We start from the raw sequence: 144179 nt of genomic DNA, 5'->3' as shown, positions 1-144179 counted from the left end.
ATAAGAATGCGATAAATAGATAGTCAATTCGTCCCTAAAATTACTTCTAATTCTTGCAAAGGTAAACAGATGAGGTTTACCTTGAACTAACGCCCTTCAACCACCACTGTACATCTACACACAATGTAGATGTCTTAACCAACCCCGAAGTGGGAGTAAATACAACCAAATCATACTGTAGCTCTCTCATAACCAACCCAAATTCCTCAACATAAGCCTCGGACACAAAAGAGTGTGTCGCTCTAGAATCAAACAACACACAACAACTCCTACCATGCAACAAACAACTTCCGATGATAAGATTACCTGAACTGGCTGCCTCTGACCCCGATAATGCATACACGCGACCTGAAGCCTACGGTCTGGCACCGCCCCTCGGATGAGCTCTCCCAGCCTGATGAGTATGTTGACCTGTCCTCTTGACGGTAGGACAGTCCCTGGCATAATGCCCGTCACCTCTGCAAATGTTACACCTCCTATAACCAGCCATTTGAGGACAAACTAACTGAAAATGAAACCCTCCACAAGAGTAACACTTCACACTCCCAGAATGGCTGGACTACCCAGACGACACTGAAGTCTGAGAGGAGGAACCCCTAGACCCATAAGAAGGAGGCTTATAATAAGGAGTACTCCTAGAACTGAAGCTACTTCTAGATCCAGATGGTCCTTCCACTCTCACCGGCTGATTCTTCTAACTCTCAACTTCCATCTTTGTCTTCTCCAACACTCTTGCCATTTCCACCAAAGCAGGGAATTCTTTAATGCAAAGACCTTTAACCAACAGCTTCATGTCACCCCTCAGACCATTCTCAAGCTTCATGCACTACCACTCTTCACTCATGGACAATATATGGAACCTGATAAGATGCTTGAATTGGTCAGCATATTTAGAGACTGACATATTCCCCTGAACCAACTAAAGGAACTCAATCTCCTTGGCAAATCGGACACTGTCAGGAAAATACTTAGTGTATAACTTCTTCTTGAACAACTCCCAAGTGATAAGAGTGCCACTACCCTTTAGTAGCATCCTCATGCAACTCCACCAATGACTAGCTTCCCCAGATAGTAAGTACTCCGTGAAGGCCAATATATTCTCGTCTGAACATTTTTTGGCAATAAAGATACGCTTCATATCTCTGAACAACCAGTCTACTTCATCCGGGCTAACCTTGCCATTAAACTTGGTTAGACGGTGCTACAAGAAACTCTTCAGACTCCACTCTTGAGGCGGAGTGAAAGTAGAAGATGATGGTCCAACTGTAGCCTTGCCACTACTCATCAGGTCCAAAAACTGTCGCTGAGAGGCCTCTACTGACACCTTTGCAGCATCCAACTGTTGCAACGCCACCGTATTCTGCTAAACCAATGCATTATTCTGTTGTTGCATCGAATTAATTACTGATTCCATCATCCTCATCATCTCAGGTGCATCAGCATTAGTAGGTGGAGGAGTAAGAGGCCTAGGTGCCATCTTCTACTTACACATAGAGAAAAGCCATCAATCTAACTAAAAGAGACAAGGATAACCACTAGACATAACTAAGAGTACACAAGAACAAGCAAGGCACACTCAAAACCTACAGGATTCCTAAGGAAAGAACTTCTCTGATACCATTAATGTAACATCCCAAAAATATAGTATAAACTATATAGAAGAGTCATCACAAACATGATAAGATAGAACAGTTATCCAACTATAATATAAAGTATTATCTTTATAGTCATCCAAAATAACCATAGAATTTAAAATTGTATATATACAATAGGCTAATAAAAAAATCTACAAGGTTAAATTATAACTAACTACTCAGCGGCGTCTTCGTCGTCCAAAGCTTGCTCCACAGAAACCTCCTCTACCTCTGCTCACACCCATCGGATGATCATTGCAAAGGGAAAACATCGCAATACAAACACAAGCACACAACAGGGTAAACTAGTTTAAACAAAGAGCAATCATATGTCTATTAACTAAGTTTCACATAATCATACATATTTATTCACATCACAACAATCCTTTATACTTGACACTACACTGACTTTGACCGTCCGAACTTAGAATGATTGTCGAACTATGGCGGGTTATGCACTCGTGGTGGCTTATACTGCTTTGCGAAGCCATTGCCAATGGGTTTCACCCTACCACACTCACGAGGTTAGTCTGTACCACGCCTTGGACCATACTAGAAGCCTCCAAGACTAAGACCTCCTACTACTCCTCACAACATGGATCAGTCCTCTTCCCTTGAGAATGAAAGACCATTGGAGTTTTAGGATAACCCCCAAGACTAAACCTTCCTACCATCAATCTAGAGTGTTTATAAACCAATTCCTACTTCAAAACCTTTAAAATCACAACTTATAGACCCAAAACGGAATCTACCACTTTGGCACATTTTTAACTAACTTAAGACCTCAAACAAATCACTGTTGACTTACCAAAGCTACCCCAACAGACCAATTGAACTTTTGACCACACAATTCCAATTTCACTACTCTACTACCTCTAAATTAACTATAAAACCAATATAACTCTCTTCAATTCATCCAAATACTTCCCCACAACAGATTGATAACAATTCAAACACACAAACACAGATTTATACCATTCCAAAATTATTCAAAGTCTCATCCCAATAATTCACACTAAAAAAATACTTAAAATTATACATTTCTATCTACTATAAACATTATTTCAGTGCAACCAGTTCAAAAATCATACAACCACAAAATATACAACTAAGTTATCAATTCAAAGCATATCTAACTTCCCTTACCTTAACTTAACAGCTCAAGATTCCCCTAAATTCTCTATCGATTACTTGCACTACAAGGAACTCCTAGAAAACCTACAATTTACCGATTGACAGTTGAAGATAATTCTTAGAATCACCAACAGACCAGGAATTTAAGAAGATGAACTCTTCATTCATGCAAAAACAGAATTGTTCTACAAATTTTAAGAACCCTAAAAGACAAGAAAGAGGGCTTTTCACTTACTTTCCCAAATCAAGAAATTGATCGGTGAAAGAGGTAGCTCTCGACTCAAGGATTGTTTAGACACTTCCTACTTCCTGATCGTTGAATAGATGATTGAAGTGTAAGAAATTGTAGAGAGGAGTGAGAGAAAGGAAAGAGAACAACGTTTTAGAGAGATAGAGGTAATTTAGATAATGAACTATAAAACACACAACAAATTGATAACAATTCAAACACACAAACACAGATTTATACCATTCCAAAATTATTCAAAGTCTCATCCCAATAATTCACACTAAAAAAATACTTAAAATTATACATTTCTATCTACTATAAACATTATTTCAGTGCAACCAGTTCAAAAATCATACAACCACAAAATATACAACTAAGTTATCAATTCAAAGCATATCTAGCTTCCCTTACCTTAACTTAACAGCTCAAGATTCCCCTAAATTCTCTATCGATTACTTGCACTACAAGGAACTCTTAGAAAGCCTACAATTTACCGATTGACAGTTGAAGATAACTCTTAGAATCACCAACAGACCAGAAATTTAAGAAGATGAACTCTTCATTCATGAAAAAACAGAATTGTTCTACAAATTTTAAGAACCCTAAAAGACATGAAAGAGGGTTTTTCACTTACTTTCCCAAATCAAGAAATTGATCGGTGAAAGAGGTAGCTCTCGACTCAAGGATTGTTTAGACACTTCCTACTTCCTGATCGTTGAATAGATGATTGAAGTGTAAGAAATTGTAGAGAGGAGTGAGAGAAAGGAAAGAGAACAACGTTTTAGAGAGATAGAGGTAATTTAGATAATGAACTATAAAACACACAACAAATTGATAACAATTCAAACACACAAACACAGATTTATACCATTCCAAAATTATTCAAAGTCTCATCCCAATAATTCACACTAAAAAAATACTTAAAATTATACATTTCTATCTACTATAAACATTATTTCAGTGCAACCAGTTCAAAAATCATACAACCACAAAATATACAACTAAGTTATCAATTCAAAGCATATCTAGCTTCCCTTACCTTAACTTAACAGCTCAAGATTCCCCTAAATTCTCTATCGATTACTTGCACTACAAGGAACTCTTAGAAAGCCTACAATTTACCGATTGACAGTTGAAGATAACTCTTAGAATCACCAACAGACCAGAAATTTAAGAAGATGAACTCTTCATTCATGCAAAAACAGAATTGTTCTACAAATTTTAAGAACCCTAAAAGACAAGAAAGAGGGTTTTTCACTTACTTTCCCAAATCAAGAAATTGATCGGTGAAAGAGGTAGCTCTCGACTCAAGGATTGTTTAGACACTTCCTACTTCCTGATCGTTGAATAGATGATTGAAGTGTAAGAAATTATAGAGAGGAGTGAGAGAAAGGAAAGAGAACAACGTTTTAGAGAGATAGAGGTAATTTAGATAATGAACTGAGTTTTAAAAAATTCTATTTATATTATAAGATTATCTTAAAATAAAATACTGAGTCTCATTATTTTAATACACCTATATACTTAATCCTCTATTTTCTAGGTTCTTACATATTAAAATAAATAATATTTTTATTTATTTATAAATTAATCTTATCTTATCTTAAAAAATTTAATCACTCTTATTTTTATTAACTTTTATTAAAATAAATTTATTTTAAATAAATACTAATTTAATATTATTAATTATGAGTTTTTTTTCTTGTAAAATAAAATTAAAAAATAATTAAGATTATATAGAAATATGAAATTATATTTAGATTTAAATATACTTTTAATTCATGTTATTTTATAAATCTTATTAATAAAAATCTAAATATTATTTTGAGTTTTACAAATTAATTATTTCATAATTATTCGCTTTTCATATCATATCAATTAAATTAAATCTGTTAAAAACTTTTTTATTATTTTTTTCTTCTTTACTTTTTCATTTAAATATTTTTTTAATTTCTAATATTCTTCTTTTTTTCACTCATTAAAATCATCCTACTACAATCGGGCTGGACAAAAAAACACTTGTAAAACCGATCGAATCCAAGAAAATTAAAAGAAAATGTGAACATTGAATAATATTGAATAAATAAAATAGAATAAAATAAATAATTACAATCGAAGTACGATTCAACTTAAATTTATATTTTAATATTTTTTAATTCGTAATTATATTTTTAATTTTTAATTTTATTTTTAATATGATATTATTTTTTGAAAATTTAGTAATAAGTTATATAAAATTATAATCAATTCGTTATTAAAATTATTATATTTTTTACGTTATTTATTTAAATAATAATAATTTTTTTATTAAAATTATTTAATTTAATATAAATTTACAATTAAAAAATTTGATCAAATTAATCCACAATCCAATATAAATCCAATTAAATCAATAAATTAAATAATCAAATATAAATTTTAAAATATTAAATTTAAATTATGCTAAATTGATCTTGAATCGGAATCTGAACCAAAAATCAAGCCTAATTACAAGAGAATCAATACTAACTGTCTTTTTCTCTAAATGGAAGGTCACATTCGGTTGAACACTCCATGTTATATTAAATTCATCTCAATAATATAATTTTGGTACCTTGTTATCAATAATTGTCAACTACCCCACCTTCTAAAATAAATATATATTGTCTTCTATCAATTTTTTTATTTATTATTTTAATTATTTAGTTTTATTACAATAAAACAATAAAGGCATACTCAATCGTATCTATCATATAACTGATTATTTTATAAATATTATACATATATTTTTTAATTTTTGTACTTTCTAATTCTTTTTATATTTTTTTGCCTGTTAAATTTTCACGTTTGGAAACAAACATGGCTTTATATTCTTCAAGAGCAAAATATCTTCATGCACGATAAAATGATCCATAGTTGTTGTTTGTCGTTTTCAATATGCTAAAATAAGTTCCTATGTTATGGCCCTCATAATTAGGACAGCCAAAAAGTCCTAACTTGTCTTTATCACCTTTTTAAAATTATATATATATATATATATATATATATATATATATATATATATATATATATATATATATATATATATATATATATATATATATATATATATATATATATATATATTACATTTAATTGTATAAATAATTTTAAGTTTTTAACTAATTAATTAATATTCCAAATAAAATAAATTAAAATAATTATTTTTATATTTTAAATTTTTTCAAAATTATTAGAAAATATTTATAATTTAATTAGGTTTAATAGCTTTTTTTGTCCTTAGTTTCACTCTAGTGTGTTAAGTTGGTCCAACCTTTTAAAAAAGTGTCAGTTAAATATGCGACTATCATTGACGTGATCCTTTATATAAACATGTGAATTAGTGCTCATAGTTTCTCTAAATCATAATGAGTTAATGATTAAACAAATTAAAATATATTGGATCTTATTCCTATTTTTTGGTATTTTTTTTAACTCTCTCCTTCTCTAATGTATAAATTATTAAAAATTTAAAATATACATAAGAATAAGATTAATAAAAATAATAAATATGATTTCAACTGTGAAAAAAATCTTCAAAAATTTAAGTTTGTGTATCGTATATAATTAAGGGTTAACTAGATTTTTTATTCCTAAACAATTTTTAAAAATTGTATTTTGTTTTTAAAATATATTTATTTGTATTGAAGGAAAGTTATGTAAAAGTAATTTTTAATAAAATATATGTTTAAGTTATATTACACTACAATGTAAAGTTCTATTATTTTGCCTTATTTTTATAAAGTAAAAAAACCATAAATTTATAAATTTATTTTAAGGATGAAACACATTCTTAAAAACAATTTAATAAAAAAAACATATTTAATCTTATAATTAATGACTAAATAATATAGATATACACCTAATATAACAGTAATATTTACTCAATAAAAAAAAGCTCTATCTTGAAAACATAAGTTTTGTCATTAAACTAAATTAAAGGAATGGAGTGTGTATGAACCTTGTAAGAATCCTTATATTAGAGTAAAAGTTGCTAACCAATAATCTTAAAAGTGATATGAAATAGTAAAATTCACAGTAATAAGCTTATTTAATGTATTTTTAGTGGATTTTATTGTGCCACATCAATTTTAATATATTTTTTTACTACTTTTTGTGTAATGCAGCAGTTTCATTAGACTATTATTTTTCTAATTAATATTTTATTTTGTTGTTGAAAAAGATATATGCTCTCGTTAGGAAGGAATTGTTTTTTATTCTTATAATTCAACGTTTTTCAACTTTTAAATTTTGTTATCACTTTTATTACAGTAAAATAATCTTATAAAACTCATTTTTTTAATTAATGTTTTATGGGTTAAATATATTTTCTATTTTCAAATTATTATAAAATATTATGTTGGTTTATAAACTAAATTATAAATTATTATGTTTTTACAATTTATGAAAGTAATATAAAATATATTTTTACAATAAATAAATATATATATATATATATATATATATATTATGTGTATTTTCTTTTTAAGTTTCAACCTTTAAAAAGAAAACATAACAAGTCTCTAATATTAAATTGATAAAATTCTGAAATAACAAAAGTGTATATAATTACTTCACAAAATGATTTATGCGTCAGGAAATAAACCATACCATTGATAAAAAGCTGACAAAAGCTACTGCGTTGCAGAGGAATAGAAGAAAGAGAAAGAAAAACTAACGTCGTTTCCACATATTTAACGGAAGGGACTTGATTGAGGCAAATTTTATCAATTATTGGACGAAATTGACACTTTTTTAAAAGATTAGACCAACTTGACACACTAGAGCGAAACTAAGGACAAAGAAGGCTATTAAACCTTTAATTTATAATACTATTATACTTTTTAATATTTAATATAATATAAGAATTATAATTCTTTAAATTTGTAACACAAGAATTATCTATTAATTCAAAATGTTTTATATGTGATATTAAACAAAAAGTTTAATCATTTCGGAGGTTTTTATTTGTGCGTATTCGTCTCAAATAAGGTATTCATATTTTTTTTATCCCAATTAGGTCCATTTTTCTGTAAAATTGACCCAATTTGACCTTGGTGTTAATTGGACTAGACAACGTTGAAATTTCTGTGTTGGCTTGTTGACTGCGCAATTTTTAGTGACGCTACATAGTGTGGGTTGAAATTTATTTTATTTTAAGTTTTAAATAAAACATAAACCTGCCAACTCCGGCTACTCTTCACCGCGCTTCAGGGAGATCACCTTTGGCTTGTAGAGAACCGTTCTTCTTTCTTTTTCTTGGTACTATTGCGGCTCCGCAGGAAGGGGAAAGCACATTTCTTCTATCTTTACTTTGTGGTTTGGGTTCGATGATGTCTTCATGGTGGTGCGATTTGGCATGAACGATGGTGGATTCACGGGGTTCTACTACTCGTGTTTTATGTTGTGTTTCTTGCACGTTGAGTCGCAAGAAGAAGATCCTGATGGTTGTCGCGTTTTTGGAATTTGGGGATTAAGGTTTTCGGAATTGGGAATTTGAGAATTTTGGAGGTTTTGAAATTTGTTATTTCAAATTAGGGTTTTTCGTTCTTGCTATATGATTCTTGCGTTCTGATCTTGAAAATTGGGGATTAGGGTTTCTGAATTTGGGATTTTTCCTTTGGAGTTTTTGTTCTTGATTTTTCAAATGTTGCGATTAGAGGAGTTGGGATTTTCATTTTCAAATTAGATTTTGGGGTGGTTTCGTGTCCATGCGTTTTTTTTTTTTTTGGAATTTGGAAATAGGGTTCCTACATTTTGGGTTCCTAATTCTCGCATTTTGGGTTCTCCGTGGTGGTTGATGGTGGTAGCGTAAGTTTGTGGCAATGGAGGAGCGGATGGGTCCAATGGAAGAGGTGATGGTGGTGGCATAAGTCTCTTGGTCATCCTAGGGCGGCGGATTCTCGAAGTCGACTTCAGCTTGTAGAGAACCATTCTTCTTTCTTTTTCTTGGTACTGTTGCGGCACCACAGGAAGGGGAAAGCACTTTTCTTCTATCTTTACTCTGTGGTTTGGGTTCAATGATGTCTTCATGTTGGTGCGATCTGGCATGAATGATGGTGGATTCACGTGGTTCTACTGCTCATGTTTTATGTTGTGTTTCTTGCACATTGAGTCGCAAAGAAGAAGATCCTGATGGTTGTCGCGTTTTGGGAATTTGGGGATTAAGGTTTTCGAAATTTGGGTTCCTAATTCTCGCGTTTGGGTTCTTCGTGGTGGTTGATGGTTGTGGTGTAAGTTTGTAGCAATGGAGGAGTTGATGGTGGTTGTGTAAGTGTACTGGTCGTCCCAGGACGGCGGATTCTCGAAGTCGATCTCCTTGGAGCGTGGCGAGGAGTCACCAGAGTCAGCAGGTGTATGTTTTATTTAAAACTTAAAATAAAATAAATTTCACCCCACATTGTGCCACGTCATTAAAAATTATGCAGTCACCAAGCCAACGTACACATCAATTTTAATATAACGTTGTCCAGTCCAATTAAGGGCAACGTCAAAATTGAGTAAATTTAACAGAAAAAGGGACCTAATTGGAATCAGACCAAATACGAGGATCTATTTGAGACGAATATGCACAAATAAGGACCTCCGAAATTATTAAACCTAAACAAAATTATGATTCAAATTGTTAGAATACATCCTCTCACTAGTAAAAAAAGTGCAATCTAACGCGCCATATACGCTTCGGTTATGTAAAACCCGAAGCGTAAAAGACTATATACCTCGGTTATATCTTGACCCGAGGCAGAATGGTGATATTGCCTCGGTTAAAAGAAGACCCGAAACCTATACCTGCACACTTTTTCTCTGAAAAGACCCTATTGCCTCGGGTTGTCACACGACCGTTGCCTATACACACGTTCATTCTGATTTTTTAATCTGCACATTTGTACATTTGCACAGCCAGAAACTGCTTCTTTCTCGTGCTCTCCCTCTTCCCCTCCGCACTCTCCCTCTTCCCCTCCGCGCTCTCCCATTCTTATCCTCTCTCGCTGTTGTAGCCTCCGCCGCTGTAGCCTCCGCCACTGCTGCCTCCGCCGCTGCTGCCGCCGCTGCCTCCTCCAGATCCACCGCTTCAGATCCGCTTCAGATCCGCTCCAGATCCGCTCCACAACGTCACCGTCGCTTCCTCCCCACTGCGTCCACAACGTCACCACCGCTGCCTTCCCGCTGCGTCCACAACGTCACTGCCACTACCGCCATCGTCGCGTGGTCTTCCTGCTGCCGCTGCCTCCCCGCTGGGTTCTTGCTGCACCGTCGTGGCGCGTTGTCTCTGTTGCCGCAGTCGCTCCCATGCTCCCACGGTCCTGGTCATTGCGGCAGTGGTCATCGCGGCAGTGGTCCTCCGTGGCTTGGTAAGTGAAATTTTTTTGGATCTTGTCTTGGTCTTCTTTTTGGATTTTGTTTTGACATTGAAAACACCATTTTCAAATAAAACCCTCCACTGTCAATCTCATTCTTGATCTTCTAACATGCATATTTTTGTTGTTCAATTTTTCAGTTATGGACTCGTGGACCACAAAGAGGGGAACACAGATTCATCATCCAGCTTTGACCCTGTTCTGAATTGAACAAAATCGTGGGTTTTTGGTCTCTTTGCAGATGAAACATGTTACAAAAATAATGAGAATTCTGTTTATGCTTCTGTGATTTGTTTCGAAACGGTGCGAGAGTGTAGCAGGATTAATAAAAAAAACAAAACCTTACAACATCGGTTACAATGAAACGAGGCGTAATTGTATCCTTTACGTCGCGGTTGTTCATAACCGAGGCATAAAATGTACGCCTTTTTACCTCGTTTGCATATGCACCGGTTGTAGAACCGGTGCCTATAAACAAAAGCAACCGGTGCCATTTACTCTTCCTGCACTAGTGTCTACATATTAGTAAGTGTAAGTCTTTCAAAAACAATTCCAAATACTACGTAACAAAAACTAAGGAATTATTTATAATATAAAACCAATTTTTGAAACGTTGTTTTTCTCTTTACTCTATTTTCGAACACTTTTACTATTAGGTGTTCCAGCCTTTTACTATTAGATATTCCAGCCGTGATATTATATTCTCATGAACAATCACGACAATAAAAAAAACACAAAAAAAAGTAAGTTAAAAGATTCATTTAAAATTTATAAATTTGGTTTAAACCCTCCCTTGGTTCTCATTTTTGTATGAAAATCTCAGTTTGGTCATCATTTTTTCATCTGTCTCAATTGGGTCATATTTTTTGTAAAAATGAACACATTTTACCCTAACCGTTAAATTGTAACAAACGACGTTAGTTGGTGCTGACGTGTTGCATAGTTAATACGCTGATGTCAAAATATTTTATTACGTGGAATTTTTATTTAATTTGAGAAATTATGACATGACAACCTTTATGACGTGATGATGTTTTGACTAGAACCAGATCTTCTCCTCCCTCCCCCATTGTTGCTCCACCGGCGCCACCCACCATCTACAACACAATCACAGACCAAAAAAATTCTGTGGATAATGCCATGAATAGTTGCGCTTTTTTTTTTACGGCAGTCAACTTATGTTAGAAAAACACTAGCAAAAACACAGAAATTTAATTTTAGTACTTCAGAGTAGTAATTTCAAACCCCATATCAGGCAATAGATGTCAAATGCCCTACCCCATAAAACTAAAACAATATAATGCCATGAATACAAGGTCAAGAACTAAACCCATTGAATGCTCTTGTGCACATTATCTTCACTGTAAGATTTGATGACAAAAAATTTGGCATCCTTGTAATCTATGGAAAAATCTGACCGATTGAGTGACTCATTTTGAAACTTGGCAGTAGATGCATTATTTTTACCATTATCCACAGAATTTTTTTTAGACAAAATTTGATTTTTCAGCTTTGAGGCCCTTGGACCTCGGTTCTGCTCACTAAGGATATCAAGAGTACCGTTACAATTGCAAAGAGATACAGATGGCCGCCCTTGCCTCCTGCTATTTTGAAGAGAAGTACAACTCCTATCATTAAGTACATAAAAGAACAAAGTCACTCCATTCAATAAAATTTATCTAAAATCTTACACTTTTGCAAACTCAAACTGATTATTAACATAATTTAAAATTAACACATCTATGGACTTTTAAATTTGTGTGCCATGAAATGTTCATAAGATGGATAACAATGACAGGAAAGTGAAAGTGAAATTGAGAAACCTTAATAGTATATCAGTAATGCAAGAAAAATGTTGAATAGGTTGCAAAAAGGATAAAAAACTCGGGCGAGTCTTGCAATACTATCATGTGTTTCAAAATGATAGTACCATTTCAGTAATTTATTTCTTAATCTAATGGATAAAAGTGAGTTACGTATTAACCATTTAGACTAAAATAAAAGGTTAGAATGAGGAGTGACTTGATCCCTTCCCTGTATATTTTTATCTATCAGGGGCATATCTAGTGAAATGACTTATTTTTGTATGAGTTTAGAGAACTACTACCTGCTCCTTCATGTTATCTGGTTCGGCTGGTATCTCTTCTGCATGCATGATCTATATGCTCAGTGACAGTATGAACTTAAAAACACAAGTAGTAGCAGTACAAATTATTGACCAAGCAAAGCTAAATTTGGAGAGAGCAAAACCTGAATTAATAACTACATACACACAAATCCACACATGCAAACCAAAGAGTGTGAATACACTTTGGAATGGAAACAGGCAAGTGGGCGCAGTAAAACAGTATTGCTAGAAAGAAATGGTAGTATAAATGAAGTGTAATAGATCACATACAAAAATAAAGTAATCATCCTTCAGACCTAAGTCTCTCGGTGCCGTTGATAATTGAAGCCATAATTACGAAATTCGTAACACAGAATGTCTGACTTAAAGCGTGATAATTCATTTCTTGTAACCCCCCACCCCCAACAAAATCCACTTCAATGCATGAGTTATTTACTAAGACCACGATGATCCCATTAGGGATTACAGCGAAAATCCACAATTCTTTGTTGTCTGATAACACCAAGGATGGTGTCATTCATGACACAGAGAATTAAGATACCGAGATCAACATCACTTACGATTGTCGTACCCAGATGCAAGGTTTAAGGCTGAACAGAAAAGAAAGTAATGGACATCGAACGTTAACTACAACCAAAATAATATTTCTTTTCTTGAATTCATAAACATTAATAAGAAATTCTCAATCGATTATTTACTTCGTCGAAAGGAAAATTTTTACCATTATCCACAGAATTTTTTTGGTCTGTGATTGTGTTGTAGATGGTGGGTGGCGCTGGTGGAGCAACAATGGGGGAGGAAGCAGAGGGGGAGGGGGGAGGAAGCAGAGGGGGAGGGAGGAGAAGATCTGGTTCTAGTCAAAACATCACCACGTCATAAAGGTTGCCATGTCATAATTTCTCAAATTAAATAAAAATTCCACGTAATAAAATATTTTGACATCAGCGTATTAACTATGCAACACGTCAGCACCAACTAACGCCGTTTGTTACAATTTAACGGTTAGGGTAAAATGTGTTCATTTTTACAAAAAATATGACCCAATTGAGACAGATGAAAAAATGATGACCAAACTGAGATTTTCATACAAAAATGAGGACCAAGGGAGGGTTTAAACCTATAAATTTTAAATAAAAAATGGTTTAAACCCTCGGATCATCCTCATATTTATTGGGAAATCTCAAGTGGATCCTCGTTATTTCAACCGTCTCAATTGGGTCTATATATTTGAAAAATTGAGCCAATTAAGCCCTGTCCGTTAAGTTTTCACAGACGATGTTAACAGATTCTGACGCGGTGCACACATAATATGCTTATGTATATGTCTTATATTACGTGGATTTTTTATTTCATTTGTTATTAAGTCTTGTATAAGTTTTACATGACGTGTTATATTATTTAATTGTTCAGATTAGGGATTTCTTCAGATTAGGAATGAAATAGGGTTAAAGAAAGGGAATTATTCATTTGGTCAGTGTGAGAAGACGAATTCGAATCCTAGAGAGCATTCTCTTCAACTCCGATGAACCACTCATTTGCACCGGACATGACCCAAGTAGAGGAAGGAGCATTGGATGACCAACAAGGTCGCAATCTATGGCGCGTCGCGGCCGGAACGGACAATCCCTCTCCTTCCAAACGCGTTGTTTCTCTTTGTCCCTCGAATCCACGCTTCTCTCACTTCGATCGAGAAACAAAGCCACCAAACCACTAAAATCTAGCGAGGAAAAACAAAAACAAAAGCACATAATCATTTAACTATGGCTTTCCAAGACCATCTCCAGCACGAAATAACGTTCCAACGTTTCACGAAGGAGCAAGAGCTGAGCGAGGGAAGAGATATGCAGTAAAGGCTCCCAACGACATGGCTCAACAGCATCAACGCTGCGCAGCAGCGACAGCAGAATTTCCTCGACGCCACCGCCGAGAAAATCGTGGATCGGAACTGGGGTGAGAGCAATTGCGAGTCGGAGGATTTAAGGGAATGCAAAGCGGACATTCTTGGACACCCTCTCTACGATCAACTATTATCAACGGACGTGGCGTGCCTCAGGATTGCAATGCTGATGAGTGCATATTTATGCCCACATTTATGTTTTGAAATTCAAATTTTTGATGAGATTCTTGTGTTTAAATGATTTATTTTTAAAATAACATCTGTGATGATTGGTTTTATCGGGTTTGGGAATTAAAGAGACTTAAAAATGTGATTTCAGTTGCATAAATTATTTTTGATAGTCTAATGTTTATTGATGCAGCTAGAATTAATGTTTGAATTGCAATTCTGAAAAGAAAGAAAAGGCTAAAGTGCAATTAGAGGAAATTTCTGGACTTCAGTGCAATTTTGAATAAAATAAAAAGGGTTGAAATGTAATTATTGGCAAGCTTATTTTAAAATATAATTTGGAGAAAACATATCTTAAGATATTTTATTTGATATTGTTAAATATTCTCAAAAATAATTAAATATTTTTGAATTATTATCAAACATTATCAAAAATTGATTAAATTTGTTGAATATTTGAAAGATATTAAATATAAGATAAAAGATCTTAAGCATATATAAAGAGACTTAGGGGAGGCATAACTCATTCATTCTCAAACTCTCCACTCGAAGCAAGCATCCACCACCCCTCTCACTCTTATTTTGCCATGTATTCTACTTCATCCATGGAGGGTTAAGCTTCTAGGGCTATTCCACTGTAATTTCGTTATGGATTCTGAGGTTAAGTTGAATTAATGCAATTGTTTCTTTAGATTATTGATTTAAGTTTCATTCTTTCTATGTCTTTCATCTCTCAATCATATTTAAATCAATGATTTTTGCATCATAAGGTGTTTGAATCTACATGCAAATTAATCATATGAGTTCAAGGGTTTCTAGGTTTGATTGAGAATCTACTTTGATTAAATTTAGGAACTTTCATACGATTAAACGGGATTTTGCTATCAATTGAGAATGTACTTTGATTGGTGGTAATAATTTCAACTATAACTAATTGAGAATTTACTTTGATTAATTAACTTTTAATTTGATTGAGAATGCACTTTGGTTAAATTCATTGTGAATAATCTAGAAAGGTCTTGCATTTGATTGAGAATCTACTTTGGTTAACTACATGATCACCCTCAAATTAATTAAGAATGTACTTTAATTAATTTGAAACATGAACAATTATCAATTGAACAATGATATGTGGATAACCAATGATGAATCTATCTTGAAAAAGCAGCGGAATTAGTCTATTTCATCATAATTGTTTCTAAGTTTCCTAATTGTTCTTCAAACATTCTTCTAACATTAATTCCATTAGCATAGTTTCTCACTTTCATTCTTGAGTATTGCATAGCATTCATAGGATTCAAATATTAAAAAGCAATTCCGTATTCGTTGGGAGATGACTCAGGGTTACTTTAACCCTATCTACTTTCTTGACTACTGACTTGGCAATACTAAAGTTGTCTTGAAAAATAGTATTAATTTGATAGTTTCAACGATAGCGTATCAAACGCCCATCGACCAGCTTCCCAAGATCGACACGCAGCTTCAGCAGTTGCAGCGTGTGGTGGAAAATTAGAAACATGCTTTCTTTCTCCTTATTAAATTAGCAAACTTGTTGTCTTCTTTGTACTTTGTCAGTGCCCCCAGTTTTAGAATTTGAAATAGTGTTTTCGTAAAGTGGAGGTTTGATAGGTCTCCGCCTAAAAGAAGATTGGGGAATTGGGGAATTGGAAGGATGAGTTCAGAGGTTGAATCTAATGGATTTGAAGGTTTTGATAGATAATAGGAAAGGGTTCTTCTTATAAACCCTTTCATTTCTTTCTTTTTGCTTCACTTCCACTTGTCATGTTTCTTCTTTTGACTCCTTTCCTGCAGCCTAGTTTCCTCTCTTTTCTCTCTTTTTCCAAATTTATTTTTGTACAGTAGCCTCCCCCTTTAAATTCCAGACTCTTTCTTCCTTTCATGGCTAAAGCACCGAAAAGGAACAAGAAAAGATAAAAGAACTATAGTAACAAAGTTTTTATTACTATCTTTTTTTATGTTCCAACGAGTCCTGCTCAACCCGCTCAATTTGAATTGAATGTGTTCGTCTCCTATGTTCGTCTTTTCTCATGTGTGTTCAACTCTTGTGCTCACTGATCAAATCCCTAATTCCCTTTCTTTAACCCTATTTACTTAAAACATTTCTAATCCCAAGAAATTCTTAACTTTACTAGTTCAATTTTGTGCCACGTCAAAAACTATTAATTTAAATAAAAAAATTCCATGTAATATAAATGTTTTACATTAGCAGATAAAGTGTGCACCACGTCATCATCTATTAACACCGTCTGTGAAAACTTGCACCACGTCATCATCTATTAACACCGTCTGTAAAAACTTAATGGACAGAGCTTAATTGGCTCAATTTTTCAAATATTTGAGCTTAATTGGCTCAATTTTTCAAATATATAGACCCAATTGAGATAGTTGAAAATACGAGGACCCACTTGAGATTTCCCAACAAATATGAGGGCGATTCGAGGGTTTAAACCTAAAAATATATATATATATATTTTACACAAACATTCAAAATCAAGATTATATAACTCTGCAATCAATCTAGTCAAATAGATTAACATTTTTTGTTTACTAATTTATTCAGTTCACTACTTAGCCAAATCATTACCATAACATTTCTCAAACAACAATTATAAAGCTAGCTAGTTTTACATGGATTAGACAATCTTCAATAGTAGTTAAACATTTAGATTTAAAGAAAGTGTTGAATGGAAAATTTATTGAAACACAAAGGTAGAAAAACACACTTTGATTTTATACTGGTTCATTAAAACTAAGTTAGTTTTTCTTTAAAAACCTTTTAAGAAGTTTCACTAAAAATGACCACTCAAGATTTACAAACTAACCAAAATGGTTATACGAGTTTCACCACTCCTGGTATCAATACTAGACCAATTGTCTACAATGTTTAACTCCATTAAGTTAAACTTTACAAGTTTTTTAATTCACTTATGAATATAAAACAACAAAGTGTTTTGAAATCTTACAAGATAGAAGATAACTCTCTAAGAGAGGACAAAATCAATACAATGAACTTCTAAAAACTTTTCAAAAAATCTTCTTAAAGATAAGACTAAAGAGATTAGAAAAAGACCAAAGAGTGTAGCAATATTCTTGATCGATAACAAAAGTTTTTCTCTTCTCTTCATGCAAAATCCTTTATGTAGAATTCTTCAAAAAAGATCTATTACTCAGAGACTTTGACTTTCTTCAAGGGATGTAGCCTTTAAGATAGAATTAGAAACTATGTCGTGTCCTAGTAGAGCAACTGTGTTGAGCGTACAAAAAGAGCAGGCTAAAGCGTGTAAGAGACATTCCTTGAATATCTTCCTATCTCTTAACGTCATTCTAATTCTAAGCACACATAACAGACAAAGGAGTAATTTTTTGTTTTGTAAAATTGCTGAAAAAAATCATGAACAAAGAAGTTCTGAGGCGTGTAGATCATTGTCCTTAAGGACTTATACGTAGTGTATTGCGGAAGTCTCTCAAGAAAACAAGAACTTATTAGAAAATTTTGAAGATCTCAGAACTAGCAAGGAACTCTAAAGAAATTAAAACAAATAAACCCCGAATATAAAGAAGATAAGAAAAGAAAGGAAGAAAAAACTTAGACGAGAGCTTGAGGAATAAAGTTTCCTTTTGAGAGGAGAATAGAAAGATTGATTTGGTGTGTTTTTTGGAATGCAGGAAATGCTCTATTTATAGAGCATAAACTTGGTCAAACTCGTTGTCACGGTTATGAATAATAAAATTTGATTGTTGGCACTTATGAACTTTAATGAGAGAAAAAGAAATTTGCACTTATGAATGTCAATGTGAAAATAAAAATTGTTGGCTACCATTTAAAACTAATGTTTCTTTTGCAATTATTATTATTTTATAACATTTTTTTAGAAAAGAAAAGGAGAAGGATGAAACTAAGAGGAAGGCGAATGAGAGAAAATGTTGTGTATTTAGGAATGAAGGAAATGCTTTATTTATAAAGCAGAAACTTAGTCAAAATCGTTGTCACAACAATGAATAATAAAAGTTGACTGTTGGCACTTAAGAACTTTAATGAGAGAAAACCAATTGTGATTATGAACGTTAATGATAAAAACTATTGGCCAAAATTTAAAACTAATGTTTCTTTTGAAATTATTATTATTTTATAACACTTTGAACGTACATGCATTAAAAAGTTAGACGACCTAAGCGTTTAAGGATGACACTAGTACTAATGTTTAGCGTTTAGAAAATAACGTTTAGTGAGGTTATATATATCCTAGATGGTCTAACTTTCTTTTAGACGCTTTTGTGAGTAGACGTTTTGTTATGAACTCTATAGTGTTTAGTGCTTATCAGGCATGCTTTAGGCACTTTAGAGTAGCATTTATTGCTTCTAACATATTGACAATTAAGCAATATTTCATTTTAGACGTTATATTAAACTTCAAAAACAAATTCTCATATGATCTTGTCTTAACCGTGCTAAATTTGACCTGCCGCAAAGCTTGGGAAGAAGAGGACTATGCAATGGAGAAAATGAAAATGCCTGCTCTAGGGCACAATCTAATTGTTCAAAATCTTATCAAAACCTTTAAATGGACTTAACTAAAGACATGGTAATTGATTTTACATAAGTGAAAAGTCGCTTCTTCATTGACATGATAGGAATGGGTGATAGGTCATCTTTATGATTCACAATCACACAAGACTAAGGAAAAGGTATAGTACAAAAATATGATTGCATTCTTAATATTAGTCTATTAATGAACACTATGACACCATGCCACAAACAATGCTATGCTTTATTAACATTTTCAGAAGTTCTAAACAGAAGGAAGAATAGGTTCTAAATCAGACATATTATCATGTGTGCATAACTCTATAATAAATGAAAATGAAGTGGAATCAGAATTAAAGGTTGATAAGCAAATGAGGAATACCAGTAGGATGGCAATGGATCGGATCAGGCACGGATAGTGCCTACCGCAACCCGACCCGTCGGATAAAACTGTACCAACTATCCGACCCGCTACCCGTGCGGGTACCCCTTTAGAAAATACTCGCGGATATTTTAAAATTTGCAGGTACCCGCGGGTACTCACAAAAAAAAATATTTTATACATTTTTAAAATAAAATTTAAATAAAATTACAAAAAAAATATAATATAATATAAATTAAATTAAATTTTAATTTTAATTTTAATTAAATTTAACCTAATAAAATATTATTTTATTTTATTTTTAATTAAATTTAATTAAAAATATATAAATTAATTTTATTTTTATTTTTTGCGGGTAACGGATACCCGCGGGTCGAGTAGTATACGATCCCCACCCAACCCGTTTAGAAGCAGGTATTAAAATACTCGCTACCCGTTACCCGTTACTCGCTGGTAGTAAATATCCGTGGATAGTAACTATCTGTCACGGATTTTACTTGCAGATACCCGTGCCCGCGGATTTTTTTGTCATCCCTAAATACTAGACATGTGCACATGATCCTTAAGAGACCTGGAAGAAGCACATGTGTGAAGTTTCCTAGCTCAAAAATGTGTGGGTTTAGGTGTTGACAAATAGGGTACAAATATTCTGTTAGAGGAAAGAGAAAAAGGGAAGAAAAGGAGACGATTACTCTTCTCTCTAGGAACATTCTTCTCTGTGAAAACTATCTTTCAGTGTTTGCAATACCTTTTTAATGTATGGTCATCATTATTCATATATCATGGAGGAATAGTGGAACCTTGGCCATTAATAATATCATTGATTGATGACTCATTATGTTGCTCTGTTACTTAATACATGCTTTGTTTCTTTTATCTATAAGATTTGGTGCTCTTGTGTACGCATGTGGCTTACAATACGCGTCTCAAACACCTAGCAAATGACGTAAAAAAGATTTTGGAGTTGATAGAATCTCGCAATGCTAACTACAACTTACATTTTCACACTCTCGAAATGAGTATAAACGAATTGGTTAAGAACATCGTTGATACATCATTGGGTTCGACCATGAAGACACCTCTGTTTTAAGAGGTAGTTCCATGGTATCAAATGATGTCTCAAACTAATCCCTTGGTGTCATGGTTTGTCTTTACCAAAACTCTTGAGCTTGAATTCGGCCATTCACCGTATTAATGTCCTAGGTCTGATTTTTTAAGTTGATGAAAAGTGAGTTCATTCAGGATTATTATGCCCAGTTTAATGCTTTAGCTAATCGAGTACAAGATGTTACCACAGAGGCTTTGCCTGATTGCTTTATCGGGGCTTAAAACCTAAAATTCGTCGAGATGTTGTGGCCCAAAGTCCCACTACATTAATGAGATCAACGTCATTAGCGAAGTTGTATCAAGAAAAATATTCATACAAATCTAAACTATATAGTCCTTTGTCTACTTCTAAAATACACACCACCATTACATGCCCTCCTTTGTCCCAAACAGTGAAGTTTACAAGCCTTCCTCCACTCCTTTCGACACCAACACATTTGACCTTCAAACCAATCAACATGAAGAAATTGTCACAAATTGAGATTCAACTCCGTAGAAAGAAGGGATTGTGTTTTACTTGTGATGAGAAACATTCACCTGCTTATAAATGCCTCAATAACCAACACTTATGTTTGCAAATTGTTGGAGATGAGAATATAAGTCTTGAACTTAAGCAACTAGACCATAATAAATAGTTGGATACAATAAACACTCTTGAGCACCATTTGTCTTTTAATGCTTTAAAATGATTTTCTGGTGTGAGCACGATGAGATTTAAAAGATTTATCAATGGTATGATTATACAAATGATAGACAAACAAGGTAGCGTTAATTGTTCAAAGGAAAATACTTTTACAAATGAAAATTTTCTAGCTTAAAGTCCAAAAAAATAATGTATACTCAAATTAATGTACACTTAAATTGTCTAACTAAAATGAACAAACTCTGATTCAAGCATGTGAGAACAGGAAAAAAAAACATTTCGCATTTTCAAATTCTGCACAATAGCTCTCACAACATACAAAGAAAAACACAACAAAAAGTAAATATTTCTCATCCAAATCCAATATACCCGAATTCAAAATCAAACACAAAAACACATTTAAATTTTAAAAAACACCAAAAAAGATACCATCTTCTCTTTTTAAAAACGAAACATAGAATCCCAACAATCTAAACTGTCAAAAATCGATTAAAAGAAAACCCAAATAAAATAACATATGTGTGGATTATAACTGTTAATGAAAGAGACGACGACAACAACATGAATGAAAGATATTAGTTTGGATAAAGGAGATAATTGTGTGAACAAAATGAGTTATATGAAAGAAATGAGGGTAGATGAGAAAATCTCAGTAAATTTGATTAGTATGAAAAATTTATATAAAAAGTGAAAGAAAAAAAATTATGAAAGAGAAAATTTGTTATCTAAATTTTTAGATTAAAAATAATTTACGATTCATATTATATATAAATTAGTATGAGCTTACAACTTACACTAATATAAATAAATATTGAAAATATATGATATTAAAGTTGACTTAATATGTACTAGTTTAATTAAATAAAAAAATAAATTGATATTAACTTAAATAAATATTAAAATTAAATAACATGTTTAATCTTATATATTTTTAATATTTGTTTTAATTAGAATCATTTAGTCATTAGAAAATTTAAATCTAGTTATAATCACAAAGGTGGTTAAATCAATTCTATTAACATTAGTTAAACATATTAATCTCACACTAACATAAATATTTATTTATTAAAAAAATAAAAAATAGCTTCACTTAGAATCGACTAAATTGGTTTTATTAATTGTTCAATAATTTGCAAATAATTTTACTTTCTTTTACTTTATTTTTTGAATTAACATTTTTTTTTGTTATGTTGAGATAGCAAAGTCTGGTAATATCACAATTTAGTTATTTGATAGATATTTCTTCTAGCAACCCATTTTTTCTTTGCATCCCCTAAAATCATATATTTCCATTTTATCCTTATAAATTTGTAATAAAACATGACCTTTTTGTTGAATTACTGTTACTAAACCTCCGTTTCTTCACATTCTTCCGGTAGGGGTAGGGGTGGGTGGATTGTGCATTTGAGAACGTGTTACCATATCTGAAAACATGTTTAAGATTAAATATTTTCAAACAACTTTGTAAATATACATTCTGGATTTAACGATTCTTAAATATAATTCCAAATCCAGTGAGATATAGTCGAAAATAAAGATATTTTTTGGAATATATATATACAGATCCGTTAACATATTCCGGAATGCTTAATTCAGAAAAAATTATTATTTTCCGGAACGTGTAATCCAGAGAGTGAATTGACAAAGAACAAACTTGCTTTCAAATATTCCACACGAAAATTTCCATACTAGGCTCAATTCATGTTTAGTATTTGTAAATTTTAGGCTTCAGTTCGAGAACTTCAAAATGGAGCATCATCTGAGAAAGAGAGGAAAGAGATCGATTTCCAGATTCTGAAGAGACCCATGTTGGAGTTCCAAAGTGAGAACATTGAAATAGTGAGAAGCTATGCATGCGAGCCTACACGTCAAGTGAGACTATTCAATGGTGTCTTGCTATTAAAGAAACATATTCGGAGTTAATTTACGTAAACATTAAAGATAGAAAGAAAATAACAGAAGAAAAGTAACTTTTATATATACATGTATTTTATTCAGTTGATACATAGTGAAAAGTTGTGTATCCAGTGACAGCATTTAAGTAACATAAAGCCAAAACTTTTAGTTGGTTTCAGTTATATCCAACAGCACCATCATTAATCAAAGCAGAGACGTGTAAAGTGTATTTGATTGATAAAGAAACATGAAGTGGGTTTAGCAGAAGATGAATTTGGTGGTTTGATTTTGAGGGTCCATCTGCAACACAACTGACCTAAAACCTTATCTGTCATACTATGAATGTGTTAGGTCGTTTGCATACAAGAACACTTTATTGGAGTTGGTTTTACTTACAAAATATGCAAGTACACCAGCAAAGAATCAATGTTTACAACATTATAAACTTGGATTCTTAATTTTTCATTTAATTCAATTCAGTTTAATTAAGATATTCTTGAACAATTCTAATCGTGATGTTATCAAATCCATCAACATCACCAACTACTCAAAATGACTTCAAGGTTTACAAACATATCTTTAAGTTAGCACCTTTTGGGGTTTATATTGCTAAGCTTATTAAGCTTTTTAAAATTTCTAATGCTATGAGAGACACAAGGATGAAGGAAGAGGAGGATGTTTAGTAAGAGAAGAACTCAATATCCATGACAATTTGTTTTTCACAGTTTTGAAATCACCAGCAGGTTTATACTTGTTAACAGCTAAAAAAAAGAAATTATATATTGACTGTTTGAAAAAAAATATATTTTAATTTTCCTTTTACGTTGAAGTAATTTCCAAAGTGAATCACTTTTAAATATGAAAAGATCAAATTGGATATTTTAAATGAAAGTAGATTAAATTGATTACAAACACTAAATTAAAAGACTACAAGTAAAAATCCAGACATAAATATATCATATTCTTAATTATTTCTAAAAAAAAAAGTTGCTATAAATCTTAAAAATTTTCAGTTCTCCATTAATAAATTTCATGATTCTACAAATTTTAATAAATTTTATCTGATAGATAATGCGTTAGATAAAAAAAAATACTTCATTTGTAATTCATGTTAGAAATATTACTTCTAGACAAATAAGTTAGCCTCCAACCAGCATTTTTTATTATAGTTCATATACTCGGTTTAAATATAAAGAAATGCTAACCAAATTTATAACTTTATTTCTTTAATGTTATTATTTCAAAAAAATATTCTTATATTTGAATTTAATTATAATTCTCAATAAATATGACTAAGAACAATTAAGGAAATGTATTTCATTTAATTATAATAGATATAAATAAACTTAGTTAATATTTTTAACAAGTAAAAAATCAGATATTTTCATTTTAGTCAAGTATACTAGGGATCGTTAAGTAAAAATAATATCACATGAAAAAGACATAAAACTAGGTTTTAATTTTAACTGGTTAATAATTATATACAGAAACCTAGTACTATTCCCTAAAGTCATAAAGTGCAACCATATGTCTTCCTTCAAAATAACGATATAGATTATACAGCATAAAAAGTAATTCACCTATGTTCTGCGAGTAGATTTTGTGGTATTATATCTCAATACTAGAGAAAACATATCCTTCATTGATTTTCATAACAGTTATGCACTTTATAGATGCTTATAATTAACTAAGGTACACATCAAACAAGAGGAACTTTGAACTTGTGACTTTTCCATCTTTTGAACTAGATCCTACTCTGTGGACAACCTTAACTGCAGCAAAGCCATTAGCATCATAGTACTTCCCAGTGCCTCCAATAACAGCAACATGTGACTCAAACACATCACTCTTGTGCACTCCAAAAAGTCTCAGTCCATCCTCATACCCACTCTTCAAGAAACTTGCTGTGATAGCCACCATGTGGCTACTTCCATCCTCAGAGCTAACAACATACACTCCTTCTGCTTTTCCAACATTTTGCAGTTCATTTCCATCACTTTCAACCAGTTCCTCATCTATTGATGTTACTGATCCATACTCCAGCTCTTCAAGTGTTGCTCTGGTGGGAAAAGAGAAGCCAATAGCAGACAGATCTAGGGTTTGAGAAGGTGCATTATTCACTGGAATTTTTGGAGTGGATTGGGGTATTTTATCACTCACATTACTACTTGTTGGTTTCTCTGAATATTGTGTGCTACTACCATTCAGCACATCCCTCATTAAAAATGTTATCTTTTGATGGCCATGGTTATGGTTAGAGGATGGAATATTGGCAAGAGTTCTTCTTGCTGAACAAAACTCACTCATGAACAAAAGTAACATGAATACCACCACAAGAGAAGGAATTAGTCTACCCATTGTTGCATAGCTTTCTTTTCACAATACTTTGCATTTTCATGCTTGATTCATATATATATATATATATATATATATATATATATATATATATATATATATAGGCTTCAACTAAGTGTGGTAGTTAGATCGTTTGACTTAGAACAAGCAAAATTAGACAGTGGATTAAACTCATCCAACATTTAATTTTTCACTTGTAATTGTAGAATTTTGATTCTCTACTGAATTTTTAATTCAATCTCTTGTGAATATATTTATGGAAATTGATTTTGACGATTTAAAATATATTTTAAAAAATAATACATCAATATGAGTATATTAATAGTGTTGCCATGGTGCCATAAATTTGATCATTGAGTGACAGATTCTACATACTAAGCATTAGGTCGTTTCATGAAAATCTCTCTCAGTGTGACGTTTCATCGTTTGTCACTTGCCATGTCGTGGACCAACTCCACATGTTGTTATCTCTCATTTCTGAATGCTGAAAACTTCAATTGGAGTGGTTCCTCTAATAAAAAAAAAACTTTTAAAAAATTTATACAAATAGACAAAAAAAAATTATGTGCATAATTATAAATTTTGGATTTATTTAACAAGTTGAACTATATTTATCGAATTTCACAAATACCAATTATTCCCCACCTCTCACTCCGGGGTTTAAATTTTTCTTTAATAAACTTTTTCTACTTCTAATTAATTATTTAAAATAAAGAAATATATAAGTTATAATGTTAATAAAAAATATTATCACTTCAATATAAACTAGATAAAAAGTTGTTCTATCTTATACCTTTATCTTTATCCCATACACACAACCTAAACAATGAAAAGTTGTCTTGTTACTACATAAAAATGACATTTATCTTCAATTCATCGTAAATTTTTTCAGTTTTGCGAGTGGTACAAAAAGTAAGTATCTCACGAATCTTCTCAATTTCGTCATTACAAATCGACAAAAGTAAACAGTTTTATCATTTTATTTCATCGCTCACAAACTCATATGAACAATAGAATGTGTTTAAGTGAACACAGGTTTTAAAGATAAAAAGAAAATAAGAGAAGAAAAATAACGGTTATATTATAGTGAAAAGTTGTGTATGAGTGAGTGCATTTAAGTTACATAAAGCCAAAGGTTTTTGGTGGTTTTAGTTATATCCAACAGCACCATCGTGAAATCAAAGCAGAGACGTGTAAAGTGCATAGATGATTGATGAAGAAAAATATTTTTTTCAAATGGGCAGATATGTGATATCATCTCTCTAGATTAAAAAGCTAAGGAGTGGGTTAGATTCGCTTTTGCAGAACATGAATTTGGTTGTTTGATTTTGAGGGTCCACCTGCTTCAACACAACTGACATAAAGCATCATCCATCATAGTATCCATGTGTTATCATCATCTTTCTTTTTTTCGACAGACTATTTTATTAGGAGAATTCAATTTACAATCTTTTTTCTATCTTTCAAATTTACTAAATCAATTTTATAACTTGTTGCTATTTCCCTTCAATGCACCTTTGCATGAAGCTGCAGACCCATCAACTTAATGCCATACAGGCCAGAAATATTGGAAAGAAAATAAACATAAAATTTTGTTCTATAATTTAGAGGAATTGTTATAATTAACCAAATTCTGTGAGTCTAAACTTTACTTTTGGATAGAAATAAAAGAGTAAAATAATATATAAAAATGAAAATTCATTAATTTATTAATTAATTCATTGTTTTAAAGTTTTTGAATAAAAATAACGTTAATATAGATTAGACTTAGGTCTTATTAATATTAATGTTGTATCGAAATATATATAAAGTAATAAGATTTAGGACTTTGCCAAAAATAATGAGGAGGAATATGAAACTACAATATACGAAGGTAATATGCTCTGTTTTTGTCAATTGTATGACGAGAATGGAGAACATTTCGTGTTTTCTTAATTATCGTTTCTCAAAAAGTTGTTTTGGATATTCAATAAATCATAGAAGATGACAGTAAAATATATTTTATGCAACATCGTCATACCCACGAGACACAAAAGCTACCCCACTTATTAAAAGGGTTATGAACACATGACCAATTTTGTGGATTGTTATTATGGGAGGGGTTACGCAGTTATTATAACAACTATAACATATTTCATTTTTAATATAATAAAAATACAAAATCATAATTTTAATAAAAAAATTTAATTTCACTAATTTTGTTTGTACTGTAGTAATGATTAAGGCAATTGAATACATATTTGTTCTTCAGTTACATTTTTATTAAATAAAAAACATTAATGCACAATCTACTTTAAAGGGACCACTCAGAATTTTAAATTTCTAAAATAAAAAGGGAAAGTTCCTTCAAGGTTAGGTTAATTACATATTAATATTATTTTTCAATAAACACAAAGGACAATTATTAAAGACCAAATAATATTCAATTAACTTAATCATTGAAATTCAAACAAAATTAACGTAATTAAATTGTGTTTTAAGATTGTTATTTTTTGGATTTACTAAAAGTAAAATACGACAATATTTGTTGTAGTGACTCGATCTATTTACCCTATTAGAGGAGAGACCCCAAATAATAATAAAAACTTTGAACTTGTCACCTTTTCTTTTCTTGAACTAGGTCCTACTTTGTCAACAATCTTAATTACAACATAGCCATTAGCACCAAGTATTTCCCAATGCCTTCGGTAACTACAACAAGGAACTCAAACACATTAATAATGTGCAATAAAAAAATTAAGGCTTTGTTTTTGTAGGGATTTGAGAGAGATGATTTGGGGGAGATGATTTGAATGGATTTGAGTTGATTTGAGGGTAATTTTTTGTTGTTTTTTTGAGTGGATTTGTGGGTAATTGAGAGTGGATTTAGAAGTAAAGTTTGTGAGAATTAGTGTAGGATTTGATTGATGTGACAGATTTAAAAAATTAGTTTAATTGGTAGAAATTAAAGATTACCAAAATACCCTTAGTAATAAAATTAATATAAAATTGTAATTGTTAATATTATATAGGGTTAAATATGTTTTTGATCCCTTAACTTTCACTGAAAGTTGGAATTAGTCTCTCTTCAAAACTTTGGACTAATTTAGTCCCCAAACTTTAGAAATGTGTGAATTTAGTCCTTTTAACCAAATTTTGTTAACTTTATTTGATGTTTCGAACGCATTTCTTAGTTAACATTGAAGCAAAATTGTGTCAAACGGTATAAAAAACTCAAATACTATCATGAAACGCACTTGAAACATCAAATAAACCTAACAAAATTTAGTTAAAAGGACTAAATTCACATATTTCTAAAGTTTGGGAACTAAATTAGGTCAAAGTTTTGAAGAGGGACTAATTCCAATTTTCACACATGGCTTACATCACTTGCTTACTTGGATGCTCCCGCTAGAGACATTCATAAGTTGTGATTGGGTGAATATCAGCTAAATCCATGAAAGCAGGGGTAATATGGGGTAACATGGACATTTGATCATGAATCATTTCAAATCCGCGCATATCATCAAAGATTGAAAAATTCACTTATCTCGCTTTTCTTCGCTTTCAATCGCTCGCTAATCATTTCAAACGAACATGAAATCAGTTTATCCGTCATCACAAATACATGTTAACAGTACAATACCTGAAAACGAACACAGCCTAAAGGATTGAGTAGGTGCATTAAGTGGAAGTCTTAGAGATGAGTGGAGTATTTGACCATTGACCTTAGTAATGGTTGGTTTATTTGAATATTGTGTACTACTACCATTGAACATACCAATCATTAGAAATGTTATCTTTTAATAGTACTGGTGAAAAATTTACTTTAATATAAACTAAATGTGATGCAAGAAATAATTCATTTTACGTATGTATAACCGTAGACATAAAGAGTGGACATTTTTATATCAATGTAGTGAGGAACTGGTGCAAGTGCTATATTTTTCATGTTAGACAATTTTGATTATGTAAAAATCACCTTTATCATATCATTATTATTTAGGTGTTCTCAAGTACAAAAAGTGATGGTTTAACCATTAGAGAGATTTAGAAATCAACCAAGAGGCGATGATAGCACAATCATCATGGTATTCTCCCTAACATTGTGTTCTTTTACATGAATTTAATATTCAAAGAGAATATGAAGCGCGGATTTGCAATCTTATTTATGTTTGTTTGGACATATTTAAAGGTAATAGGGAGAGCAAATTTGGGAGATTGGAGCCATTATATAGTTTCGGGTATTTGAAAAGATTTAAGAATGAAATAAGTTATTTTACATAAATAAATTCGTTTTTTTGCAAAATATATCACATGGTCCAACATTGTTATTTTCACAAAGCTACTACATTTCTTTGGAGTAGTTTGAGGTGCTCGAGGTTCCCTTATGAGATTCGAGTGTTCCTCCCTACACCTCACTTGTTTCAACCTGCACATCCCAATTGACAGTTATACCCTTCATTTAATAAAATCTAAAAAGTGTAATGATGATTTAATTATTTTTCAAACACCAACAATCCTTATTTATGTACTATTGTAACGTAACTCTTGCGTGTACTTTAAATCTCATTTTTTTGTTAATTTTTTGTTATTAAATGATTTTGTTATTTTGTATTTATTATATACATTTTTTAAGTGTTAATTATTTTAACTTTTAATTTAATTTATAAAATGTTTCTATTTATATAATATGTTATATGTTGTTTTTAAATCTTTCTCTAAGAAGATCTCGTCCCAGCAGCTTTGAGAATGAATTCACGGAAGAAAGCACACCTCGATGCATTCTAATGCTTTAGCCTTCCAAATTCAGAAAACAATAATAAAGCAAATGAAAAAGAAGGAAAAGCTTGATCGTAGTTCAAGCTGCGACAAAGTGTGAAACCGCATTTCCAAGTGTGGCAACCGCATTTCCAATTGTGGCGCGATATGAACCGCACTTCCAATTGCGGTTAGATCGCATTTCAAATTGTTTCTCAACCACACTTCTAAGTGCGGAAAACTCTACAATCCTTCTTCCGGAGAGCTCTGCAACTCCTCTTCCAACTTGTGTGGTCACAGCATCGACTTTCAACTCATCCAGTCCAAAAATGCATGTAAACAGCAACAAGTGAGGGAGGAGGGGAGGATGGGAGGAGCACTCTATGCAAGAAGAGAGAAGAAAGGGGTGTATGCGACAGGAAAGTAAAGTTCTGACAGGGGCATAGTTGGAATAATAAAAAATAGGGAGGTGCAGGACAAGACTGGTGAGGTGTAGGGAGAATCACTCATGAGATTCTTCAACTATACGGGAGAGATTCCTGAGTTCAGAGGTGATCATTCATAACTTATCTTTTAATTTTGTTGACCATGCATAGGTGAATGTCTTCAATGAGTCAATAAATTGTTGGTAGGTGTAGTTTATTGATTAAGTAGTGGTAGGAAAGCTATGTTGTGCATTTGTCCTCGATGCTAGAGAAAGTGTGGTGTGTTTCTACTCGAAACCATTTTAGGTAAGTTCCAAGATGATATGTGTTATGTGATGAGTGTGGCAACTGTACATGGTTCATGGTCAAGAACCCATAGCAGGGGTTGGGTTGTGGTTCATGGTTCATAGTTTGTGTGACCTCATGAATGGCATGATGCATGCCACCATGGAGTTTGTAGTGTTTGGGGAACTGATTCTTTTGTTTTAACTGGTTCTTGAGTGGTTGAAGGACATGGAATCAGTTTTGGGAATCAGTTTTTTTGTGGTTGGAACTAGTTCCAATGGTTTTGAAAGTTCTCAAAATTTTGCTTTGTGTTGCAATAAGTAATGGAGTGGTTCAAGGAGGTGTTTCAAGGGTTGAGCGACGAAGACGTGTAGTGGTCATTAGTGGAGGTAATGTCACAGTGATTGATGGTGGAGGTGATGTCATGGTGATCGATGGTGGAGATGACTTCGGCATTAACCATTAGAGGTGGTTCAATGGTTCATTTTGGGTGGGTTTTTTTTGTGGTGTGTAGTTAGGGGAGTTGGTGTTGTGTGCTCGTCATGGAGGTGATGACGTTGGCATGTGTTTTGCTTTATGAAAAATTTTCATATTACTTTGATTTGAATCTCATTAAAACCCCCACATTTTGTTGTAGGTGATATATCCTGAAAGGAGGTGTTATGTGGCTTTGGTTTCATGATGTAATATGAGTTATTGATCAATTTGGTTTTTAAACTTATGTAGACTTCTTATAAAGGTACGATATACAAGTTTTATGCATTGTATGTCACAAATAATGTATTAATCTGAAATTATATTTTTTTTTAATGAAATATTGTAAATATTGTAAATATCTGTTCTAAGTATATTGAATATATATTTAAGTTCTAAGTATGTACGTTGTGTAGTATGAGTGAGAAAAAATTTGAAAATATTGTAAATATCTGTTCTAAGTATTTTATTTATTAAAAAATTTGAATCAGTTTGATAAGAAATTTATCTAATTTTATTCTCGTATAAAAAATCTATATTTATGACTTCTTCTTTATTTATAAGTAACATACTTATATTTTTTTTTTATATGTAATTTAGATGGAAGAGGAATTAGATGTGTCATTTTCCATGTTGAAGATGTAGTAGATGATGTTATTGATGTCAACTTTAATATAGTTACACACTTACACCGACAATTACAATTGTGCACAATAGTGATCGTACTAACAATGTTATGCATGAATATATTGAATATATATTTAAGTTCAAGAAATAGTGTTTAAGATTTTGTCCTAGAGAGAAAGCGTTATAGAGAGTAATTAATGTCTTACCTAGTGCATACAAATCGATGTCATGACAATATTCAGATGGGATCAAAGACATTTATTGACCTATGTTAGCTAGTAAGGGCAATTGGGTTAGTGAAGGATGTCGTATAGTACATATTGGAGGAACAAGTTGCTAAATTTCTACACATCGTTGGACACAATGTGAAGAATCATAGTGTGTCACTTTTCCTCTATCATTATGGGTCGACTGTAAGCAAACATTTTCATAGTGTGTTGGATGCAATTTTAACTTTGGAGTCAGAGTTTTTAATTCAATCGACGACGATAGAGGTATATCAACATGTCCTCAACAATAGTTGATTTTACTCATACTTTAAGGTAACAATGACCATAATTTTATTTCTATTTTTGCAAAGTACATGAATGAAACAATTTTCATTTACACTTTTAATTTGTTTGAATTAGGATTGTCTAGGGGTCATGGATGGAACTCATGTTCGAGTAAAGGTTCCAAGATCTTAGGCTTTCAACTATCGAGGAAGGAAGGACTGACTAACTCAAAGTGTCTTTGTGAGTGTGATATGAAATTCACATACATGTTGGTCGGATGGAAAGTGACAAAATTTGATTCAAGAATTTTGAAAGATGTCTTAACGATTTTTATTTTGATTTTGTGTTATATGTCTTCAACTCAGATGGAGGGCTTACATGACGAAGAAAATCATCTTAAAAGATTAATCTACCATTAACACCAAATTTCAGTTATTGAAAAATTAATCCTTGCAAGAAAAAAACTCCTTCAAATTAATCCTTACAAAAACACATCCTAAATAATGCGAAATAATAATGAGATTGTGGAATGTGTTGCATAAACAATTGTATAGTATCAACATATATTGTGGTATAATTATATGGCAAAGAAGATGTCGAAAAAACATGTTGGTATATAGAAAAGAAAATAAACATGAAAAGAGTTTTCAACATCAATTATAGTTAAATATACATCAAAACAAATTTGATCAAATATAACTAATGTAAAGAATTTTCTTAAATTTTAATTTAATATAATGTTTATTTTTTAAGTCGACTTTTTGGCAAACTAACATTAAAAAAAAGTTATGTTAACGATGTTTTTTTGTTCACGATTGAAGCCTAATTATATACACGAAGCATACAAATATAAATTATTGTCAAAAGAAAGGGATGCAACAACAATAACAATGACTAGACTAATTCCTTCTCTTATGGTGATATTAATGTTAGTTTTGTTAGTGGCTATGTTTACTTGAGCGGGAACTCTCGCCAATATTCCATGCTCTGACCATGGCCAATTGTGGTGCTTAGATTAACTCGTGGAATGCTAAATAAGTAGCCTTATTAATTAGACTGATTGACTTCGAACAAGTAAGATTAGGTACTGAATAAATGAAACAATTAATTAAACTCTCCCAATAATTAAGTTAATTTTTCACTTGTGACAGTAATGCTGCCACGAAAATTCCATCGTAAATGCTGCCATAAATTTGATAGCTTGATTTTGAGGGTCCACCTTCTGCAATGCAATCCTGATCCGACATGCCACGCATTACGTCTTTTTTTGGCATACATATCGATGTATATAATTCAATTCAATTTATGCAACGTTTTATTATTTATAACCTCTTATTCTGTGATCAACTCCATTTCTTGTTGCCTCTTATTTCTTCTGAATCTAAAAAAGAAAAAATTTAAATAATTTATGCAAATAGACAAAAAGAATTCGATGTGTATAATTATAAAATTTGGATCCATCGACAAGTTGAACGATTTTTACTTAATTTTTCTAATACCAATTATTCCGCAGGTCTCTCTCAAGTTTTAACCTTTTTTACAAAAATTTACCAATTTCTTTTATATTTAAAATCAAACTTACACCTTATAATGTTAATAAAAAAATCAAGCACTTTAATAGACAAAAGTCTGTTGATTCATATACAAATTACTAATATTGTGTCAATCTTGGGAATATAAAAGTAAATATACTTTTATTTTAATCATGTTAATATAATTACTGTTTTTGAGTTAACCCATTAGAAAATTACAGTTGTTTCGCTTCAAGCACGAACTAGTAAAAGTAAAAGTAATTAATTTTTCCCTAAAACGAGGATGTAATTAATTTTTATAGAGAGGGATACGTGGAGATTTTACGCTGTGTTCCTTTGGAGGGATGACACTGTTGACGCTAATTAGTGCGGACGGATTTCGAAATGAAAGGTCGTTCGTTTAAGTGGATATGCGCGGATTTGAGGAGACGGATTACCGCTGATTTGCGGGATTCTACTGTGCAGCTCATCTCGTAAAGGTGAGAGGATTTGCGATGATTTAGGATACAAAGACGCATATACCCTGTACGACATAGCAGCTTTTCCCAGCACTTCCATACATCAGCGAACGTTAGAAGTTATTCGATTCTGAAGCATTAGTAACCGATTCCAACGCTTCTTGATAAATTAAAAATGGTACACTGTGGTTTCACGAGAAAGCACTACTGTGGTTTGAAGAGTAAAGTGGACTGGGTGCCCATGTGATGAGCAGTTTTGACTGTATGTTGCCTACCACTTGTTTAATTTGGTAAATGCTTTTGCAGCCCAATACAGTGTCGAGATTCCGTGTTTGAGTGACTGTTTGACTAAACCATTCGCTGCCATCAACTGCAAAGGAGAGAATCTCTGCCATTGCTTGCTGGAAACATGTTTGAGTTTCAAAAGAATAAGCATCTTCACCATTAAGAAGGTCGTGCTTGGTGGATTACTTGACTTGGGTGACACAGCGAACTTTGAAGAGGACCGAACTTTGAAGACGACCATTGTGGGAGTGTGTGTGCTGAACTTCTTGCAAAGAGTAACCAGTTGTGGAGGAGAGGTATACTTTCTTTCCGTGTTGATGTGGTTGTTGCAGGTACAACCATGGTGACGAAGTTGAGGACGAAGGCAGGAGGACGACGAACGTTGTTGATGATGATGACAGAGTGGATGAAGGTGATCGAACGTCGAAGCAGTGCTTGAAGAAATTAGATTCATCACGGCTGTACCTCGGTGGAAGAAGAAGAGGGTATTGGGTTGGAGAGCTTGCAGGCGTACTCGGTTACAACACACCGTAACCGGTTATCGTTGTCCATGCGCATATCCGATTACAGGACCCATAACCGGTTACAGTGGAAATTTTTGTTCAAGGCTTAATCGGTTACAGAATATTGTAACCGGTTAGAGGTCGTCCAGAATTTTTTTACAGGCGCTCGTGTTCCAGGCGTGGTGTGCATGAGTTCATCCTTTTGGGCAGGTTGTGGTGTGTGAAGTTAGTTTCCATAAACATAGGTGCATGCCTTGCTCCATCCTTGGTTAGGTGTTGTGTGTTAAGGTTGATGCATGGAAGCGCTGGCAGCGTTGGGGTTGTAGAGAACACAGCACATGATGGAGGGTGGTTTGGTACCACTACCCTTCGAGGCACACAAGGACTTACCGTAAACATGAAGAAGGGGATGCGGGAGGGGAGGGTGATGTCTTGCATGGAGAAGAAGATCTGCATGGGGATGGAGGTGGAGAGGAGGAGGACGACGGTGGTGGGAAGGATTTACGAGCGTAGTTTTTTCACTAACAAATTCAGGATAAGCCTGACAGTGAGGTGCAGTTGAAATTTAAGCAAGATGCTAACCATTTCTGTGTGTTGCAGGTTCATGTTTTGAAGCTGAGAGGTGCATTCCAAAGCTGCTGGTAAGCTAGGGAGGTCCATAGCATTTATCAGGTACGAGAAGAAACACCTTTATTTATGTGTCCAGTTTTAATGCACACCGTTTTAACATTTTCATGCTTGTTTATTGATGTGTTCTGTAATAAATTGTGCAGATTGGCTTGACAAATTCAGCCGTCCGTGTTGCAATTATATTATTCACTGTAATTTTCAATCTGTGGACGAAAGTGTTTTGGACCAAAGTCTTTTGAATGTAGATTGATCTTCTTACTGAACTTCAATATTGACAAGGAACACTGGTTACTGATAACCAATTTCACAGTACTCAAATAATAGAAAAATTGCTTATGATGAAGATTTTACATCTATGCTGAGAGGCGATCCATCTTAGAGGACCATATATATATGCAAGTGTATTAAACATACCTTTTGACCGTTACGTCCTTAAGCTTACTAAGTTGCTCTGTTCATTCACTGGGTAGAGTGAGCAAAAGGTACATATTTATATGATGTTTTATGGGGTTGTTTTTACAAATGATATAAGATATTGATGTTCTTATTTGCACAGGTTTGTTTTGGAAGTGTCATTCATTTCATCAGAATTGAAGCCAGTAACTTATTCCGATCTTGGTGTGAGTGCAAATTGAATCTTGGGTGAAGTCTTAATTTTTGCTGAAACACTTGCTTGAAAGCTTAATAAGTTTCTTCAAGAGGTATGTTTGAAATCACTTTATTATATTAATATGGTTGAATGTGGTTGGTTTAGTTAATAAATGTAATGTATGTTGGTTAATTAAGTTATGAATGGTAGAATATTGTTAAATAGGATATGAGGACATGAGTATGTGAATTTAATTATGTAGTTCTAATTTAGTTTTATGTTTGTATAAAGTGGTTAATGAGTATGTATGTTGTTAAGTTAATATAGATGGAAGGAGAATTAGATTTCTCATATTTGGACCGTGAAGATATAGATGATGATGTGGTCGGTGTAGACTTCAACATTATCGCATTGATACGTCAACAATTACAAATTACCACTTCATTGGCTGCAGTAACAATGTTATGCATTGTTGCACACGCGTTGAGTATCTTGAATATGTACTCTAGTGATTCCAGTAGTGTAAGCAATTACCTACCAGACAGAGACCGTCGTAGAGAGCAATTAATGTCATATCTTGTGCATACGGTTCGGTGTCGTGACATCATTAGGATGGGACCAGAGGCATTTATTAAGCTATGCGAGAGACTAAGATCAATGGGGTTAGTTAAGGACGCCATTCGTTCAACAGTGGAGCAACAAGTTGCTCAATTTCTTCATATAATTGGCCATAATGTTAAGAATCGAAGTGTGGCATTTTTTTTCCATCGTTCTGGTTCGACGGTTAGCAGACACTTTCACAATGTCTTGGATGCTATCTTGACTTTGGAATCGGAATTTCTAATCCAACCCTCAGGAAGTGAGGTGCATCCATATGTCTTCAACAACAATCGATTTTACCCGTACTTTAAGGTACGCATATGAACATATTTGTAGACGTTCTTTGATGAAAGTATGATAACAATGATTTTTGGTTTATGATCACTTCTTATTTTTATTATTAGGATTGTTTAGGGGCCGTAGACGGTACTTATGTACGTGTAAAGGTGCCAAGTCGTGAAGCTGTCAGATTTCGAGGAAGAAAAGATTGGCCAACTCAAAATGTCTTTGCTGCATGTGATTTTGACATGAAATTCACATATGTTCTTGCTGGGTGGGAAGGCACTGCATCTGATTCAAGAATTTTAAAAAATGCTCTTGAAAGAGATGATCCGTTGGTTATTCCCCAAGGTCAGTGTGTACATTGCGATGTTGAAGATTTTATTTAGCAGTGACTAATTATCTGTTTGTGGGAAACATTGTAGAAAAATACTACCTCGGTGATGCTGGATTTATGTTGAAAAGCACAATTTTGACTCCATATAGAGGCGTCAGATATCACCTTAAAGAATATACACGTAGAGGACCACAAAATGCAAGGGAGTTGTTTAATCATAGACATTCATCCTTGCGAAATGTCATCGAAAGAACCTTTGGTGTTTTGAAGAAACGATTCCCTATCATTGCAAGTGGCACTGAACCGCACTATGGATTGGAGACAATGACAGACATTATATTAGCTTGTTGTATCTTACACAACTTCCTTCGTGGCGTGGACAACGATGAAGCATTGCTTGATGAAGTTGATCATGAGTTGAATGAAAGGGATGACCATAATGTTTCATCATCTCAAGTTAGAGAAGAGGACCATAGGATTGGAAGTAGTATTAGGGATTCTATAGCAGATCATATGTGGCGAGATTATCAAAACTCGTAGTTATTGTATTATATTATTGTTGTATTTAGATTGACTATTTCATGTTATGGGTATGACAAAAACATAATATTAACGATGTTTAAAGTTAACCTTTGACCACTTTTTTTATGAATTAGGTTTTAAATGAGCAGAGGTAAGACAATCGCCATTGAGTCCTCTGGTCCAACTAGAGAGTTTATGAAGTGGACAGAGGCACGACTTCTTCACTGTATGATTGAGGAATCACGAATCGGTAATAGGGTTGACGGCAGCTGGACATCCCAAGCTTATAGTAATATAGTTGATCATCTTCATAGCTGTGGGTATGTCGCAATTACCAAAAATAATGTAAAAAATCGTCAGAAAGTATTGAAAGATAAATGGCGCGAGGTGCATGACCTGTTCTCTGGGTTGAGTGGATTTGCGTGGAACCCGGTTAGTATGACCTTTAATGCTGAGGACGAAGTGTGGATGGACTTGATTCAGGTATTTATCTATATTCTCACATATTCTCACTGTCAATTATACATGATATGAAACAATGTGTTTGTTTTATTTGTTGTTTCAGTCGAGGCCAACGGCGGCAAAGTGGAGAGTTAATAGTATAAAACACTACGATTTGATGGTCGAGCTATGGGCAGCTGATCGAGCTACTGGAAGTGGTGTTCGGACTGCACGTCAAGCACGTCGGCAACGTGTTGGGCCTCGCGTCACTGTTGATTTGAATGAAAATGTTGAGTACATTCCAGAACAGCCTGATTGGAATCGGTATAGAGACCCAACTCCACCATCGCCTCCTCCATCTGTTGATGAATATAGTCCGGGACAGACTCAATCTGTGCCTTCCGTCCCATCTGGTGGCACTTCATCGTCACGTGGTTCGAAAAGGAAGGCACCCATGGTCGATTGTATTGATTCTCAATTTGATAAGTTGACGACTAGTCTGGATGGGTTTGCAAATGTCTTAAGCTCATCAAATGTTCATTTTGGTGTCATCTCTGATGCAGCCGTGCGTCAAGTGTCAGCAATGGAAGATAGAAATAAAATACTCCGTCGCAACCCGAATTACACATATACAGAGGCGGACATTTATGAAATGTTGACTTCTATGAACATTGCTGACGAGAATTTATTGGACCAATGTTATGATTTCTTATGTGGAAACCCCACATGTACAAAGAGGTTGATGGGACTGCCACCACATAAGCGGTGGAATAAATTATGTAAAATGATATCGGGCGGTGACTTTTAGCGTACTTCATATCAGACTTACTTCTATTAGTATTAAATGAAATTGTGTATCAGTAATTTAGTTATGAATGTTTATATTTGTATGGTAGATGTCATTTTGTAGTTCTGTTAATGTATACGATGTATGACATTTGTTCTTATGTTTTGTTCTGCATTGTTAATATTAAATATAAGTAATATCTTATGATGTACTTTCTTATTTTAATGAAATGATTTGTTGAAGAAATTATCAGATGGCCTCATCATCAACAAAAAGGCCAAGAAAAAGTCGTAAGGGTAAACAAACTCTCACTGAGGCAGAAGATGCACCCCTTCTAAGACCATCTGTAGAGGAGCAATTAGATCAGCGTCATTTTTTCACACACAGTCATCAAATGGAAAACTATGCAGCTGAATACTGTACAAGGACTATAGTTCCTCCCAAGATAATGAATTTTGACTCATTTACCGGTTCAGGGTTATTTTTCCAGCAGCATCTTCTATTTCAAGGGTTGAGGCAATTTCTTACATTACAGGGACCCTACTATCCGGATTTAATCAAGGTATTTTATTCCAATCTGAAGATATCATCAAATGGATATATGCTCAGTGAGGTAAACAAGAGAAAAATTAGATTCAAACCTGCTGATTGGTTGAATGTAGTGAACTTGAAGTACGACGGTCCGAAATTGTGTTATTCAAATATCCCACATGACTTTCCATATGACCGCGACATGGCATTAGCTACTATGATCATACCAGATTTGCAGGGTGGTCAAGGTGTTTTAACGGTTGGTTGTTTGAATATCAATGATAGGCTTCTGCATTATATTATTGTGCATATGTTGACTCCACGACCAGGGAATTTTGCTAGGTTATTGCATGAAGATATTTTTATGATATGGGTGCTTAAAAATAATATAGCAATCAATTGGCCTCATCACATCATGCAGCATATGGTTAAATGCAAGGCCAGTGACACACCCCTCCCATACGGTGTCCTTATCACACATATCATGCAATATTGTGGAGTTCACGTCGATGCCGATGCTTGCACTCATATAGGGTCCCGACATCACTTTTCTATCAATTCTTTGAAGAGGATGAAAATTATTAATGTCAACGGTGTTTGGCAACACGATCTGGATGATTATCAAGAAGAAGACCAAGCAGACCCTCATCACCACACTATGCAGCCTCCTCCACCTCTATCTAATGCTAACATGATCACTCAAATGTGGGAAGGAGTACAAGACTTGAGAAACAGAATGCAGGGTATGGAACAAATGTAGGTGCGGGTTCAACGTATTGAAGATAACTTGGCAAACCTTTCCCTAGACATGAACCGCCAATTTGCTCACCTCAATCAAAATGTGAACTCAATTCTTCACCATTTAGATGATTAAGTTCATTATATTTCCGTATATGTATTACATGACTTTAATATATATAAGTTTCTTTGTATGTGACTTATATTTGTATGTCGATTATTTTGCATTTATTTTTAGTTCATGTAATATTATAACTTGCTACTTAATTGTGGTTGTTTGATTAATATTAATCATTCTCACTTCAATGACTTACAAATTCACATCATGGTATACTAAATTATATTACAATTTAAATTTACATTTAAAAATATATTCATTTAACTAAATTATAACTCATATAATTTTTAAACATTAATTTAAACAATTAATAATTATTTGTTCCTATTCATAAACATATTTACAATTAAATATAACATTACAAAATTACATTTTATAATACTTTTATAACTAGGGGCAATTTGGTCATCTTCATTTTCTACCAATTAAACTAATTTTTAAAATCTATCACATCAATCAAATTCTACACTAATTCTCATAAATTTTACTTCCAAATCCACTCTCAATTACCCACAAATCCACTCAAAAAAACAACTAAAAAATTACCCTCAAATCCACTCAAATCCATTCAAATCATCTCCCCCAAATCATCACCCACAAATCATACCAAAAGAACACACCCTTAATGTTGTTTTTGTAGGATAGAAAATACATTTTACTATGTGGTGTCCCATCAGAAATCGACGTCAAAAGGTGCAACAAAATACCACAGTTTGGTGCAGGCTATGATAAGGTAGCTGCTGCAAACTGCGAAGAGGGTTATTGAAGGTAGACAGAGAGATATTTTGAACGTTGTGCTTTTTTTTTTCTCCTTTCCTTTTTGTATCTTTTTCTCTAATTTGATTCTCATCTGCTATGTCTGATGTCAAAAGCAAACCACAGCCAAATCACACACTGGCAACGAAATTTCCACTACTATAACGAATGAAAGTCACACTCAAATTTTGGGACTACCTCATTTTGCATTGGTCCATACCCAACACTACAGATTCACCCAAGTTTAACCGTAAGATTAAAGGGATTGCTTTGGATTCGCTACCAAACTTCTTAGTATTATTCTACACAGGTTTAATCGTAATTAGGTTTGTAAATTAACCACCTGTGACTACCAGACCCCACTGTATCCTTAAATTACTCACAGATTCTCATTTCCATACGTGAGTTAATTGCTCTGTGTCTCTGACAACCCAGCCTTCAGCTTTTGATTCCTTTTAAGTCCAACAACTCACCATGCCCCACTTCCTATAAATTGCCCTTTATGCACCACAAATTCATCCCAATACAAAAGATTAAAACTTCCATCATATATTCTCTCAGGGCAACTCCTACCTGTTCATTATGTATGTCATAAATGTAAAAACTTGTACTAATTTAACCGTTAGTCTTAGTTTGAGTATGTAGTTGTGTTAATTAGCCAGACAAAAATTGTTGCTAGCATATGTAGTCTTGTGGCAGATTCATATTTGTGAAACCAAAAGTACATGGCTAGAATAGGAGCTATATATATAAACGTGAAATTATAGGTAAAAAAGAGTGTATAGTCCAATGTTCTCTGCAATCTGGAACCTGTTTTGCACTTTGCTTTTGTTGTGTTTCATAAGGACCATGCATCTCTGTGGAAAGAGTTGAGCTGGGAATCAGGCAGCAAAACGGTCCCCAGTTCAGATAACAACCACCAAAACAAAATTTCACCCTTTCATTTTCCTTATCCCATCACCCCAAAAGAAAAAGCTAGGGATTCTCCAATTCAGCCCCTTCTTCCGTGTCCTTCACTATTCCCAATCCTCACACACATAACCCAAAAATCACCCACCCCCACACAACCCCATCAAGATTTCAGCACAAAGTCTAAAACTTTTCACAAAATTGAAGAGACCCGGTTGATTTTTTTTCTGTTCGGGGTGAGCCATCGATCAATCATGACGCAGCGGCGGTTTCTGGACACGGAGCTGAGCATGCCACCGTCGTACGGCAACAACACGCGCGACACGTTCATCAGCGACGCCAACTTCGACACCAACATGGTGATCATTCTGGCGGCTCTACTGTGCGCTCTGATATGCGCGCTGGGGCTGAACTCCATCGCGCGGTGTGCGCTGCGGTGCGGGCGGCGCTTCGGCGACGAGACGGAGGAGCAGGCGGCGGCCCGCCTTGCCGGAACCGGGCTGAAGCGGCGTGAGCTCAGCCGCATCCCGGTGGCGGTGTATGGTGCCTCCGGCGAGACTATCCCGGCGACAGAGTGCCCCATATGCCTCGGGGAGTTCGAGAAAGGGGACAGGGTTCGAATGCTGCCCAAGTGCAACCACGGATTCCACGTGCACTGCATTGACACGTGGCTCCTCTCCCACTCCTCCTGTCCCAACTGCCGCCACTCCCTCCTCGAGAAACCCGCAGCGCCGGAAAGTGGGTCCCGCCGTAGGAGCGACGTCGTGGTGTTGGTGGAGCCGCCGAGTTGAAAGACAATAATATCGTGAAAAAGTTTTGGTGAATGGAGGTTGAGAAATTTAATGTTAGTTGTTAGAGTAGATATTAGTTGGTTATTAATAAATTTGAAGTGATCATCCTTACACACGTTTATTTTTATTTATTTTTTAAAATTAAAACATATGTTAATGTTTGTGCTGTGTATACTAGTACGTTGGATTGGATACAAAAAAACAAATCTTGAAAATGTGCATAATCTTAGTGGTTTTTTATTTTATTCGTGAGCACTACTATGCCATTGATAGATTATATGCTAAAGTCATTTGAGTAATTATTAGGGTTGATCTAGTGTTGGATTTGAAGAGTTTATACACCAAGTTTTATAAATTAAAGCTATTTAGAGTGCATTAGTTGTGTGGATCAATAGAAAGGAGTTGAATAAAGATGAATAAAGAGTCTTTCATGAAGGGCTTTAGAAGGTGTTCCAAAAATGAAATGGAAGAAGATATATGCAAGAGTAAGACTATTAGTCTTCATATCAATGTTCTTTTTCTTCTTTTTAGGGTTACTTGTAGACAGGTTTTGGTCTTAGTTATTGCTTTTTTCCTTATAGTTTGGTTTATGAATGATTTTCATCTATAAATTGTTTTTACTAATTTTGTGTATTTTCAAGAACTATGCAAAAAGAAAAAATCGATGTTCTTATAAATCCTTCAAATTCTCATTTCCCTTCCCTAAAAATCTTCTAACTTGGGTGGATTGAACTATTTTAATCAAAACATCAACTTTTATCCAAAATTAAATATTTAAAAAATCTACCCTGCCTAAATCATACACCCTATAAAATTCTTCATTTTTTCAAAATTTTCTAAATATTTAATTTTTTAACTCTTAAAATCATTTTATATTCTAAAATCATCACAAACATTTCAATAGAAAAAGATAACTTTAGCGTTTTAGACAGAAGGAAACTAATAAAATTATCAACTTTTAATTTTAATCAAATAGAAAGACTTAATCTGTTAAAAAAAAACTTCATAAACACAATTTGTACATAGATCAATCTAAAAATTCAAATAAAATTTGTGTTTAAGATTATTAGTTGGTTTGAAGGTACTATTTTTACGAAAATTATTCTGACTTTATTTAGTGTAAGACAATACAAAATGGTTCTAGTTAGGAGTGGGAATTAATGAATAAGGATGGAGTATAATTTAAGTTTGATTCGAGAAAATGAAAAAAACAACCTTTAAGTTTAATTAATTTGTTTGGAAAAGAAAACTTTATTATTTAAGTTTAACTTATCTAAATAAAATATTTTTCTTAAATCTTATCCATAATTTGATTACTCATATAACCAATAATGTCTTGAATTATGTTCAAATGTATTAGTTTAATTCAAGTGAACAAAACTGTTAAATGACAAAGAAAAAGCAGGAGGAAATCATGTAATAGTTAAGTAAGAATTATTTTAAGATAAAACAACATTTACTTAGTGTTACTCCTTTTCCTTATCTAAAATTTACATTTTTACTATAACTAGCATAAAATCGAGTAATAGCTACCCTCTGATAGTTAAGTTTATAAAACTCGAATTGGACCCATATATTTAATCAAAATAAATTTCATATTTAAAACTATTTATTTACATAAACTAAATATCTCTTATACCCAACAATTGATAAATTTATTTAAAATAATTTACTTATAATTCCAGACATTTACATAGCAATTATAAAGTACTAGTAGCTAGAAGATTGCATTGAAAATGAATTGAAGTAGCAATTTTCAATTTAGCTATACATAGCTATCACGTGAACCAAAATGATGTCGCTACATGTTATCTTTGCTGGGGCCAACTTCATGATATCTCAGTATGGTTTTTTGCTTGGAGTTTTCGGACAAGTTATTTCTTAAATTAATATTAACATAGTCAAAGTGCCGTAGATAAATGTGTCTCTAGAATGTTGGAAATCATAAATTGAGGAAAAATTAAGAATAAAATAGTATTTAATTGGTGCTTGGAAGTGAAAAAAATCATATTTGCAAGAAAAGAGTGTAGTGTGAAAATGGATAATCTTTATTGAAATATTTGGATCCGATTGGATAGGATGGATATAAAAACATGAATTGGTGAATAAACAAAACCTTGGGTGTTAGTAAATGTCGTGTTGGATTGTGGAATGCACATGGAAGTGTCATACATTTACCCATAAACTAGCCATATTAGGTATCATATCAACACTTCCACCTTGCAATTATTTCCTACTATATGTCAATTTACTTCACCCAACTCTTTTCTCATGCCCACCTAAGTTTGCATCAACCTAATACTTTAAACCTATTCAATAAAATATTAGCTCCCTATATCTAAAGATCTTATACTAATTTAAAATAGAGAACAAACAAAACTTATAAATGTTTTTTTTTTTAGTTTATTGAGTTAATGAATTAATTTTAATTCTCTTTTTTTTTAGTTTGAACACTCAGGAAATGCAAAATGCAAAGAGAATATTGTATTCATTATAATGGTTGACGTGTTATAAAAATAGAAACAAATATAAAGTAAAGGTATAAAACCAAAATTTGTAAACCATTCCCTACTTCACTTTTTCTAGCTTACATATACCACCATTCTCAAAGCCACTAATTCATTATTCATGTCTCCCAATCATGTCATCAAAATTATCCTATAAAGCCATGTGTTTTAATTTCTATGTTGTTTCTCTTTTAGGTAGCATAGAAAAAAAAATTTATGGTTTTTGGTCCATCATAAGATATATATATATATATATATATATATATATATATATATATATATATATATATATATATTCAAATGTAAAAACATGTTGAGCAAAAATAAACCGCAATGTCTCGTGATAGAATATTTTAATTTTTTCATTCAAGGTTTTTCTTCCACCACCCTTATTATTACTAACTTCACCCCTTCGTTAACAAAAAAAAATTAAAATATTTTTTCTCAGTCACTGCAGAAAAATCTCATTTACTCCATGAAGCATTTCAAATGTTTTGAAAATTTTATTTCGAAACATTCGTTACGAGAAACTCGTTATAAATTGTATAAATTATATTCTGAAAAATGTGTTTTGAAAATTTTATTCTAAGAAAGCTTATTATAAAATGTATTTTATATATGTTCTATTAAAATTGTTTAAAACATTTTGTTTCAGAAATTCTATTCTAAAAATTCTGTTCTGAAAATTTTATTCCAAAACTTTCAAAAACTTGTTTTAAAACATTTTCAAAATAAATAATTTAAACATCACTTTAAAAAATAAAATACTCGTGTCAAAATTATGGAATGTAACTTAAAATTATCCGAGTGCCAAAAAAAAATCATTTATTCCTTGTAATCCTAATTCCTCACTCATTTGAAACCTGAAAGCCACCAACGGCTCCTTGGAAACCAAACATAGGGCTACTGTTTCTCTGTTACAGTACTTTCTTTCCACTGTGGTTGGGAATGCTATCAGAGAGACAACAACAGCAGCAACAATCATGGAGACTCCAAGTCACTGCCAAAGCCAACAACTTCAACTTCTGATTCAGATTCGCCGCTGCAACTTCCAAACCCACTTGGAATTTCTCCTTCTTCCGCCTCTCCATTCTCCTCAAGTTTCCTAAATTCGCCTTAAAATTCGCTTCACACCCCACACAACCACCACACCGACCAGGATTCTTCGCTACCAAATTCATGAAAATTGTCCACAAACTTCGACCCAGATTGCCCGGAAAGAAGGAATCAAATGTTTCATATCCAAAGGTTAATCGTGTAACTTATCAGGTATATTAATACACTATTAGAGATCGTGTACTGATATTACAAAGTAAAATATATAAAAGACAATCTTTATGGTTAAACTCTAATTTTATGGCTGAATTAGTACATGCCTAAACACTAATCTATATTGATAGCAAGGTTGAATTTTTCTTTTCAATTTCACTACCTCGTGATAAGGATTAGGACTAATTCTGTTGAGTTCGCTATGCTTGCAGGACCTACATCGTGTTGGCTTTTGGGTTATGGGGATTCTAGCATGTGTGGCTGGATCTATCAGCAAGAGTGGTGAGAGGGGAGTGTTGATGCTTGGTTCTGTGTGGTATTTGTTGCTTCTGTTCTGGAAAATGAAGATAGTGAATTTAGTAGCATTCTTAGTGGTGGTGGGAACGATATTTTATTACTTGTTTTTTAATTTTGATTGTAATTATTGTTATTGGGAGTACATGGCAAGGTCATGGAATAAAATGGTTAATCTCTGGTAGATATGTTTCGTGTTCATGAGGAAGCTTTTAAGGTTGCCTTAACAGATATGATGTTCTTTTTACAGAATATGGAATTCAAACTATCTCTTTTCCTTGCAATTTCAAGCTTTTAAGGCATGTATTGTGCTTGGTGTATCTGTTCATTCTAAACCTATGTAATCTTGTGCTCTCTCAAATATATTTTGTTTTGATACAAAGTCCATGCAGTTACCATTCGAATTCGAAGTATTGTCTGTTTTAAGGTTTGTCTCTTACAGTTTTATCTTGTTTTATCTTTAAAAGACATATAAGAAAGTAAAGAAGAGAAGAATATTTAAATTATCTAAAACTTCTTCCACTTATGTGATACTTTCTCATTTTTCATGAATGTGATTTATTTTTAATGTCAATTCAGTTCATTTTAGTGAATAGATCATATCTGCTTCCATTAATATTTTCAAGGTTGAGTCACTTTTCTTTTCCCACAGATTTTTACTGTATCTGCATCTTCCATTTTATCAGCACTAATCTGTGTGAAACTGTGTTTGTGCAGCTTCCCAAGCTTTGCTGATACTGCTACATAAGTGTTTGTGGGTTATAATTGTTAGTTTATTGAAAATTTCGTTTCATAGTAAGAGAGTTAATATGTTAATAAATTTATTAGATTATTGAAATAACAAGTGAAAGTTGAAATTTTTTTCATGAATGCTATGATTTTTCAGGGAAGAGAATTTCAGCTGCAGAGGATCCAAATTCCATGTAATTATTTTGTTTTATTTAGGTGAACAGTGTATGTTCATAGCATGGAATCTCTTTTAGAAAGGACGTTTGACGTGGTAAATCACATCACGCAGTAGTTATAGTTTGTGTTTTTTATTGATTTGACTGAATTTTCAGCGTAAAATTCATTTTTTTATAAAAATAATTTATAATGAAAAAGTAAATAATTCCATGGTCATAATAAAGGTATTCTTTTCCTTTTCTTTTTCAGAAAGATAACAAATCAAATGTTTACATATTTATTGTATATATTCTAATTTTATTATTTTTTTACAATATTTATTTTTACTATTTTTTTCATTTATCTTTTTTCTTTGATCAACCTTCTTTATATATATATATATATATATATATAATTAAATTATTTGTTTCATGTTCAATATTTATCAATAGGTTTTCATGTGTTGTTTTAGTAGAAATAATTGAATTTAAGTTGTTAGCGAGATTTATATACGAAGCTGATGATGAGGTGTATGTTGAAAAATAATATATTAAGAGAATAAATTGTTAATATATTTATCCAAATATGCTATCAAGAATGTTAATATTATATTATTGAGTTTTGTTTACCGATATCTTAGAATATTAGTTAAATAGTTTTATAAAGGTTTAATACGTATTTTGGTCCCTCTTTTCGTAGGGTCTGTTCAAATTGGTCCTACTTTTTTTCAAAAGTTCACTAAGATCCCACTTTTCGCAAAAACGATGCACGTTAGTCCTTTTTTAGGTTTAATACGTATTTTGGTCCCTCTTTTCGTAGGGTCTGTTCAAATTGGTCCTACTTTTTTTCAAAAGTTCCCTATTTTGATCCCTATTTTGATCCCTCTTAGTGAACTTTTCGTATTTTGGTGAGCTGTACATTTTGATCCCTCAAAAGTTCACCTCAACGAAAAATGTACAACTCACCAAAATACGAAAAGTTCACTAAGAGGGATCAAAATAGGGATCAAAATAGGGAACTTTTGAAAAAAAGTAGGACCAATTTGAACAGACCCTACGAAAAGAGGGACCAAAATACGTATTAAACCTAAAAAAGGACTAACGTGCATCGTTTTTGCGAAAAGTGGGATCTTAGTGAACTTTTGAAAAAAAGTATGACCAATTTGAACAGACCCTACGAAAAGAGGGACCAAAATACGTATTAAACCTTTTATAAAAAACTTTTGAAAAATCAAGTATGTATCAGACATTGCGGTACAAAAGTAATTGATAATATTTTTAATAAAAAAAATTAATTGTTTACTCTTTAACGAATTAAAGTTGTGAGTATCTTTAGTTTTTTTATAGTATAACTTTATTATTATTATTATTATTATTACACATATTTTTAAATAATGTCTAGTTGTGGTTCAAGATCTTTAACATGTAGATATTTCAAGATCTGCATATAGTAAAGGCAGAGAAAACTTATGGGTAATTTATACTTTTAATCATGTATTATATATATCTAAAAAAAAGTTATTGATATATTTTGTTTTTGCATGTCACCTTAGGTATATGTGATTCCTTCAGGAAGATTTCTTATCGAATTCTTTTACTTCAACTCCTATAGAAAACAAAATAAATGTCAAAATAAGTTTGTGTTACAGTGCCATCAACACATAAAAAAATGCTAATAATAAGTATATGATTTACATAAGATAAAATAATAATAAGTTAACGTATATTTACATTTAGTCAACACATTAAAAAAAATAAGAAAAAGTAATAAAAAGTTTTTGAGTAAAAGAATAATTTTTCCATGTTGTGGGAGATATTTTTGTTAATATAAATAAGATTAACCCAAGAAGGTTTGCATAGCAATAAGGGGTGGCAAAAGCACAGTCTTATACTTGGCATGATGTGAGTATTTCATTGTAGCTGAATATAGTTTGCTTTTTGGATGCCTAACATGATTTTATTTTGAGTGATGCTCCCTCCACCACTCCATTTTTTTCTTACATCTCTCCATTTTTTTTTAATTCCAAATTTATCTTTTTTACTTTTTATTTTTACCAATTTTACTTTTTTTATTTTTTAAAACTCTAATCTCAATCCCCTCTCACTTCCATTTTCCCACCCTTCCCCCCCCCCCTCCCCCTCCCCCCATTGTCACTTTCTCTCTTTTTCTTAATTTCCATTTCCATTAACACAACATCTTTAATTTTCACTTCCGTTAACACATCATTTTCCATTTTCGTTTCTTCTTTCTTTCTTCTTTTCGTTGGTGCATGATGTGTCGTTCTGCTATGCATTCAACAAAATACTTCTTATTTGCATCCTCATAATTGTTTAATTGCACGTGATATTGTACAATGAAACATCAACCATCATCAGAGTCACAAACATTGAAACACTATTATAATAATAATATTAACGTGAGTGATTACAAGAAACTAGCTAATAGCAGCATGGTTGTGTTCCCCATTTTAAGGGATCACATGGAGGCCCATGTAAGGGAGGAATTTAGACTTTAGCAAACACAACCAGTGAAAACTCAACTAAGAGGATATTTGTTTTTATAGCTTAATTAACAGATTGTTGATTATTGAGATGATTTGAAAAAGAAATAATAAGTTATGTGGGGAGAAGAAAGAAAGAAGAAGAGAAAGTGATACTGGGAGGTGAGGGCTTGCTGCTGAGAATGAAAGAGAAAGTTAGAGTGAGAGAAGATTGAGATTAGGTTTTAAAAAATAAAAAGTAAAATTGGTAAAAGTAAAAAATAAAAAAGATACATTTGGAATTTAAAAAAATTGGAGAGGTGTAAGGAGAAGATGGGGTGGTGGAGGTCTTTTATTTTTTCTTTCATTTTCCTTAACTTTGTTTGAAAACAAAAATAAAAAGGATCAATATTGCCACGTTTTCTTCTAACACTTCCATAACTACTAATTGCACCTCCATAGCATCCAAGGGATTAAAATACCTTCCATAATGCACCATAGTATCTCTGCAGCTGCTAGGTCACCAACTACACCTTCATCTTCCATAATTATTGCATTCTTTGAGAGGAGGAAAAGGATAATTTTGTTCTAAAAAGCTCGTTAAAAAAACATTTCATATATTCAGAAAAATTTATTCCAAAAATCTTGTTATGAAATATATTTCATATGTTCTACAAAGTATTTTCCGAAAACTTATTTTAGAAAACTCGTTTTAGGAGGTGTTATAACATTAACTACTTTAATTGATCAAACTTAGGCTGACTTTAGCATAAAAACCTAAGCTGATCAATTAAAGCAGTTAATGTTTATTTTATGTTTTTTTTTTATTAAAGTTACCTAATTACGTCAAAATCTTTTTAAACCTTATTATTGACATGTTTATGCTAATTAAAAGTTTAATTGATTTTAATCGTAACTGATCGATTTTCTCCATGCCTCAAGCGATAGGTTGCACTATTGTGGTTAGTACGTACCGATGAATACATACAGTACATAAGTCCCCAAGCCTTGAGCATGGGTGGAGACTAAAAGCCAAAAGGGTTTGTTGTCACTCTCACTACTCCTTTAAAAATATAATTGGTGGTGATGGGTGAGTGTGTCGGCTCGTAACACTAGTGCAAAAACAGCGTATAACGTCACACATTCAACGTCTAACCACTCAATAGCCAACGTTAAAAATGACCGGCGGCAATTTTGTAAATAAATGTAATTATTAAACGTCGTTTAGAATTATAATTCGACGTAAAAGGATATAAAACGTTGAATGTCTCAGCGTTAGACGTCAAAAGGTTAGTGAATTCAATAAAAATTTGAGTAGGAGATTAAAAATTCATTCTCTTTATCTTAGCGCGCGAGACCCTCTTCTCTGTTCAAACTTTTCTCGAACGAAGTTTGACGACCATCACATGTAATCTTTCTTTCATTTGATATAAATGCATGTTAATAAACTACTTTAGGTATGATTTTCCACTAGTGCAGAATTGGCTTTTAACGTCCCCCCATAAACGTCCGTCTACAAAAGCACCAACGTACATAATTGACCGATGGCATATCTGTAAATAAGTGAAACTGTAGACGTCCGTTGTGGCGGGGGACGGACGTCTATAATATTATAGACGTCCGGGCCCCTCCCACGGACGTCTAAGAGGCTGGAACAATCACCTCTTCAACTCCCTGTTAGCCCCTTAAACGTCCGTTGTGGAGGGGGCCAGACGTCTATAATATTATAGACGTCCGGCCCCCCACAACGGACGTTTAGGGGGCTGACAGGGTAGTTGAAGAATTAATTGTCTTCAGCCCCTTAAACGTCCGTTGTCGAAGGGGCATGACGTCTATAATATTATAGACGTCTGTCCCCCGCCACAACGGACATTTAAGGGGCTGACAGGGAAGTTGAAGAGTTCATTTTGTTCAGCCTCTTAAACGTCCATATTGGGGGGGGGGGGGGACGGACGTCTATAATATTATAGACGTCCGGGCCCCTTCCACGGACGTCTAAAACCCCTCGCGGATATCAATTTTTAAATCCGAAAGACGTGATATTAGTGATGGTCCCGACGTCTATAGTATTATAAACGTCGGGGCCCCCAAGTACCGGACGTCTAATGATATTTATACTAAAACGCAAACCCGCGAGGAGTTACGCTCATTGTTCATCGTCTTCCCCGTGAATTCTCTCTGCGGCATTGCATTTCCAGGTGTTTTTTCTCTCTTTTGGACCGTTTAAATTTACTTTTAATCCGATTAAATTACTCTGTGATGAAATATCTTTGATTTGAACCGATTAAAAATCGTTTTCGGTGCGTTTTGGTGCAGTTTCTTACGTGTTCTTGGGCGGCGTTTTTGACTATTTTTGGCCTACGTTTTAGGCCGTGCCCTCCTCGATTTCCCTCCGTTGCATTTGGAATCTGCTTTTCAAGTTAGCTTGTTCGTGGATAAGGTTTTTTGTATGCATGTTATTGGGTTTTGTGTATGCATGTTTTTGACTCTAAGGTATGCATGTGTTATTGGCTTTTGAATATGCATGTATTAGTTGTGTTATTATAATTGTGATGTTAGAATATAAGTATCACATCATTGAGTGACACTTAGTTCCCGTTTGAAATTTAACACAAACGATTAATCTTTTAATCGTTTGTGTTAAATTTTGAATTGTCCGATTGGACAGTTTGAGAAAATTAATTTTCATAATTTGCAATAACATGTCAATTGAAGTTTATGGATAAGATTGATAAAATTTCGGTTCAATATTTGTGTTGTTCTCCGGATGCATATTTGATTGTGGTCATCGTTGACTACTCTCATTTCGTGTATTTCGGAGACCAATGCGAAATGCTGCCGAAATCTTATCAATTTTATGATGTAGACTTCTTTGCACGTGTCTTAGCAAATTATGAAAATTAATTTTTTTGAATGGGTAGGGCCTAACCTTGTGAGAGTTAAAAAACTTATACTGATGATTTTACGAACATAGTATGGATCGAAGCTGGATGAATGAACGTCGCATCAGTGAAGAATATGATAAGGGTGTTTCGGAGTTCTTGCAATACGTTGAACAAAATGCTAAGTATGTGAACGAGACATATTTTTGTCCTTGTGTTCGTTATCTTAATAAAATACGGCAAGACTTAGGCAATGTGCGTGACCATCTATTCATGTACGGCATAATGAGGACTTATACCGTTTGGACTTGGCATGGAGAAGTACTGGACCAGCCTACCACGTCACGAGGAACGAATTATGTGGAAGAATGGATGAGTGACCATTTAGAGGACATGATACGTGATGTCGGTGAAGATAATTTTGGAATAGCTAATTTGTATGATTCTCTTATTAATGATTCAAAGCAACCGTTGTTCCCAGGATGCTCGAACTTTACACGTCTGTCTGCAACTTTAAAGTTGTTTAGTTTAAAAGCAATGAATGGATGGACAGATAAAAGTTTCACCGAGTTGTTGGAGTTGTTGAAGGAGATGGAGTTAGGAATAGTTTTATTTGTTGTTGAACATTGCTTAGTTTTAGTTTAAGTTTAATCTTCATAGTTTTGGTAGTGGATTATTTTTTACATTAAGTAGAACTTTCTTTATGTGAAACGCATATATATATATATATATATATATATATATATATATTATACTATATTGTTCTGGGACAATTTTCTGCTTTTCAGGTGTGGTTTTATTGCAAAAATAAATAAATTTTAAAAAAAAATGCCCAGTAGACGTCTGTTAGTGCACTGTCGGACGTCTGTAGACGTCTGGTAGTGCACACACCGACGTCCAACCCAACCCCTAGCACAAAACTATTCAGGCATATGGTCGTCGGGGGATACACCTCGGACGTCTGTATAGACATCGGGGAGAGGAGGCATCGAACGTCTGTGTGGACGTCCGAGGGGTGCACATTGGACGTCGATGTGGACGTCCGAGATCACACATTGGACGTCAATATCCGACTAACGTTTCTAAAATTTTTTTTTTTATTTAAATTTTAATAATTATTTAATTTAATTTAATATTTTGATATAATTTAATATATTTAAATATATTAAATGTGATTTTTAATATAATTTTTATTTTTATTATTTTTAATCTTATTTTAGTTATTATTACTTTTATTTTTTAATAAAAATATTATAAAAATATAAATCATATTTTAATAATTATTAAAATATAAAAATATAATAAATAATGCTATAATTTTAATTAAATTAAATATTGATTAAATTTTAAATAAAAAACAAAACTGATTTTTGATAACAAGTTTTTAAAAAATTTTGTTTTTATTTTCAATTTAATAATTGTTTAATTTATTTTAATATTTTAATATAATTTAATATATTTGAATATATTAAGTCAAATTTTATATTATTATTATTATTATTATTTTATTTTTATTTTTATTTTAATTATTTTATTTTTATTTTTATTTTTTTAATATAGCTATTATTATAATATAAATCATATTTTAATAATTATTAAAATATAAAATTATATTAAATAATATTTAAATTTTAAATTAAATTAGAATTAATTTTAAGGTGGTGTAGAATGTCTTTAATAAGAAAGAGAAGAAAATAAAAAAATAGTTATTAAAATGTCTTGAATAAGAAAGAGAAGAAATGAAATTTTTAAAAAAGTTGGAGGTGCAGAATGTCAGAAGGTTAAAAATTGAATTTTTGAAGATGCAGATGAGATGTTGGAGGTGTAGGATGAAACACTCATAATGATTAAACCTATGATTAAAAATAGGAAAACTAAAGTTGGGCCTATCCATGGACTCATGTTGTAAGCAGTTAGGGTGATTGTCATCATAGTGTTTAAATTTTTAATATTGTTAAACTTATTTACCAATATTGTATGTTTAAAATATTTACTTCAATTATTGATTTTTAGATTGTATAAATTCTTTGCAATGTCATAATATTATGAACTTTTATGATAAATTTCAATGTCTAAGACTGCGTAAGCTTGGTAGAAAAAAAAAACCACTATTATCAAAGCTAACAAATATATTACCTATGAATTTTTCTGTAGACACATCTGGATAATTTTGTAGATAAATTAGATATAGACAAATTTGTAGGTAATGTTAGATACAACTGATTTACCTACAAATTTTTTTCTATAGCTAAATTATAAGTAAAATTGTTTTACTTATAGATTTATTGACTTACCTACGAAGTTTTACAATAGGTCATGGTAATTTTTCTTTAGTGAAAATGTTTTGATTGTAGGATGGAGCGTTCACTTAAAACAATTTTTTAGTTTTCGCACTCCGATATTGTCCTCTTCATGCTAAGGTAATTTGATCCTCAACCAATCAGAAATACATGCTAAAGGAACTATGATGCTAAAGTTAGCTTAGATTCGATCGATTAAAGCAGTTAATGCTATAATAAAAACGTAATTAATGTTTAAACAACTATACATTTATCTTATATTTATAGTTTTCTTATGAACTTTTAATTAAATCGGTTTAATTTTCTTTAGGCCTATTTGTTAACATGTTTATACTAATTAAATAATTAATTTATTTTAATAGTAACCAATCTATTTTCTCATTGCATTATTATCATTTATACATATAACACAATTTTAATCCAAATCAAGACGTGCTTGTAAAAAATGACCTAGTTTGGTTTTATTTATGTCCTATCACTATTACAATATAAACACCATACATCGGTTTTATATGAATAACATTCTCTTTTTATTATTCTCACACTTTCTTAGTTTTTATGCATATAACGACCCCAAGTAATTGTTTTTAACAAAAAAAACTCTTAAAAAACCTGAGTTGGTATGTAAGATATAAAAGTTATATTTAAATGATATTGATTGACTATTTTTTGTTATTTGCATTATTTTTATTATTTTAAATTAAATTTATATGTTATATTTAAAATTAAAATAAATGATATTTAACTTTTACAAGTTAAATATTTTCATTGGAACTCATTAATTTGTTTTATTTATTATTTTCCTTTTAAGGTGGTCAAACGTTGGTCCATTTTCCCGATAACACGAAACAACAAAAGGCTAGTTGTTGAGTTGAGCACTTGAGCGTCCGAGTGGGACCCACATCTCTATTTGATAATTGAAATGAATCAGAAAATCGATGCCACGCGTACTTGGCGCGTGGAAAGACAAACATGTTGATGTCAGGTGGGACCCAGGGGACCTTCTCCACCGTTGCTCCGTGTGCTGCGTTCGAATCGGACGGCCAAAATACGGAGTCAAAGACCTATCATGATGGCTCTCTTTGACCAACACATGCCCTTTTTAAATTATTGTTAGAAAATGAAATTTAAAAATTTCGCTACTTTGACCGGGCTGTCACCCTCAATCAAGATGAACTTCGTTGAAAGTCGTGGAGCACTCCGAAAGTACGAAATTGCCCATGGGCCCACCTTTTTTATTTATTTTTTGTTTCAACTTTTTTCGTTAGGGTTTGAAAATGGAAAAACCCAGCAGATCCCTTGGTCCACCACAAAGATTATTCTTTCGCAAAATAAGAACTTTAATTACTGTGAAGAAAAAAACAACATAATTTTCATGATTGTATTTCTCAAACAACGAGTTTGTAATTACATAAAATGTTTTGAATTAAATTATTTATAATATTAATTAAATGCTATATATATATATATATATATATATATATATATATATAGGTTTTTCATAAATATATTTTAGTGTGTTTGAAATATGGTCAAACATTACATAATGAAATTTAATTATTTACTTTTTCTAAGTTTAACTTTAATGGTCTTAAACTCAAATAAATGGTTGAGTGAAAACTTAAATAGATGGAGATACCAAAAATTGAATTCATGGTTCAGTTAAAACTAAATAACTGGACCTAAAACTTTAAAATGTTTGTTAAAGACAAAAAATAGTTAGATTTTTTAGTTGAAATCAGGACCTTTAGAAAAGGAAAATATATGTTTAGCATTTTAATAGAAGAAACTTTCATTTTGTAGAAGTTGAATAAATGGAGATTAAAAAAATGATACAATTTAATTTGATGAATAATATTAGTGATGAAATTAAAGTTGTATACTGAAAATGAAAGTTAAACTTGCGTTGTTTGGTAGAATTAATAGTTTATACGAAAAGGAAACTTCCCTTTAAAGTGGCTACATTGAAAGGAAGAAGTTATGGAAACATATTTTTTAATATGTCTATAAATGCATCGTTAGAACCTATCAAAAATGGGCGGTCAAAGCAAGAATTGTTAAAAAAGTCGAATTAATCAAAGTTCAAACCAAAATTCAAAACCATCTAATGGTAGTTTGCAAGGAAGGGACATAAAAGGTAATTTCGGAGGGCAAAAAATAGAAGGAATTAAAAATTGAAGAAAAAAAAAGAGAGTGGCAAAGTTGGAAAAAAAGGGAAAAAGGAAAAACACATCTTTTGTTTGTGTTTAATGAAAATATTATTTTAATGAGTTAATTAAATCTGGTTTTGGTTAGGTTTGACCACTGCTCATTGGGTTCCAATTTTTCTATCTTTTTCTCTCTCTACAATTCTAAATATTCCTCTAATCTCTTTCTCTCTCCTCTACTTTTCCCTCTCTCTCTACAATCTTCACTTCTCAGCTTTTCCAATCTGCTTTCTTTGACTGGACAAGGGGGTTTTCGTCGACGAATCAAAACCACAAAAAGTTCCGATTTTTACCCATTTCGCTGCCCCTGGATCGCTTCACTCTGAGTTGCATGAGCTGCCATTTCTCGCAAAGGTTCGTTGAATTTTCATTCTTTGGTATCGATTCGAGTAATTTCGCCGTTTTCTGATGAAACTTTGCTTCGGAGTTTCATTTTTTGCTGTTTTTTATATCTGGGTTTTTTTTGTACTTTGATTTATACGTTAGTTTGTTGTTCATTTTCTTCTTGATTTTTCTATTTTTGTTTTATTTGGAAAATTTGTTGGAGGAGATCAAACTTAGCGGCTTGGATTTTTTTTACCTTGATATTGTGGAAAGAAATGGGATAAATGGGTTTGTCTGATTCTTTTTTTTTGTGTGTTATGGATCTGAATTGCTTTTCACTTAGTTAAATAGATGGAGCTTGTTAGTATTTTGCAATTGGGTAGTTCTGTTTATTTAATGGAGCATTTGGTCTATTTACATTTTTGTTTCTTCAGCACTTCTGAAAATTGGGGAGTGAGATGGGGGAAAATTTAAGTAATTTTACCATATACTATTTTATGGAAATGTGATGGACACAAGTTAGATGTAAGGCTTATAAGGTGAGTGGTTAACAGATTGGTGATTAATTGTAGTGTTTCGCTTTCAATTTATGGTGGTTGGTGCGTATGTGATTGTGGTAGTCTTAAGAATAGGTGACTCTTAGGAGTAGGGAATGAAAAGAGAAATGAAAATGAAAATCAGGAGTAAAGTTAAAGCATGTTTTATTGTCTTAAGATGTTATCACTGGAAAAATAGAATTCAGAAAATTTAAACAGTGAATAGCTATTTTGGTGCATTAATGATTCTCAATGTGTATATATCTCTGAAGTATCCGATCCGGTCCCCTGACCAAAGATCGCCATTCTAGGACCAAATTGATGTTTCCAAATTTTTTTGAGGGTCAAATTTGATGTGAAACGTTGATACACAGATATTAGTAGTAATGGTAGTTGGAATCGCTTGAGTTGTGATTCGATCATGGTAGTTGGAATCACGTGAGCTGTGTTTCAATACGAGTCCTCACTTCATTGATACAGATCACATGGACTTTCCTTATGTTACTGAAATTTCCTACCAATTGCTGGAACGATAGGACTATCAAATTTTCTGTGTTTTCAATGGTGTGAATCTCTAAGGGACATGGCGCCATGAGTTTCCTTATGTTACTGGATGAAGGTATGGTGTGTGGGTGGGACCAGATTCTCGTCGGTGCAGAGGCTTGCGAGATGTCTTCCAAAGTAGCTCTCAGTCATGCTCAGATGCAAGGGTGCAGTGGACCAATGATCAGAGGGTATGGGCCCTGTGGGTGATCCATTGATGACAAATCTCTGATGGGAGAATGCTTTCACATTGACAATTTGGGTGGGGGAGTGGATTAGATATGAATAATACAAAGTATCTGAGGACAGAGAGTCAGAGTACTTTCTGAAAATAAATTATTGTTTGTAATGCAGTTAGCCATATTCTAGCAATTAATGTTGATGGAGATAGAATTATGAAACGAATCCTATAATTAATGTACATAGAAAATGAATACAAATATTGATAGTTTTATTATGTGATAATGTTTTTTGTTATTTTTTAATTATTAGAATATGATGATTATTCATGAACCTTACGATCATGACAGGTTCTGTTTCATGATTTGAATGGTTAGGCATAAATTAGGAGAAAAATATGACAAACAAATGCTTCATCATTTTCCCTTTCTTGTTTCCTTCCAAACGTAACTCTACCAAGGGTTCTATATCAATGAGAATTCAAACTCATACTATGTTTTGAAACACCCCATTCTTTTTTATTTTTGTTTTTGCAGGCATAAAGAGTTCTCTACAACAACCAAGTTCTGTAAAAAGAATGGGGTGTTTCACTGTATTGAAGAGCAAGAAGAAAAAGTCTGATCCGATTACATATGTTAAACGTGTAAGCCATAATGAGCATGTGCCTACAGTGCTGCCTGAACCTCAAACTCGTACTCGCTCACTCCAGTCTGCTCCTCCTAGTTTTAAGACCAGAGTGAAACCCATTCAACCCATTAGTAAAGTCAATAGCAACAGAACAAGAACATTATCTGCCCCATCAACTCTTGATGCCGCAGAACAAGATGCTTTGGTCTCAATTGAGTATGAGGAACAAGAAGAGTCTAAACACCGAGCTGGATCAATGAAGGAGCGTTCATCTAGCCCACAACCCTTACCACTCCCATCCCCACAGGGTGGTGCTGTATTGAAGGCTATTGGCAGCTTTAAGTCAGTTACAGCTAGTGGTCCTCTATCTGCTTCTGGACCTTTGCCACTTCCACCTACCGGGTCACTTCGGAATTTTCTGTATGATGAAATTGCCACTGCATGTCACAATTTCTCTTCTGATAGATGCATGTCAGAATGTCTTTCATCCACCATATATAAGGCTTCTTTTGGTGATGATGTTTCAAGTTCGAAGAAGTTTGAAGCCACTGTCACACGACTTCACCCATCATCTCAGGTACTTTTCTCCACACTACGGTACTTAAGTTTCATCATTTAAATTATGTGTGGTGATTGCTGATTGGGTCATATTAATATCGGACACTTCTATCACCTAATATACAGAAATAATGCCTTGTTATCTTAGAATGGACAAAATCCAATGCTTAATGTATTTGAGATATGCTGTAAGCCTTGTATTGTGATCAGTTGAATTTAACCCATACACACGTCAGAGGAATTAGTATGGACATAAGAGTGATTTCAATAACCTTTTCAATATTCTTTTCCGTTTAACTTGTTATTAAACAGGGTCTCATCATAGTTCATCTTGTTATCCTCCTCTTATGTCTCCATACATAAGAGAGTGCTTAACCATAACAAATCAAAGCTTGAAATTGTTATGAATTACGTATTAAATATCTGCTGATTGAAACTTACTTATCACTTATTGGTAGCATTGTGTTATTTTTGTCTCTCATTTATGGACATTAAAGAATTTTAGTAACCTGAACATTCTAAAGTGGTCTAAAAGTATCTGTCTTCTTTCAGGGCTTGAAGGAATTCATAAATGAAGTTAACACTCTTGCATCCTTGCAACATCCGAACCTCTGTAAATTGCTAGGATTTCATGCTCGAGAGAGTTCAGAACATAGAATGTTGGTTTATGAGAGGCTATACCATGGAAGCTTGGATCGCTTGTTGTATGGGAGATCTGATGGGCCATTAATAGATTGGAATACAAGAATGAAAATTGCTATATGTGCTGCACAAGGTTTAACTTTCTTGCATGAAGAAGGGCCATTTCAGGTACAAAAACAATAATAATAGTCTTATCCTACTAGGCAAGGTTGAATATGTGTGTGTGTGTGTGTGTGTGTGTTATATACATTGTCATTGGATTCCACTAAACCAAATTCTTAGGAATATTATTCATTCAGGTTTCTTTTAATAGTTTCTTACGATATGCAATATGTTGTACGAGTGTCTCTAGTGTCTTTTTGTGTGTCTCCAAACAATCTTAACTGAATTTCTGTTTTCTTTTTGTCAATATGTGCAGTACAACTATTTTCTTGTATATAATAATTCCACATCTATGCTCTTATTACATGCATCCATCTTGGCATACTACTACTACAACACTTTTTTTGTCCGTTAGAAGTCTAGAATTATCAACATCATAGGCTATAGTTGGTTATATGACATTAAAATAAAACTTCAATTTGGATCATATGTATGTCTTTCCCATTTGCGTGTGGAGTTTAGATTTCATCAAGCTTTTGTTTTTCATAATTTGGAGTAAATGATTTCAAGGATGCTATTATTATTATTATTACAGTTAAGTATACACCAGTTTTTTAATCTTCGCTGACATACTTCTTTCTGTCTGCAGGCAATGTATAATGAATTCTCAACAGCCAACATACAGATTGACAAAGATTTCAGTGCAAAGCTTTCAGGATATGGTTGTGTTGGACATATTCCGGAGGAAGAGATTTCAAGCAGTTCATCTGTAAGTTCTTCAAGTCATGAGTGTTTTGTGTTGTTCTAACCATCAGAGTTGATTATATTTTTCCATCGTTCTCTACTCATTTTTTTGTGAATATCTGTTGTCATTCGTGATATTCATGAATTTATTTGTTATTATCCAGGCTGTTGGAAACCTATCAATGGAGACACTGGAGAAAGGAATGCTCACCCCAAAGAGCAACGTATGGAGCTTTGGAATATTTCTTCTGGAGCTACTTACAGGAAGAAAGAATCTTGATAGCCGTCACCCAAAGGAAGAGAGGAATTTAGTGAAGTGGAGCCGGCCCTTCCTAGCCGACAACTACCGTCTGTCGTTGATCATGGATCCTCAACTCAAGGGTCGATTTCCTTCTAAAGCAGCAAGAACAATAGCTGACATTGCACAAAGATGCCTTCAAAAGGAGCCATCAGAGAGACCTACCATGAGAACTGTTGTTGAGCATCTAAAGATGATACAGGATTTGAAATACTCATGCAGGTTCCCTCTGCAAGAGCCAGCATCGAACTCTGGAAAACATATGTCAAGATCACCAAGTCTGAATGGCATCATCTGCCCAGTACCAAGGTTGAATTTCTCACCATCACCACCATCTGGGGTTCCAGCAATAGCTGTTTCACCTCCAAGATGGTCTGGTGGAGTGCCCCTTCTACCACCTCGTGCATGTTCTTCCAGTCTCTCTCTGGAGGAGCTTGATAGGCAGGAAAGCCGCAAGTCATCATCCTCAGCCTCTAGAAGGGCTAGTGTTGAAGGATTTTGATTGTGTATAATGTTCATTTTTTATTTATTATTTTTTTTGGTGTGATTCAACACAAATTTATAGGAGATAAAGATGTGGTTCCTCCACCTTTTAATCCCTCAGTGTGATGCCGAGAGGATGTTCTTTTGTAGATAGTGCAAAGGTTGGTTAAGTGGGTTCAATTAGTTACCCCCATTTATATGAAAAATTATATGCTCTTTTACCATATTTCTCCTCTCTCTGCAACCCCAGTACAAAATCTATGGCTATGGTGGCATCGGAGAAACTACTTCTGTCAATATGCTTATACATCAACATACAATCATATTTGGTCATGTAGAAAAACAAGAATCATGACATACTATCAATTTTTCAACCACAATGTGTGAATTTTCTATCACTTGGTTTTCGAAAAGTATTTTATAACATTACAGAACCCTAATACTAATTTATGGAATGTCATAAATTAATAACATTCTAGAATTTAGTTTCTAAAATAATTAAAATTTATTGCATTTCAAAATTTAACTTTTGGAAGTTTATAAAATCTGAATAAAATTGAGAATACAATTAATTTAGGCTTTTATTGTTCGATAAATAATATATGATTAACATTACTTTATAAATAAAATAGGATTATCAAATACTAACTACAATTCTATATAAAACAATTCATAAAATAATATAAATAATTACATCAGTTAATTTTAATTAAAAATAGTATAAATTAAACCGTATATTATATATATAGTATAATTTATAAAATTAAAACTTAGCATTTACATTCATTTATAGACACTATAACTTAATTATATTTTTAGTCACTATTTCAACAAATTTGTTTAGAGAAAAATAAGACTTTCTCGGTTTTTATCACATATTTCCCCATATTAATTAATTTTTACTCCTCTAAAATAATATGAATAACTAATTACCCACTGCAATATTAGTTATAACTACACTGAAATTCATTAATTTATATCTAATTTTTATTCATTTATATTATTCTTCTGCCCGTCTAATATAGTTTAAGTTTAATTCTCTTTTACTAATTTGTTTTGGAAATTAATAGAGGTTGAAAAATATTTCTAAACCCGAAAGTTGGAAACAGATCACAGGCTATTACTAGTTAGGTGTCTCAAAACTCTTGTATTTTGCACAAAAAGAATGAAAAATATTCATAATAGTTGTAGAATAGAATATAAATATTATAAATAAATATATTTTATTAAAAGTTTTAATTATTTAAAATAAACATTTATTATACGGTTTGCAAGATTGAAATTGGTAACTAAAAGGAATAATTTAAATTTAGAAAAAACGAAAAAATCTTGTAAAATTGAATTTAAAAGAAAATAATAAAAAAAAATATGTTTTTAAATTTTGTTGGAAACACGTAAATTGAGCCAAAGTGGTGTTCAGGTGGCGAAACAGAAGAAAGTCTCTTATCTTCTTTGTAAGAACAACACCAAGAAAGAAGCATTTACAGTTTGGAGCAACAATGGTGGCGGGAATCGCAAACTTGAAGCTTAACCTTTCGGCATTTTCCTCTTCAATGTCGAGTTTCACAGCTTCCTCCTCCTCCTCTTCGTTCCCCTCTCTTCTTCCAATGCGAACCCCTTCTTCTTCTAAACCCCGATTTTTCAGTGAGTCACCTCGTTCCTTTCCACGCTTTCTCTGACCATGTTCCACTCTTTGCTGACGTGTGCCCTTTCTTTCAGGAATTTACGCCTTGACCAGCAACGACATCAAGGTGGGCACCAACCTCGAAGTCGATGGTGCTCCTTGGCGCGTGATAGGTATTTTTTTTTTGCCGCACTTGTGAACGGTGGTTTTGGCTCTGGATTGTGACGGTTCTTGACTTGGCTTGCGTTGCACGCTTTAGAATTTCTCCATGTTAAGCCTGGAAAAGGTGCGGCGTTTGTGAGGACCAAGTTGAAGAATTATATCACGGGGAACACGGTGGAGAAAACATTTAGAGCTGGAAGCTCGGTAATGAACATAAAATTGCAATGCTTCTGCTTAATCACTGCGTTTGATTTTATTTATAGGTTCAATAGATGACTGTTTGGGTTCTGTCTTTAGTTTTGGGGATTGAGGGAGATAAGTTTTGTTTTTTGTTGGAAAGTCCGTTTAATTGTCATCACCCATGGCTCTCCTTAATTGCGACCTGTGGCAGTGGTTGGTTGTCAATGACTCAGAGGATTACCTCTGGAGTGTTGACTGGAACGGTTGATTGAATTGTTATAGTGCATGTTTGGATATCCACCACTGTATTTAATTTGTGTTCCGATCTTAAGTTGGTATTATGTTAGACTCATGGCGTTTGAGCTATTTTTAACTTTGGCTTTTGTGGGCATTCGTGGGCATTTGTGGTTGTCCTTAAAAGTTGTTTTAGTGAGTCAAGAAAAGATGTTTATAAACTATCCTTGAACTTGATTCTTAAGCAATACGAGGTTGTTTTGAGGGATGGAATAATTTGATTTCTAGATTCAAAGGAAGATCAATTGAGTAGTGTCTTTTGGGGCTAGAGATGGAAGGAGATAGGATTATCCCTGGTAAGTCAGCTTAAGAGTTACCACCTTCGCTTCGCCTTAACTGTGGCTTATAAAGTTTGTTGTCAGTGTCTCAAAAATAACTATGTATGAAAAAGTTGACTACAAATGTGAAGTGAAACATCTTAGTGTGCAAGAGTAATTACTCTCAAGGATTGAGATCCCGTGTCAAGTAGAGAGATGATATCACCAATGTAGCTGTTGTCTTTATGAAACATGGGTTGTCCTTACTTTAAATCACCAATGTAGAGGAGTTTCTCTACTGAAAAAAAGTTCTAGATTTCCAGTATGAAAGATCTTAAAAACACTTTTACTTTGTATCCAAATAGTCCCGAAGCTGACATTCCAAGACTTATGCTTTTTGTTACCTTTCTCCATTAAAAAATAAAGATGGGTGAGACTATTTTTCAGGTAGTTGCTAAAAATTTGGATTTTTGGGTTTACCTTTTCTCATTTCATTTGTTCCCTTTTCTGACAGATTGACCTAGCAGATGTATACAAGGAAACAAAGCAGTTCACGTATAAAGATGGTGCTCAATTTGTCTTCATGGACTTGGTATTATCTGCGACGCATGATTATATAAACTAACAAATTATAGATATGTACATTTTGCTGTTTCTGACTAAATATAATCTCTACCTATGGGTTACGAACTCAAGACTATTGTGAAGATTTATAAAATAATTCAATTAGGTTTATTCTCTCTTTTCCAATAGTTCTTTTTCATTTATTACTTGCAATTAGTTAACTAACGAATAATGTACTTAGTTTTGCCATTGCCTCTGTTTAATTTGCTTGTTTTAATTTTCGCAGAGTACATACGAGGAGTTTCGTCTGGGTGAAAAGGAAATCGGAGACAGAACAAAGTGGCTAAAAGAAGGAATGGACTGCAATTTGCTGTTATGGAATGGAAAAGTAACAATGTCCTCTCATAATATATTATGCCTTGCAGTGTCTCAGACTTTTAATTTTCCAGACCACTTATGATAAAAGTTATAGGACAAGAAGTGGCCTGGTTCTCAAATTTTTATTTATTTAAATATCTTTAAATTTGTTGGTTGCAACTTTTATCCACTTTAATGGTGTTTCACTTTTATAGAAGGGCTGCATTTTTTTTTCCTGAAAGCTTGAATGATCTTGGTCTGCAGTGGTACATACATGTTATGGAGTTATATATTTTTATATAATTATACTCTTGAATTTTTGTTTCTCCCAAATGCTGTTTTGTCCAGGCTGCTGAGATTAAACTTAATTGTTTTTTTCACGCTTGATCGGTTCAAAGTGTGCTCTAATAGTTATTAGTGGTTTTAGATGTGCTTTGCATGGTAACTAAGATTCTTGCTTATGCATAGATTAGGAGGTACAAGGCTTCTCTAACATGACTTTATTTTTTCTGTCCAGAGTGAGTAGTGTGGTTTTAGTATACGTCCTTGATCTGATTTAAAGTATACTGTGATCTTAACCTACTATCGTCTAAGAGTAGAGACACCTTTGCATGATCACTTCAGTGACAAAATCACGCTAGAGGAGCATTTTCTGATTAGCAGTATTGCATTTAAAAATAAAAAGATATGTGCAGTTGCTGCAACTGTTCTTGTTTAACAGGTTGTCACTTGATATTTTTTCAGGTTATTGATGTTGATCTCCCTATCACAGTTAAGCTTACTGTAGTTGACGTGGACCCAGGACTTAAGGGTGACACAGCCCAAGGTGATATACCATTTTGTTTATACTGCAAACTTCTACTATTATGACCAATTTATATTGCAAACATTGTAAACCATATTTGTAGCCAAAAAAAATTGCTACAATAAAATGAAAATATTGTCTCTCATCAGCTAGAAGATGATCCTTATAATGGTCTTTATGGATCTGTCAAGCGATGAGTTCCTCTAAATGCATAATTCACAATTTGGCATCAGAAATCCATTAAGAAAAAGCAGTTTGAATAGTTTTATTGTTGGTCTTATAAAAGCTAAGATGTATTGAATAGTGGTCAGGATAGGCTTATTAATCAAACCTGTTATCAAAGGGAACACGGTGTGATACCCCATTATGATATTTACTGTTTGTTTCCCTCCATTGTCCTGTATAAATTTTCTTCTTACCTTTCCTTGTAGAACTTACTAAGTCTCTGATGACAAAATTTGATTGACAGGTGGAACAAAACCGGCCACACTCGACACTGGCGCTGTTGTCAATGTCCCACTTTTTGTAAATGTCGGTGATGAAATATTAGTTGATTCAAGAACTGGACAGTACATGAGCCGTGCTTAAGATTTCGCATCAAATTTTGTAATCCAAATCCCGAGAATTCTTGTTCATTTTGTTCTTTTAACTTTTTAGGAAATAATTTACCAATGAAGATGGATTACGTTCATTAACATTAGCAAACTGGCAGTCTTCTATAACATTGAGTTAAAATTGTGTTGTAATATATTTGCGATACTCAAGTTCTTACAGTGATTCGGCTATAATTATGGTACATAACGTTCTTACAGAAAAAACCCAGGCATAGTAACCTTGAAATTGTTCCGTGCAATGAAAAAGAAAATCAGCTTATACGATATGTACATTGTTTTCATTTTTTTATTGGAACTAGTTAAAAGTTGACAACATTTTCGATAAACACTTCCATAAAAATAAACGAAATGAATTTTTTTCATAAATTAAAAAGATCTAATATATATGTTAGTGTATAGAAGTTTTCTCCTGCAACTTAAAAAAAAATTATTTTAAACTTGTACGTGAATTAATTTTAGTTTGCGGAAAATTTCTTCTTTTCCTAAATGTTTTTATTGGAGAAACTTGTCTAAAGATGCATATGGTTGTCATCTAATTTAACATGATAATTTAAAGAAAAGTGTGTAATCATATGGCAATAAGTTCAGGTTTATTTGTGTAGTTTGTGCCCATAACTTGTAGTATCGAGTATTTTAGATAGTCATGACACCTTATAATCTCAGTTCAAACGACGAACTTTATCTGTACACATGAGATATCGATAACCAACTTATTAAATGTCTAACTCACCATAGCTTTGTCACAAGCCAACGGCAAACCCCTTATGATCTAAACACAACAATAATGGTATTGCATCTACACCTCTTCTCCACTCAGAGCAGAAGTAGCACTTCTCTTTCCACAACTCGGTTCATCTAAATCTCTTGTAATTGCAACTCTTTTTGTGAACGTCAGTAACATCATTGCATCTTAACAGAGGAATTGAACTTAACTTGTAGCTTTGCCCTCCAATACTCATAACATGACTTGCCTGCTTTCGTCCCATTCACAAACTCTGTTGCCCTTTACAGGAAATTCCTCATCCACTTGTTAGTATGTTGCAACTAAATTTCCAAGTCAGCGTCTTTAATCTACATTAACCTGAATAACTAACTCAACCTAGTCACTTGCAGTTCCTCCCACCCGATTACATTTAGCCTAGGTTCCCTAGTAGGGAAAACACCTAGCTTCAGGGCAGAACCAAACAAATTACAAGCACAAAACAGTCTGCCCTCTTCATTCAGTTCTTTGATCAGCACATCATAAGAAATTTTACTGGGAATTCCCCCACTTGCATGCAAAAGGACCAAAGTTGACACTGCATCATCCACTCTTCCTCCTGCACAAAGCCCTAGAATCACTTTGTCAAAGGTAATTGCCTCCGGAGAATATCCTAATTCAACCATCTCATTCACAGTTGCAAAAGCATGATCAAATCTCTTCCCCACACACAGTGCCTGGATCATCACCTCAAATGTCCGCTGGTCAACCACTGGACCCCTCTCTTTCATTTTCTCAAACACATCATATGCATCCTGAAGAAGACTGTTTTTCCTCCTTGACCTCTTACACAAACGCCTCACCAGAGTCCCCATCAACCTCACATCCACCTCCAACCCAAGCCCCACCATTTTCTTGTACACCCCAAGGGCTGCTAGAACTTCATTCCACTTCAACAACCCATGTAGCACAGTGTTGTAACTAACACAATCAGGAATACACTCATGCTCCTTCATCAGCTCCAGCACGGCGGCACCCTCCACTGGTCTCCCCTCTCTAGAATACCCTTGAATTAAGGTGTTAAACATGACCACACTGGGCTCCAATCCCATTCCAACAACTTCATCGAGCAACTCCATTGCTTCACCTGACCTCCCCACTTTGCACAATCCATCCATCACAGCAGTGAAAGAATAAATATCTGGCTCCAATGAGGTTCCCTTCATACCCATCAACATCTCAAGTGCTTCATCCACCTTCCCCACATAGGACAAACCCTTGAGCAAGCAATTCTTTGCCTGAACACCGGCCTTATAACCCTTTCTTCCCATGGCCTCAAAAGCCTCCCTTGCCTTGTTCACTCTCCCCCTTTTGCAAAGGGAGCTTATGAGAACGGTGAAGGTTGCAGCATCCGGTCGAAATCCTTTTTCCAGAGCAGTGTCCAATGCCCTCTTGGCTTCATCCATGTCGTTTTTCTCACAGTGGCACCTTATCATGATGGAGTGGGTACAACAATCTGGCACAAGTTGGAAAGAGGGGAGCTTTGCGAAGAGACTGAGACAAATATCAAGCTCTTGTGCAATTACCAGGGCCATGAGAAGGAGATTGAAATCTGATATGGTTTGGAATTCAGGGTCTTTCTCTAGGATTTGTAGCATTTGGATTTTGTTGTTGGAGGATGACAAGGTTGTGATCCTGTGGACAAGACCTTTGATTCGAAACCTAGTGGCTCTGTCCTCAAAATTGAGGTCATTTATTGTTGTATGTGTGATGGGTGAAGGGTAAGTGGCAGAGAGCGAGAGGGATATCTTTCGTGCTCGGATACTACGGGTGGAAATGTTGATTTTCGTAGCAATATCTGTGAAAAGAGGGGTATTTAGAATACAAGATTGTAAAACATGGTAGCACGTTGGAATTGAAGAAGGCATGACCATTAACTTTGAAGGAGGAAGCGTTGTTGTGTGTGTCTCTCTCTCTGTCTTTGATATTTATCTTCTCTTCCTTTCGGGATAAATGAAACCTTTTCTTTTCTGACACAAACCTTTTTGTCTTTTTCATTTGGTTTTAGTCTTCCGTTTAAAATAACATCAGAATAGAAAACAAAGACAAAACAAAATATAAAAGGTATCTAATTGAGCATAAAATATACAATGAATTTTATATGAAATGTACATGATTGTAAATTAAAAGTGTCCTGAACAAAACATTTCATTTATTGAAAAGAATAAAACTCTCAGTATATCACCATATGCATAAGCTGCCTTCCATTTTTGTGCATTCAGTTGGGAGCTTCTTGATGAACAGTGAAGAACTTTACATTCAGCGTAGGGTAATCCCCTAAAACAAAAGCATTCTGGGATCAAAACCATGTTTCTGATGCAGGAACAGAAACCAGTTCCATATGTCTGAAACTAAATGTTGTGGAGACATATAGCAGTAATGCATTATGCACAATAATATATATATATATATATATATATATATATATATATATAGACGGTAATAATAAAAATGATGATCATAATGAAAACTTTGGTAGCATATAGTACTAGATATCAGAAGCGCAGTGATTTGCTAAAGGCCTTGAAAGACAGCAAATCCTTATCAACGGAGGCTTGTTTTCTTCCCTCTCTCTTCCTACCGATAAATGGTTTCAGCAGTTTCTTCAACACCTTGTGAAACCCTGATCCACCTCCACCACCACGATGACGTGGCGCTTGCATCAGCACTTGATTCACCAGAGGTATCGGAGCAGCGCTGATGAGTCGCGGGTGTGACTTCTGCAACTTTGGTTCTGAGAGGCTGCGACCCAACATCACCCTGCTGAGCTGTGCCGCGTGTGCCTCAAACGACAGCCTCTCGAACTCGTCCAACAAACTGCTCTGTCGGTCGCCAAACCTCGTTCCGACCACTTCCATTTTCCGCGCTGTGGTTCCGACCAACACTTGTTCTCACTTGTTTATAAGTGAAATTTGACGGTTGCAGGCTTAAAGGGTTTGCATGTTTTTACTTGATGTGTGTGTGGAGTGAGTGAGTGAGTCTCTTTCTTCTTCCTTTTCTGCTTTTGTTAGGTTAAAGATTGGTTGGAAGAGTCGTCCTTGTCTAAACAAAGTATCAGATTCACCATTCTCGCCATTTTTCAAAACCACCATTTTCAGTGTTTTCATTCAAGTCATAACTTCCAAAATCAATTTTCGCACCAAAACACACGTCTTTTCACTATAATTCAATTTTTCGATTCTCCAACAATTCAAACCTGTCAAATACTTTCTTAAGGTTTTATATTTGCATGTTCTTTATTTAGTATAAATATTTAATTTTACAGTAATGCAGGATAAAAATATTATTTATTTTTAGTCGCAAATTATTTATTTAGTTTCTAATAGATGTCTCTTTATTTATCACTAACTTTTTGATCCAAAATATAGTAAAAAATTGATGATGAAGCACACTATCAAAAATAAGACATTTGGTAATGTAATGTATGAAGATCAAATTTTTTTTTAAAAATAAATAAAAACTCAAAAAAATTAAGCTTTTCTGTCTTAAATGTGTATTAATATTAATATATATAACACAAGTTAAAAAGTACTTTAAACTAGTTTGGATTGGAAAAGATATATATAATACAAGTTGTAGTTAGGTTGAGTTTGAATTAAAAATATATAATTAATGAAACCAATCTAAACTAAATTCATTGGTTTGATTTGAATTATAGGTCCAAATCTGATAAACACGAAATAATTAAAGTATAATTTTAATTAGGTTTAATTGCTTCCTTTGTCCCCAGTTTGGTTGAATTGTGTCAAATTCATCCTCATTTTTAAAAAAGTTTCATTGTCGTCCTCACGTGGTATAAAAGTGTCAATTGAATCCAAACATAGAAAAAATCTGTGTCAAAGTAGTCATTTTTCCTATATCTCTGTGTCTTCCTTTCATATGTCACTTCTCTGGAGCTATGAAAAGCCTTAAATTGGATAAGGTAAAATGAATATCTGTACTTGATTGTATGAAAGGAAGACACAGAGATATAGAAAAAATGACTACTTTGACACAAATTTTTTCTATGTTTGGATTCAATTGACACTTTTACACCACGTGAGGACGACAATGAAACTTTTACACCACGTGAGGACGATAATGAAACTTTTTTAAAAATGAGGATGAATTTGACACAATTCAACCAAACTGGGGACAAAGGAAGCAATTAAACCTTTTAATTAAGTTAAACAGTTTACAACTAATATTATTGAAATCGATTTTAAGTAACTTTTTGAAAACAGATCAGTGATGATTCATATTCAGTTGAATCAAGTATAATCACTAATAGAATTTTGTTAGCGGTAATCTTAAGGACAACACTTAAATAATTAAAAGTATAAAATTTATTAAAAAGTATAAAATTTGATAATATGAATTTCGTAATTTCTATTTATTTATCTATTTATAATACTTGATGATATGAATTTCGTAATTTCAATTTCTTTCATTTTGCTTGTTGCTGAGTTTAAATTAATTAAACAAAAAAAACATTATTGAGTGTATGTTAGGGATCTTAACTTCGTATTCGAGAAGCTATATAATTATATGCAACACTTTATTCTTTCTTGCCTCAAAGAAAATATGTTTCATCTTTTCTATTCTTTTTGGAAGATTATGTGCCAAAGAAGCTGCACCAAAAAGGATATGTATTAGTTTTATTTACAGATTTTGTTCTGTATAAAAAGTTAGATTTATAAAATTAAATTCATACTTCATTTAAAAAAATATATACCACTAAATTTTATATAAAAATATTTATGAACATAATAACTTATTAGTTATTAATTAAATACAAAACAAATTGTAACATTCCAAAAATATAGCTGCAAAAATATAGCTGCAAACCATATTCCAGAGTACTTATATTTACAATAAAAATAGAACAATTACAGGAAATAAAGTTTAACTTACAGTTATCCTAAAATAACCCTAAATTAAAAACTTTACAGAAACCTACACTGATACAACCCAAAGGACAGACTGATCGGTCATACAAGAAGTGTATTAACCAAACGGTCCTATACTAAATACCAAACAAAGTCAAGACCGAATGGTCTTACTCTCAGCGGAGACCATCCTTTTCTGCCAGCGCCTGCTCCAGAGAAGCTTCTGCGCCTTCTGCTCACACCCACAAAGTGATCATCACAAAGACAAGGACGACCGAACGGACAACATGACAAGACAAGAAAATAAGGGTAAGCTAGTGTAATTTAATTAACTATGTAAACAGATAACTCACATAAATCTGATATAAATCAATAAGTCCCTCATGCAACAAACAATCATACATTTCCAACCATAATCATACAACAATGCATGCATTGATTGTTCACTTTACTCTGATTGTCCAGACTGTATGAATTATGTAGCTACGGCGTTCTTGCACTCGTGGAAAGGTAATCTGAAAAATCATCAGAATTACCACAGTTGGAAACTCAAGCCGCCACACGAGGTTAGCCCTTCATCCCTCACTGTAGCTGGAAACCCAAGTCTAAACATGAGTTTAGTTTGATAGCTGGAACCCCAAGCTATATGTAACCAGGCCTCCTGCTATTCTCACCACATGCGCCACCATTCTTTACTTGAGACTTGGTGACCATTAGAATGTCAGGATGAACGACAGCTTAGTCTGACCATATTCATACTTTACAATTCCATAACCATTTTTGAGATATTCCTCCTTGGAACACTCATTCATATCCATATAATACAAATCACATCATACTTCTTCATATCCATACTATTCAATTCATATCACATTTAAGTATAATCAAATTGATCAGTAAAACAACCAACATTCTTGAATACGACGGAACGGGAGAAACTTTCCCTACATAATAACATAACCGAACGGTCATTTAAGAGCAAGACTTAAGCATGAGCCTAACACAATTTTAAGACCGAATACTAGAACAATCGAAAACTAGAGTTAAACCGAACGTTTTTACCTTATGCCGAACACTATCGGCTTAGACCGAACACTTTGTGACTGGTGGAGACCGATTACTCACTTCCCAAAGGACAGGACCGAACGATTCATAACAGATAAGACTAAAGAAGTGGTTGTACACTATTTAGGACCGACCACTAAGAGAGACCAAAAGATCGTTAACAGGTAAGGCACATCAGAGGCCGAACGTAGTTAAGACCGAACACAAATACCAAATCGAGTACTAGTGCAAGACCGAGCACTATCTAGACCAAGTGCTAGTACAAGACCGAGCACTACCAAGATCAAGCACTTACCAAGAACGAGCGCTAGTACAAGATTGAGCACTACCAAGACAGTACATGACCGAGCGCTATCACTAGCATAACGGTTAGTACAAGACCGAGTGCTTAGTGCATCACCGAGCACTACTAAGACCGAGTGCTGGCATATGACTGAGCACTACCGAGACCGAGCGGTAGTACAAAACAAGCACTACCGAGACCGAGCGCTACTAAGGCCGAACGATCATGAACTGGGAGGACTTCAAAGAAACCGAACCCAATTAATAACCGAACGTAGAAGAAGGACGAACGGTCAACACTAACCATTTCAGCATTCTGCATAATTCTGCAGAACTTCTGCAGAATTATGAACAACACCCAACATGACCATTTGTAAACACTTTGGCTAACTTCAAATCCTCACAACTTGAATCATATATCGATACACACCTAATTGGATATACTTAAACTTCAATAACACTAATCTAAAGAGTTTTATGACAAATTTCTCCTTAAAATACATAGAAATAAGAACCCAAGAACCCAAAGTCAGATTTCTCACTTCCCATACCCTACCGAAGAACTTAAAGACTCTAACCAATCTAACTAAACATGCTCAGACACAATTCATTACCAAATTTCATTTTTAGGTTCAACTTCTCAATTCCTCTCATTTACTTTCTGCAACCAAGTACCAACCGAACACCATTTCAGCAAAAAAAAAACGAACAGTTCACAGGACCTCGATCATACATATAAATCAACACAATCTTTCAATCATACATGCATACATTTAAACAACCAATTCCAATACAGAAAACGTTAATTAAATTACTAACTTCCCTTACCTCAAACAGACCGAACAACTTCTATCCTCTAGAAATTTGTGCCTAATTTCAAAAATTCTATAAACACCTAAAGCTCACCGATTGATGAGAAGAGTTCAACCAAAGGACCAAAAATGTGATCAGAATTGGGAAAAGAACACTGATGAACACATGCAACCAGAAACTTGGCTTGCATGTGTTTAAAAGTTACAGAATCTAACAATAATTTAAGAAAACAAGATTTACCAACTCTAAACCAGACTTTGATCGATGGAGATTGAAGATCTTGACTCCCAAATTGCTTAGACGGTGGTTGTTTGAGGAAAAGATGAAAGGAGATGAAGAATTTCTAGAGAGAAGAAGGAGAAAAGGTAGAGGTTTGAGTTTTTAGAGAGATGTAGATTTATGAGAAAATGAGATGAGCTGTGGTTTGGGAAATTCTATAAAATATTAAATCTCTTTTGATTGAGACATCTATCCCTCCCTTCGAGGTGTCATTTTCAGGGTTTTACGCAAATCAAGTCTCTTTTCATGTAACTAAAATTTACATAAGTTAATCATCAATTACTTGGTCCTACAATATTCACAAATTTTTAGTAAAAATAATATGCAATTAATTTTTTTATGAGAAATTTTATTAACTGTGTCACAAAACTCTATTAAAATAAAATAAACTGTGTTACTTTGTAAATTATGTTCTAGTGGATAGTCTCGTTGAAGATGTTTTTGTTTTTCAAAATTAAATTATTATATACTTTAAATAGTTTACTTCAAGGCCAAAATCACATAATCTTAAAAACAATAACAAATTTAAAACTAAAAAACAAAGAGAACATGGTAGCGAAAAATATGTTAGAATATTCAAATTGTCAATCTTTTATAGTGTGTAATTGATAAAAGTTAATAAATATCAAATTAGCACACAAGAAAAAAATTAATAAAATAATAATTGTAAATACAATTACATGTAGCTTTTTGTTATTTTGCAGCGTTTTTCATTTTTTTCTTTAGTGGTTATGGAAGTGACAGCCGTAACAGCGGTAGTATGTAGTATGGTACGGTGAGAAAGAGTATTTTAGTCTTTTTAATAATGTGGGATGCAATTAGTAATTAGGGGGTTGTAGAAAGTAATAGCCGGCAGAACAACGGGCATTCTCACCAGCCAGACCCATTTCCAACACGAATCCAGCCCATAATGGGGTATACGCGTTCTTCGCCTCGTTTCAATGTCTCTCCTGAGAGAGTATCCATGATGAAGTAGACTGCGTCAAGTCTTCCATTTTTTCTTTTCCTAATTCTCACTTCACCATTTCTGGTTACAATCTCAACCCCAATCTCTATTTCCTCAGTTTTTCTTCTTCCTTCTCTTTCAGATTCCATTCCAAAGGGCTTCTTTATTGATTTTAATTTTTAGTTTTCCATCCGTTTTTCCACTACCACGCCACCCTCTGATTTCAATCTGAAAAGGGTTTCCTCTGATTCCTCTTCCTGTATTCACGTTCCTCCCTATTTTTCCATCGAAGGTGTGTGTTTGAGAGTGTTGCAGCTCGATCACAATGAGAACACACGCTTTGCTGTTACTTTTATTGTTGCCTATGGTTATATCTGATGTTTCTGACGCCTCCTTTGTTCTGAAACTCCGAAGGTTGATTGCTGCTGATCCTAACGATGCCAAAACAAAGGTTAGTTTCTTTCTTATGCTTCCGTGCTTTGAATAGTTTCCATTTATTTTAAACTTTTTTATTTTTCTTACGATGGTTGAATAAAGTTTTCGCCTTTAGGATCCAAACCCTGTTGGTGGAACCAACACGGTCAATAGGGATAGTCCTGTTTCCCCTGTTCCACAACCACAACCACAACCTTTACCCACAGTGGGTAATGCAAATGATGGACAAAAGAATGCAGTTCCTCCTCCGAATGTACCTCCTCCACCGAAAAAGGATGGTGATGGCGGTCATAAGGATCAGAAACAAGGGAAGGTGGAAAATAAGGGCAAACTTTCACATTCTACCACCACTGAGACTTGTGAGGATTTGAACAAGTGCACAGATGGTGGCGACTTGCTTGCTTGCGTTTTAAAAACTGGTACTTACTGTTCAGCATTGCTTTTGGTTATTTCATTAAGTCTCATCGTTAAATAGTTTGTTTCTTTATTTGTGAGTGTGTATTTAATGTTTTGGTCCACGTGTTATTGGTTGTTATTTGTGTTTATGTGCTCATAATTGGAGGACATTCACTGTGCACATGCTCATAATTTATTTTCTATGTTCAGAATGACTATATTAAACGGTTAGTCTTTCGATGGTATGGAATTCTAGTTAGATTCTGTTTACCAAATTGATAATGTTTGATAACTGAATGCTCATGCATTTGATAGAACATTGTGAATGGTGCTGGCAGTTATGTATTTCATTTCAAAGCACTTGATACTCAGGCAATTTTCCTGCACTTTCACTATAAGAAAATGGAAATAAATTCATCCTCTGTATCTGCCATTCATAGGATAGCTTCTTTTTTTTAGAAAAGAACAACTTCGATTCAAAGAACGCAAATGAAGCTTGTTTTATTGAATTAACTTGATTTCAAATTTATCACTGATCCAAAAATTTTCTTTCCTAATCAAAGTGGAAAAGGCTATTGTTGTTGTTCTTAGATTTTAGGTTTCAATTTGATTCCTGGCTTTGTGAAATGAATTTGTATGAGTAATTTAGATTCTCAAGAAGTGTTTAACAAATTTTAAAGTTAGCTTCAAATCAATGTGAAATAGAATCCCTTCTTAAGTATTATTAGTTCTTGCTTGCATAAAGTTTGATTTCATATTTTTTAGTTTATGGAGAAGTTTATTTCATAATTTTTTCTAGTTATTCATACTTTAAAGTCCCTCCAACGTCCCCTCCCCCAGCCTTTGGTAACCCTGATTGCTCATAGTTCATCAGTTACTAGTTGTAACAATTTCAAATTTTCAATAACGAATTAGTGTCGCTGAAAGAAAATCAATGTGAAATAGAATCCCTTCTTAAGTATTATTAGTTCTTGCTTGCCTAATGTTTGATTTTGAACTAGTTTAGTGACAATTTACAAGTTTTTTATTACCTATTTTTATATATAAATTTTAAATAAAATAAAAAAAAGGGAAAGAGAATTAAGGGAACTTGTGCTATTTCATTTGAACTGCTTTTGCACAAGTTAATTTGTATGAACTACCTTCTATAAATTTTTATTTTTAACCCTTACATTAACTAATTTTAGTTTATGAAATCCCTCCAACCTCCCCTCCCCCAGCCTTTGGTAACCCTGATTGCTCATAGTTCACAGTTACTAGTTGTAACAATTTCAAATTTTCAATAATGATTTAGTGTCGCTGAAAGGAAATTTCTAGAAGTTAGAAATTTGTTGTTGTACACTTTGAGAGAAATTAACCTGTCAGCAGTAAATGAGTGATCACTGCTTAGTTAATCAAGTGTGTGCTTCGTTGTGCAAGTAATCTGTTTTTATATTGTTCTGCTTCTTCTGCTACACCATATATATTTATGGCATGGTGGATTCTTGTGGTAGTCCTGTGGCAGTAGTCATTATCATGGAAACACAGATTCGGAAAATGGTTATGGCAGAAAGTTCCCTCCTAAAAAGGACCACTACGATACAATCTGATACATTTTCATGGGTATGTCCTCGACCAGTGAAACCCTAATGATGAATCGTCAATGTTGATATCTTATCATTTTCAGCACACTTGGATCTCGTTTTTTTTTTCTTTCCTCTCCCTGCTGACAAAACTTCACCTATGGTGACATGCGTTTTCAAGTGAACAACCCCACCTTTTCTTCTCTTCCCCTATTTTCCTCATTTTCCAGTTACCTTCTCTGGCCACTTGGTCATTTGTGGGGTCTAGTGAACAACTTTTATTTTGCATTCGCCCATATGAAACTGTGTTTTAGCTTTAAAGATCAGTGTATTTGCATACTGTTATATTTTTATTTTTGCTGCCTTGGTTCTGCAATAACCTTCAATGCCATCCACCATAACCTTTTTGGCCTTTTCGGTTTTGCTTGGACCCATGAATTGTCTCCCTCTATTAACAAACACCGAATAGAATTCTTTGTTAGGCTATTTTTTAGTCTTGAGTTTGATAACTAGTTTGATTGGTTTTGGAAGCCAAATACATTACCGGTTTTGGTGGAGTGTAGGGCCTTGTTTGTTAACTAATTTCAAAAATTGTTTTCTGTTTTTTAAACTCGTGTCCCCCAAAGCACATTTGGAAGTGTTTTTTCCCTGGGCAGGTTTCTATTTTCTAATTTTTTAAAAGTTTGTTCCTTGAATCAGATATCACTTAACAAAACAGAAGAGGATGAGAAAACATCTCCCAGCTGTTTCTGTTTTTTGGTTTCTAAAACACTTCTTGTGGAATCAGTTTTCAAAACCTAATAGATTTTGGATGAGAAATTGATTGGTGAGTGGTGTAAAATTGTTTAATAAATGAGTTATTAAAAAAAAGCGAGAAAAGAATGAGACTCTAATTCTCTCATTTCTTTGGGATGAGGTAAGCCACTGCCTTCTGTGAGATCAAGTGTTTGGTTTTCAGTGTAAAGCACGCAGGGTGCCTTTTACCAAAATACCGAGGGATTGGGTACCTTTCCTACATTGACAACTTTTTACCATTTCTTCTTTACTGGGTAAATAGTCAGCTCACTGCAACAAGTATTTGACATATTTTGTTTACAGTACAATAAAAAAAGAACTACAGTCTTATTACAAAAAAATTAATTCTGTTAATATTGTTTGAACTCTCAATAGTTAAGGTTATTGAATACATGTTTTATCTTAGTAATTGTTACCTTTTTTATTAAAGTGAAAATTAGTGTTAATATGCAATTAACTTTGAAGAAATCACTAAGGATTTTTAATTTACAAAACAAAAAGTAAAGGTTACTTCAAGGTTAATTGCATATTAACATTTAATTGTATATTAATGTTAATATTCTCTTTAATACTTTAATAAACGCATGTTACTATTATTTACCTTAACCATTACCAGTTGAAACAAAATTAATAGAATTAAAGTTTTTGTATTAGGATTGATTTTCTTCTTCTTATTGTTCTAAACACAAAATATGTCAATACTTGATGTTCTGATTCGACTATTTGCCCTTCTTTCTTTTATCTTTAAACTCTTATTGAATATTTATCATATATACCCATTGTGTTATCCTTCCCTTTGTGTAAATAAATATTTTATAAAAAGGCTAGGTCATTGTTGCTAAACTAGTAATAATTTATTACGGCCTAAATTTGCTTTTAGTCACCCAAAGAGTTTTTTTCAGTCCTTTGGAATTCTTTTTGTTAGTTTTGGTCCTCATAAGTTTATTCTTTTTGCTATACTATGTATTACTATTTACAGACTGTTTGTTTCAAACCATGGCAATGCGTGTATTTACTGTGCAAAGAGAAATAAGACGAGATAGAATAATTGTGAAAAACACACACACACATATGAGAAAAAGTTGAATTGATTTATTTTTTATGAACAGATATATAAAGTCAAAAACTAACATTTTTTTTAAGAACTAAAACCAACATTTTGTAATATTTATAGGATCAAAAAACATATAACCCTTTGTTCAACTGTTGGAAAACTTATATGTTTTTAGTGTTTGTACTTTTGGTGAAACTGGGTTTTAGTCCCTATAATTTCAAATTGATGAATTGGTCCCAAAACTTTGATAAACATGTGAACTTAGTTACTCGTCCTAATTTTTAGCATTCAAAAACCGACCCCTAAATGTTAAATTTAAGCGTAAAGAAAGAATAATTTCATATATGTTAAGAGTTGGATGACTAATTCATAAATTTAAAAGTAGAAGGAGTAAACTTAGTTTGACAAAATAATATAGGGACTAAAAACGTAGTTTTCCTTTTAATTTTTAACCAATCATTCCTTGTGGTGGTGGAGCTAGTTTTTAAACTGGGCTTAATCCTTTTCCTAAAAGACTGGAAACGGATTAGTTAATTACTATAATCATATTTGCTTTCATTTAAGAATTGATTGCTTGTAAGACGCAAAGTAAACTTCTATATTCATCAGCTTTTGTTTAACCTGTTCAACCAGTCAGTCTGATCGAGCTTGTTTTGAGAATTTTGACTGTTAGGTGTGTGTGGACTTTAAGCCTTTGGTCCTTTATCATGTATAGAAACAGTGCATGCAAGCAATATTGCTGCATGCACCTCTCTATTTTAAATGATGTTTATAATAGGAGATTCCTCCAGTACCCTTTGTTTTTGAGGCTGGTTCCTTTGTATTTATATTTTTAAGTGGAACAATGGGAGAAATACTAACTACTAATTATTGAGGTGTACTAAAGCATGATACTTGTGTTGAAACTATAGGTCAATTTTTTAACTAATGTAGTATTGTTTTCATGAAAGTCAAAATTATGAACTTATTTTGTATTCGTATTCTTTGTAAACTACAACCAGATCCCAAATACTCGGTTGTTCTTCTTCAAAACAAAGGAGATGGCATCATCCACGTGAAGCTTCGTAATGATTTTGAAAATATTCTTGGAGATATAGAAGTTGACAAAAGTAAAACGGAAAAGGTATTAATCATATTATCTTAAACTGATCTTTCTTTCTTAATTCATGTTTTTATTTGTGTATGAAGTTACTATTTTACTGTGTCTATCCCTTGTTCTTCAAACTGAAGCAAGAGGCCTGAGATATACTGCTTCCTGACCACTGTCTCAATTTATTGTTTATTGTGAGACAAATTGAACACATAAGTATTATTTTGGACAGACAAAATGTCTTTTGTTAAAAAATACCAATGAACATTTGACAAAGGGTTTTGGGTAAATTGAATCAATTTTATTATTTTTCAGGACTCACTGAGCAATGAAATTTCAGAATCTGTGTTCGTTTGACTTTATGTAACAGTTACCAAGTTATGAAGTAGAATGGAAAGGACACTAATGACTGTTCATTTATGCTAGGGTAAGGGAGAATGAAAATTGCAACAGGAATGAAGGGAAAGAGATTTTAAATATTTTTTACTTCAAAATTTTAATAGTATTTAAAACCCATCTTATTTTAGGAAGGAAAGTCTGAACTTTCATTAAATCTCATTCAAATTAATTCTCTTAAACCAATGGAATGTTGGCTGAAAGTGTCGTGTTCCTAGGAGCACACCATTCCATATGATTTTCTCTTTCCACTGCTGTAATGCTTTCCCACAAGGGGTTAGCTGTTCCCTTATTTTCCATTTCAGTTCATTTTGTTCAACTCGTCCAAACTTAATACTCTGGAAATATTGAAGTTAATTGAATTCGGATTATAATGTTTGTGTATATCTACTTACCTTAAGAAAGTAATTCTTTTACAAACATTCATAATTTAAATTGTGCAATTTGCAAATCCAGTCAACTACTATTCCACCTCTTGCCGTTACACTACCATCACTTCATTGCTCATATTTCTTGCTCTTCCTTATGCATCTGTCTAAGAAGAACAGGGTGATCTTTCATGTGTAAAGCTCTTATTTGTTGGGTTTTGTACTTGCTGTCTCAATATCATCTGTTCGAGCTTGTGTGTTATGTATATTGTTTTAGATGTTTTTCATGAGAAATAAAATGGATGACCAAAACTTCTTCCTTTACTCAATTACATTTCGTTTCTAAAGTTCCCATCTTACTGCTTCTGGACTCTCTTTTTTCAGATCAACATCACACGAAGTAGCAGTGAAAGTACCCAATTGACTTTGTATGCTGGAAAAGAGGATTGTGTGCTTCACCTGTTTCATAAACCTGAAAATAACTTTTTTCTGCGTCTTCCTTCTTATGACAAAGTTTTAACTCCAGTAAATGGTGCCTATTTCCTCATATTGATGGTCCTAATGATTGGAGCAACATGGGTTTGCTGCGCTTTTAGGAAGAAACGTCAGAATGAGATTCCATATCAAGAGCTTGAAATGGCCCTGCCTGAGTCTGCTGCAGCTGCCCATATGGAATCTGCTGAAGGTTGGGATCAGGATTGGGATGATGATTGGGACGACAACGTGGCAGTGAAGTCACCGGCAGCACTTGCAGCAAGCATTTCGGCAAACGGCCTTACTTCTAGATCATCAAACAAAGATGGATGGGAGAATAACTGGGATGATTAGTTATCAGCAGGCAAAAGATAAGGGAATTGGTATAATGTTTAACCTCAAAGTAGAAAAGGAAGAAATGGAAGCAGAAAGCAGGGTGAAGCACAAGAGTCGGGGATGTGACCAATGTGGCTTTGCTGGGGCTTAATTTTGATGCATGTCCATGGAAGGGACACATAAAGGAAAGAGGAAGTGTAATAGTCATAACACATTGAATTTTTGTATTGAACATGTAATAGTGAGAGCCTTAGCCAAAACGAGAGACTAAAGAAACTGTAAATGAAAATATAGGAGGTAAAGTATATTTTGGTTTTGTCAGATTTATTAGACATACTATTCTTGTGATCTCAAAAATAAAAACTTTTGTAGGCTTCTTTGAGGCTAGTTTTTCTTCAAAAGGTATGGTTGAATCTGATTTCTGAAATGTCTTGTTCGGTTGGAAGTCCTTTTCTATTACCAAGTAGCAAGTAATAGTTATATATTTCATTGCTCTATTTGACAGTGTATTTTGAAATATACATAATTTTTTCATATTCTCTAACCTTACAATGTAAATAAGTGCAAAATATAGAGATATTATTTTGAGATAAAATCGCATTCCCTTCAAAATTGTCAATATTAAAATCCACGATAGATTTCCCACTCCCACCCTTTCACACATCGACCTCAAACAAATCAAACAATTATCGTTTATCAAAGCAAATCTAATAAAAAATCTTCTATGGACAAAATGTAACCTTGTTGCTACTTTTGAAAAAAAAAGGAGGAAGTTGGTGATGCATAAGAGGAAGTGGAAGTAGGATTAACAAAAAGATTTGTATCAAAATTCGTAGTAGATACTAAATGAGTACTTTTAATGGATAAATAACAGTTATAAACATTTGACCTACCCACTTTGTTTAGAATCAAATTATCAAAGAAAATTTATAAACATGATGCTTGAATAATTGTTTGTAATATGATTTTATAGATTTAAACTTTTTATTAACACTTATAGAATTAAATTTATTTTTGAAATAGACTAATTTTATTTAAACAGACGAATTTTACTTAAACTTATAGTTTACTATGAAACGTATTTTAATTTATCTTTCAGAAATACTAATTTTAATTATACTAGTATTTTATTATGTAATTTTATATAAATTATACTTTCTGATCAATTTTTTATTTGAATTTATATTTTAAAAATATTTTTTAAAATAATCATATTTAAAATTTAAAAAAAAATCAAAGAATACTGGCGAGTTTAATAATACGCCCATTGTGATCCCTAATTTAGAACTTGTGGTAGGTGGAAAGGAAGAAGTGAAGTTGATAAAAGGGAATGCTTTTGTCATCAACGAAATTAAGGTAAATCTAATGTGAATACACAACACAACGCGAATCTAAGACAACCAAAGTAAAACAATCATGAGTGAAAGAGAGAAACTAAAAGAAATATTGTAAATAAGTTTTAAAAAGACTTTCTAAATTGGTTATTTGTAGAACCAAACTAAGGATTTTATTTTAATTACAATGGTCACTAAATTAGTTTTTAAATAACTTCTTTTTTTATTTTATTTTAAAAGTTTTTATTAAATTTATTTTTGTTCACTAAGAAAGCTATTTTGGTCATAAACTCAGTATTCAAAAGCAACTTTAAACTTTGACTATTTCAAGTCAAACGCTTTAGGTTGACGTAAGAGGAAAAAGAAACTCTCAAAACCTAATGTTATTTGGTGACTTCAATGAGCCTTTTTCTTGAACAAAAAGGCTAATTTAAGTTGGTGGGGATAAGGGTCACCAGTTTTTAAAAGAAACCATAAGTACAATTTAATTTTTCACAAAAAAATATATATTTCTAGCTTAATAATTTATATACTAACTTTGAATATTTATTTTCAAATTACTTTCTCACATTCTACGTGACTTCTTTCAAACCAAACATCCCATATTTGAATCTGATCCATTGAATATTGCAGAGCATCATCATAAATGAAAAATATGACACATATCAGACTCTTCTTGGGTTCTTTTGTTCTTATGCAAAAGTGATGTACACTAAGTAATTATTGTGGTTCCATAATATGCTGTTCTTGACGGTGAAGAATAGTTTTGTTTAAAATTTGATGCACAAGTTCTGCTACACAATTATCTAGCCCTCTACATGCTCATTCAGTTCATGGATTGTGTGTCATTTTGTCTCCACAAAGTAAACCAAAAGGTGCACATCCATGGATGCCAACATGCTTTCAAAGTTTATTTTAATCGACCACTTTCACTTCCTACTCATTTCAAACTTCATCAAACTTCATCTTAATCATTTCTTTCTTACACCACCACTTCATGTTTCAAAGTTTATTTTAATGAAGTCATATATTACAAAAACTAAAATATCAGCAAATGATGAACTGTTTGAGAATGTTTTTTGCTTGAAGCAAAAAACACAGCATTGTTATAAGTAGGTTAATTGTAATTATCATCCAACCATTCATGATCAGTGATGGTATAATGATCTGCAGAGACATCTGCACATTGCTTTTGTTTACTGTTTCTCACGTAGACACAATCATCTTTGTACATGGTAGCGTGAACGTAAATCAATGAGCTACATGGAACATAATTTCTGATGATTAAAGTGTGCAATATTTTTTTTATTCTTCTTTCAAGACAGAAACAGTTCACAAGTTGGAACATGGCATGATTGCCATGCACTGCACCAAATGTTGCCATTTGAAAAAGCTAGTGAGTTGGTGGTGCTTTTAAGGACATCCTGTGCCTGTGCTTTCATGATGTCGAACCAACAAAGCCTATTTGATAAGGTTGTGTTGTTTGTGTGCCACTTCTCCAACAATCTTTTTTATATAAGCAATGCCATTTTTTTTTTCACTTCATGTCCAAGCTTTAATTATTAAATTTACTACCACCAACAATTACTATCATCAACTGCCACTCTTCTACTAAAGAGAATTAAAAAAATATTAGAGTTGGGTTTGAAAGTGTGAATAAAGCAAATGATGCTTTTTCTTCGGTGCATTATTTCTGGCTGCTTCCAATTATTCTTTCTGAGTGTTTGTTTCTGTCTGTTCCCCTTTCCTTTTAATTTTTCTAAATCTCATCTTTGTTTTCATACAGAAAGAGGAAATGGAAAAGCAAGCTATATATACAACGTTTTTCAACCAAAACATACACATTAGTAACATAACTTTTTTCTTTTTTTTCAAGTGATGATTTTCTCATATCATATTGCTTCTAATAGTAAAAGTCATGTTCTTTACACCATTTTTAATCCAAAACAGTTTATAATATTTTTTTCTTACATGGTATTGAAGATTATTCTCAACCATAAATAAAGATTTTCAATGGATTAGACAAGAATTTTATTTACTGTGGGATCAACAAAAGTTACATTATCACAGACAAAAATGAAAATAATAGTAGTATATGTGTGTGCATAATAGAACACAAGTTAATAACATCTTCTATTGTGTAGTCTCTATAGACCAAACTTTGGGTTTATCTCCATTTGTCTTTGACGTGTTCCATAGTAAAGTCTGTCTAAAGTGCAGCAGAGTTTGGCCTCTGTGTATTCGTGTGAACCATCTTTTCACAGTCATTAAAGTTCAGTGTCATTTAGCAGTGTACCATATACGAGGTGGGGTACTTGATAGCAACTACCAACATGAATAACGCACAACTTGTCCCAGCATGAGGAAACCATAAAATTGAAACAGGTAAAAGTTCAGAAAATGCATTTCATTCTTTGGAGGGAAATGTGTGATTAAGGGATATATGATATATGATATATTATCCTTGTATCAGTCGTCTAACTGGTGAAGAAAAATCCAGTAATACATTAAGAGATGAACAAAATTTAAGAGAGCAAAAGAAGAAAACTTCAACTTGAACAAACAAAAGTTGGTGACTGAATGATATTCTTTGAATGTGTAGAGCTTTTTAACCGGATTGTTCTTCACCAGGTACTGCAATATATGCTGTTTCTCAAAGACTGCAACATAAGTCATTCTAATTCCTGTAGTCCTTCTGAAGGGCATTGGATTAACTCTAGTATGTTGACTACCTCAGCCATATCTGGACGGTTTGATGGCACTTGTGATGCACAAATCAACCCCAATTTTATCACAGGAATTGCTTCCTCTGCAGCAAAGTTACCGAGGAGCCTTCCATCAACACATTGCTCCACCTTGCCTTCTTCCAATGCACCCCTAACCATGTCACAGAGAACCACCACATCATCCTCCATGTATTCCACAGGTCTTTTTCCTGTCACCACCTCCAGCACCAGGATCCCAAAACCATATATGTCACACTTCTCGGTGATCTTAACCGTCCGGCAAGCGAATTCTGGCGCCATGTACCCTAGTGCACTTTGAATTTTGCTGCTCAAAACACAATGGTCTAGCATTGGCAGTAGTTTCACCAAGCCGAAATCTCCAACCTTTGGCTCACCAGAACAATCAATGAGAACATTGGTTGATTTGAGATTGTAGTGGATTATGTTCATTTGATGCAAATGGGCCAACCCTTTTGCCATGCCATGAATAATCTTGAACCTTTGTGGCCATGAGAAGACGTTTTCGCTGTTGTCATCATGCAGAAGTTTATGCAAACTCCCAGTTGAGAGGTACTCATAAATAAGGAGTTGCAAGGAGGATGTCCAATAATAACCTTCAAGTGCCAAAAGATTGGAGTGCCTGATCTTTCCAAGCTTTTTAATTTCTCTTTCAAAGTCTTCCTGGGACTTGATCAAACTGGAGACTGTAAGCTTCTTGATTGCAACTGCGTGCCCATCGCGAAGAAAAGTTCGATAAACAACTCCAAATCCACCACGGCCTATTTCACTTTCCTTATTGAGAAGGTTATGTGCTCCATCAGCAAAATCTGCATCACCAGAAAACATGACAAGCTTGCCATAGTTTGGATCATTTGCAGGCGAACCACTATAGTCCTCTCCCCCAGACAATGCAAATGTAGCAGGCATACGCTCCATTGAGGAACGCACGTGGATATTTAGGACAGTAATAGCCACCACACCAATGGCGATAAAAGCAGCTGCTCCAATAGCAATAAGAGCAGAGATACTTAGTATGATTTTATGCCGATGGGTCTGTGAGGAAATGCTGGAGTTGGAACCTGAAGAATTGGGGTTCAGGACAATAGGTTTAGGATGAACAGACGGACAAGAGTGGTTGACAACAGAACCGCACAGCAATGGGTTATCGGAGACTGATGAGGAGGAGATGGTGTTGAAGAAGCCACCCACAGGTAGTTCACCTTCAAGGTGGTTGTTGGATACATTGAATGAGAAAAGATGAGAAAGATTTGTTAACTCCTTGGGTAAACTTCCAGAGAGTTCATTCCATGACAAATCTACATATTGAAGATTGGTGAGGTTTGCAATGGTTGCAGGGATTGAACCAGTAAGCTTGTTGTGAGAAAGAATCCTGCACAACTCAATGTAAAAGCATACACAGAAAACAATTAGACAAAACATTGTAGGTATGTTAACTCACAGAACAAGTCAATTTTTCTCAACAATCTTTTACAGAAGCATACACACACAAAAAAAAGGCCTTCTCAATTTGTAAACACAAATCAGTCAGATTAAGTAACAAAGAACAAAACATTTGTGCAACTACGATGTTAAGAAAACTTACAAAAATGTTAGAGACGAACACTTGTCAATTTGGGCTGGAATTCTCCCACCTAGGAAGTTCTTTTGCAGCCTTAGCTCCCTGAGTGAAATTGCCCCTTCTACTTCGGAAGGAATGCTTCCATGAAGCTTGTTGTCACTTAGGTCAATAATGTACAAAGACTTAAGTTCACCTATACCCACAGGAATAGGACCAGAGATATTGTTAGCAGAGATATTGAAGACTTGTAGGCTACTAAGTCCTCCAATGCCAGATGGAAGCACACCAGAGAATGCATTGAATGACAAATCCAGAACCTCAAGACCATGATAAGATGTAGGTGTAGACGTAAGTGCAGGATAACTGCCCTTGCTGAAGCCATTCTCAGAAAGAGATATGCTTTGCACACCCATCTTAAAAATCCATGAAGGAACATGGCCTGCCAAGTGATTGTGGCTGATGTCAAAAGCCAAAAGCTTGTTGCAGTTCAGCATAGAATCAGGCAGGTTTCCTGTCAACTGATTCCTGGACAAATTCAATCTATGCAAAGAGTCAAGATTTCCTAATGACTTAGGAATCCAACCAGAAAATGAATTGGCAGAAAGGTCCAGCATGTCTAGGTTCTTCAATTCCCCAATCCAGTCAGGAATGACCCCTGTGAATGAATTTCCCTGCAAACTAAGTGATGTGCAAGAAGTGAGTCTCTGCATTGACTGAGGGAGTTCCCCAGAGAGAAAATTACCACTCAAATCAAGTGATTTTAGAAGTAAGCAGCCTCCAATATCCGCAGGAAGCTTTCCCCTAAACCTGTTCCTCTGGAGACTCAACTCCCTCATATCATACAGATTCTGAATGCCTTCAGGAATTTCTCCCTCCAGCATGTTGTCCGACAGATCAAGTGACTGTAGCCCCCTCAAGAACCACACTCCATTAGGCAATTCCCCGTGGAGCTGATTAGAGGAGAAGTTAACAGTTGCCAAATTGGAGCAGGAACTCAAGGACTCGGGAATTTTACCTGTGAGGTTGTTCTTGGCAAATGAAACTGTCCTGAGAGAGCCACATTGTTGGAAAAACCCTTCTGGGATCTCCCCAGAGAGGTTATTGTCACTTAAGTCCACAGTTTGTAAACTCCCAAGGCCAGGAAGATCAGGGTTTATAGGCCCTGTGAAGTTGTTCCTTGAAAGGGAGAGAATTTGAAGGAACTGCAACCTCAATAAGCCCCTATCAACATGCCCAGAAAGAGAGAACCCGTCAAGAACAAGAGCAGTGACCCTATTGGATGAAGGATCACACTTCACACCTTCCCAATTGCAAGGACTGTTATCATCCTCATTCCAAGAAGAGAGTTTCCTTTTGGGATCTTCCAAACCAGCCTTGAACACGATCAAACCCAAAACATCATCATTGAAACCAGTGTCCGCAGAAACCACCAACATAAGCGGTGCAAGAAGAACCAGAAACAACACACACACGCTGAATTGCATCATATTTATAGATTGATGCTATGAAGAGAAATGTTCAAATTTCAACAAAATTCTACCCCTTGACAAAAACAACTCTGTTATCATTAGGTTGCATAACCGGCAGAAAAGGTCGGTAGGTCCTAACAAAGCCCAACATATGCACCACCAAACCTCACCTCACCTCACAAACAGAAGGAGAAGTTTCTTCTTAGAACAGTGGCACGGTTGCTTAGAAAAGGACACAAAATGGAAACAGAAGTTGCAAGTATCCAAAACTCAATGAATATAAACAAAAAGGAAGGAGTAGAAACAAACAAACGGGGAAATATATAAATAAATAAATAAATAAAAGGATTAGACAATAAAAGCCATGTGAAGATGAAAAAGAGAAAAACAAATTAAAGCAAATTCAGGAAATTCCCTTTTGGCCTTTTCTTTTTTCCTGTTCAGAATTTCAAAATCACTCCCTTCAAGAAGAGCACTCACTTCACACTAACGAATTTAACAAGAAAATAAAAGGGTGAAAAAAAATGACTTTTTTTTAAGAGGGTGTGAAACGAAATTTGAAAAGGAGGAAACTTTGATAGTATTCGATTTTGATTCCCAGGGAAAGCGGCGAAAGGGACGCAGAGCTATAATAAAGAAGGCCTCGAGGTAAGAGAAGCCATTAATGGAAGAGGGAGAGAGACAGAGGAAATGAGAATTGCGTTGAAGATTGAAGAATGGAAAGTGTGAGAGAGAGAAAAGTATAAATTAGTGCTTGTGCTGTGAAGTTTGGTTTGTTCTATTCTTAAGTCTTCTATGCCTTCTGGGTAGTGTCAGAGAGAGTAAAGTGAAGCATTGAAAGCTTCTAACGTCAAAGACAGAGAAAGAGAGAGAAAGAGAGTATTTTTCTACTGTATGTGTCATGTGTTTATAGCAGAAAAGCTTTATTTATGGTATGTTGCTTCCTGTACTCTTCTTTTTTTAACTATTATTATTTAAATCTAACTCAATGCATTGTATAATAGTATTAAAAATAAAATGAAATAAGAATTAAAACAATAAATACTATATTAAATAATCCACAATATAAAATTTCTATGGTCGGATAGGACTACGTTGGATGGTCAAACCAATATCCAATGTGATCCAGGTGGCCTTTTCTGGTAACAAATTTGGCCTTTTGTCGAGTTTAAGGTAATTTTTTAAATTATTTATTAAATATATTTATTACTTTCATATGATATATGCCATCGAATAGACTATTGTCTTTATTTTTCATTTATAATCTTTTAGCTATTTTTTTTCGTAAAAGAACTTTTCGACCATTAACAAATTTAAGAGTTTTCTTTTAACTTTCTAAAATTAGCGTAAACTATTCAACTTCTTCAAGTGGCTGAAACGGCGTATATAATTTATAAATATTATAAATGAGAAAATAAATATTTTAGTAACTAATAAGTATAAACCATGAAAATGAAAAATCATTATCAACCGAAGTTGTACAGCACAACGTCATTTAAACACGACCATTCATAATTTCAAATATATACAATCATTCAAATTTAACATGAAAGCATGCTTCTCTAATCATGATCAACAATTTCTTCATTGCAAAAAGAATTATAGAATTTGAGAAAAAATGCATTACTATCAGATTTTCCACCTATTATTCTTCTGTCACGTTGTATTATGATTACAGTTTGCATTATTTGATTTTTTTTAATCTGGCAAAATTATTATAATTGGTGTTGAAAGGTAGTACAAGAATTGATAATTTGACAGAATATAATAATAGAATAAAAGATGGTCCTCCCTCACTGAATCGTGCAGTGAAATTGAAAACTTGATCAGAGTTAGATGAAAGCACATTGATGCCTGTGGAAACAATTAATTGCAGAAGGAGACAAGGATCTGTTTGGAAGAATAAAAAGGAACCAACCAAATTATGTTTTCACAAACGTTGCTGCAATGAGAGTCAAAACTCCACTTTCTCAATTTCATTCATTTTCAAATAGTTCTAGGCTTTACTAAACTCCAACTTTTTCCAACAATCCTAATTTAACATGTTAACTTGCTACATTTAATTTTCTTTTTTCAAAATATTTACTTTGTTTGGTTTAAACCTTTAAGCCCTGTTCTTTTGAGTGGATTTGAGAGGATGGATTTGAGGGGATTTGAGAGGATTTGAAGATAATTTTTTTTGTCGTTTATTTGAGTGAATTTGAAGGTAAATAAAAGTGAATTTGGAAATAATTTTTTTTAATTTGTCATGTCAATACAATTCTATACTAATTCTCACAAATTTTATTTCCAAATTCACTCTCATTTACCTCCAAATTCACTCAAATAAACGACAAAAAAAATTATCTTCAAATCCCCTCAAATTCATCCTCTCAAATCCACTCAAAAGAACAGAGCCTTAAGGAAAAGATTAAAACTAAAATTATGAAATTATTTTTATTTAGATTAGTAATATCATAAATTTCAATTTGAAGATATCAACTACAGTTAAAACACTTTATAAATATAAATATATAAAAAATTATGTAATTTGAAAGCATTTGGATCAATGGAAGGCAATTTTATTTCACAAAGAGTTTATGAATTTGTTTTTTCTTCTTTAGATGATATGCAAAAGGTTTTGACTATTGAAACTTGGAATTTATCTCTTAACACTCTTTGTGTTCTTTCTTTGACAATATTTTGTCCTAACTTTTCTTAAACTCATGTAAACTCAATATCGGGTTAGCATTCATGACATTCCTTTAAGTATTGGCAGCCAAAAGCGATTTTTTCAATAACACGCAGAATTGGTACACCTTTATCTTTAAATGATTATATCAATAATTAGTCTCGAGATTTATTTGCACATGTCTTGGTTGATGTTGATTTGTCATTTTATTTTCCTAATCAAATTTTGAGGAAATACTATGATTTGTGTTTATTGTTGATGTGAAGTATGAGAAGTTTTTCCTATTTTGTTCAAATTGTAAAATGATTGGTCATGATCTATCTAATTGTAGATCGCTACAACATATGTCAATGTTATTTCTGGCAAAGAGAAAACAAATGGTACAAAAATACAACAATATTATCGTCTAAAGGTGGTTGATACATAAGATAGGACCAGGGATTCTTTAGCTCAAGTAGTAGTGATAGAGTCTATGATGGAGTTTGTGGTGGAGTATATGATGGAACCTATGGTGAAACCTATATGGACTTGTGACGACGCCTGTAGTAGAGATACCACTTGTTGCTCAATCACCGTCTAAGTTAATCATGGAGGACCAGGGACTCTTTAGCTCAAGTAGTAGTGATAGAGTCTATGATGGAGTTTATGGTGGAGTCTATGATGGAACCTATGGTGAAACCTATATGGACCTATGACGACACCTGTAGCAGAGATACCACTTGTTGCTCAATCACCGTCTAAGTCAATCATGGATAATCATAATAATATTTGTGTTTAGATTTTTTTTAAGAATCTAGATGGTAGCATGCAATTAAATTTTGATTCCTTGACTGATATGTCTTCTTTGGAGGATGTCACTCTAATTGTGAATAGTTTGCATGGTTTATTACAATTAGATTCAATTTATGATAGTTCAACAGAAGTTTTTGATCCCTTAACATCTAAAGAGAATCATTTTTTAGATAAATTAAAAATAGCTTGTGAATATAATTAATATGAACTATGAGAGAAAAGATTCTAATATTAAAAAGGACAACGAACCCATTTAAATTAAATAAAAACCTAATAGGGATAAGCTAAAGGAGATTAATATTAAATCTTCTAGAAATTAAGGACTTTTTTAAATGCGAAAAAAATTGACTAATATTAATTTTTTAATATGGTAAGGAATATGTATTTATATTTATATGAGTTTAATGTATGAAATTTTTTTCGTAAAAGAAATCATAGATACTTTTCATAATAAATATTTATTTTAGTTGTATATGTAATTTAATTTTATTATAAGTTTAATATGGTTTTTACATTATTTTTAGTAAAATCTTCATATATTATTTTTTAATAAAATCTTCATGACAACAAGCCTAACATAAATTTATTTGAAGATATTATACTGGTATTATAAAAATTGAAAAGTTAGAAAATGATAAAACTTGTGTTGAAGGTAAATAAGTAAATTAATGTAGAAAAACAAATTAAGAATAAAATAAGTAAACCGCAATATAAGGAAAAGTAAATAAATAAATGTAAATGGCAAAGAGATTACTAAAAAAGAAAAAATTATAAAATTTCGTGACGAAAAATATGATTTGTCATTTGTTTATCTTTCATTTAGCTAATAAAACAATTTACTAAAGACAATAAATAAAAAAGTAATTTATAAAAAGAAAAAAAAATATTATATATATATATATATAAGTTTTTTAATCCAAAATAATAATACTATTTTATTTTTTAAAATAAAAAATATAATTACTAAGAAAATATTATATAAGAATTATTTTTAATTTTTTATTTTTTTAAATACTAATAAGTTATAAAAAAAAGAAAAGAATGTGTTTTGTCTTTTTCTATACCAATAAAAGCAAGTATCAAAATGACTTTTTTTAAGAAAATGTTTTTTTTTTCTTTGTTATATAAATAAAAGCAATTAAAAATGAATTTGATTTTATGTGAAACTTTTCTCTTTAATTTTACTCACTCGGAGATTTTGATTAAAATAATTAAATCTTCACTCATGATGTTTATTTTTTAATAGGTAATGGAAGGATCGATCATATATAATCAAATTGGTGTTAACTATTTTTATTATATAAGTTATGTTTTCATTGGTGTGAATATTTTGTATATTAACACTTGTTTCTTTTACTACATCTTATGTGGTTCTATCTAAAAGACATGATTCTACTATGCAAGTTCATAATACACAATAATCGTTTATTGCTTATGCCTTTGATTTTGGATAACTTCCTTATACTTAGGTAGTTATATCATGTATTCAACTTTTGTAATAAACAAAACTACAACGTTCTACATCTTCGTTATTGTCTTCAACCATGCATATGAATAGTAGCGGAATGTTATCATCAACTGAGCTCTTATATCACTCTTACTCACCAAAGTAATAACATAATAATAACTAACAGCTAAACTAAAAGATGAAAAAAAATAACAAAATTTATACTTTTATTATGATATATCAGTCTCTAAAACAAAGAAGAAAATAATAACAATCTTGCTCATAAAAACAAAATCTTAAATGAAAAACTACTTTTTCTCTCCAGCACTACAACAGTAAAAAAAATAATATTATATGTCTTACTAAGAAAACATTTATCCCTTTTATAAAAAAAAATGCAAACATTAAAATAAAATTTCTTATATCTTCTCAAAATTTACAATTACAATTTTACTCGTATGAACCACATTAAGTGTGTTTGTTGGTCCCTATCATTTCTTAAATGACACATTTAATATGTAGCTTTTTACTTTCCATATCTTCGTATAAAGACTTTATCAATCAATAATTCAATCAACTTCTCTTTTTAAATATGTTTTTTAATATTTTTTTAACTATTAACACATATGTATAATACATTATCTTAATATCTTTAGTACTTCACCATAGTTCTTCATAAAACAATTCTTTAATTTTTTTATAAAATTCATATTAATATATTTACCTAAGTTCACTAATTTACACTTTCAATAGATTAATTTGTCTCTCTCTTGGATTTTCTATAAATAACCATATCAAAAATAAAAATTATTACATTAATTCATTAAATTTTGTTAAAAAAGAATGACTCAATTTCTCACACTTAGAGGGGGTGAATTGGTAAAGTATAAAATTTAAAACTTTCAAAAAAAATTCACCAATTAATAGAATGCGTAAAAAGTATAATCAATTGAATGTAACAAAGTAGGGATAAGAAAGATCAAACGCTAAGTTTTTATACTGGTTCGACCAAGCCTACATCTAATATCCTTCCAACCACAGGAAATCAATACACTATAATGATCAAGGATTTTATAACAAGGTTTTTATAGAAACCTCACGTCAAAAATATAAAATACCTCTCTAACCCTCTAATCAAAATATAGGCAATATACAAACAAAATAGCAACAAGAATCCCCTCTTCTACAGTCCAACCCCTTTGAGGCACCCTCAAAGTCAAGAACGCAACACGTCCTTCTTCTTGTAATCACAACAGGGAACTCAACTCAATCTTCAGCAGATTGTAGAACCTGATCTTGCAATAGACACCCAAATGTGCATATAGATCATACTTTAGAAACTCAACAATCTTGCTCTTCAAGAAATCACACCTAGTTGATCACCACGGTCAAACTAGTTTCTTAGAGCTCTTTCTCTTTCTGTAAGCTTTGCACTTTTCTGCAAAAGAATATGAAAATGTTAGAATCACAAAAGTCTCTACAGAAATCGAATTTGCATCAATTTATAGTATATCACATCTTTGACGCATTTTAATCGACTAAGCTACTAATGCAGTCGAATACACTAATTCAGTTATAATAGATAGTAGCAGTCAAAGCACTTAATTGAATTCACATTTAATGCAATCGAATAACATTTAATGCTTGGTCAACATATTTAAAAATATAGCCGTTGTAACAGTTATTTCAAGCATTAACAAATTTCAAAACAGTAACAAACTTAATCGAATACATATCGCATGCAATCGATTATGCAACAATGTTATGCAAAGTTGTGAAAACTTTTCTCTTTGAAAAACTCTCACAGCACACTTGAAAAGTTTGTGTAAAAACACGAGTTTTAATCGATTCACCCCATAATGTAATCGATTTCAAACTTGTTGTTTTGCCACACATTTTAAAGTTCAACATTAGTGTTTGTGGTTTTTCATCCAAAAACATGTGTCATGCATTCATGTATAAAATCACATATAACTCATTGAAATGCAATGAACAACATAGCAATCAACACAATCATGTTCTCATATACTCATATAACATGTAAGCATAGAACATGTAACACAAAATACACATGTGTTATTAATTATGTGTTCTCATCATAAAAAACTCAAATATTACTGAGATTGTGGGTTCAGCTAAACCAGTGTTCCCCTATCAACAATCTCAACAAATTTCTTAACTAAAATTTAAGACAGTATGATACATTACAATGTGATATGCTAACTTGAAATTATTAGGTGAAGAATTTAAAATTATCTTTTTAATATATATACATACAGTAACATCTCAAAACATAACATAAAACTATATAATAGTTATTACATAATTAAAATAAAAGAACAGTTAGAGAAAGAATTATAAAGTATTATTTACCGCCATTTCAAAATAACTATAAATTTAAAACTTTATATATGAGTTAACCAAAACTATTTACAAAAGCTAATATCAAGAACAACTAAGCAACATCTCTTCCATCTAGTGTCTACTCCAGGAAAACCTCATATCCCTTTGTTCACACCCACAGAATGATCATAGCAAGAAAAAAGAACAGAAAAACATACAAATACAAGCACAAATAAAAGGGTAAGCTAGATTACAAATAAGGAATGATATTTATATAGAAACTCATTGAAACATTTTACATACAACAAACATATCACCACACCATCATCAAACACTTTATGCATGACACTATTATGAATGGACTATTCGGATTTAGAATGAATGTCGAGCTATGGCGGGTTGTGCACTTGTGGTGGCTTCTACTACTTTACAAAGCCATTGTTAATGAGTTTCACCCTACCACACACAAGGTTAGTCCGTTCCACGCCTTGGGTCATACTGGAAGCACCCAAGACTAAGACCTCTTGTTACTCTCACCACATGTATCAATCCTCTCTATATGAGAATGACTAAGCTCCCTGCATTCAAACTGATGATACTTGAAACTACACCAAGAATTCCACCTTGGAGCTCACTTTCAACAATTTGAAAACCTTTGAAACCATGTACATACATCTTTTTACTTTTACATTGCACACTTACATTTATAACCTTTCAACATACTTTACAATACATCATTGGAAAACACTTAAAACATACCTAACAATGCATCACACTTCACTTAAAATATAAGTATAAAAGTATCCAAGGTGGCGCTCAGGTGCCTAGAAACTGGCGCTCAACGCCCTAGCTTTAGTTTTTTAACACTCAATGCCAGAAATCTGGCGCTCAGCATCCTAACCCCTGGAATGAGGCGCTTAATGCCCTGGCCCCTAGGATAGGGCGCTCAACACCTTGTTTGGGCGCTTAGGCGCTATCAGCAGAATTCCACTCTTTTAGATTGTTTCTCCCACTTACCACACAACTTCTAAAGACCCCTAAGACCCTTTAAACCTTGAGAAAACTTAGAAAATACTATTGTAACTCAATTTGATACTTTAAAACCCAAATTCACTCCTACAAGCTACCCAATTTCAATTCTACACTTTTAAACCCTCATATCATTTTACAAACTACATAAAAAAGTCTAGATACACTAGCACCCTTTAATACCTCAGTTTCATCCTAGCAATCCTACTCTTTATTTCCAACACCTAAAACCTCCAAAGTGCCTAAGAAACTCAACCTTTTAGACAATTGTCACTTTCATGACAGATTTTTCCCTCTAAACAAGTTCTAATTGGTTTCCTAATATACTCCAAACTCTCCAAAACATTCTATACCACTTACCTCAAAATCTCTCTTTTTACACCAAAAACACTTGAAAACTCCAACCATGAACCACCTCATTGCTACATATTAGTTTTCAATCATCTAACACTTCTAATAAGTCCTAATTAACCTCCTAACAATACTAAATTAGCTACCATCTCACTCCCATACATATTCCTCAATTTTACTTATCAAACCCCCCTCTTTTTAAGCCTGAAACACAAGTAACTTAACCAATGTTTTCACAAATACTTGAATTTAATTTCAAACACTAAAACATCATTATCACACACAATTATAACATTATCAAGCATCACCATTTTACCACACCAATTATACTCAACACCATATTATCAAAAACATCAATTTAACATACATAGTATTTACCCAATCACACTAATTTCACAAAAACAACTATAAATCATAGAAATATCAAATGTATACTACAAACACAAACTAAGACAATGTCTAGCTTCCCTTACCTCACAAGACAACTACTCAACTCAAGAAACGTTCTGCTGATTGTTTGAAACGCAAGAAGTCTCTAAACGAACCTACAAAACACCAAATTGGAAATGGACATAGTCCTTAGAACTCTAGATGAACTAAGAATGAGTAGGAGAAGCATGATTACACATGCAAAGACACTAGATTTTTTTAAAAACAGATTAAGAATGAAGGAGGAAAAAGAAGTAAAAACTTACTTACTCTATGTCAGAAATTGATAAACTAGAATTGTAGACCTTGATCGTCAAATATATGACTTAGGAGTAAGAACTCTTAGAGAGATGTGAAAGGAAACAAAGAGAAAGAGTTTTATATATAGACAGTATTTTAAGTAATGAGACGAATTTAGAAAATTCTATTTATATTAATTAATTATTTTAAAATAAAATAATCAATCTCATTATTTTAAAACACTTATCAACTCTAATATCTATTTTCTTGATTATTTATATATATATATATTCCACACAAGTAACTACTACTAGTTATATACACTCTTGGAAACACTTGCATTTTGATAAAACATGATACCATAAAGAGTTAGGATAAGATTATTTAAATGAAAAATATTTCTTCTAATATTTAACAAAACAATTGTTAAAAAAAAAGTATGAGATAACACCTAAATATTAAAGCAAAAAGTATTAATTAAATGATGATAATTTGGGGTAGCGAACCGTATTAGAAATTATAGTTATATTTTGTGAATGCTGTGCAGCATTTACGGAGCCATCCAGACACACGTCTCGATCAGAGGAGTTCTAAGAACATTTAAAGGCACGAAGTCAATGGTATCAACATAGTCAGCAATCTTGTTATGGTAATTTTTGTTTTCTAATGTTTGTCTTCCAACTTCATCCTTCAAACACCACATACACCTACCCTTACTTTCCTATTTTATTCCTCCAACTTGTTTTAGGTTTTCCTTTTGACTTTTTATTTATTTAAATCCTTTTGCTATTTGCCTTAGAAGGCACGATTATGTAAGGCATTTTTCTTTCATTATTTTAGAGTTAAGGGTTCTGAATTTTTGATGTATAATAAATGTGAAAATATCGTTGAAGTTCTTCAAAGTACATCCAATGGAAGATGCATAGCACGTGTAATTACGGTGTTCTTCGTCGGTCCTTTTCTTTCTGCAACTCCTTATTACTAACTATACACCCTTATTAAAAAGATTAAACTACCCCTCTGTTTTATGTCACCACTGTTGTTATTGTTATCCTTGCACTGTCAATACTAACTACACTTACATTCTCCAGTACAGAGGAAGAAAAATAAGAGTGAGAATTCGATTCAGAAAATTTATTTTTAAATACATTTTATACATCTTGGACGAAAATCTTATTCTATAAATTCTGTTTCAGAATTTCTTTTACAAAAATTATATTTTTTAAATTTCAAAAAACTTATTCCAAAAAACACTTGTAAATTGAAAATTACTGAAGTATAGTTAAAAATTATGAAATCTATGAAGTAAAAGTCTCTTCGTCGTTGTCTTGGTTCCTCCCCAAGCTTTTCCCATGCTCCATGTATTGTTGTCACGTGTGACTCGTTCAAACTACAAAGTTGCTTAAATTATTATTGACAAAGCACAAAATTCAACAAAAAAGTTATATTATTAAATTCTAATATACATTCAATTTCACAAACTATAATAAAAAAGTTTAGAGAAAAATATCTATGATGCATATATTTAATGAATTAAATAATAATAATAAAATTATTATTATTTTCATATTTAATTAACATTGACATTACATTATTTATCTGGCCAAATAGACATATTAAAAAATATTTTTTTATTTATCTAGCCTAACAGACATATTAAAAAAATTACAGTTGGATTACAGTTCAACAAAATTCAATAAACTTTATCCTTGAAATAATTTAAAATATATCTATTGAACAAATATTCATATATTAACAATAGTCATGATAAATCTTATAAGTTAGATTATATTATAATATTCTTATTATAATGTATTGTATCACATTATTATTATTTATTTGAGAAATATATTTATTTTACTGATATTATTTGATATCATATTACATATTTTCTGAAATGGACCTAAGATCTAAAAGTCTTACAAATACATTTGGTATTCTTTAGAGAATAGTAAATCTTGATTTGTTTTCCGATCATCACTAGTACATGTTAATATTCCTCTAGACACTCATATTTTGTACATGTCCAAAGGTCTTCCATCAAGATCCTAATAAGAATACTCTTTAGTTATTTATGATAATTTAATAAAAACAACTCAATGTATAAAAACACTGTTAGCAAAAATCAAAGATGAAGTTTTGATGATGAACAGATTTGTACAAGTCAAGATCCATAAAGACAGATTGAAGATCTCTGTATTTTATAAAGCTTTTATAATAATCAAAGTTGATGTAATAATGCTCAAATATGTATTAGGGTTGATTCTTGTAATTTATATTTGATTTATTTACTGTTGAGAATCATCCACAAGCTGTTTTAATCGATTAAACCCAGTTTTAATCGATTAAAACGAGGCTGGCACTGAAAACCCAATTGCCCCTGTAATAATCGATTAAAGCTAATAATAATCGATTAGTTAATCGATTATTCCTGAGAATAATCGATTAACACTAGCCGTTGGGGGTTTCAGATTTGAAAAACTAGCCGTTGTACTCATTTTAATCGATTAATACTTGTGTTAATCGATTAAATGCGTTAGATGACCCGTTTTCGAAGAATGGAAGGGTATTAGGCTGAGTCTATAAGATGGCTCACTCTTTATCTCAAAAACAACTCTTTCCTTGTGCTAAAAACCTCTGAACTCTTTGAGAACTCTGTGAGATTGTTGAAGCTAAGGAAACTCTTGTCTGCAAAGTCCTGAAGTGTTATTGTGGTGACAGAGGAATAGCTTGTTCATCCTTGGTGTATCCGAGGAAGTGCCTGGAAGAGAATCATCTTTCGTGAAGCATTCGAAGCAGGTGGTCATCCTTTGTGAAGATTCAAAGGAAGTGTAAGTTCGTCTCTTGTGGTTTCAAGAGAGGTGGTAATTCTAAACTCTTACAAATTGTTTTTCTTTGTGATTAATATTTGTAACTGTTTTGTGTTAGTGAAAAAGGTTTATCTTGTTTGAGATAAGCGACTGGACGTAGGATCCGAGTGATCTGAACCAGGATAAAATCACCTGTGCAATTTTTCTCTTTCCCTTACTTTGTCATTTATATTTAATTATTTGCTCAGTAAGAAAAATTAAGAGAAAAATAATAAAAGGCACAATAAAAGTATATAACCAATTCACCCCCTCCTCTTGGGTTGTTCCACGCTAATAATTCCGTTGCAGCGATTTTAACAATTGGTATCAGAGCTTGCTTTGATAGTCATTCAAATGGCAGGATCACATCAAACCTTTGCAGAGGGTGCATCAATCAATAGACCCCCACTATTCACAGGTGAGAACTATGCATTCTGGAAGGTAAGAATGCAAATATTTATTGAATCTATTGATTGTGAAATTTGGGATGTTATTGCGTCTGGCTCTTCTGTTCCTACTAACAATACACAGGAACCAAAGCCCCGTGGTCAATGGACCATTGAAGAAAAGAAAAGATTTCAGAATGACGTAAAAGCCCGGAATATTATTGCATCAGCGTTGACTGTTGATGAGTTCTACAGGGTCTCTGTCTACAAAACTGCTCAAGAAATGTGGGACGTACTCAGAGTGACGCATGAAGGAACAGATGATGTAAAGAGGGCAAGGAAGAACTCCTTAATCCAAGAGTATGAAATGTTCCAGATGAAGCAAGGAGAAACAATTTCAGACGTTCAAAAACGCTTCACCAACATTGTCAATCATCTCATTGGACTGGGTAAGTCATTTGATACCGATGAACTTAACATTAAAATCTTGAAGTCTTTAGACAGGTCGTGGCAACCAAAGGTGACTGCAATCTCGGAGTCACAAAACCTCAACACCATGACTATGGCGACACTCTTTGGAAAGTTGAGGGAACATGAACTAGATCTTGGAAGACCTGATGAAGAAGAAGCAAAAGCCAAAAACAACAAGAAGAGTTTGGCATTAAAGTCGGAGGTTGAAAGAAGCAAAGGTAAATCGGAAGATGAAGACTCAGACGAAGAAGAAAATTTAAGCCTTGTGATCAAAAGATTAAACAGGTGCATGAAATCTAAAGGTAAAGGAAGATTTAGATACGAAAAGAAAGATAATCAAGTATCTTCCTCAAATTACCGATGCTACGGCTGTGGAGAAAAGGGGCATCTAAAAGCAGACTGCCCAAATCAAAAGAAGGGTGAAGATAAAAAGGAGAAAAGATTCTTCAAGAAAAAGAAGGCCTACATTGCATGGGAAGACGACAATGAGACTATTTCAGATTCAAGCGACTCAGATGAAGAAGCAAACATCTGTTTGATGGCCGATGATGATAATGTAAGCCAAGTAAGTAATTCACACTATTCTGATAATGATAGTCACATTGATGAAGATGAATTGCATGAAACATATGCTGCATTATTAATTGAATCTGAAAAATTAAATATTTCTCATAAAAAGCTGAAAAAGGATTTTAAAAATTTAAAATCTGAATTTGACAACCTTCTTGAAGAAAATGAAAATTTGAAGTTTACTTCTGAAAATCTCTCTAAAATAAATGATGCTTTGAAAACTGAATTTACAAATTTGTCTGAAGAAAACAGAAGTTTGAAAAATAAATTTTTATATCAAGCAGAAGAAATCAGAAATTTGAAAAGTAAAGAAAAATATATTGCTAATAATGAATGTGAATCTTGCATAAAATTCAAATATTTTTCTGAAAATACAACCACTTGAGAATGTAGTAAAATCTCTGAAAATAAAGCTGCTAGGAAATTTGCTCCTAAAAATAAATATAGAACCAGCAAAGCATGGGTAGAAAAAGGAACGATTAACAGAAACACAAATGATGTATCCTGTTTTTACTGCATGAGAAAAGGCCATACCTCAAACAAATGCAGAATTAAACGTTTTGGTGTTTCTAGTGGAAGGTATGTTTGGGTTGCTAAGTAATTTGAATCTAACCCAAAAGGACCCATACAAAGAAGTTGGGTACCTAAATTAGCTTGTTTGTTCCTTTTTTTTGCAGGTATTACAGAAATCAAGAAAAGTCATGTGGTGTCTCGATAGTGGTTACTCAAAACACATGACAGGAGACAAGACGAAGTTCACAAATTTTAAAGAAAAGGAACAAGGCTTTGTTACCTATGGTGACAACAACAAAGGAAGAATTCTTGGAAAAGGGGATATAGGAAGCAAAGACACCTTGATGATCAAAGACGTGCTATATGTAGAAGGACTAAGGCATAACTTAATTAGCATAAGTCAACTGTGCGACAAAGGATTCAAGGTAACCTTTGAGAAGAATTCTTGCACTATTTTTAAGAATGATTCTTCTGAAATTGCATTAAAAGGAGTTAGACATAATAATATTTATTTAATTGATTTAGAAAATGCATCAAATAAAAATATTTCATGTTTAGTTGTTAAAGAGGAAAACCCATGGTTATGGCATAGGCGTGCTGCTCATATACATATGCAACAATTAAACAAACTTATATCTAGAGATCTAGTAATTGGTTTACCTAAATTAAAGTTTGTAAAAGATAAATTGTGTGATGCATGTCAAAAGGGTAAACAAGTTAAAAATTCCTTTCATTCAAAAAATATTGTTTCTACTTTAAAACCTTTGGAACTTTTACATATGGATTTATTTGGTCCTTCAAGGATAAAAAGTTTTGGTGGAAACTATTATGCTTTGGTTATTGTTGATGATTTTTCAAGATACACTTGGACTTTCTTTCTCACTCTTAAAAGTGAAGCTTTTAAAGAATTTAAAAAGTTTGTTGTTTTAGTTCAAAATGAAAAGGATCTAAGAATAAAAGCTATTAGAAGTGACCATGGTGGTGAATTTCAAAATGAATTATTTGAAAGTTTTTATGAAGAACATGGTATTTCTCATAAATTTTCCTCACCTAGAACTTCCCAACAAAATGGAGTTGTAGAAAGAAAGAATAGAACCTTAGAGGAACTTGCTCGTACTATGTTAAATGAAAATAATGTTCCTAAACAATTTTGGGCCGATGCTGTGAGTACTGCTTGCTATGTTTTAAATAGAATGATAATTCGACCTACTTTAAAACGTACTCCTTACGAGCTTTTCAAAAATAGAAAACCAAATGTTTCCCATTTAAAAATTTTTGGATGCAAATGCTATGTTTTAAACAATGGAAAACTAAATTTGGGAAAATTTGATTCAAAAGTTGATGAAGGAATTTTTCTTGGTTATTCTTTAACAAGCAAAGCATATAGAATTTTTAATAGGAAAATGTTCACAATAGAGGAATCCATACATGTTACTTTTGATGAAATTGTGGACCTTGAGGCAAAACCTCTTGAGTCAAAAGAATCTGATGCAGGAACAAGTGAAGATTCATCAAAGGAGACAAATGAAGAGAAGAATCATGACAATCCACAAGATGAAGATTTAAATAAAATATGGCGACAACCTAGAGGATTATCTTTGGACAACATAATTGGCGATATCACACAAGGGGTAAACACAAGAAGTAATATTGTAAATTATTGTATGAATGTTGCTTTTGTGTCACAAATTGAACCAAAGAATATTAAAGAAGCCCTTCAAGATGAAAAATGGTGTATTGCAATGCAAGAAGAACTCAACCAGTTTGAAAGAAATCAAGTGTGGGAATTAATTCCCAGAAAAGACACTCATCAAGTAATTAGAACAAAGTGGGTGTTCAGAAACAAACTGGATGAAGAAGGAAACATCACCAAGAATAAAGCTAGGCTTGTGGCAAAAGGATATAGTCAAGAAGAAGGTATAGATTATGCTGAGACATACGCTCTAGTTGCCAGTCCATGCAGGGAGAATTTGAGATGTCAATGATGGGAGAACTTACTTTCTTCCTCGGACTTCAAATCAAACAAATGGAGAAAGGAACATTTATATCTCAAACCAAGTATTGCAGGGAAATCCTTAAAAAGTTTGAGATGGACAATGCTAAAGAAGCATCAACTCCCATGGGAACATCCTGCTACTTAGACAAAGATGAGACAGGTAAAGAGGTAAGTCAGACCAAATACAGAGGTATGATTGGCTCTCTATTATATCTTACTGCTAGTATACCTGATATCATGCAAAGTGTATGTGTGTGTGCTAGGTATCAGTCAAGCCCTAGAGAGTCTCATCTTACTGCAGTAAAATGCATTTTTAAATACCTTAAGGGGACAACATCCTTTGGTTTATGGTATCCTTCAGGAGCTGAGCCTAGTCTTGTAGGATTTTCTGATGCTGATTATGGAGGTTGTAAGATAGATAGGAAAAGCACTAGTTGAACCTGTCACTTTTTAGGTAGTTCCTTAGTCTCTTGGCACTCTAAGAAACAAGCCTGTGTAGCCTTATCAACCACTGAAGCTGAATACATTGCTGCGGGTAGTTGTTGTGCACAAATCTTATGGATGAAACAACAATTAGAAGACTATGATATTCATTTAGATCATATTCCGCTTAAGTGTGATAACACAAGTGCTATAAAACTTACCAAAAATCCTATCATGCATTCTAGAACCAAGCATATAGAAATTCGGCATCACTTCATTAGAGACCATGTCCAAAAAGGCGATTGTGAAATGGAATTCATAGATTCTAAGCATCAATTAGCGGACATTTTCACCAAAGCATTGCCTAAGGATAGATTTTTTGAGCTTAGGAGAGATCTAGGCATATTAGAAAGTAATGATTTCTAGATCCTCTTTGTTTGTTTTGTTGTTTATCTTCATGATTGTATGCATCTTCTTTTTAAAATTCAATAAAAAGTTGTTCATTTCTTTTTCTTCTATGCATAATTTATTTTTATTAAGGGGGAGGACATATTTTTTTCTTATGATCAAAAAGGGGGAGAAGATAGTTTAAACTCCTTATTTCTTTATTTTTTCTATTAATCTCTCCGTGAGTTGTGGTTGTTTCAGATTATTAAAAAGCTTTAAACTCAGGAGAATTTTTGATCATCATCAAAAAGGGGGAGAATGTTAGCAAAAATCAAAGATGAAGTTTTGATGATGAACAGATTTGCACAAGTCAAGATCCATAAAGACAGATTGAAGATCTCTGTATTTTATAAAGCTTTTATAATAATCAAAGTTGATGTAATAGTGCTCAAATATGTATTAGGGTTGATTCTTGTAATTTATATTTGATTTATTTACTGTTGAGAATCATCCACAAGCTGTTTTAATCGATTAAACCCAGTTTTAATCGATTAAAACGAGGCTGGCACTGAAAACCCAATTGCCCCTGTAATAATTGATTAAAGCTAATAATAATCGATTAGTTAATCGATTATTCCTGAGAATAATCGATTAACACTAGCCGTTGGGGGTTTCAGATTTGAAAAACTAGCCGTTGTACTCATTTTAATCGATTAATACTTGTGTTAATCGATTAAATGCGTTAGATGACCCGTTTTTGAAGAATGGAAGGGTATTAGGCTGAGTCTATAAGATGGCTCACTCTTTATCTCAAAAACAACTATTTCCTTGTGCTAAAAACCTCTGAACTCTTTGAGAACTCTTTGAGATTGTTGAAGCTAAGGAAACTCTTGTCTGCAAAGTCCTGAAGTGCTATTGCGGTGACAGAGGAATAGCTTGTTCATCCTTGGTGTATCCAAGGAAGTGCTTGGAAGAGAATCATCCTTCGTGAAGCATTCGAAGGGGTGGTCATCCTTTGTGAAGATTCAAAGGAAGTGTAAGTTCGTCTCTTGTGGTTTCAAGAGAGGTGGTAATTCTAAACTCTTACAAATTGTTTTTCTTTGTGATTAATATTTGTAACTGTTTTGTGTTAGTGAAAAAGGTTTATCTTGTTTGAGATAAGCGACTGGACGTAGGATCCGAGTGATTTGAACCAGGATAAAATCACCTGTGCAATTTTTCTCTTTCCCTTACTCTGTCATTTATATTTAATTATCTGCTCAGTAAGAAAAATTAAGAGAAAAATAATAAAAGGCACAATAAAAGTATACAACCAATTTACCCCCCTCTTGGATTGTTCCACGCTAATAATTCCGTTGCAGCGATTTTAACAAACACAAGTTAATAAAAAAATAAGAATATTTATAGATGCTTAAAATGATGATTTAGACTCGTTTACACTTAGAAAAAGAAAATATTAAATTGAAAAAAGAAATATTAAATTAATTAGGTGTGAAAAATGAGTCCATCCATCTATTTTGTCCCCAAAACAATAGTCAATTTGACTTATTTTGGTCTATAAAAAACAGAGTGGATCAAGTTGACTCGTTATAAAAAAATAGATTAAAAATTCCAACCCATCCTATCACAAAAAAGGCCGACACATACTGTCACATTTTTTTTATATGAATAAATATTTAATTATATAAATATTTTCTAAATGTTTAATTGATTAATTAATATTTTTAATTAAATAATTATTACATTTACATATAAATTACTCTTACTCTTTTGTAACTAATAATTAAAATTTAACTTTTAAGTTTTAATGATTTAAATTATAATAATTTTACATATTTACAAAAATATAATATAAAAAATTAATATTTTTAATTATTTATATTATAATTTTAATTTTAAAAAATAAAATAAAACAGACTAGCCTGCCTTTGACTCGTCAATTTGACAAGTTAAACAAGCCAAACCAAAACGACTTGCGAATTGAAAACTCCAACCCAATCCAGCGTTGTGATGGGTTGAAGGAGTGGCCCGTTGACACAGCCCATTTTAACACCTCTAATATATAAGAGGAGAGAAATAGAAACATAGAATTATTTTTTTCAATAGAAGGTATGTGAAAGAGATGGTGGTGGAATTTAGTGCGAGTGTCACATCATGGATGAAAATGGTCAGTTTCCTCGTTCTGTCTTGCCCTGTTTCTAATTTAAAGACCCCACAGGTGTCACTAAGATGGAGTCATGCATACAAAGCAAACGTTGAAAAATGTTATTTTAAGTCCTTCACACGTTGTCCCTGTTGAACATATTTCAGGAACGACTGTATGATATTTAAAGTTCTTTCATGGTTAGTAGGATCCATAAAATTCTTTTAATACTGATATTTTTAGATAGATAATGATTATTCTTATCAATAATCCATTGATCATGATCATGATAATGCGCATGCTTGGTTTATGAGATAAGAAATCAACACATTGCATAGTAACTTCACCTGCATGATGTTCGTACTATCATAATGTAGTCCTACAAACCAGTAGTCAATCCTGAGTTTGTTTACAATTTGAGGAATTTATCTTATAACATAAACAAAGTAGTTCAATTAAGAAAGGGGAGAAAGGAACACCTAATCTTTGTTCTGCCCGTCTTTGTCAATCTTGGGAAGAGAGTGAGGGTTTCAAAAGATTCAGATATAGCAACCTCGTTACAACATGTTTGTTCTTCTTCAATCTTTACATAACATGGTCACAAATTACAAATTACAACTTACATAATCATAATAAATTAGAAATAACCATAGAAATGAATAGAAATATCAGAAAATGAATAATGAGTACCATTCAAATTTGGTGAAAGCCGATTGCACTACAGAATTTTAGTGGTTGATTCTGTCTGTAGTGAGAGTACTGTTACCACCCAACTTTAACGGCCTTTTGGATTCATGATCTGGGAGAACACAGCACTTGGGGTTAACCCATCAGAGTCTTCACTAGCCAAGCTTCTACCTCCAATGCTCATTGAAATGCCACTGCTTCTGGAGTCAGTCACATTACCATCATAAGCCCCCATCGCATCAGAGTCTTTCTTTCCTTTAGAATCTGTATACGTGGGCTCCTCTTCATTGTGAATGTCGCCAAAGCCGTTGTCACTTTCCTCTGCGCTTTCTTGCAGCTGCAAAGCAAATTCAAGGTTCCACAAGACATCACCCATGGATGGCCTTTCAATACCCTGGTCAGCCACGCACTTCATCGCAGTCTCGGCAAATTTCTTGAAGCATTCTGGAGCTATCTTGCCTTTTAGATAGGGATCAATGATTTGGTCAAGAATGCCTTTAAGGTAGCAATGAGCTGCCCACTCAGCCAGACTCACTTGCTCCTTAGCAAGGGCTGGGTTCAAAGCTGGACGAGCACATAATATCTCAAAGAGAACCACCCCAAATGAGTAAACATCAGATTTGTCAGTTAGTTGCTGCCTCCTGAAGTATTCTGGATCCAAGTACCCAAAGCTACCCTTTACCACAGTACTTACATGGGTATTATCCAATGTTGGACCTGTTTTTGACAATCCAAAATCAGAAACCTTGGCCACCCATTTCTCGTCCAGTAAAATGTTTGTTGTCTTCACATCACGGTGGATGATTGTGTGTTTAGCTCCAGTGTGTAGATAGTGTAAACCCCGAGCAGCTCCAATGCATATCTCAAGCCTTTGCTTCCATGGAAGTGGAGGTTTCTGGGTCTTGTACAAATGCTCTCTGAGTGTTCCATAGGCCATATAATCATAAACAAGGATCATTTCAGTGTTTTCTTCACAGTATCCAATCAGAGAAACAAGGTGGCGGTGACGAAGTTTAGAGAGCATTTCAATCTCAGTTTGGAACTCATGCACCCCCTGCTCAGACAGTGGATTCCCACGTTTAATTGCTACTTTGGTTGTTCCACCATCAATTTCTCCCTTGTAAACCTTACCGAATCCTCCCACACCAAGAAGCAAAGCCTCATCAAAGTTGTTTGTGGCAGACTTGATTTCAGCAAATGAGAAATGACGGCAAAGGTTTGATGGGAGGGAGGAAGCATAACTTCCTGTTGTGTTGGTCTTGGCAGAAACTGCAGAGTGTGAAGGACCATAAAGAGAAAGTGGAAGCCAGCCCGATGGCCCTTCACTTGCATCAGAATCCTTTCCTTGCCTACGGCGACGAGATGCAGCTAAAGCACATAGCCCAATGACAAGTACTACAACAACACCTCCAGCAACACCTCCTGCAATTATGCCTGTATGATTCTTTGATTTCCCATGATTATGTGCTCTAGCTGTTGACGGGTCAATTATATCTTGCACAGGGGGAGGAATAGGATTTGTCCCTGCCAGATTTCCAGCAGTATCACTAATTTTGAATATCTCCACTCCATTCAATATAGCATCATAATACATGGGCTTGTCAGTTGGATCTGGATGCAATGCAAGCCACAGGTCCTGCCGTGGTTCTCCAGCATCGGGTATAAAGACAACATAATCTTTATGCACAGGCACCCCATTAGAATGTGAAAGGCCAGAATCTTTTGCCCAGGCAATAACATCAGCCTGGGGAATAGCTGTTTGATTATTGAGGAATATATCAAATACTCTTTGATTAATCTTGGTTATATTTGATGATACCTCAGCAAAATGAAGTCTCACTAGATAGGAAAATCCCGAATCAATGTTGAAGATCCAAGTCAAGTTGTAATTCGTGTTGATCTCCGGATTCGGGCCCATTGATCTGGCCGTAGTATAGACATCAAGTGGGGCAATATAACTTGGTGTGTCCGGAGGATACTCAAACTTCACATTTGAATCAGCAGGCTCTGTAACTCCAAATGCAGCGCCAAAGAGGAAGGGAACATCATCAGACCATGACCTAAACATACCAGTATCACGGGAGGGAGAGATATCATTCCCACCCACGTTCAACCTATAAACATTCTCAAGTGCAGTGCTGTTATCAATAGTGTAAGCAGTATTTGTACCCACTATCATGGTAGTTCCATCGGTAGAAGTATAAATATCAGGCATGGACACAACCTCAATCCCATTGACAAACGCGTAAGCATTGGATGCATTGGTAGAAGGAGTGAAAGTCACATTCAAGGTCTTCCCATCTACATGGATGGCAAATTCCTTCAAAATGTAGGCATAATTCAAAGCCAGGGTGGTCTGAGCAACACTAAAGTTCCTAAGAAGCGTGTATGAATTCGCCGTCACCGCAAAAAGGGCATCAGATGCATTGAGATTAGAGTAAGAAGCCGGGTAAAAGTGCAGCCGGAGGAACTTCCAACCGGAAGCCACCGGGAAAGCATAGGTAAACGGCGCGTGGAACACACGTGCTGTCATGTAGGGCACCTGGGGGACGGCAGGGTCTTGAGTTGCCGCCTGCGATACGGTGGTGGATTTTTCAGAGGAGGAACCAAACTTGGAACCAACATCAGTGGTCCATACACGGTCATCGGTATCAGTACTGGATGGAGGACCTCCACAATCCAGCAGGATATTATCTGTAGGCTTAAAATCCTGTGCTACAACAAGCTCAATAGCCAATACCAAGCACACGAACAATGGAACACAAACACAGTACCGATCCATGCTCCACATCACGACACAAAATTCCAAACCCAAACTCAAACTCAAACTCAAAATGCTTTGTTGTGTACCATACAACTGCCAACACCTCTTGCAGGGAACTACAATTCACTCGTACCCAGAATTTAAAACAATGAAAGACCACAACTTTGATGCGAAGATCTCATATTCTAGGAACCCAGATCAGAAAAGGGAAGTGGGGTGAGGGATTATGATCAGCTCAGCTTGGACCCAGATTTTCTAAAATCGGCAAAATGCAGAGGGGGGATGGCGAACTAGGTTTTCAGTGAACAACAGGATGGACAATGAAAGGTGAGGGAAAATCACTAATACGGGGGTGAACGTGGTTTGAATATTGAAGAAAACTGAAGTTTGAGAAAGAAGGTATTTTACCTTATGCCATGGGAAGAGGAGCTGAAAAGCAACTCGGTGAGTCAAAGCGGGACAATCCCGAGTTTTGAGAGTTGAATTGGAATGTATTTGGCAGTTGGTTGCAGCTGGAAGGATCAGAGAGAAAATGGTGGAAGGGGGAAATGGAGTGAGAAAGTGCAACAATGACTGGAAACTACCTTAAATACAACACCTACCTGTAATAGAAAAAAAAAACATTTCACAAACAAAACTGAAATTAATTAATAAACCGATAACTTTCGGTAATTTTCTTAATATGTATAACTTTTATTTATTATTTAACTAGTAATATGTACTAAGACAAATCGATCATCTAAAAACAAAAACATTAAATAAAAAATATTCAGTATTTTGTAAGCATTACATCCGTTCTTATATATAAAATTATTTTATTAATTTATATTCATAAAAAAATATTCAATTTAATTAGTAACGTCAAAATTGAATTCGTTGTTGGTTTCTGTGTTATATTTTCCTTTTAAAATTAACTTTAAAATAATTGGGATACATTATCTATTTTTCACTTAATTATATTTTATCTAAGTAATTCTTGTGCTAATATAACATCCTCTTCCGATCTTTTTGAGAAATTTTCTTACTAATTTATGGTATTTATAATTTATTAACTAAAAATAATAATGTTTAAATTTGAATAAAAAATAATTAATACAATAATATAACATAACATAGATACATTGAATGCTTACACTATGTGAAGATGATCTTGAAGATTTAGAATGATTCTTGTTTGAGAATTTCTCAGAAGAGGCTTTGGATAGGTTAGTGTGGACCGTAAAAATATTTTATCCATAATTGAGGATGATTTGTAAGTTAAATAAAATGTTGTATTAATTATTAGCGTATATTGTTTCTGTTATAAGTACAATGTCAACGGTTTAAGTGGTGTTTTTTCATTTAAAATTTTAAAGATGTTTTAAAGTTTAAGTGTTGAATCAAACTAATTATCCCAATTGCATAATAGACTTTACCTATTAGAAATTAAAATTAATGTAATCTAAAATTAATATAATCTAATTCATGACTGACCAGTTTGCTTTCTAAACATCGTTAAATAATCTAAATTATAATTAATTATTCGGTTTATAAACACAATTTTTGTGTGATCTTTAATTAAAATGGAAATGCAACTCATGGCAATTATAACTAATTTTACTACGATTTTTATTACACGAGCTATTAAGAGAAAACTGTAATTATATTAGAAGAATACTTTCCTAAAATCAAGTTTTTGAATTAATAATTTTTTTATTTATAATAATGCACAGAATGTCCATGGTTGTTTGGCTGTAAACCACCCACTTGGGTGTTCCAACTCTGCAGGAAAGCAGAAATTCAAAAGCTGTGATGATTGGATGACAGATATCAGCTTCCAACTTGCAAAAACGCGTTTTCATACTTCTCAGGTCACTTTCTTATGCTTAATTAATTGCTCAGAATAATTGTTGCTAGGAAGAGTATCTAACATGGAAATGACAGATATGTTGAGACATTTAGAAGTCCTTAATCTCAAATTACTGACAGAGACAATAGCAATATGACCATGACAGCTCTTGGGTACCTATCAGAAACGGCCTTTTATTAATTAACAAAAAGACATAATCTACTTTATTTTGTTTACTCACTGAGGAAAATAACATATTACCATATTTGGTTGAAAGTAAGCTAGAATTGATTTTAAAATAATGAATTAGATTTAAATTTTCATTTAAATTAATTTTCTGTTCTAAAAATTAATAATAAGTCTAACTGATTTGGAATATGAACTTCAGATCTTATATACTCCAATCTAAACACCATAACTCAAACACTGATAAAATAGACTTTTAAATGATTTTAGTATTATATTAAAGTGAATTTTAAATTTAATTTAATTTTATAAAATTAACTTATAAAATAAATATATTTTTAATCTTTAAATAAAATAGATTAAATATATGTTTAGTCTTTAAAATTTGATATGAAATTAAAATTTATCACATACTTTGATCCTGTTTAGTTAACAAATTTAAAGTAAATAAATATAATCCTTTTAGTTTAACTGAATTAAATACTTGTAACATATCAAACAACATTTTAAGAGATTATGTATAAATTTGGCAATGCTGGAATGATTCTGCATGTCAACAGTTTTATTATCATCTGAGTGACTGCTTCCATTGAGCAGCTTTGTACACTAAGCAACGTAGCAAGCTTCTATGAACAGAAGCACAAGAAAATGTTTATTGAAGTGAAACTCAGTAAGAAAAACAATATTGACAGACACCACAAGCTGCAATACCAAAATCTGTTTCAGAACTCAAGCAACTGGATTCAGCACGTACATTTTACACGCCTGTGGCTCAACTTGGGCAGTCAATTTTTCCTTAAAGCGTCCCACCAGTGTCTTGTGCTGCATGCATTGTACCAGATAAGTCACAGCATCAGTATCAACAGAGTTGTGATACAAAACAAAGCATGCATTGTAGCAGCTAATTCATAGCATCAGTAGTACCAACAGAACTGAGATGAAAACAAAAGCATGCATACAAAAAACAAAAGATTGAATGCCTACAAACACAGTACCTCCCAAAGGTCTCTTGCTTCAACAGCACTTTTTGATGGAATACCAATATCATCCCAATATGCTGTAATGGAAATATTCCAAGGGCCACGATTTAGCAAGACAACAGCCACCCTGTACCTTGAAAGAGGACCTGCCCAAATCTGCATAAAAGCTCATGCATGATCATTTATTGTTCATATGAAAATAGATACAAAAATCACGTGTTGTGTTCCAAATTCTACTTACCTCAATATCACCTTCCATCCTAACCTTCTTACCTTGCACACCAAGTGAATCTGCGATTATATGATATAAATATTAATAACAAAACCTTGCTATAATGAATAAGAAATGAGTCTGATATAAACTTACAAAGTTACAGACTTTTACAGTGTGAAAGGTTTCTAGACAATGAAAACGGTTTTAGACTGTCAACCAATTAGAAATCATGGTAGCTGTGACTTATTTTGAAGATTGTAAATTCATCATATGACAGTTTTTTATGGATTACTGTGTAAAAAAAAATCAGTACAGAAACTATTTGTATCACCTTGGTTAACTGCAATAACTTCCTTATTTGTTACAATGTCAACAGTGTCTTTGGTCATATTTCTAACATCACAGCCAAGAAGAAGAGGAGCCTGCAACAAAAGAAGGCCTTGTACATGTTTTTGCATAAATCAGTGTATTTGAAGACACAAGAATCATAGTACTACCTTGGAAAGGGCCCATAAACTGAAGTGAACAATATATTCATTTTTTGTCATCCCTCCATTTCCCACCTCAAGCATGTCAGGATCTGTTGAGTTAACATGTTCAATGGATATCATGATTCTCAATTGGATAAAAATATCTTCCCAGAAAGCACAAGGGTAATGAGATTCTAACCATTCCAACCACCAGGTCTTGCATATTCAGCATAAACTTCATTCATGTCTGCCTTTGAAATCATGCTGCCAAAGACAATGTTAGGTAACTTTTATTAGCTACGGATCCATATTAATTCAATAACTCTGCACCAGTTGATTTGATTGTACAGTGGTAAATTATCAGTTTTTTCGTATTTATAGGAGTTGAATTGAACACAGGTTCCATGAGAGCTTAAACAACTAAAGACTGTTCAACCAGTTGAGTGAGATTATTACTCTGATTAACAATGACACTATTGTTTTAGATGAAAGAAAAATAGAATAGGAGTTTGATGGCTATAGAACTTTCTCCCATTTGTACTAACTAATTCAAAACACAATTTTCACCTTTCCCATGAATCATTAATGTCATTGGTAGTTCTCCAGCTGTTTCCCACTTTAGCACCCCATAAAGCAGGGTGCAAGTCTCCCCTAACAAACACACCATCGATGATTAGAGTGAAGAACATGAAATTGGAGGAGCAATAAGTTACTAAAACAGATAAAATTACCATTCACATAGTGAGAAGAAGATTGGACGACCAGCCATTGATAAAGCCCGAGTCATAACAGGGTATCTAGTCATATGAAGACCATAGTTTTCAAAACTATATACAACTAAAAAAGTGGAATGCTAATATTCACTTCGATCAGTTAAAATATAACACTAATAAACATGACTACCTATCAGTTGGTTTTGATTCATCATTGTTACAGTTATCATACTTCAAATAATCAATACCCTGTAGATAAACCAAAACAACCGTTTGTTTAATTGCACTGAATGCGATTATTCCAAGGAAAAAGAAGAAGAAACGAGCACAATGTGCAATACCCATGACGCAAAAGTCTTGGCATCTTGAAACTCATGACCAAGAGAACCAGGCATCTGTTTGCTACAAGTAAAATACCTGCAAAATTGACCAATCTAAAGCTTAGTTAAGAATGTCACAAAGAAGTACATGGGACTAAATTGGTTAGTTGTTTAGTTAAGTCTATGTACCCAGCATCTGAATAAATTCCAAGTTTAAGACCTTTGCTGTGAACATAATCTGCAAGAGCTTTGATTCCAGAAGGAAATGTTGATTTTTTTGCTACCAGATTACCCTATAACAATACAACAGACATCAATAGCCTATGTAAATGTTCGAAAAACAACAATTAATTGAATGTGAGAAGTTTCAGGTAAGCAGTAAGAAAATGAAATGCAATGAAGCATATAAAAACCAGAACAACCGTACATGAGCATCCCGGTTTAATTCAGCCCAACAATCATCTGCAATAATAGAAAATTGTGGATTAAGTTTGACTGCATGTGCTTATGACATTTTGCAAAGTAAAGAAGCACAATATTAATTAATTAATAAGAAGAAGAAACTTGAAAAAATAGGTGTTTCCATGTACCTATATTGACATATGTGTATCCAAGCTTAGAAAGACCAGTAGAAACAAGGGCATCAGCTGTAAACCCATGTAAAAAATCACAATCAGGCTAAATTCTCAACCAAGTGAATCTTTTCTAAAAAACTAAATTAAAAGTCAAAAGCTAATTTCTCAGATGTACACATAATTCTATATATAATCATAAACTGATGATAATAGATATATACAAAATTCACCCAGCACACACACAAAGGGCCAAATACCAGTTTCCCTGGTGATTTTTTCGTTAATTTGACAGCTAAAATGATTCCAACTGTTCCACCTGCACTAAAAGGAACTGTTGTAAGTAATAACATCTCAGTATGATAATTTTTTTTATGGACAAACTTGGAATCAGACAAGAATGGGCTAAGTGTAGTTGCAACTACTTATTTGAGGTACAAGAAAAAAAAATTGTTCTCCCAAGATTCTTGCCAGGCCTGTTCACAACATAAACCGACAGTCGGTTGAAGAGTGTTGCAAGATGAACAGGGAAACTGAGAGACTCAGTGCAAGTGAAAAACAAAAAGCACTCATTCTCACACAAAGAAGAAACTTTATGTTTCTGAACACAAATCACAGACATACCCCATTGGAGGAGTTCTAGCAAGGCCATTAGCAAGAAGATTCCTCTTGTGTTGCTCCACATGGTCATGGAGTTGTGCTGGGTCTGATGATGATGAAGCATTGACACAATTCAAGGAGCAGAGCAAAAAGGGCAACAAAGCCACCAGCACTTTATAGGTAAACCTTCTTCTATCCATTGTGTTTGTTTATTCACTTCAAATGCAGTGCGAAAGACAAGATCCCTTATCTTTTTATACACAGATTTCCTTCACTGCTATGTTCCTCAGTTCAAGGTTGTTCTTTTGGAGTTACTGTGATTTTGAGTTTAATTACACATAAATAAATTAAGTAATCAAAAAGTGAAAAAAAAAATATTAAAAAATTTATACTTTCAAAAAAATTTATATGGTTTTATATATGATTAACTCATGAGTCATGAATAAATACTGGTTTCATTGTATTTTCTTAGGACTGTCAAGATGTGAGTACTCTGCGTGCTGCAGAATTTGAGGACAATGTGACACGATGCAAACACTCTACAATCCACATAGTTTTGAATAATTTCCATGTGAGATATAATTTGAGACTTTCAATGGTGGTTATTAATAAACCTTTGATCCTGATCATGATGATGGGCATGCTTGGTTTTGAGTCATCCCTTAAGATAAAAAATTAATACACTGCATAGTAACTTAACCTGCATGATTTGGTATAGAACAGACTCTTTCGTACTATCATAATTTATTACTATAAACCAGTAGTTAATCTTGAGTTTGTAGAATCTTTTTATCTTACAAAGAAACAAAGTAGTCCAAGAAAAGCACAGTCCAACTAAGAAAAGCACGACATTATTCATCTTGGGTAGAAACTGAGGGTTTCAAAAAATTCAGATATAGCAACCTCGTTATAACATGCTCGCTCTTCAATCTTTACATAACATGGTCACAAATTACAACTTAGATAATCATAATAAATTAGAAACAACCGTAGAAATGAATAAAAATATTAGGAAAATGAATAACGGGTAACATTCAAATTTGATGAAAGCCGATTGCACTGCAGAATGAGTGATTGGCTCTGTATGCAGTGAGAGTGTTGTTACTACACGAACTTAACGGCCTTTTGGATTCATGATCTGGGAGAACACAGCACTTGGGGTTAACCCATCAGAGTCTTCACTAGCCAAGCTTCTACCTCCAATGCTCATTGAAATGCCACTGCTTCTGGAGTCAGTCACATTACCATCATAAGCCCCCATCGCATCAGAGTCTTTCTTTCCTTTAGAATCTGTATACGTGGGCTCCTCTTCATTGTGAATGTCGCCAAAGCCGTTGCCACTTTCCTCTGCGCTTTCTTGCAGCTGCAAAGCAAATTCAAGGTTCCACAAGACATCACCCATGGATGGCCTTTCAATACCCTGGTCAGCCACGCACTTCATCGCAGTCTCTGCAAATTTCTTGAAGCATTCTGGAGCTATCTTGCCTTTTAGATAGGGATCAATGATTTGGTCAAGAATGCCTTTAAGGTAGCAATGAGCTGCCCACTCAGCCAGACTCACTTGCTCCTTAGCAAGGGCTGGGTTCAAAGCTGGACGAGCACATAATATCTCAAAGAGAACCACCCCAAATGAGTAAACATCAGATTTGTCAGTTAGTTGCTGCCTCCTGAAGTATTCTGGATCCAAGTACCCAAAGCTACCCTTTACCACAGTACTTACATGGGTATTATCCAATGTTGGACCTGTTTTTGACAATCCAAAATCAGAAACCTTGGCCACCCATTTCTCGTCCAGTAAAATGTTTGTTGTCTTCACATCACGGTGGATGATTGTGTGTTTAGCTCCAGTGTGTAGATAGTGTAAACCCCGAGCAGCTCCAATGCATATCTCAAGCCTTTGCTTCCATGGAAGTGGAGGTTTCTGGGTCTTGTACAAATGCTCCCTGAGTGTTCCATAGGCCATATGATCATAAACAAGGATCATTTCAGTGTTTTCTTCACAGTATCCAATAAGAGAAACAAGGTGGCGGTGACGAAGTTTAGAGAGCATTTCAATCTCAGTTTGGAACTCATGCACCCCCTGCTCAGATAGTGGATTCCCACGTTTAATTGCAACTTTGGTTGTTCCACCATCAATTTCTCCCTTGTAAACCTTACCGAATCCTCCAACACCAAGAAGCAAAGCCTCATCAAAGTTGTTTGTGGCCGACTTGATTTCAGCAAATGAGAAATGACGACAAAGGTTTGATGGGAGAGAGGAAGCATAACTTCCTGTTGTGTTGGTCTTGGCAGAAGCTGCAGAGTGTGAGGTACCACCATAAAGAGAAAGTGGAAGCCAGCCAGATGGCCCTTCACTTGCACCATAATCCTTTCCTTGCCTATGGCGACGCGAAGCAGAAAAAGCAAATAGCCCAATAACAAGTACTGCAACAACACCTCCAACAACACCTCCTGCAATTATACCTGTATGATTCTTTGATTTACCATGATTATGTGCTCTAGCTTTTGACGGGTCAATTATATCTTGCACAGGGGCAGGAATAGGATTTGTCCCTGCCAGATTTCCAGCAGTATCACTAATTTTGAATATCTCCACTCCATTCAATATAGCATCATAATACATGGGCTTGTCGGTTGTATTTGGATGCAATGCAAGCCACAGGTCCTGCCGTGGTTCTCCAGCATCGGGAATAAAGACAACATAATCTTTATGCACAGGCACCCCATTAAAATGTGAAAGGCCAAAATCCTCTGCCCAGGCAATAACATCAGCCTGGGTAACTGTTTGATTATTGAGGAATATATCAAATACTCTTTGATTAATCTTGGTTATATTTGATGATAGCTCAGCAAAATGAAGTCTCACTAGATAGGAAAACCCAGAATCAATGTTGAAGATCCAACTCAAGTTGTAATTCGTGTTGATCTGCATATCCGGGCCCATTGATCTGGCCGTAGTGTAGACATCAAGTGGAGCAATATAGCTTGGTGTGCCCGGTGGATACTCAAACTTCACATTTGAATCAGCAGACTCTGTAACTCCAAATGCAGCGCCAAATAGGAAGGGAACATCGTCAGACCATGACCTAAACATGCCAGTATCACGGGAAGGAGAGATATCATTCCCACCCACATTCAACCTATAAACATTCTCAAGTGCAGTGCTGTTATCAATAGTGTAAGCAGTATTTGTACCCACTATCATGGTAGTTCCATCAGTAGAAGTATAAATATCAGGCATGGATACAACCTCGATCCCATTAACAAACGCGTAAGCATTGGATGCATTGGTAGAAGGAGTGAAAGTCACATTCAAGGTCTTCCCATCTACATGGATGGCAAATTCCTTCAAAATGTAGGCATAATTCAAAGCGAGGGTGGTCTGAGCAACACTAAAGTTCCTAAGAAGCGTGTATGAATTCGCCGTCACCGCAAAAAGGGCATCAGATGCATTGAGATTGGAGTAAGAAGCGGAGTAAAAGTGCAGCCGGAGGAACTTCCAACCGGAAGCCACCGGGAAAGCATAGGAAAACGGCGCATGGAACACACGTGCCGTCATGTAGGGCACCTGGGGGACGGCAGGGTCTTGAGTTGCCGCCTGCGATACGGTGGTGGATTTTTCAGAGGAGGAACCAAACTTGGAACCAACATCAGTGGTCCATACACGGTCATCGGTATCAGTACTGGATGGAGGACCTCCACAATCCAGCAGGATATTATCTGTAGGCTTAAAATCCTGTGCTACAACAAGCTCAATAGCCAATACCAAGCACACGAACAATGGAACACAAACACAGTACCGATCCATGCTCCACTTCACGACACAAAATTCCAAACCCAAACTCAAACTCAAACTCAAAGTGCTTTGTTTTCTACCGTACAATTGCCAACACCTCTTGCAGGGAATTACAATTCACACATACCCATAATTTAAAAACAATCAAAGACCACAAATTCGATGCGAAGATCTTATATTTTAGGAACCCAGATCAGGAAAGGGAAGTGGGGTGGTGGGTTATGATCAGATCAGCTTGGACCCAGATTTTACAAAACCGGTAAAATCCAGACGTGGAGGAGAATGATGAACTAGGTTTTCAGTGAACAACAGGTTGAACAATGAAAGATGTGGGATAATCACTATTAAGGGTGAGGATGGTTTGAATATTAAAGAAAACTGAAATCTGAGAAAGAAGGTATTTTACCTTGTGCAATGGGAAGAGAAGCTGAAAAGCAACTCGGTGAGTCAAAGCGCGACGATCCCGAGTCTCGAGGGTTTGAATGGAATGGATTTGGCAGTTGCTTGCAGCTGGGAGGAGTTGAGAGAAAACGGTGGAAGAGGGAAATGGAGTGAGAAGGTGTCACACGTACTAAAAACTACCTTAAATACCACACCGACCTGTAAGAGAAAAAAAAAGATTTCACAAACAAAACTGAAATTAATTAATAAATCTATAACTTTCTTCACTTTATTTATTATTTAAATAATAGTGTGCAATAAAAATTTTATATTAAATAAAAATAAAATATTCATTATTTTGAAAGAATTACATTCGTTCTTATATAAAAAATTATTTGATTAATTTATATTCATGAAAAATATTCAATTTATTTAGTAACATCAACATTGAATTTGTTGATAGTTTTTGTGCTGTTTTCTAAAATAAAATTTAAAATAACAGGGATACATCATCTATTTTTCACTTAATTTCCTTTATTTAATTTGCTTTGATGGTATTTATATTTATCAACTACGAATGATAAATATTTAAAATATTTCACTAAAAATAATTAATATAGTATAGATACATTGAATGCTCACACTATGAAGGTGTTCTTGAAGATTTAGAATGATTCTTGTTTAAGATTTTTTTTTTTTCAGAAGAGACAACCATATTAATTTGGATTAAGTTACTGACTGTAGAAATATTTTATCCATATTCAATAAGTTAAAACAATTATGCACTAAGTATTAATGCACCTGATTTTGTGTGTGTTATGTTTAATTAAAATTTAAATATTGTAAGATGTCATATCTATAATTAAATTTTTATAGTCTTTATCGCACGAGTTATTAAGAGAAAACTGTAATTTTATCAAAAGAAAACTTTCCTTTTAAGTCTATCTATGTTTTTACGTTTAAGTTATACTCATTCAAACATTAATGAAAATAAAATTTCAAACAATTCTTTGTTCATTGATTTTAAAAACCAGTTTTTTTCTGAATTGGAACATTTATATGATAGAAGGAACGTGCATGGTTGTTTGGGTGTGGAAGAAAATAGAATGGAAAAGCGGTGATGATTGGATGACAGATAAGTTGTGCGAGGAACGCAGTATGAAAAGATGGAAATGACAAACAAACCGTAACCTTCCAACTTCCAAACGCGCTTTCATTCCTCTCATGTCATTTTCTTATGATTAATTAATTGCTAACTATAAACTAAATTAAATAAATGTTTCTCATACCCAACATCATCCTTATGTTGTTTAAAAAATGACTTTTCTCAAATGATCTTTCATTTTTTTTCTCCATTGAGGTTTTAGTTTTGAAAAATATTTTTACTGTTAGTTACTGTAAAAAAATGTTAAGCTCCTGGTTTTTTGAAATTTTTAATTATTTTTTATTTTTTTTAAATAAGAAAGTTTGTGACAAGTTAATACTGTGTCACGTGGCACTGCCAGTGTCACTGCATTTGTTTAAATTTGATCTCTGTATTTTATTTTGTTTTAATTTTATGCCTGAATTTTTATTTTATCTCAATTTAGTCATAATTTTTTTAAAAATTAAACAATTTTGTACATTTTCAAATGAAATAACTGTATGTATGTTTTCCAAATTTGTTTTCCAAATCTAAATATTTAATTCTAGAAACTTTTTTATGAATTGTTGAGGAAGTACTGAGACTATTTTTGTGTAGATTACCTTCACAAAAATATTTATTATTGAAATGTTAACTTTTATAATTTGCTCATTCATATCATCTAGGTTAAATGATTTCATTTGTTGTTTAATTTGTAAAAAAAATTTAAATGAGTTTATTTTTATTTGTCTCAATTTAATTTTTGTTTTAAAAACTTTAATGCAACTAAATTATTTTCCTTAATACTATATAAATAAAAATATGTCATATGTTATTTTGAAATTTTTTTATTTTTCTAATAAAAAAATATCAATTTGTATAAATTTTTTTGTAAAGATTTATATACAAATAAATTTTTGTTTGAATTTGGAGAGAAAAATTTTTCTAAATTGAGACAAAATAAAAAATACAGGAATCAAATTGAGACAAAATAAAAATATAGAGACCAAATTGAGACAAATACAATGACGCATGATTTGTCAGTGTCACGTCACATTATCATTATCATTATCATTGCCACGTGGCATAATGTCAGTTTGACATGTGGCAAAAAAATTTATTTAAAAAATAAAAAGAAAATTACAAAAATATTTAAAAAAATGAAAAAAATCCATGAGCTGACACGTGACACCCTTTTTAACGATGTTAGTATGGAACTAATGGCAATGACCTAATTGTTTTAATTTTTCAAAAATAGAAATTCAATTAAAACAAAAATAGGAGTGTTGTTCCCTACACCTCACCTGTTTCACCCCACACCTCCCAATTGACAATTTTGCCCTTCATTTAATAAAATCTGAAAAAATGTAATGATGGTTTAATGATTCTTTACTATTGTACTATAACCCTGACCTCTAACCCGCTGCATGCACCCCATCTAATTTCTCTACCATTAACCCTGTACTATAAGCTTGTGCATGCACCTCATCTCATTTCACCATTGTTCCATTTCTTCTTTCCTTGTTTCATTAGGTTTTATTTGTAAGAGGTTATATTGTGAAGGTAATGATACATTGGTGGTGATCGTGGTGGCCGTGTTGTGGTGGTTCTTGGAGGAGAAAGGTGTTGGAAGAGATTCAATGGTTCGAGAGTCTTTCACGAGGTTAGTACAGAGAGAAATACACATTAGAAAGTTTGGTTTAAGGTGCACCGACATTAGAACGCCGGTTTTTCTTAGTGCCGTAGTTGGAAGTGTGGGAGTTCAACTTCGAAGTTCGACTTGTTTTATTTTTTATATATATTATGTTTTTTTATTATTTGTTTAATGTTTTTGTATTTATTTATTTAAATTGCATTATTTATTTGTTAATCATATTTTTTATTATTATTTTGTTTTATAAATTTTTTGTTATTTATTGTGTATTAGTTAGCTTTGTAGAATTTTTTTTATATAGTAGTTAATTTGTTGATGTTATTAAATATTTTATATTTGTTATTAATTTTTTTTGTTAATTTTTAAGTGTTAAATTTTGATTTAATTTATAAGATGCTTGTATTTATATAATATGTTATATGCTGTTTTTTAAATTTAGTTTTATGTTGTCTTAGTTGTATGCTGTTTTAGTTTTATGCTTTTATTAGGTGTTTTAATTTTATGCTGTTTCTATTTCGTTATATATATTTTTACAATAAATATGTTTAAAATATTTTTGTATTTAAATTATAATGTGTTAATGTTTTATGTCATTATTTAAATTATAATAATTTTTGTTGTATTTTTTTTATGTTTTATTTATTAGGTAATTTTTATGTGTTATTCTTTTTCAATAATTGTTATGATTTTTAAAATATTCTGTTGACATTAATTGTGTTATGATTTTTTCTATATATTATACTGTTTTATTGTGTTATGAGTTTTTATATATATTATACTATTTCATTTGTTTTTTATATATATTATACGTATTGATGAAGTTTTATTTATTTTTGAGGAATTTTTTATTTATTTAGTATTTAGTTTAATATATTTTATGTTATTTTGTATTTATTATATACATTTTGTTATGTGTTAATTTTTTAACTGTTAGCGACAAGGAATTTACCGATGGCTCATTGGTCGTTGATAAGTCATCTGTAAATACTCTTTTCCGACGGCTTCTGGCATTTTGCGAGGGCTTATGGTCTTCGGTAATGTCCTTCTTTCTTGTAGTGTTATGATGTATTAGTTAATTAATTAGGTGTTATTTTTTACATAGTAGTTAATATTTTGTTATGAGACTTTTTTATTTGTTATTAAGTTTTTAATGTTTTATATGGGTTAATGATTTGAAGTTTTATTTAATTATGAATAAGTTTTATTTATTTTTATTTAGTATTTAGTTTAGAATATTTTTTGTTATTTTGTATTTATTGTATACATTTTTTGATGTGTTAATTTATTAAAATTTTGATTTAATGATGTTTATATTTGGTAATTTGTAATTTAATTTTAAAATTTTTCCTTAATTTGTTATTTGTTATTTTTTATTTGTTAAATTTTAATATTCTAATGTTTATTGTAGGTTGTATTTAATTTTATAAGATGAATAATTATCCATTTCTCGATTCTCAAATAAATTATGGTTTTATGTTAGAATTTCCTTCTTTCCTAAATGAAGTTGGTGAAGGTGATTACACAGATAAATTTTCCACTAATCAAATATTCTCATCACGCGTCTTTAATTGAATGAGTTTTGAAATATTGCATTCGATCTTGGATTTGTTATCGTGATTATAAGATCTAACACAACAACTGGTGAAGCTGGAAGAAAGACATATTAGGGAGAAGTATAGGAAGTATAAGCCAGATGTTCAACATAATGTATCTAGCACAAGAAAATGTAAGTGTTCGTTTAGGTTGAGGGATAAACCTAAAGGACACGGTTGGATGTTAAAGGTTATGTGCGGCTATCACAACCATGAATTAGCAATTAACAGAGACTTTGGTTGGTGTTATCCTTTCGTGGGGAGATTGGAGATTAAATGTTGTTGAAGAGTCAAGTCTTGTCCACATGATTAAGAGTCAAGTAAAGCTCTCTAATATTCTTTTTGACCTCTAGTTCTAACCATTTCTATCAATCAATTATATGCAAAGATAAATTATATTATATTAAAAATATAATAACAAACAAATACAAAAAAAATCAAATAATTACATAATAATAAATATTGAAAGAAATAATAAATAATAAAAAATATTAATAATAATTAGTTAATAAATAATACTTAAATAACTACAAAACAACATTAAAAATTAAAAAATAAATTAAGAAACAAAATAATAAGTCCAAAATTAAAACTTTATGCATAATAAATATTATTTAAATGAATAAATATAAATTTCAAATTAATTACATTATAAATAATATTTAAATAAATATCAAATATAATAAAAATTAAAAATTAAAAAAATGTTAACAAATCAATAAAAAAATTTAAAAAAACCACAGAATAAAACAAATTAAATTTAAACTAATAAACGAATCAAAAATTAAAAAACAATACAACAAATAATTAAATAATAATTCATATTAAAAAATAAAATATCAATAAATAATTATATATTAAAAAAATTAACAAACAAATTTAAGTTTCGAAATTAAAAATATTTAATTACATTAAAAATAATATTTAAATAAATATCAAATATAAAAATAAAATACAAATTACAAAATATTAACCGTAAAATATTTAATAATTAAATAAACTAATAAAAAAATAAAAAACAAATCAAATTCAAAAAACAATTAAATATAATAAAGCAAATAAAAAGGAAAAGCAATACACTTTACCGCAATTCCAGCAACAATTAACCACACTTGCAAGTTAGTGCGGAAACCGCATTTCCAATTGCAGCGTGATATAAACCGCACTTTCAACTACGGTTAGTTCGCATTTCAAACGCAGCGAGCTCTCAACCGCACTTCCAAGTGCATAGAGTCCGGTGCGGTTAATGCATCGACTTCATCCCATCCAGCCCAGAAATGCACCCATCACAGCACATACAAACAACACATACAAACAACTCATACAAACAACACATACAAACGAATATCAACACATACAATCTTTCTATCATGCAAAGCTTAAGGAAAGAACAACCAACCTGGACGCCCAAGTTAAGAAGAACCACCACTGCAAGCGCTCACCATGATACCACCACAACAACCACCAAGGAGAGGTCTCTGCACGACAACAAGTAAAGTGAGAGAGAAGGAGAGGATGGGAGGAGCACTGTGCATGAGAAGATTGAAGAAAGAAGGTGTAGGGTTTCAGAATGTGAAAATCGACAAAGGAGTAAGGGGTGAGTACTTGCTTTTAATTGTTGAAGGGGTCAATTAAAAATAAAAGCAGTCAAAAGATTCTCTTTGATTTTGTGATTCTGACACGAGCACAGTTGAAATAATAGAAAAAATGAGAGATTTAATTGAGAAAAATGACCGAAAATAGGAACTAAATGATTAAACCTAACAAAAATATATCACCAAACTTTGAATTACATTTCCCATTCATTTGAGTTTATAAAATCAAATTATATGTATATTATTAGGAAATCAAAATATAAGATAATTTAAATATTTTTTTTTCTTTAAGAACATTTTTAAAGATAAAATTATGATAAAATTCTATGTTTTAAAATGAACAATATTTTGTATGTATAATAATTGATCATAATTGTGTTACTTGTCGCTTGAAATTGAAATATTAACATTCATCACATAACGAAAATCACCCGTTATTCTTCTTAAATCAGATATAAGTTGTTAGTTTCAATATTATAACTAACCTAAAAAAATTAATATTTATTAATAAAACAAATAAAATATAATTATTAGGATGTTTTAGAACTTGTAACCAATAAGTATAAAATCAAGTTATAATTACGTGATTCATAACTTTATTTGCACTGCTAAAAAAAGCTTTTTGAAAATACATAATCTAGAAACATAATAACTAGTCGTACACTTATAATTATAGATTGTATTATCTAAAATACAATTTATCTTTTAAAGTGTACATTTATTAACAACAAAAAGTTAAAAAATATATTTTGAATTATCCTATTTAAGTATCTAAATGCTGAAAAAAAAACTAGTATCACAACACTCCAAATAGTTCTAATAAACACTTGTCTTAAATAGATATACCACCACTGTCAACAAGAATTTAATTAATACTTTTACTTATTCTTATATTAATAGAGTAATGTGATGTCATAAGAATTTTTAATGATTCATGGACATTAAAAAAAAGTATATTAACATTTATTATATAGTTAGAAAAGGAATAAAAATGATAAATTTATAAGTTACGTGATATGGTAGAAAAAGAAAGAGATAAAGAAAATTAAATATGTAATAAGTATAAATAAAAGTATGGTTGTAACAAATAAGAGCTCAATGAACAAGTATGTTGTGTATTTTATTAAAAATTAACGAGGGCATGGAGATTTATTAAGTGGTGTTTTTAACACCCCAGTTTTTTCGTTGTCCACCTTACAAAGTGAGTAAAATATCAAATTGTTCCTGGAGAATAAGGGTAATTGAGGTATTTTAAAATTTATGGCAATGTACATGGAAGTTATGGGATGCAAAAAGAAACACCTTATCAAATGCACAAAGAAAACGTCTATTCTTTTCACAATTTACCTCCTCCACCCCCACAATTTCTTTACTCACATACAAATATTCAAAATGACTATTGCACATCTCATAAGAGTGATATTCAGATTACATGTTTCGAAAGTTTTTTCGGAACAAGCTTTCAAGAATTTTTTTGAATTAGTTTTTTGGAACGGGTTTTCGGAACACCTTACTGTGAAATGGATTATTGAAAAAACTTTGTATAACACATGAAATGTATTTCCAAAATCGTTTTTGGAATGAGTTTTTTTATGTTGTCTTTTCTTCTTTCTCACTTGTTTTCTTCATTTCTTTTTCTTTATACGATTGCAACAACGACATTGTGACGGTGAAGATGTGATATGATATAGTGATGATTGTTATTTTTCCTCCTTCTTGTGTGTTGACGATGATACTTCCTAGATAAAAAATTAAAATGTAAAACACTCGCTTAGTTCATTAGAGCACAACTATATTTTCAAAATGTATAATGATATTTTGACAACATTTTTTAACAACATTTTGACTCGACTCATGTGTCACGGATTGATTCATGTACAAAATATTAAAATAATTTTAAATGATGTAGAAGTGTTACGCAATTGGGGTTTCGGAAGCGCACGCTACATTTTTGGAGTTTCAAAATTTCCAAATTTTATTTCTGAGAGATAAACCACGAGAACGAGAGAGAACGTCCTATCACCGATAAACCTCCCTTGACCATAATCATTCATTCACCGACAAAGGAGTGATCACCGGACTACTGTCGTTCACCAGAGCCTTGTCCAGCATTGTTCCGCCATTTCCTTGTCGTTCACCGGAGCCTTGTCTACCAACGTTTTGCCATTTTGAAGTCATTCACCGGAGCCTTGTCCGCCATCGTTCCACCGTTTCAAAGTCGTTCACCGGAGTCTTTGTTAAATTATATTAATAATTTACATTGGTTCATGTAATTTAAAGTATAACTTTAATGTAAGGATTCTAATGTGATGATTATTAGAGTATTAAAGTATTAAAGTTATTGGGATTATTTTAGAGTTATTAAAGTTAATCCCTCTCTTCTCACTCCAAAAGGGCATTTTGGTATTTTATTAAAGTTAATTAAAATATCATAAAAGAGGAAAAAGTTTTACTTCTGTTGATACATTAAGTTTCTGAAGAGATATAGAGAACGGAACGTTCTCAGGAAAGGAGAGAAACTGACAGAGAAAACCATCCTACAACTTCTATATCATCAAGAAGGCATTAAGGAGGAGTAAGAGGAGAGAGAACATTTGACAGGAAGAGACAGGAAGAAGTGCACAATGGATCCAGGTTAGTTCTCTTTTACTGTGTATTGTGGAAATTGTGAGTATCATGAAAATTCAAGATCCTGTGTGTTATTTTCATTTAATTGAAAATTAAAGATTTGCTTACAAGTGGTATCAGAGCCAGGTTCTGAATTTTATGATTCTCCTTGAATGATAATATTCCCAAATTTTAAAACCCTAATTTTTTGAATTATAAAATTTAGGGATTTTATATTTGTTGGCATGAAAGAATTAAATTTGCTGTACTGTATGAATTTCGAAACCGCAATTTTATTCATTGCAAAATTTTATTCATTGTTCTATTTGGAAGCAACTTCATTGATCCAGCGCCGAATTTCATTTTTTGGAAGCAATTTATATTGCGGCATTGTTCTTATAGCATAGCAATTTTAATATTGCAACTCCAGTCGCGGGAATTCAAGAAGTTAAATTCAAGGAAATTTTTTTTTTTGTGAAGTTTTTCTATTTGGTTTCTGGTGCACGGGATTTGCATTAAAGTTGCATTAAAAGTGTTGCACTTTTATGATTTCATCCAGGCCTAAGTTATATTTATTTTATTTGATTATAACATTAAAGAAACTTTAATTCCTGCATGTTACGTAAAATTTTGGAATGTGCAATATGAATATGTCAAAATTGAAATCCTACGTGAAGAGTCAATTCCCTTGAATTGAATTTTCGAAAAAAAAAACCGATTTTGGTTGTCAAGTTTTTTTACGTTGCAGAACATGTTTTCACAAAGCAATTATTGTTGCAACTTATATTATTATTATACTGTGAACATGGTTATTGTTACTGCATTGAATGGAAATTATATATGAATTAAAAGTTGTTGCTTATAGTATTATGAAAATTATTCATAATATAAAAGATGTTTAATTATGATTATATATTATAATTAGTCATTGATGTAAGGATGTTATGGATTACCCAAAGGTGAGCCATGGTTTATAATTGATGACATTAAAGTGAAACATTTCATGTACTTAGTATATGTTTGTATATCCAAAGATAGCATACATATAGTCTTAAGTATGAGTGATTGTTTATTAAAGTATATATATGAAATTTGTCAGTTTAAGAATCATCCAAAGGTGAACTTAAATGAATGACTTAATTGGCTACCTATCAGTTTAAGTGTCACCCAAAGGTGAACTTGAATGTATGACTAGTGTAGTAATTTGTTTGAATCCATTAATTTTATCAAAGCATTAATGTATGAGCTTCTGTATTATTTCCAGCTTACATGAATTTAGCAGGTTTGAGCAACAATGTCGTCAAGTTTAATGGGCTCAATTATGTCGATTGGTCAGAACAAATCCAGTTCCAACTGGGTGTTCTAGGCCTGGATATGGCTATTATGATGGATGAAATGCCCGCAGCCATTACAGAGACCAGTACAAGTGATGAAAAGTCTCTTTATGAGGCTTGGCATAGGTCTAACAGGTTGTCATTAAACTTGATGCGCATGTCTATGGCAGAGAACGTAAAGCCTTCCATGCCCAAAACGGAAAACGCAAAGGAATTCATGAAAATGATCAAGGAGTATTCACAATCAGACATAACTGACAAGTCTATTGTGGGAACTCTTATGAGTGAGCTGACTACCAAAAAGTTTGACTGGTCACAGCCCATACATGAACACGTAACTGGAATGGCTAATATAGCAGCAAGATTGAAGTCAATGGGAATGGAGGTGAATGAGTCTTTTCTAGTACAGTTCATCATGAACTCTCTTCCTCCTGAATTTGGCCAGTTCCAAGTGAATTATAACACTATTAAGGATAAGTGGAACTTCCAAGAAATCAAAGCCATGTTGGTTCAAGAGGAAGGGAGATTAAAGAAAATGAGAGATCATTCTATCCATCTCACAACTCATGAGGGTGCTAGCTTCAGTAAAGGTAAATCAGGAAAGAAGAACAAGAAGGACAAAGCCCCAATGAAAGTGAATAAGGGTGGTATCCAGAAGGACCAGAAATGTTTCTTTTGCAAGAAAGTAGGTCACTTCAAGAAAGATTGTCCGAAAAGAAAATCTTGGTTCGAAAAGAAAGGTACTTTTTATGTTTCTGTAAGTTTTGAAGCAAATATAGTTGAAGTGCCTAATAATACCTGGTGGTTGGATTCTGGAGCTACTACTCATGTTTCTAATATTATGCAGGGATTCCTTTCAATCCAGCCCATAAAAGGAACTGAAAAGTATTTATATATGGGGAACAGAATGAAGGCACGAATAGAAGGAATTGAGACTTACAGATTGATTCTAGACACTGGCTATTGTCTGAATCTTGAAAAGTGTCTCTATGTTCCTGGTTGTGCTAGGAATTTGATTTCTGTTGCAAAGTTGGATTGTTTAGGTTTTAACTTTAGGATTGAAAATGGTATTTTTCATTTGTATAAACTTTCGTACTATTATGGTTCTGGTACATTATTGGATGGTTTATACCGTTTAAATCTTGATGTTAATTTTTCTGAATCCCTGTTTAATGTTGAACATGTTGTTGATAGAAATTCTAGTGCAGGAAAGGAATGTTCTGCTTTCTTATGGCATAAAAGATTGGGTCACATATCCAAAGAAAGGATGTTGAGGTTAGTAAAAAATGAAATTTTACCTCAATTGGATTTTGATGACTGGGATGTATGTATTGATTGTATTAAGGGTAAACAAACAAAACACATATCAAAGAATCCCGCCACAAGAAGCAGTCAACTTCTTGAGTTAATACACACTGATATTTGTGGTCCTTTTGACATTAAATCTTGGAGTGGTGAAAAATATTTTATCTCCTTTATTGATGATTTCTCACGTTATTGTTATATATATCTATTGCATGAAAAATCTCAATCAGTGAATGCCCTTGAGGTGTTCATAAATGAGGTGGAAAGACAATTAGATAGAAAAGTAAAAGTGGTGAGATCTGATAGAGGTGGTGAATATTATGGTAAAACGGATGAGAGTGGACAATGTCCAGGTCCATTTGCAAAGTACCTTGAAAGTCGGGGTATATGTGCACAGTATACAATGCCCGGTACACCACAACAAAATGGTGTAGCAGAAAGACGAAATCGTACTCTTATGGATATGGTTAGGAGTATGTTAAGTCATAGTAATATCCCTTTATCTTTGTGGATGTATTCATTAAAGACTGCTGTATATCTGGTTAACAGGGTTCCTAGCAAAGCAGTTTCTAAAACTCCTTATGAACTATGGACTGGAAGGAAACCCAGTTTGAGACATCTTCATGTTTGGGGTTGTCCGGCAGAGGTAAGGTTATATAATCCACATGAAAAGAAGCTTGATGCAAGAACCATTAGCGGTTACTTCATCGGTTATCCTGAAAAGTCAAAGGGATATAGATTTTATTGCCCTAACCATAGTACAAGAATAGTTGAGTCTGGAAATGCTCGGTTCATTGAAAATGGTCAATTTAGTGGGAGTGAGGAATCACGAATAGTGGACATTCAAGAGCATACTGATAGTGTTTCTACATCTAATGTCTCTTCTGAAGTTGTTATCTCTCTTGTTGTATCACAGTCACACAACAAGCAGAGACAACAAATTAATGTTCCAATCCCACAAAATGAACGTATAAATGTTGAGCCAGTTGACAATGAGCAAGTCATAAATGAGCAATTGATAGAGGAACCACAAGAAGCAGCATTAAGAAGTTCTGTAAGGGAGAAAAGACCTGCTATTTCGAATGATTATGTGGTTTACTCTGTTGAACATGAATGTGACTTAAGCATTGATGAGGATCCAGTCTCTTTCAGACAAGCCATGGAAAGTAATAATTCAGAGAATTGGTTGAATGTTATGAAAGAAGAGTTGAAATCAATGGATGACAATAAAGTATGGGATCTAGTTGAATTGCCTAAGGGTTCAAAAAGAGTCGGTTGTAAATGGGTCTTTAAGACTAAACATGACTCAAAAGGCAATATTGAAAGGTATAAAGCTAGATTAGTCGCCAAAGGTTTCACTCAAAAGGAAGGCATTGACTACAAAGAGACCTTCTCTCCTGTTTCTAAGAAGGACTCTTTGAGAATTGTTTTGGCTTTGGTGGCTCATTATGATTTAGAGCTTCACCAAATGGATGTAAAGACCGCCTTTCTGAATGGTGACTTAGAAGAGGAAGTTTATATGGACCAACCAGAAGGTTTCACCATAACAGGAAAAGAAAATCTAGTGTGTAAATTAAAGAAATCAATATATGGACTAAAACAAGCTTCCTGTCAATGGTATCTAAAATTTAATGATATCATAACTTCGTATGGTTTTGTAGAGAACACCGTTGATCGGTGTATATACATAAAGGTCAGTGGGAGTAAGTTTGTTATTTTGGTTCTATATGTTGATGATATTCTTCTTGCTGCTAATGATATTGGTATGTTACATGATGTAAAGAAGTTTCTCTCTAACAACTTTGAAATGAAAGATATGAATGAGGCATCTTATGTGATAGGAATAGAAATATTCCGTGATAGATCACAAGGATTGTTAAGTTTGTCTCAAAAAGGCTATATTAATAAAGTGTTAGAGAGATTCAGAATGGAAAAATGTTCTCCTGGAATAGTTCCAATTCAGAAAGGAGACAAGTTTAGTCAAATGCAATGTCCCAAGAATAATTTGGAACGAAAGGCCATGGAGTCTATTCCTTATGCGTCAGTGGTTGGGAGTTTGATGTATGCTCAAACTTGTACTCGGCCAGATATCAGTTTTGCTGTTGGAATGTTAGGCCGATATCAAAGTAATCCCGAAATGGATCACTGGAAAGCTGCAAAGAAAGTTCTTAGGTACTTACAAGGTACCAAAGAATACATGCTCACTTATAGAAAGTCAGATCATCTCGAAGTGATTGGCTATTCGGATTCAGACTATGCTGGGTGTGTGGATTCAAGAAAATCCACATTTGGGTATGTCTATCTTTTGGCTGGAGGAGCAATTTCTTGGAAAAGTGCAAAACAATCAGTCATTGCTACTTCCACCATGGAGGCTGAATTCGTGGCATGCTTTGAGGCCACAGTTCATGCTTTGTGGTTGCGGAACTTTGTATCGAGGCTTGGCATTATTGACAGTATAGCTAGGCCGATAAGGATTTATTGTGATAATTCCGCAGCCGTCTTCTTCTCTAAAAATGATAAGTACTCAAAGGGTGCTAAACACATGGATTTGAAGTACTTGTCAGTCAAAGAAGAAGTGCAGAAACATAGAGTGTTGATTGAGCATATTGGTACGAATTTGATGATAGCAGATCCGTTAACTAAAGGACTACCGCCCAAAACTTTTATTGGCCATGTTGAAAGTATGGGCATTATGGATAAGTCAATGTTAACATGATGTTGTTATCTATCTATATAGATATGTATAGTTATATGCTTGTATTGTTATGACACTTGTGAATTCAATTAAAGTTATGTTTCTCTTTATTCTATTGTTATCCACATTAAATTATATACATGTATTATTGATTGTGGTGACATGATAGGTCTCCTTTAGAGACATGAAAGTTATAAGATTGATTAAAGTTATGTTGAGTTGTTTTGATTATGTGATACATGGAAGGAATCTTGTCGATCATGACTTTTGCCCGCCATGATCCGATTATTTCAATTCATATAAGGATGATGACTTGATAATTCTAATGAATGGTGCGCACTTAAAGTTTATTTTAGATCTTCAAGTCATCACATGAACCAAGTGGGAGAATGTTAAATTATATTAATAATTTACATTGGTTCATGTAATTTAAAGTATAACTTTAATGTAAGGATTCTAATGTGATGATTATTAGAGTATTAAAGTATTAAAGTTATTGGGATTATTTTAGAGTTATTAAAGTTAATCCCTCTCTTCTCACTCCAAAAGGGCATTTTGGTATTTTATTAAAGTTAATTAAAATATCATAAAAGAGGAAAAAGTTTTACTTCTGTTGATACATTAAGTTTCTGAAGAGATATAGAGAACGGAACGTTCTCAGGAAAGGAGAGAAACTGACAGAGAAAACCATCCTACAACTTCTATATCATCAAGAAGGCATTAAGGAGGAGTAAGAGGAGAGAGAACATTTGACAGGAAGAGACAGGAAGAAGTGCACAATGGATCCAGGTTAGTTCTCTTTTACTGTGTATTGTGGAAATTGTGAGTATCATGAAAATTCAAGATCCTGTGTGTTATTTTCATTTAATTGAAAATTAAAGATTTGCTTACAGTCTTGTCCACCAACGTTCCGCCATTTTGAAGCATCAACGTGCGCCGAAAACCACCATTGAAGAGGAAGAAGCACCGTTTGTAAGTTTGCATGGTTCATTATCGTTATTCTTTGTTGTTTTTGTTCGATAATTTTGAGTTGTTTGAAATATTTGAACTTTTGGTTGGTCATTTTGAGGTTTTTGTGCTTCTTGGGTGCATAATTTACAGTTTTTTAGGTGTGTGGTTGTTGTTGGGTTATTTTAACATATCTTTTGTACAATGTTTGCTTTGACAGTCATGGATTCCATTAAACAACAAGATGTATACAATGTAAGTAAATGTGTTGTATTGAAAATTTATTAGTTTCTTTCAATAATATTGGTTAATGGTTGCTTATTTTGATATCATTCATTTGTCATTTTTCATCAAAAAATTGGTGTTGATTTAGGCTCAAGTATATACCAAAGGCATGTTTGGGTATACCGAGTTCTTAAAAGCATATAGGAATCTTGTTCATTTGGTTTTTATGTGATTCCTAGTTTTCTACCGAACTCTTAATCTATGTGCTGACACCAATTGTTGTCATTCATATGGTCTATTCTCTTATTATTTTGAAATGATTTTGGTATGAATTTTATGTCTATGAATTTGCTACATTTTTCAGGTATACAGGGAGTCAGATATGGAACTTGTTATGGTGCTTCCTAGTGTAAAAGACGAGATTAGTGTGACCTGCTTTCATCCTTTTGTTGGGGAGGACTACTTTATGGAACAAAGGCATGGTTTTTGCTGGGGGTGACCAATGATGTATGCTTTAGCTTATATTAGTTAAGTGGTAATCTTTTGGCAGTGGTTGTCGGAAAGAAAGCTTAGGGTCCTTTACTATGACGGTGCTTGTGTAGTGAACGACAATGGACTAAGTTATTTTCCTAAGGAGATCATCATTGGAGGAGGATTAAGGGTAGACTATGTTGATGATACAATCACCTAAACTCTGATGTGATGATCATGCCAATGCAACATCGTGATATTTTTACTACAATTTAGTAGTATATGTAGGTTAATGTAATATTTGGATTAAATATGTAATTTTATGTACAAGTAATGTATTAAATATTATTAGACAATTTAATGTATGAAATAAAATCCATTTCATTTATTGATTGTAAATTGATTATAAATTGATTATAATACATGGTATATTGATTATAAATTGATTGGATGAGATGATAATACAGAGAAATTGATTGGATGTCAAATGTAAGCAATATTTTTTTTTAAAATGAGCTTTTATGACATATTGACCATCTTAACACAAGTTTTTATGATAATACAAGGAAATTGATTGGATGTAAAATGATTATAACATTTATATTGAATTTCATCCCCAACGAACCATTTTTTGTAAAACTTAGTGCAAAACCTGCATTGATACCAAAGGCTAAATAACTGAGGACTTTACGCAAAAGTTTTGCATAGGTAGGTCAACTTTGAAAATGACATTGATTTTCAAGTGCATAAATTTTTCTTAGTACTTATTGGACATACAAGTCATGTTCAACCAATGATTATGACATTTATATCAAACTTCATCCCTAATGAACCATTTTTTGTAAAAGTCTTAGTGCAAAAACTGCATCGGTATCAAAGGCTAAATAACTCGAGGCTTTAGGCAAAGATTTTGCGCACACAGGTCAACTTTGAAAATGACATTGATTTTCAAGTGTAGAATTTTTTTTAACACTTATTGGATATACAAGTCATGTTCAGCCAATGATTATGACATTTATATCGAACTTCATCCCCAAGGAACCGTTTTTTCTAGGACTCTTGGTACAAAAACTGCATTGATACCAAAGGCTAAATAATTGGGGATTTAGGCAAAGTTTTTGTCCAAGCAGGTTAACTTTGAAAATGACATTGATTTTTAAATGCAGAACATTTTTAAACACTTATTTGACATACAAGTCATGTTCACGCAATTATTATGACATTTATATCAAATTTTGTGCACATAAGGCAAAAATTTTGCACATCTTGGTCAACAAAGTTCATGCCATTCATTTTTAAGTGCATAAATTTTTTTTCAACATTTAATGTACATACAAACCTGTATATACCACATTTAACACTCATAATGTCATCCACATTTGGTGGGGACTGTAGTACAAATGGGTAAGACAAAAATTGCTCATTCTTGTATTCACCTCTATGGTGATCAACACCAAAAATAACACAAAATGATCATTGTTATCTTCAAAACGTTGGAAATGGACACTAAAATGTAGGATTCTCAAATTTCATTATCAATAAATGTAAGGAATACATTTCTTTAAACATTTCTAACAAAAAACATGTACAGACACACTTAATGAATACATTCTGAAACAATTTTATAAAAATAAAAAATCACATTGCAATAATCCCTATTGTACAACATTTACAACAATACTAAATGTTGCAACAATTCATCCCTCTGCACATTGTCAATTCCTCCTGAAAACCAAAAGAATGCAAAAAAAATCAATAAAATGCCTAATGTTGTATCAAAGGTCCAAAATGTAACACCCCCAATTTTGAGATGTCATGGGTATAAAAAAATTTCGCAACGTTTTCATAAAAGATTGATTTAAAGTCTTCAAACTTTTAAGCAATATAAATGATCAACCCCGATATAAAGGATCCCAACTCTTGTCATCTACTTTGATCCAGTTTTATTTGCAATGTCATTTACTCCAGTACAAGTACGATCATCGTAGGTGGAAACCACAACCACAACATGCAAGGATGAGCAACCAAAAATAACATCATAGCATATAACATAGTAATACAACATGAAACATAAACCATAACTAGTCATGTAATCATATCTCCTATCATAATTAATATCACAACCAATCCATTCATAAACCAATGTTGTTTCCTTGCATTTTGTCGTCCAAACTTGTTACGCAAAACAGGGCGATTCGAGTCGTCCTTCACCACAACTTCAGACCTATCTCCCCGACTTCTTAAGGAAGTCTTTTGGGCGAGACATCCACTTCCTTGCGCAAAAGGAACTAACACTCGAATCTTTGTCTCTATACGAGACTCAACATCCTTATCGTAGCACAATACGAAACGATGATCGTACTTGTACGAGATTACATGACATTGCAGATAAAACTGGATCGAAGTAGATGACGAGAGTTGGGATCTTTTATATCGGGGTTGATAATTTATATTGTTTAAAAGTTTTCAGACTTGGTATTTTTATGTAAAGGAGATATTCTAAGATTTTCAGATGATGTTTATAGTTGTGTTTTGCTTCCGCAATTATAATTGAATAAAGTTTGAAGACTTTAAATTAATGTTTTATGAAAACGTTCCGTTGAAAAACTTTAAATATTTCAAACAAACTCAAAATCATCGAACATAAACAACAAAGGATAACGATAACGAACCACACAAACTTACAAACGATGCTTCTTCCTCTTCAATGGTGGTTTTCGGAGCATGTTGGTGCTTCGAAACGACAAAACATTGACGGACAAGGCTCAGGTGAACAACTTCGAAACAACGGAACGATGGCGGACAAGGCTCTGGTGAACATCTTCAAAACGACGGAACGTTGGCGAACAAGGCTCCGGTGAACGACTTCAAAATAACGGAACAATGGCAAACAAGACTCCGGTGAACGGCTGTGATCCGGTGAACGCTTCTTTGTCGGTGAGCGACCGGTTATGGTCAATGGAGGTTTGTGGGTGGGAGGACGTTCTCTCTCGTTCTCGTGGACTCTCTCTTAAAAATGAAATTTGGAAATTTTGAAACTCCAAAAATGTAGCTCGTGCTTATGAAACCCTTCAATCCGAATTGCGTAACACTTTTCATTTAAAATTATTTTAATATTTTCAATATAAACCAATCAAAATGCGCACATGAGTAGAATCAAAATGTTGTTAAAAAATATTTTCAAAATATCATTATCCTTTGAAAATACCTTACTAATCAATCATCCATTTACTTATAAATAAATCGGATACAATGTAAGATTCCTAAACACTTTACAAGCAACCACCTCTTCAAGTTAAATTCACTTTTAACATAAAGTTATATCACATAATGTTTAATTAAAATAATTATATAAATTAAACCATTTACAAAATTTTCTTTCTTTCATTTTTACATTATTAAAACTTACCTTGTATTTGGATAGAAAATTTTCAATTGAACATAAATTTTCAAAAGAGTCATGTTTTGGTTGCGAGATCGAGTCACTCTAAACACCTTCACAAGATGAGTCACCCGGTAATTCTATGGTCGTCTGGCCCATCTGGTACAAGTCAATATCTTAAAATAAAGTGATTCATCTAATAATATCTTAATAAATTTGGAGTCAAAATAATAATGGATCTAAATTTATTTATTTTTTAATTGTTTCATTTTTAAATGCATTGTTTAGATAAGATCATTCATATGTAGTGAATTTTAATTATTTTTATTTAGATAAAATATTTCAATTACCACCAAATTTTAAAAAAATCTATTTGAATATTAAATAATTTTTAAAAAAATATATATCAATGTTGATCATATTTTGTAATCGATATTCATTAAGGTTATTTTTTGTTAAATTTTTTCAAGTTTTTTTTATAAATATTTTTTTTCTTAATTTACATTACGAGGTTTAGGTCAAATAAACTCAAACTAACTTGTCTCAATATTCAACTAGAGTTAACTTAACTATACCTTTAGCTTGGACCAATTCGTTTGGACCTTCGGCTCTAGTTTAACTCATCCTGACCTTCAGTCCTAGTTTGACTCACCTAAACTTTCAACTTGGACCAACTTGTATCAACCTTCAGCTTAGACTAAATCGACTTAACCTTCGATCTTGTTCGACTTGATAAACACATTTCGTCCTTTAGCCTAGGTTGACTTTGCTCACCCTTTGACTTGAATTGACTCAACTCGACCTTCTACCCAAGGTGACTCTTCACGACATTTGGCCAAATTCGACTCGTCTTTACCTTCGATCCAGATTGAGTGATCTTAACCTTCAACCTAAACCGAATCAACTCAACCTTCTGAATTGATTCAGCTCAACCTTCTACTTGGGTGAACTCATCATGACCTTCGTCTTAGAGTGACTTGTCTTGACCTTTAGTCCATGCTGACTCATCTCAACTTTTAACTCAAGTCAACTTGGCTCGACCTTTGAATCAAACTAACTTGACTCAACCTTCTACACAGGTCGACTTGTTTCGACCTTCAACCTATACTACATTGTCTCAACCATGGATATGAAACGACTCATCAAAACATTTAGTATGGACCAACTACTCTCAACTGGTTCACCTCAACATTTGGTTTGATCCAACTCGCCTTGACTCTAGGCTCAAGACAACTTGTCTTAATCTTCAACTTTGGCCAACTCGTCTCGACCTTTACTATAAGCTGATTCGTCTATACCTTTAAATCGAACGACTTATCTCATCCTTCAACCTGAAAAACTCGTCTCGACTTTCAACCTTAGACAACCCTCCTCATCCTTTTACTAAGCGTTTAACCCTATCGAATAAATTGATCCTTTAGTTTAAGTTAACTTAATTTGACCTTTAATTTCGTAAAAATCTAGTAAAAAAAAGTTGAATTTGAAATTACTTATGTGAAATTTTTCATTTAAAATACTTTACATAATTATTCTTATAAACTAAAGTTAATCTAAATAAGAATATCTACATAAACCAATCAGAATGATTTCGATCTTCATGTTTAGTT

General features: G+C 33.0%; 11 protein-coding genes and 1 long non-coding RNA gene across 15 annotated transcripts; 6 read left to right on the top strand and 6 right to left on the bottom strand.

Moving 5' to 3' along the window:
- Positions 1–24762: 24762 nt before the first annotated feature.
- Positions 24763–25531, bottom strand: LOC108327278 (dirigent protein 25). Its single transcript, XM_017560999.2, has one exon. It carries the CDS (start codon positions 25496–25498, stop codon positions 24824–24826), a length of 675 nt encoding a protein of 224 aa, XP_017416488.1. The 5' UTR covers positions 25499–25531; the 3' UTR covers positions 24763–24823.
- A 16639-nt stretch (positions 25532–42170) lies between these two features.
- On the top strand, positions 42171–43567 carry LOC108328342 (RING-H2 finger protein ATL74). The gene has a single exon (XM_017562201.2). It carries the CDS (start codon positions 42810–42812, stop codon positions 43344–43346), a length of 537 nt encoding a protein of 178 aa, XP_017417690.1. The 5' UTR covers positions 42171–42809; the 3' UTR covers positions 43347–43567.
- A 3137-nt stretch (positions 43568–46704) lies between these two features.
- LOC108328715 (uncharacterized) lies at positions 46705–47602 on the top strand. Its single transcript, XR_001832135.1, has 2 exons — positions 46705–47122; positions 47335–47602. It is a non-coding gene; the product is annotated as an uncharacterized LOC108328715 (long non-coding RNA).
- A 10678-nt stretch (positions 47603–58280) lies between these two features.
- LOC108329686 (probable serine/threonine-protein kinase PBL1) lies at positions 58281–63432 on the top strand. Of its 3 annotated transcripts, none has more exons than XM_052873784.1 (6): positions 58281–58523; positions 59649–59763; positions 60289–60956; positions 61490–61747; positions 62331–62450; positions 62590–63432. In XM_052873784.1, the coding sequence occupies exons 3-6, from the start codon at positions 60330–60332 to the stop codon at positions 63223–63225; spliced, it is 1641 nt and encodes a 546-aa protein (XP_052729744.1). In that variant the 5' UTR covers positions 58281–58523; positions 59649–59763; positions 60289–60329; the 3' UTR covers positions 63226–63432. The 3 variants fall into 3 exon arrangements, with proteins under 3 accessions (XP_052729744.1, XP_052729745.1, XP_017419510.1); XM_052873785.1 differs by having other exon boundaries at positions 59566–59763; XM_017564021.2 differs by lacking the exon at positions 59649–59763 and having other exon boundaries at positions 58282–58523.
- A 1175-nt stretch (positions 63433–64607) lies between these two features.
- On the top strand, positions 64608–68237 carry LOC108328072 (uncharacterized). The gene is made up of 7 exons (XM_017561860.2): positions 64608–64850; positions 64926–65003; positions 65090–65196; positions 66238–66315; positions 66574–66675; positions 67389–67470; positions 67919–68237. The coding sequence occupies exons 1-7, from the start codon at positions 64706–64708 to the stop codon at positions 68035–68037; spliced, it is 711 nt and encodes a 236-aa protein (XP_017417349.1). The 5' UTR covers positions 64608–64705; the 3' UTR covers positions 68038–68237.
- A 457-nt stretch (positions 68238–68694) lies between these two features.
- Positions 68695–70779, bottom strand: LOC108328106 (pentatricopeptide repeat-containing protein At5g39710). Its single transcript, XM_017561900.2, has one exon. It carries the CDS (start codon positions 70695–70697, stop codon positions 69153–69155), a length of 1545 nt encoding a protein of 514 aa, XP_017417389.1. The 5' UTR covers positions 70698–70779; the 3' UTR covers positions 68695–69152.
- Positions 70780–77056: 6277 nt separating this feature from the next.
- On the top strand, positions 77057–84383 carry LOC108329606 (uncharacterized). Its single transcript, XM_017563900.2, has 4 exons — positions 77057–77527; positions 77627–77930; positions 82320–82441; positions 83557–84383. The coding sequence occupies exons 1-4, from the start codon at positions 77402–77404 to the stop codon at positions 83998–84000; spliced, it is 996 nt and encodes a 331-aa protein (XP_017419389.1). The 5' UTR covers positions 77057–77401; the 3' UTR covers positions 84001–84383.
- Positions 84384–87708: 3325 nt separating this feature from the next.
- On the bottom strand, positions 87709–92007 carry LOC108329396 (leucine-rich repeat receptor-like protein kinase PXC2). Its single transcript, XM_017563573.2, has 2 exons — positions 89646–92007; positions 87709–89432 (listed from the first exon to the last, which is right to left on the bottom strand). The coding sequence occupies exons 1-2, from the start codon at positions 91106–91108 to the stop codon at positions 87989–87991; spliced, it is 2907 nt and encodes a 968-aa protein (XP_017419062.1). The 5' UTR covers positions 91109–92007; the 3' UTR covers positions 87709–87988.
- An 18645-nt stretch (positions 92008–110652) lies between these two features.
- Positions 110653–114154, bottom strand: LOC108328828 (receptor-like protein kinase FERONIA). The gene is made up of 2 exons (XM_017562715.2): positions 110821–114154; positions 110653–110713 (listed from the first exon to the last, which is right to left on the bottom strand). Exon 1 carries the CDS (start codon positions 113606–113608, stop codon positions 110906–110908), a length of 2703 nt encoding a protein of 900 aa, XP_017418204.2. The 5' UTR covers positions 113609–114154; the 3' UTR covers positions 110653–110713; positions 110821–110905.
- Positions 114155–116136: 1982 nt separating this feature from the next.
- On the bottom strand, positions 116137–123822 carry LOC108328830 (alpha-galactosidase 1-like). 2 transcript variants are annotated; one of them, XM_052873783.1, is made up of 16 exons: positions 123667–123822; positions 119489–119778; positions 119089–119183; positions 118883–118939; positions 118720–118754; positions 118482–118585; positions 118314–118389; positions 118163–118221; positions 117991–118056; positions 117827–117910; positions 117459–117523; positions 117287–117369; positions 117121–117211; positions 116817–116866; positions 116591–116731; positions 116137–116417 (listed from the first exon to the last, which is right to left on the bottom strand). In XM_052873783.1, exons 2-16 carry the CDS (start codon positions 119662–119664, stop codon positions 116325–116327), a joined length of 1275 nt encoding a protein of 424 aa, XP_052729743.1. In that variant the 5' UTR covers positions 119665–119778; positions 123667–123822; the 3' UTR covers positions 116137–116324. The 2 variants fall into 2 exon arrangements, with proteins under 2 accessions (XP_052729743.1, XP_017418206.1); XM_017562717.2 differs by having other exon boundaries at positions 119125–119183.
- LOC108328829 (receptor-like protein kinase FERONIA) lies at positions 120192–123668 on the bottom strand. Its single transcript, XM_017562716.2, has one exon. It carries the CDS (start codon positions 123270–123272, stop codon positions 120579–120581), a length of 2694 nt encoding a protein of 897 aa, XP_017418205.1. The 5' UTR covers positions 123273–123668; the 3' UTR covers positions 120192–120578.
- Positions 123823–133481: 9659 nt separating the features above from the next.
- LOC128195273 (uncharacterized) lies at positions 133482–134188 on the top strand. The gene is made up of 2 exons (XM_052872510.1): positions 133482–134050; positions 134146–134188. Exons 1-2 carry the CDS (start codon positions 133482–133484, stop codon positions 134186–134188), a joined length of 612 nt encoding a protein of 203 aa, XP_052728470.1.
- Positions 134189–144179: the final 9991 nt, after the last annotated feature.

Source organism: Vigna angularis, chromosome 2, assembly GCF_016808095.1.
Source record: "Vigna angularis cultivar LongXiaoDou No.4 chromosome 2, ASM1680809v1, whole genome shotgun sequence".
Lineage (NCBI taxonomy): Eukaryota > Viridiplantae > Streptophyta > Magnoliopsida > Fabales > Fabaceae > Vigna > Vigna angularis.
The sequence above is the reverse complement of the archived record's forward strand: the minus strand, read 5'-3'. Positions and strand labels throughout refer to the sequence as shown.

What these genes read in the sequence shown, in the direction of transcription:
- LOC108327278 (XM_017560999.2), bottom strand. Translation starts at nt 25,498, where the DNA reads ATGGGTAGACTAATTCCTTCTCTTGTGGTGGTATTCATGTTACTTTTG.
- LOC108328342 (XM_017562201.2), top strand. Translation starts at nt 42,810, where the DNA reads ATGACGCAGCGGCGGTTTCTGGACACGGAGCTGAGCATGCCACCGTCG.
- LOC108329686 (XM_052873784.1), top strand. Translation starts at nt 60,330, where the DNA reads ATGGGGTGTTTCACTGTATTGAAGAGCAAGAAGAAAAAGTCTGATCCG. An exon ending in GACTTCACCCATCATCTCAG is followed by an intron (nt 60,957 to 61,489) that starts GTACTTTTCTCC and finishes GTCTTCTTTCAG; the next exon opens with GGCTTGAAGGAATTCATAAA. An exon ending in AGATTTCAAGCAGTTCATCT is followed by an intron (nt 62,451 to 62,589) that starts GTAAGTTCTTCA and finishes GTTATTATCCAG; the next exon opens with GCTGTTGGAAACCTATCAAT.
- LOC108328072 (XM_017561860.2), top strand. Translation starts at nt 64,706, where the DNA reads ATGGTGGCGGGAATCGCAAACTTGAAGCTTAACCTTTCGGCATTTTCC. An exon ending in TTCTAAACCCCGATTTTTCA is followed by an intron (nt 64,851 to 64,925) that starts GTGAGTCACCTC and finishes CCTTTCTTTCAG; the next exon opens with GAATTTACGCCTTGACCAGC. An exon ending in TAAGGGTGACACAGCCCAAG is followed by an intron (nt 67,471 to 67,918) that starts GTGATATACCAT and finishes TTTGATTGACAG; the next exon opens with GTGGAACAAAACCGGCCACA.
- LOC108328106 (XM_017561900.2), bottom strand. Translation starts at nt 70,697, where the DNA reads ATGGTCATGCCTTCTTCAATTCCAACGTGCTACCATGTTTTACAATCT.
- LOC108329606 (XM_017563900.2), top strand. Translation starts at nt 77,402, where the DNA reads ATGAGAACACACGCTTTGCTGTTACTTTTATTGTTGCCTATGGTTATA. An exon ending in CTAACGATGCCAAAACAAAG is followed by an intron (nt 77,528 to 77,626) that starts GTTAGTTTCTTT and finishes TTTCGCCTTTAG; the next exon opens with GATCCAAACCCTGTTGGTGG. An exon ending in ACAAAAGTAAAACGGAAAAG is followed by an intron (nt 82,442 to 83,556) that starts GTATTAATCATA and finishes CTCTTTTTTCAG; the next exon opens with ATCAACATCACACGAAGTAG.
- LOC108329396 (XM_017563573.2), bottom strand. Translation starts at nt 91,108, where the DNA reads ATGATGCAATTCAGCGTGTGTGTGTTGTTTCTGGTTCTTCTTGCACCG. An exon ending in TGTTCGTCTCTAACATTTTT is followed by an intron (nt 89,433 to 89,645) that starts GTAAGTTTTCTT and finishes TGAGTTGTGCAG; the next exon opens with GATTCTTTCTCACAACAAGC.
- LOC108328828 (XM_017562715.2), bottom strand. Translation starts at nt 113,608, where the DNA reads ATGTGGAGCATGGATCGGTACTGTGTTTGTGTTCCATTGTTCGTGTGC.
- LOC108328830 (XM_052873783.1), bottom strand. Translation starts at nt 119,664, where the DNA reads ATGGATAGAAGAAGGTTTACCTATAAAGTGCTGGTGGCTTTGTTGCCC. An exon ending in TTCTTCTCACTATGTGAATG is followed by an intron (nt 117,911 to 117,990) that starts GTAATTTTATCT and finishes TGTGTTTGTTAG; the next exon opens with GGGAGACTTGCACCCTGCTT. An exon ending in AAGCAAGAGACCTTTGGGAG is followed by an intron (nt 116,418 to 116,590) that starts GTACTGTGTTTG and finishes CAATGCATGCAG; the next exon opens with CACAAGACACTGGTGGGACG.
- LOC108328829 (XM_017562716.2), bottom strand. Translation starts at nt 123,272, where the DNA reads ATGGATCGGTACTGTGTTTGTGTTCCATTGTTCGTGTGCTTGGTATTG.
- LOC128195273 (XM_052872510.1), top strand. Translation starts at nt 133,482, where the DNA reads ATGAATTTAGCAGGTTTGAGCAACAATGTCGTCAAGTTTAATGGGCTC. An exon ending in TTCCAAGAAATCAAAGCCAT is followed by an intron (nt 134,051 to 134,145) that starts GTTGGTTCAAGA and finishes AAGGTAAATCAG; the next exon opens with GAAAGAAGAACAAGAAGGAC.